The sequence below is a fragment of the Danaus plexippus genome, chromosome 6, assembly GCF_018135715.1.
Source record: "Danaus plexippus chromosome 6, MEX_DaPlex, whole genome shotgun sequence".
In the NCBI taxonomy this organism is placed as follows: Eukaryota; Metazoa; Arthropoda; class Insecta; order Lepidoptera; family Nymphalidae; genus Danaus; species Danaus plexippus.
In genome coordinates, this window is record NC_083540.1 from 10092435 (window position 1) to 10236613 (window position 144179).

Genomic DNA, 144179 nt, shown 5'->3' on the forward strand with positions numbered 1-144179 from the left:
TTGAATTAAATAAAATATAATAATCACTTTGTGTCGTTCTTTGTATAGTGTCTACTGTCTTTCGCTCATTCTCTTGTATGAGTTTAAATATTTAAGCAACCATACAAAGTGTTTAGTTGAGACGGAACAATAACATGAGAATATCTGCAAAGAAACTTTTTTCATTTCAAAATTTCAATGTAACTAAAACTATATTTTTCCATGTTTGTTCATAAATAATGATAATAATCATGTTGATGGTTTCATTTTATTGTGTGAAATCTATAGAAATATCATTATCGTGACCTCTAGAGAGAATCGCGTATGATTTGAAAACAACGTCAAAACCAAATATAACGAAGGTTTTATAAATGTTTAAGCATTGTTCAAACATTTGAAATGACTCCGACTCAACAATCTGCGTTATAGTTTCAAAATAACACGGGATGAAGTCATTAAAATTTTATTATATTCATTATTAGGGTCAGTTTAAAACAAAAACCAGTTTGTAGATCTTTGTATTACGATAGTACATTCCAAGAGGTGTCAGGTTTACTCATTAAATTTTATTAGGGTTAGAACGTGTTGGGACATTTGTAGGGTTTGCTACCAATTAAGGTCACTTCTTTCGTAGGATCTCTATAAGTGCGCGGTAAAAGGTCTTTACGACTTAAACATATCGCAGGAAAGGTGCCAACTTGTTAGCAGTGACTCAGGTTAAACTTTCCAAATTTTCCAAGTTTCTGATAAATAATGATTAATGAGACTATTGACGTTGAAATTAAAATTGCTGACAATTTTTTTAATACCTACGAGTTGTTGTTGGGTGTAGTATAGTTTCGTTATTCCGGAACTAAGCAATATTTCTTAAGCGGGTTAAGAACTGTTTGTTTTTCTTTATTTAGTGGTTAAATATGTAAATTAATTCCAAGATATTGAAAACAGTCATCGTAATGTAGCTATCGACACAAAAATCTATTATACAGATTTTATTTTTGTTGTGCATTGGAAATTAATTATTGCTAATTATTAGTACAAAGAAAAAGTCCAGAGCTGAATGTGTCAGCACCATTCGTTAGTCATTCGTGAATGCTATCGTTAAGAATTAATTTTAACTTTAATATGTCTCATGTATTAAATAATTTAATATTTGATTGGACCTCAAACCCAATCACTATATAAAACATTAATTCACATTCACTATTGCACATCATTCAATTGCAGTATTCATTTCATATACACTAATTAATAACACGATGAGTAAAATATATATTTTTTTACACACAATTTTTATATACGAATAATAATTTTTCACATAAAATAACCTATTTTGCGGCTCTTATATTTTTTTATAATAAACTTTTAAAATAAAATGTATGTTAAAATGCATCCACCTCAGTTTTTTTTTGTGGATCTGATCTGAATATTTCGGACAACGAGTAGCACATCTTTGAACAGAATATTATATATAACGATCTGTCAAGGTGTCAGTTCCTCGTTTAATTTATTGTTTTAATACATACAGTTCATAAAAGCTTTGTAATAGTTGAAGCACGTTAGAGTACAAGTTATGACATGATTCACTTAACGAGAATTGTATCAAATGTTATATTTTTATCTTACAGCATTTTTTACTATACGAGTATATATCGGCACAACGATGTTTAAAGCCAAAAGGGATAGTTATTTAATAAGTATTTTATTGTAGAGGGTAGACGATCATGTCATAGCGTTAGTGATTTCTTTAACAAAATTATTTTTTCTACAGATCTTTGTGTGATTTGTATTAAAGAACAGTAAATGTTTATTCATATCGTGATTTGTAATATGTGAAGATTAGTCATTCTATAACTTTTATTAAAAAGAAATACAATAACAAGTTGCAATATAAATATTGGATGTTTTAAAAATTAATTACTTAAACTTATGAAATGTTTTGTGCTTATTTGTATACTTAAGATTATTCGTGGTAACTTAATATTTAAAATGAAAAGAGCAAATGTAATGACTTCACAAAAACCACGTACATTCGCAAACGTTGGCGGTAGAGATACAGTAGTGTGAGAGCCATCCAGGAGGAAGACTATCTAATTGCAAGTGATGAAAATGAAAATGGAAAATGGATAAGCCGATTGTTGAAAAATAGTGGTAGTGACGGCAGCATTGCTAACGTCACACTTCTTAAAAATCATATTATGGTACTTCGACATATATATATTTTCTTTAAATATATAAAAACTTGTACAAATAAAAAAAAACATAGATAATAGATTCGTCTAGAACTTTGTTGTCATAAGATGTTAGGAGAAGGACGAACAATTGAAAATTTTGCAGACCAAAATATTCGTTATATTTTGGATATTATAAGATTTAACTTTAAGACGTTTCATTGGCTTGGAACAGATTTGCAAGGAAATTGCAAATTATTTTGCAAATTTCATGCAAAGTATGGCGTAACATTTAATTTTAAATTTACATATCAATAAAGAGTGGAAGAACAATGTTAATTCTCAAACCAATTTAATCTGAGTAGCTTAGTAAGTCCTTAAGCTTTATAATAAACCAACATTTTAAATAACTAACCATAGAAATTTAAAATAAATGATTGTTTTAATAAAAATGTATCTTGTGAGCTAAAACAGACTTAACCGTTTTATTTAATAATAACAAATTAATGCTTGTTAATAACACTGGCCTACAAAAAAAAAATTGATCTAGTGCAGATCTGTTCACATCCGTAGTCGGCAAAGTAGCTAGTTTGAACTAAATTGCGGCTACTAGATGTCAGCTGACAGCTCTGGTTTACCAACAATTCAGTTTATTAAATATGTATTCATCTCCTTTTTCATGAACAAGAGCTGATATGAAAAATGTAACTAGTTTTTTGTATCAGCTCACAATATATACCCAAAATAGTAGGCCAGTGTAATGTAAGTTAACTATTAGGTTTGCGTCTATATCAATTTCTTCAATATTTTAATACAAATGAAGAACTAATTTTAAAAGTTGATATAAAAATGTTAATTTGCTTTAAATATTGTCAAGGACAGTAGAAAACAATACAATAATCTATTATAAAGAACACTTGACACACCGTCTGTGGATATTGATTAATGTTCGTAATCGAACACAATTATATATTTTTTGATATTACAATTTGAACAAGTAATATAATGACTGAAGATGTTTATTTTCGTTAACTTCAAAGATATCTTAAGGAACTTTAGGCAAAAGTTGTTCAGCTGTAATTCAAGTATAAACTAGATTACACTGGATGAAACAAGTCCTAGTTCTCTATGAAGATATATTCGCGACTCAGCTTCTTAGGAAAGTCATAATTAGCTACAGGAGTAATTTAATTTTCGATACTACAACAACATTTTTCATTTTTTTCATATCTTTTTAAAAAAATAATTAATTAATAAATAACTACCATTTTTTTTTAAATACCTACGTAATGAATTTTAGAGGTATTTACGAATCGTCGAGGTTTGGATTTAGAACATTTTATTTCGGTCATTTAATTTTTTTTTTAATCCCAAATCTCGGTGTACAAAAATTCATGAACCAAAAGATTCAGCTATATTAGTAAACGAAATATAATAATTCAGTATTCAAACTAAGGATACTTATGAAACTGAATATATAGATATTTGAAATTTCTATAAAAAAGGTTTTTTTGTGTTCAATTAGTTTGAGTAATTTTCGCCCTTTTCTGAAAAGAATTTTAATATGAAGGACAAATTCCTGAATTTTTTGTAATTAAGATTACTAAAATACAAATGATGGTTAAATATTTAATACTAACGTATTAAATCCAACGAGGTAGAGTTTTCACAATTAACACAATTCCGTAAAGAGTTAAAGACAGAATTAAGACTTGTCAAGTTTTTACGTCATATAAAATATATTACAATTTAAAATCAATATTCGATATATTTTTATTGTGAATAACTATAACGCAATTTCCTATAATGACATTTTTAGCCAGTTTGACATAGCAGTTAACGTAAAGAGAGCTTTGCAAACTTTAGGCTTTTAGTCATATTAAGTCAGTAATTTTTGTTACACGGTTACTTGAGAGAGTTTTAAAATTGGTATTTCAATAAAAAAATATATAAAATGTCAAAATATAAATGTAATAGCAAAAATAATGTTTTTGGTTTTAACTACATACCAAAAAAAAGTAAGTAGTAAAATACGATAAAGGCATCGTATAGGCCTTAAGAGACGAAAACTCTTAGCATTCAATGGATTCACCGTGCGGATGCCGGGTCCATCGCGTTGCAGGGAGAGGAACTTCACAGTGCCTGGGACTTGCGACCCAGGTATAGGTTTAAGGGACCCCTATCTAACGCATGTTAAAACGCTCACCTCCACCGTCCAAGTTCCTCTCTCTACCTAACCAAATTTGAAGAATGAGTAGTACACAAAATAGATAAAAGGGTATAACCCTGGTATGAAAGAGGAAGAAGGAAAAAAGAAAAAGAAAAAGTATGCAGAATGAAACGCACTAGCGAAGCGAGAACTCGTATGAAAGAATAATAATATAGCAAACAAGGTTTCTGACTAAGTCCGAGGGACTAGGCATAAAAAAAAGAAAAAAAAATACTAGCCACTGTGAATAATATGTTTAAGATATAAAGATAAAGATCCGTCAAGGAAAAGGTGGCATTAAAGGAGAATAGAATTTCAGTATAATCTCGATTATTCTGAATATTATACACTTATTCTTTATTATGCTTATGCCAAGAATATTTGGAAAGTTATCTTCAAATATACATACATCCAAGTATATTATTAATAATGCAGTCTAGTACAATAACAGGTGCGGTGTAGCGCAAGGCATTCTGCTTTTGTGGTGAAATAAATATCTCTAGCGGAGTTACATATTGAGAGGAAACTCGAAAATATTCCAATGTTGAACATTTTAATTTACTTGACGTAAAAATTGTTCAACTTTTAATATTGTAAATAATTTCCAAATTTTGTTGAATTCGCATGAAGGAGATGGATGTGAAGAATTAAAATTAACAGAATAATACGTCTTATTCCTTTTTTAGTGTGTTTTGAAGATCTGTTTTGCTTTTTTTAAATGTACAGTAAATAGAATGAGAAATAAATAACACGTTTCCGGGCACGAATTTATTTCAGCGATCTTACTGAAAATTAGAATTCACTGAGCTCGTTAAACTGTCTCTACCTACTCAGCATTAAATTATGCGCCTAGATAATTACATTTGTTTTTTTTTTTTGGCTTTGGTATCACGCTCCGAATTTTCTGGTTTAGAAATGAAATAAAGAGTGAGTTTTAACACTAATAATCATAGCAGTTTAAATATTCAAAAGAAAGTACAATTACGTTTTCTCAGAAGCTTTCAATGATTTATAATTAATGTATTAGATGAGAGGAAATAAATAAATTGTTACTATTATCCGATAATACTGAAATATATCTTAAATATGGTCTTTATTTATTCATTTAACAAAAACAAAAAGAGGCTAAAAACAACAATTCGGAGTTTTATAATATATTATAATAATATGAAATGCGTAAAGCCACGTTTTTGTCACACTTAGTTTGGTTTATGAAGTATTTCTAGTTTAACTTGAACATAGAGGTTTTCCATTTCTCAAAAGTTCAACGCGGTTAAATATGGACACTTATTTTATGAGAATTAAGAAAAAAATCAAAAGTTAACTGGTATTATAAAAAAAAAAACTTGCATAGAGGCCTGAGGAGGACCTTTATTTCATATAATTTTATTTTAGAGTAATTGCTATAACTCTATAAGTACACATAACTTTCCTTCACATTTTAACAACAAACACAATAATTAAAAATATTGTTAATTTATTACCGTTTTGATAGGAAAATTTATATTTTCTGATATATAAAATTTATGATGAATTAGTTTCAAAAAAGGATCAGAGAAAATATAATCTTTACTTGCATCAAACTAATATAATTTGATTAAATAATTTCATCGAGTAAAACGAAATTTAAAATATTTTGTTGTCAACCTATCAATAAACACTTAAATTTCTCTTTTAATTATCTATATATACACTCATATACATATAATTATGTGAATTATTTCAAGTATTATCACTGTAAAGTATTTGGATTTCACTAAAATATTCTTCACAGACAGGGCAATCATATTTTAAATGGTTTTCATTCATTTTTCTTTAAAATTCCTCTGTGCACACTGGAGGAGAATAGAGATAAGCAAATCCCTAACTCAGAATGGATTTGCTTTCATTTTATCTGAGTAGCAGAATCAGGTTACTCATAAAAGTATTATTCTTTTAATTTTGAAAAACCAATTTGTAAAACTACGTCAAGGAAAGAAATTGCTGAAGTAGTAAATCTTAAAGCCTTTAACATACATTTTCTTCTTATTTCCGTCACAGAAGTCGCCGGCTTTTCCGCCGTTTCAATTGCTATCAACGCTTTAATGTTCACTTCAACCATCATTTTACATTTTGATAGTATTGCACTTCCGTCCTCTAATTTAGATGCGAAAATTACATGGTAAAACTCCATTTAGGAACCAAAACGACGAAACAGGTTTATATGGTTTTTAAAATTATTTCTGTTGAATTCGTGGACAGGTAAAAATAAGTACGAGTATATGAACATATATACAACCCTACACTTTATTTGTGTCTGTACGTTAAGACCGTAATTTAAGAAGGTTCCTTATTAATACCACAAAAATTACGATATTAATATTTTTTTTATTTACTCTTCATGGCACTTGTCAGTCCGTCCGGCAGTTTGTTGAGATTTTAATTTATTTAATCCGAAATATTTGTTAAAATAATTAATAACTAAAAACTTCTAACATATAAAAAAACCTTATATTATTTTATCCTTTATTTCCTCTGTATCTGTTTCGTTACGGCAGAGCTTTGTTGTTATCTCAACATACAATTTATTCCCAACATTAAGCGATATCTGTGTCGGCTCTAATTGTAACAAATAATACAAATTGTACGACCCTTATACTTTTGTTTTTATTTCATTTTGCAAAAATCCTTTGTTTGGGGTCAAAAGTTCGTCAGCTTTTTACGTCGCACCATTGCTATAACTTATTATTTAGAGGAGACGGTTTATATTAATTTATTGGGGGTTCAATATGTTTGGGTTGAATACAAAAGATGTTTTTATTAAAATGACAACAAATTCTTATAATCATTTCTATTAGTTGCAGAAGTTTAAGAAGATGAACAAAACTCTTATATTAATTGATATTCTACTTGAGACTCATTGTTTTCTAATAAGTAATAGTAATTCGAAAGTTTTTAAATGTACTGGAAATTTCATTAGTGTTATAAACAATATAATTAGAAATAAAACAATAAAGAATGATTCAAAGTAATATGCTTTCACGCCTGGGTTAGCTTAATTATCATAATAATAATGATCACTAAAATAACTTCTTTGGACTTATTAGTGTTATTTTTTTGCTTAATATTTATGTAGTATATAGTAACTAGAAGTTGAAAAGGGTTTTTGATTTACATTAAAGCACGATAAGTAGTAACTTCATTAATTGTGTTAGATAACTTGATATATAACAGCAAGACTTAGTAACAGGAATGAACTGATAAGTAATACCAGCGTATGGTCGGAGATAAAACATGCTGTTTATCAGATAAAAGGGATTTTGTTGGATCGACGGGTTTGTTAAATGAGCATCTCGCGATGGAAATAAGATTCTGTTTACGGAAACAACAAATCGCAATGTTCAATGCCTTATTACATCTGTGATCCAGCTTCGTTCACAAACTGATTTCAGTCTTATTTCAGAATTACAGAGACGGATAAGATACGAACAAAACAGTTAAATTGAAATTGAGAATCGCCGCTTCTAGATTTTTCTTACTTAGATAATGTGCTCTTCTAAGTATAATGGAATACTATCTTCATTGCAGAGAACTGCTCTTAATGTATAACCATTCTGTATCTCTCCAATCTAAATGTTTAAGGTAAATAGTACGAAGGAATTCATAAAAATATAAATAAGGATCAAAATCTTCTTTTAATAAATAGCCATCTAAGACGATCATTAAAAAGTATACAAATAAAAATATAAAACAAAAACATCCACGGATGTACGTATTATGTTAATGAAGAGAAAAATCAGAAGCTGCTGTGAGCACATTGTAATTAGTTGAGCAAAGGTTGTTAGGTTTATTTAAGTAAGTAAATTGCAGACTCTGGTTTATAGTAAGAGTAAATTTATTTATAATTTTCTAATAACCTTATAGTGTAAAAAAAACATAGACATCAAAACATATTCTGCAATCTTGGTCCATATTAAATGTTATTTTTGAATAACTTATATATTTACTCCGTCAAGAAATATTAAGACCACGACAATCGATCATGCAAAATTTTGTTATACGCTTAACTTTATAGAAACAGAAACCAGTTCTGATTACTATTGCCTGTCAAATTAAAAAAAAATTGAAATCGCATTTATAATATTAGTAGAAATATATCTTAATAGAAATTGTAATCAGTGACTTGATGACATCAATAATAATTTTGTTCACAATGAAATATTAGAGATTAATGTAAAGTATATTAAGTTGATAAAACTCTTTGGCAAATAATTCAATATTAGGTAACAATTCCAAGAGTCTTATACTCGTGATAACTTCTAAATTAAATGTCCGATTGGGATGAAACAAAAAGTATTTTACCTCTCCATGAATGCTCTTGATAACATGTTGCATCATTTGAACAAAGACTCATATTACGATACACATTTAAGGTAGTTCCTTTCTTTAGCTCATTTAATTATTTTTTTTGAACCCAAGAGCAGATATCATGACTAAACTATGACAGTTAGGTTACTATACGCTCTCGCGGACATTTTTCTTGATTTTAACGGGACCTACAAATGCGTAGTACACAAATTTGTTGTATTGTCAATAGTTTTGTTAGAACAAGCTGAAATAGGTTTTCAAGTATACACCATGGGTTTCAAATTAGAAATATTCATACGGAAAACATTTTTTTTGAAAATTAAATATAGCCTACAGCCTTTTTCAATAAATAGACTATCCAACACTGAAAAAAAAATCTAATCGGACCACTAGTTCCTGAGATTAGCTCGTTCAAGCAAACAAAGTCTCCTAATTTATAATATTAGTTTAGATATAAACTTAGATCTTGTAAATACATTTAAGTAGCTTAAAAATAATTATGATGCACTAAAGTTAAAAGCTCTGTTATAAACTGATATTAAAACTGTAAAAGTTTTTAATAAGGTAATAAAAAATTCCATAGCACTTTTTCCATTTCATAAGACGTCATCCTTTATAAATTGTTTTCGTAATAAGGTTTTAGAGTAGGTTATTAACATGTTAAAATGTATGAGACACTTTTTTTTAAATAAACATAGTTTAATTGAGTTTAGACTTGAGTCTAGACATGAACCCTGAAGTCTAAACTTCTGAAAACTAAGTTAACAACATTTTATGATCGTTTTTCCTTATTAATTTCGGTTCAAAAAATATATTGATGCAATCAAAGAGTTTTGGACGCAATTGTATTTAAAAAAGTCTCCGCTGAGGACAGGATTCGAACCTGCGCGGGTAAAACCCATTGGATTTCAAGTCCAACTCCTTAACCACTCGGACACCTCAGCACGTATATTATATTAAATGATCAACTAAGTTTCCTCAGTAACAGTACTCATTAGACTCTCTATAAACTATATTTACTCAGATGTTAACCGTTTCGCTCTACTTTTATAAACTGTGTCACCTGAACACAGACCCTGAAACAAGACGGAGCAATAAGATCTCATCTTTGTAAATTATATTTGCAATGTGTCCCTATTATAATATATTTTATATAATTAAGGAAGCATTATCTTTGTCAACAGAACTAAGAAAAAATATGCAGCTAGGTTTAAAACCGATATAAGCTCAGTCAAAGAATTAATATATTCCCAAATATTTAGGCTTCTTTGTGTTTTTTCTTCTTTTTTTCTTTGTGAGCAGAACTTGCTTAGTTCTTGTTTATTACAAGTATTTTTATATTGTTGGGAATGTTGTTAAATAAACTTTATGTCGTTTATATAAAATGGTTTGTATATTTGATCGGAGTTAATATTGTCAGTGGATACATAAGACCTATTAGTTTGTTGTGTGTATTTGTGTGCGGACGACTCTGTTTATAGATCCATTAAATAAAGTAGACGAAAGAACTTTGAAAATACTATCGATATTTTACTCAAACAGGAATACACGGATTTTGAAGAGAAATTGCTAATTAATATTATGCTTAAGAATTTTTTATTAAAGTAGTATTTTATTTTAAGCTTTAAACAGTCACTTGTATGTTTAATATTATTATTGTTGCTGTAGGAATTTCAGATATCAAACCTTATTATCAACGGTTGTTGGTTCAAGATTTTACATAACTTTAATTTAGTAAACAACCATTAAACTTTATTGAAATTACTGTATTCGAGACACTGCGAAGTCGCACCGGAGATAGCGGGATCAAGGCTGTGTATACTATATAGCATGGAATTATACGTCAGGACAACATAATGTAATGGTTTTTGTTAACCAATTCATTTTTCTACACTAATGTTATAAAGCTGCAGAGTTTATTTGTTCGTAGACGGTAATCTCAAGAACTCCTGATCCTGATTTGAAAAATTATTTCAGTGATAGACAGTTCATTTATCGAAAAGGGCTATATATATTTTTAAAACCTTAGAGTTCCCAAGAAAATTGCTACTTACTATCCCAAGGTGTAAAATTGAAAACCTATTTATGCGTTCGCCACGAAACTACTGATAATACTACAAAATAACGTTTTATAGATCCCATTACGATCTAGAAAAGTGTCTGCGACCGTATATAGTATCTAACTGTTATAGTTTACTCACGGTATCTGCTTTTGTTTCAAAAAAAATCATTATTAAATCATTTGAAGAAAGAATCTTATCACGATGATGAGACTCTTAGAATTGTTACCTAATATTGAATTATTTACCAAAGTTTTATCAACATAATATACATAATATTAATCTTTAATATCTCATTGTGAAAACCATTGTCATTGAAATGATCAACTCACTTAATTTCAATTGAGATCTCAGTATAGTGTCCTTACTCATATTATAAATGCGAAAGGAAATCTGTCTGTCTATCTGTGGAATTATGAAGTGCAGTTTGGGTTCAGTGGCCGCAGTGACAGAGAACAACTCTGATGTTCACGCGGATGGAGTCGTTCGTAAAAACTAGTTTATTATATTTATTTCCCTGTATAGTTACGATGCGAATAGCCTCTGTATGTGATGATGTACAGTCTTTATATCCAATTCCATGTGTCTGAAATATGTCAAATTATAAATGTTTAGTCGAGAAATATCATAAGAAAAATAAGACCAGATATATTTTTCTTATTTGAACATGTCAATATTATTTTGAGACTAACAACATTTTGGACTTAGTGAGGAATATAATTATGGTATTAATGTGACTGATAGTACTAGTTTTTTGCTAATACTATTTCCTTTCAATCAACATCATCGTGTATCTGCATATTTACCTAAATTTTATCCGTGGTACTGTTTGCTTTACTCACAGTTCCACAATTAAAGGCCCATTGACATTCTCTGGAATATGAGATTTTACGATTGGAAGCTAAGAGGAATAATATAAAACTTAACGATAATGATGGTTTCTAATGTAAACAGGAATTAGGTAGGACTATGCAATCTGTAGATTGTAGAGCCTATTTGTGGTCAAATTACTGGACCTCGAACGTGGGTTGGCTCGACCGGAGAAATACCACCCTCTCACAGAAAATCGGCGTGAAGAAGTCTTTAACGGCTGCGTTTCGTCCACTGAGTGAGAAAGCCGGTTGCCCTGTCCCTTTTCCCATTCTTTCCTCTCCCTCTTCCCCAAATTCAAGTGGCAACACATCCGCAAAACTATTTTGCGGATGTCCATGGGTGACAGTACTACTTCCATCAGGTAGGCCGTCTGCTCGTTTGCCACCTTCGTCATAAAAAAAAATACTTTACATCGATAGTCTCGAGAGGGTAGTACTAGTCCAATATAAATAGTGTTATTACACCGGGTGAATGAACTGATTACTTTTAGAATCTGCTAACTGAATTATTTTTTTATTTTTTTAATTTGTTAGCGCACAATAAAATAAAATGAATATAGTCAAATAAAGCAAATTAAATATTATTAGTAATATCTGATGCCAGCTATTTAGACCACATTTTTAGATGTATTAATTGTATACGAAATTCGTTCTCTTTTTTTCGACTTATAAAATCGTGATACGTCATTTATAAATTATACTTGAGTGAAATACCTATAAGTTTTATGTTAATTATACCATTAATATTTTTTTGTGAAAATTCCATTATTTCCCTTTTGCGTTCCGAATTATTCAAATGGGAAATGGAATCAATTAAACAGCGAGTAATTTCATTCATAAACGTCAGTAATTATTCTGTGAGGTAATAAAAACCGCTGAAAGCAATAAAATGTGCGATGATATTGAAACCGCGTTTTTATATTATAACGTAAGATCTGTGATGTCATTGTGACATTGGAAAATATAAGATTAAATAATGTATACTAAGATTATACTCGTAATGTAATTCCTTTACTTTTTATTTAAACTAATTTGGATCAAGGGTGTTGAATGTTGCACACAATCATTACATGCTCTTTAATAGAGTTTTATATTTACAGAAATATTACTAGTTTTTTTTAATCGCGATTATGTTCTTTTAAAATCGGCTGAAACGTGAAAGAATGATTATCAAATAATAAACTTTTATCGTCCTATGGGGAAGCAAGAGGACTCAGGAGGGTTGGTTCAAAAGGTACAGGATCATTCCTTGCTATTAAAACTCTCTGAGGATTGTAGTAAAAAGTAAGCCTTCTTATAGTCTAATATCTTAATTCTATTGTTTTATGAATATTATAATATTGAGATTAAAGTAAATCCGAATTAGAACAAAAGCTTAACAAGAGGACATTCCAGTAAAGACAGGGGTTGTCAGGTGTTTAATTTAACTGTTCTGTGCATTATTCGGAACTTCATATCAACAACAACTCCATAGAGATGATTTAGAACACTTAATATACTCACTAAGGCATCACGTTTCGCTAGGTTCTACTAGAGGGATAACCGCTAGTAGTGAAACTCCCATCCCACTTTAAGATGGATATGAATTTAAATAATACCTTAAATTTTTAGCTTCAGACCGAGTTTTGAATAATTAGGTTTTAAATATTAAAACCTTTGTAACAATCAAGTCTCACTTAATTTGTTTTCAATGTTTATATTAAAGATTTATTTCTGTTTTCTATTGGTAATAAACATTGCTATCACAAAACTGAAGGAGTACAACTATAATTGAACAAGAGACGCCTAAAAAATTCGTATATTCATCTTCATTTATCTTTTCTTAATTGTTTAAAACTATTGCCGATAACTATTATCAAGAATTTAAAATATTGAAAAGAAAACTAGATTAATAAAAGTATTTAATGGATCGGGAACGAGCGAGTGATATCTATTGTATAACAGGGCGGTCTTGAAATTTTCGTGGTAGTTCAGGGAACATTTAAAAGGTTAGCAAATATGAAAACAGTCAGAATTAAATTTAAAAACTAATATATTTTTGGATATACTACGCGGATTTTATTATTTTAAACCTACATAATCCCGACGTTTCGGTTACTTTTCAGCAACCGTGATCACGGGCAGACGAGATGTGAGTGTCTGTCAGTTGGTCCTTGTTATTTATCACCTACCGCCATCGATTTCTTAAATTTCTGGCGTACCGCTTTAAATTTTTATGTTACGTTAACTACTTATTTATCCTCATCTCCTCATCCTCAACTATAATATTATGATGCCTGGGAGAAGACGACTTAGCTTAGGTCGTCGTAGTCAATCAAATGTGTGAAGAGATACCTTACGTGCTAATCGCACTGATGACCAGAGAGAGACATATCAAGATAATAGTCGTTTTTTTTTAGTTTTGAATTGACTGTAGCTGTAAGCATAATGGCTTTAACAGCCAATGGGACCGACCCGTCAAGTTCGGACCTGAAAGGTCCGGAGAGTAAGGACACAGTCGTATTGCTATGTCTGAACTGCGTTCTTTATTGAGTGAGAATAAAGTTGATAGGTTTAGAATGCAACTAGTTCTTACACATTAAACACAATAACAGCCAAACAAATGCAGTGCTCCTGTGATTCTGCAACGAACTGCATTCCACTATTATCTTGCAATGTATTATTGTGCTGATAAATCGGTAGCAATTGGACAAATGACAATAATTTGTAGATAGTGTTAGGGGTTATGTTGTGCTGATGTCCCATCACCATATACTTCACACTCTTTAATTTCTGGGAGTGGTAATGATGCTAAGCATTTCTTGGCCAACATTCAGAAATATATAATATAACAGTTGTTTGCAGATGACATTATACAGGATTATTTTATGCCCCCTTTCAAGGTGTTATACCCTAATATTTTTTTATAATATTCAAGTTTGTTTTAACATATCTAAGTATTGGACAAATGTTTTAAAATTACAGATACAGGAACAAATTTATCACTTACTAAGGTCGCTGTTACCCCTACCAGTTGTGGATCATACATTTTTATAAATTTATTTTATGGGCAATTCAAATGTGGAAGTTGAAAAGTGTTGTGCTCACAAAAGAACCATTACAAAGTTCAAGTATTACAAATGTTTTTTCATCAGAACAACAATCTAGTGAACATGTTCAATGTTCAAAATAGCTTTGGATCGGATGGATGCCGTCTGACATCCAAAATATTGTCATTCAACTACAAAACACCTGCCGGTGAACACACGAGCAGATTTAATTAATCCACCATTGACGATCGTCAAGATATATCACTGTGAGGAATTTGCTTTGTTCATGTTTTATAATATTGTTTTTGTCTTTTGTATTGTTTTAGTTTAGCATTAATTTATAAATATTTTAATTACTTAATATAATCATTTATTATTCTTAGTTTTGAGTGTCCAAATAAAAATAGGTTACATTATAAATTTGTTTGATTTTAGAATGGGTATAAATCAGCAGGTACTTAGTATTATATTAAAGAATTATTTTTTTACGCAGATGAAGTCGCGGATTACAGCTAGTGAGGTATAATAAAATACTTTCACGTTAAATAAAACCAGAAAATAAAACTATGTTTTCCTCGTTTACTTGACGTATTTTGTTATTCTACATTTTACCCAACCTTTGTCATCTAAGACGCTGTCGTCTCGTGTGCTCGTGACCACGTTTACTATAAAGTCGTGGAGATGTCACAGAGCCAGGTAAAATGTAGAATAATAAAATAAACGGCGGAAACCCGAAAATAACAATTGCATCTAAATGCTTACTCACGACATATTTAGATTGAATTGTAAACAGAAACATTATTTAATAATCTTAATAAGTACTTAGTCTTACTTCAATCCAAATTATTGTATCGTAATAAAATATCAAATTGTTATCATTATAGCACATCCTTTATTATTATTTTTTGAACTTCAAAGACAACTTCAGTATTACTGCTTCGGTCACTTTAACGTATAATAATGTTTTTTTTTTATTATTTAACAATCAATTATATACGTTGAAATTAGTGCTGTAACTGTTGGAGTTGTTGCACTACTTATATTATTAATAAAACAACTAGATTGATGTGAAACAAATATATATCGTCAATGTCATTTATTCTTTAGAAAGTGAAATCTAAATATTGAAGTATTTGTTTCATACATCAAGATAATAAACGAACGATAATGATCTACGTATGTCCTATGTATAAATAGGACTTATAAGTGTAACACTGATGGTATAAGTGAGTAATTTGAATTTCAACCTAAATAAAACCGTTTTGACGGAGAAGGTAGCAGTAAAATAAGCAAGCTGAAGTCACTATCAAGTTAAACATAACTTGTTCAAGAATCAGATCGCTCCGTGGTCGTTTAAACAACAAGCCAGTTATAAAACAAGCCCCTTAACTTCATCCAGCAATGTCGTAACGAAAATCAACGTTTATTTAACTCTGAAACTCTTCCACCAGATGTGAATTGTTTACTTATAAATGTATCAGAGCAAATTTTTATTGCTATAATTTTGTGACATAAACGTTCCCTGTGTATTATATTCTAGTGACTTTTAACTTGCACAGTAAACCTATTGAAGGTTTTTGAAACACAGAGTGTACTTCATTGAAAAATTTAAATGCTTCCATATGAAATGGTAGAATTATTTTCTCAGCACTTCATTTCAAATTAAATTTTCTATTTCTACATGCTTCTCGTCACATTGGATGATATGAATTGTCATTATTCTATTTGTGGCTCGACTATCATTATTGGCTTTTTATTTGACAGAGATTGAAAAGCTTTTGTGGAGCGAGAAGTCGGCTAATTAAATTGTAATACGACGATGAACTTCTACCAAAGACGGTATATTGGAGATAAAACCTATTGTATTAGTACTCACACTCCGACGGATAGCTATTTCAATTACCTATTAACAAAGTAATTATTTGTCAGGTGGCAATATTAAATACAAATATATAAAATAATGTTACTATTGTTATCTGTCTAGGATAAGGTCTCACAGTTGTGAGAATAATCCTCCATTTATAAGTAAACAAAATATTCCTGCGAACAGATTTATTGCTGTATAATACTTATTAAAATAAGTTGGTGATTCGGGCCGATCCCTTGACCACAAATATAAGTTTTGTGTAGGACAGAATAATACATTTTAATCATAGATGCAAAGATGTTTAATTCGTATATGAAATGACTTATTTCGAATAATACACGCCGAGATCAACAAATTGATTGAGTGATTATTAATTTTATTTCAATTAACATATATTATTTGGTATGTGTGGGTCTTTAATCCAATCAAACTATTGTAGGTTTAATTCGTAAAAAGTAATGAGTTTAATTATTTTGATATTGTATGTTAAAACATTTATTAAAATATTATTATAATATTAATTTTGTATTTAAGTCTTTAACTAAGATAAAAGATGTTATATGATATTATGAAGTTACTTGGCAGAAAGTTAATCAACTGTACGGTAACGGGCGCTCAACATAATAAAAATCAATAAAGCTATTTTTTATTATTATCTATATTGCGAAACTCTCTCGCATCCACTTTGGAAGCTACAATGTATCATATTTTGATTTTTAAAACAAACAAATTATTGTAAGAGTACAATTGAAAGCAATTTACTGTGTTTTGTTTTATATAAATTAAAAACAAAAACAAATTTTACACAGATAGAAATATTTATAACTCGTCATCGGGTTTTTGAAAGGATTTATAAAATATATTTTTTGTGCATTTTTTATGAAGTGCCATTGTTATTATATTAATATAAAATATATGATTTCTAACACAAATATACACATTTGGATGTTATTCAGTATTGAAAGCGGAAAGAAAACTTATGAACAGAAATGACAGTAACAATATTATTTCATTATATATATATATATTTTTTAAATATCCTCATAATGTTTTTCATTTGTCCGCCGCTGAAGCATTTTAATCCAATATTTCTTACAGACCATTATATTTTTTAATTAAATAAAATTATTTGTCATAGAAGTCATAAATCTCTTCGTAAACATTGACGATACCAAATTCATAACAAAGTCGTCTGTAGTTATTATACTTTTCTTATTATAGCTCCCATTGTCTTTCACGTCCTTCGTGTATGCAATTCGTTTGAAATGTGAGTAATGTTTCAAGCATGACGTGTTTTAATTAATCTTGTGAGAAACGCGATCGGCAATCATTCAACTCCTGGCAAGTGAAGCTGAAACTTTCCACATATATTTTCGCTTCAGGTATAATTGAAACGTTTTATTTATGACTCGACCGGCCCATACTTTTAAATTAAATTTAAGGTCTGACTAAAATATTTTTTCCTGTTTAATTTCTTAACGAAATAAATTAACAAAATAAATTATCATTACTAATTAGTTAAATGTATTTAGAATTACCATTTGCCTTTTTGTATCGCTTAAGTATACCGAGTTGTATCTCGAGTTAAAAGCTTTATAATGATTTAATTGTGTGAAAGAAAAATTATTCGAAAAAAAAGGAACTTTTAAGGTATTTCTTCATAGTGCAAGTCGGATAGCCTTTATAGCCTCAATGTGGAAATAAGACTCTTTGGATGTAAATAAATTAATACTTTAGTATAAAACATATATAAGTCTCATTTGTTTTCTGTTCACGCGTCCTTGTGTTGATGTATGTTATACTTCATACTGCAATGTTCTAAGAGCAAATCTTTTTATATTTCATTTTTGTCAATGATTGTGTTTTATATAAGTATCCATTTAAAGTTTCAATTGCATCCGTTTATTAAAGTGAATATTGACTCTAAAGATTGGAACACGTAAATAAAATATTATTAGATTTTTTTTTTTGCCGAAATAAGTCTTCTGACAGCTTTGTGAAAAAACAGGCAGAATGAATCTTTAATTCCGATATAATATATATGAAACTCTTACTGAAAGAACAACAACCGTGTTTAATATCTGTACGCGTTTAATACATGAAAACATGAAGCAAGCAACACGAACACAGTGGTGGATCTATGAAGTTGATAAATGATACGAGAATTTCAAATCTATTGTATTCTTTGACTGGGATTATGAAATATTGTGACTATAATTAATTGAAAAATTGCAGTTGTTTTCAGTTTTTTAAATATATTTTCTATTGTTGCCATTGAATGTATTGAATAATTTATATAGTATGTTTATGAAGATCATTGTATGTTATGTAATACATATGTATACTAGCCATCGGCCCCGGCTACACACGGGTACAATGCTAATACTACATATTAAATTTAATAAGGATTGATGCAATATTGGTTAAATTGCTTCAAAAATTAACCGTTATTTACCGTCAAAAGCAAATGACAAAGAAAATATTGTGTGATATCCATAATAGATAGACATATACCGTTCCGGAGTTTTTATAGACTTGTTCAATGTGTACAATATTAGGTACATTATTCTGATCAATCTCGCAGGGTTTAGACTGCGTTTGCAATGTAAGGTGAAAAAATGATATTATTTACGTCATCACATTAGAGAACTCAAAAATAACAGCATTTCTCCAATTTTTCATCGATTCAATCACTCTGTCTATTAAAAAAAAATAGTATCAAAATTCGTCGCTAGTTTTAAAGATTTAAGCTAACATAGGGATATAGGGACAGAAAGCGACTTTGTTTTATACCATGTAGTGATTATACCTACAAGATATATTTTATTAAGTATTTGGAAAGAAAGCACAAAATAATCTTGTATTGTGAATTTTTTTCTTATATTAAACAGGTTTTTATGACACAGGAACTAGGCAGTTGCTTGATACATTTTGTTCTTTTCGATGGATACAGACATTTTGACTTCCATAGTTGACACTCTCAGTTATCTTTTGATAAATTGAAATTTATTTTATTTTATTTATTTAAATTTAAACTTATAAGCCTTTAAGTTGCATGTTGAGATGACCAGGTCAAAACATCTTCATAATCAATGAGGAGGTAAATTTTCAAGCTTTTTAAAATAAACCAAGAAAAAATTCTCCACCTTTATACGAAAGAGAGTTTGTAAGTTTATTTTTTTATTTCGTCATAGTCCAAAAGAGACATCTGTTATAATAAGGGTTGCAAATGAAGTTCTGATTTTATCTTATACCTTATTTATTATTGAGGGTGAACCTTTACTCTTCGATATCTATATCTCTTGAATGAAAGTTGAATTCAGGTGTTGGTCAAAGTCCCCTAGGGTCTTTTATATGCTATCGTCAGCCAACTGATAGTTGTCCTAAAAGGTATTAGCTTATCATTTCTATCAAATTCAGACCTAAACTTCCTTTTGGATCCGCTCTGAACTACTAGCCGTAATAGTAAGGTCTTTTATAATTGAAGTGATTTTAAGGTACTTCACTTTTTAAACTATAAATTTGTATATCTATTATTCATTTGGAGCCAAACATCCTGATTCATATAAAATGTCCCGTTTAATTTATATTTTAATATTTTTTTAAGTTTGGCTCATATTGTCTGCGAGCTATTTATCTTCAATCATTGAGTAGCAATAACTGGAATAATATTGCATTTGTTTCCATTATTTGATATTAAAAATGTTCAACGAAAATAATGGATAAATTTATTCTCCTAAAAATCTTAGGTAAACAAAACGTTCTTTCCGAATTTATTTTATTTAATATATTAGTTGATCTCTGTAAAACCTTTAAACATTTGTTAAATGAAGAATAAAATCCAATGAAAGTAAATTATTTCTCGTCACGTTCGTTTTTCGAAGGAAAGCATGTCCTAAGGTAATTTAAAATCATACAAATATTTCACAATCAGGCTCGATCAAATAACGAAAAACATCATCTTAACTGCCACCAAACATGTACAAAATACATTTTTGCAAAAAAAACCTAATCATTGTTAAATAAAAACCTTCTAGAGCAAATGTTATTCACACCACAATTAGAACGTTAGATCAGGAGTCTTAACCGAAATTAGTAACAATTAATTCGTATTGTTACCTTTGCAATTGTTATTTGTTCAGCACCTTTGTTTGGAAAAAAAAATAACTACACAACTTACAATGAATACGTTATAAAGTACTTAAAAATCTTAAACAAAATATAATACTTATATTGGCGGATTTACCACGCGTGATCACGGTTGCTGCAAAGTAATCGAAACGTGGGGAGTATGTAGTTTTAAAATAATAACATACGCGTAGTAAATCCGAAAATATTAGTTTTATATAAACAAATACTCGCGAAAGTCTTAAAAAAATTTGATAAATATAACATTTTTCGAAAACGTATCTTTTGCGTCTATAAATATTCTATATATACTTATTCTTACCTCAAAAAAATAGAATTCATTATTTAAGATTTAATTGTTATAGGAGTATTAAGGCGACGTAAGAAAATAACGTATATATTTTCCGCATTTATCACACTAATCAGAATGTGCTTTTCTTAGAGTTAACTACCTTTAAGCCTTGCACGTCTGTTGTAGCAACACAAACGGGACACAATAATAAACGGCTCGTAAAGTTATATTTTCTTATTAAGCTTCGTCTAGGTGATTATAATTCTTTTATATGTGAAAATATGTTATATCCTTTGCAAATGTAACATACACTCGTTAGAAGGATGATCGAGAATCACTTTGTAATGATTGAATTACTTGGTTTAGTCCATTTAAGCTTTACTATTATTGAGAGTAGAAAAATGATATTTACGTTAAAATAATCAAGAATATAAGTACGAATAACTTGTCTAACATGATTTTGAATTTGAAAACAAAAAAAATATATTATTGCAAAGAACTCGACCAAAAAGTATACAAATGTAATGAAAAACTTCGCTTAACCTTAATGTAAAACCAAATCATTTAAACTAAACCAGTTTAATTTAAAAAACCATTGAAAAATTTAAATTATATCAACAACAAATAAGCTGTATTAATGAAGAATACTTCTGCTACTATTTACCATAGGAATAACCATTTTGTTTAAATTTATCAATTCATTGAGTAACAGTATCTAAGTTTTCATTGAAAATACAAAATAAATAAATTGCGAGTCAATAAAAATCCCCTGACTCTTCAAGTTCAAGTATAGTGTTTGCTGAATTTGCATTAAAATAATAAATATAATATACGTAAGTTGATAGAAGGCCTCGTGCCGAAAGTTTGCGCGACATGGCAGAGCGCCAGGATGATGTTCAAATGTAGCTTTTTATAGTCAAGGGAGAAAATATAAAAAATAAGACTGATGACATACATCACTTCTTCATTTTCCTTAGTTTTCTTTTTCGACAAATGATATAGAACTTATCTGATTTAGTCAGACGTATAAGTGGTGATGGATTTTGTATGGTTGTAATTAAAGAGCAAAATATTTTTTTACTGGAATTTAAGGAAATTATGCTATAATCAAGAATAACTATTATAGGTTTAACGATTAAAACATGGATATCAAAACAACGAGATATTCTGCCTAATGATATGATTGGTTGTTGGCGATCAAATGATTCCAGTGACTGTGACTGAATTTCTACCAACTTAATTTCCTATATATGTTGTCGTTAGACTGTGTTTTAGATACACCAGAATGAACACTTTTCCATTCACATTTTATTGGAAAGCTGAGATCATCTTATGATAACGAAATAATGGACTTTATTAATTTATACAAAAATCGAATCCCTCGCTGACACTAAGTATCACCGAGGTATTTGATTTTATATAAACTGCATAAAAAGTGAATGAATTATTGAGATAAACTAGGAATACCAATAATCGTGTAGAACAGGTAGGTGTATACAAACTTGACTTTGACTGTGGCTTGTCAATTATTGGATGGTGATGATCAGTACAAGAACATAACTCAGATATAAGAAAAGATGTGCATCAAAGTCAGTCAGAGCGTTCAGCCTGCCTCAAGGCAGTACGGAAGAAAATAAGAAGTCGTTAGCGTTAAATGACAAAACTAGATCATTTAACGGATACTTTCATTTTTTCTGCCCGTGGACACGGGTGACACTGATGCTGAAAGATATATTGAAATTTGAAGAACAATGTAAAATAATATAACAATAATAAAGTATTTTTTAGAAAAACTAAATAGATTTTAAAACTAGGACTAAAAAATCCTAAATAATATTTTAAATTCTTTAAAGCAAACTCAATATAATTTTTGATGCTCCCTTTTTTTGCTATTTATAACACGGGCTCCTAATATAAAACAAGGTGAGTATTAAGTACAACCAATAGAACTTATTAGCTTATTTTTATTCAAAATGTTCTGCGTCAAAAACTATGTTGATAAACAAAGAGCTTTTTGATAAAGGAAACGCATTTAGGGAGATCAAAGGGATATCTTAAGAATTTTCGCTAAAAGGATTTGTAATAAGAAATTTTGTTCACAAAAAATGTATTATCTCCAAATAGTTACATACTTTATCCAAATTAATGTATTGTTCATGGCTCTCGATGAAAAATACAAGTTTTTTTTCAATATTAAAAATATATTTTTTCAATAAAACCATAATTTTATCAACGAGAAACACAATTGGGTAAGTGATCTCATGGTTTATGATATTTTTATATTAATGGGATAAGAAAACGCAGCCTTACGAATAAAGATGACGTAATTTTTCAGATTTGCTTGTCTTATGTCATTCGAAAGGAAAATTTTAGTGCTAAAGTGTATTCTTTAATTACTCTTTTGAGAAGTCGAAATATAAGTTCTTTATATATATAAGTTATCATTTCAGATGAAATAATAAAGATGTTTTTGTGTGTGTTTGTTTAAGCACACACATCGCGTTGCGTCCTTGAAGATGAACTCACTTCAAATAAATTTCATTGATGTATACTAGAATCTCATTAAATATTTAAAAATATCCTTATTTTAATAACTCAAAGCAGTTAATACTTATACCTTTCATCAAATTAACATCTATCATTACTTGTCAAACAGAAAAACACATTAAACAAAGGAGATTAAAACTTTTGACAAAGTTGGAAACACAATTAGATTTCAATGTTGTAGAAAGGGTTCTCATAATATAAAATAAATCGTTTCTTGTAAAGTACTTTATTGAGATCGACATATTTTTTTCGTATCGACACAACAATAAATGTTTTATGAAACGAGCAGCTCAAGAAACTCTTTGTCTTCATCTCTTTGTTTTTTCATTCTTCATATATATTTGTTTTTCCTCTTGTAGTTTTAATACGTACAACAAGTTTCTTGTTTGTTTAACTAGCTCTTAAAATCTTTAACAGTTATTTTGTTTTTATGGTTGTGTTTTTAGCTGCACGTTCCATTACGATTATTTGATTATTATTGCATTTAACATCACCATTAATTTTCCAATAAAACATATAAGACGGTCATTGAATGTGAAAACATTACGCAGTCAGTTGAAAAGAATGAATTTACAACAAATATTTACATTAAATAACCTAAAAGTAATGTGAATAAGACGAGGAAGACTTTTGACTCGAAACAACATAATATATTTAAAATTTTAATAATAACATTACATATTGTAATTATTACCAGATTTGTTGGACATTTTGTTGCAAATAAAAAACAATAAACGAAAACATCATAAACCTTAATATTATTCTAAGCTTACTCTATAACAGCGTACAAACATTATTGGTTCCGTCGATAACTAAACGATCAAGCATTATAATTGATTAATAGATTATAAAGTTTACCTTCCTAGCATACACTACTCCTATGGATATATAAATTCACTAAACGTCTTTCATTGAAATATATTTACAAATAAAAAGCAATTACAAAGAAAAATATTTTTATCAAAAACGAAAAAATCATAGGAAAAGAAAACCAATTCTAAATATTTTGTTTGCTAATAATTTGTGCGACATATAACATTAAATCAACATGAACGAGAATGTAGAGCAATTTACTTTGAAAGGTTCATACAAAAACAAAATCGCATTTCTTATTTATTAAAGCTAACAAAAATGCCTTCTCGCTGTGAACACCTTTTTTATTTAATATACATAACAGTATGTAATATGAAAAAGTATCTGACGAAGTAAATAACTAACCTAGAAATTCTCTAAGAATATATGATTAAAAGTACTTTAATTAAAAGCATTTTCATAACAAAATTTCAACTAAAAACGTAAAAAGAAAAACAATTTAGTATTTTTTTATTATTGTTGTTGATCACAGTTATAATTATTATGTAAACATTATTACTAACAACAAATAAATATCATATGAGAAATACATCAGTTAGCACATTGCGGAGAAAAAACTTAAAAAGTTAATTTCACGATAAGGTTTAAAACCAAATACTAGCACGTGTATCTTTGGTTATTTAATTAACTTAACAATTATTAGATTAAATATTTCACAATACCCAGTGTGTATTTTCTATCATATTTTCAAAAGAACTTTATTAACTTTGCATAAGATATAAATCAAATACTTGAAGTTTAAATGAGATTCTTATACTTACTGAGAATTCTTGAAGTTATTATGAAGCTAAATTTTAAATATGAAATAACTATCTAAGCTACGACTTTTCATCTATATTTACATATATTCATTTTTTTCAACAATGTTTTTTTTATATACAAATAAACTTACTTTCATAAAACTTAATAAATGCTTTATTGATTTAAAATCCCTTAACAATTGAAAATTTAAAATGTCACTATTTACAAGAGTTACTTAAAAAATAAAATACTTAGCTTATAGCAGTTCGGTTTGAAACGTAATTTTTTTTTTTAACAAATATCATTTATTGCAAATTAATTTCTTTTCTCGGCAAGAAATATTATTTGAAACTCTTAGACTATCCTCATTATGCAGCAAAATAAGAACACTGTCTTATTCTTGTGGCCGAGTTCGTGTTTGGGAGCAATTACAATTTACTTTTCTACTATTAAAATACACATTTAACATTCTTCAACACAGAATGAAGTAAAATCAAAGTTTGCTATTAAAAATAATAGCTTTCAAATAGGCGATTCGTTTTAGCAGAAAAATGTAAATGATTTCCTTAATTATCACGGTTGGTTCTAGAAATATTTTTTCTTACTTTAGAGTATTGTTAGCGTAAACTGTTAAACTGGAAATGCATTGAGTTTGAAGGCAAAATAAAATTATTAATTTTGTATTTTATATTTACACTCCTAACATCCATTTACACAGAAGGAAGTTATATTTGATATGCATTGTAAAAGTATTGAATTCTTAAAATTATTAATATTATTAAACTATGAATCACAGTATAGACTAGAATTATCACGAAACAAGTAAAACGTAACATTTTTAAAAGCCATCCATCTCTCTATCAAAGAAGGAAATAGTAACCTTGACAATTTTAATTACCTAAAACTTTATATCCACTATTTAAAGAATGAAAATATAGTCTCCGTTAGTGATTTAAACTGTCACTTCTTCGGTAAAACGACTCTTATCGTCTAAATTAATTATTATAGCGTGAGTCCTTGTGTGACCTGACTTTACACCGCGGATAGTCTCCGTACTACTTGGACTAGATTTAAGCTCACTTTTTTCACTCCTCTCAATACCATTTCTACTAGCTACGTCGGGCGGACGAATATCACTACATGCAGCCTCACCAGAAATTTTGAAGACACCGTTTGGTTTCTCTTCATTAGTCTCATCAGCTGTATCCAATCTTTTCTTCGGAGAATCCGTTGTTATGTCCGTATGACTCTGTTCTGCGTTGCTGTTATCTGTGCTTTTTGGAGGTGTGAAATTTTTCTGCCTGAAACTTGGTGGTGCCTCAAATGGCAAATCTCTGCCACTACTACTGGATTCTTCTCCAGGTGTGACTGCACACATAAGTCTTCCAGCTACAGCACTAAATACTGTATTAAGTTTGAGAGGAGCAGGATCCGTCGGTACCGGCTTACGTTCATATTTACTCGCTGTTTCCAGCATATCAGTAATAACGTTTCTGATGTGGTTATGTGTGTCACACCTTTCTCTAAGTTTTTCAAGTTGACTACATACTTTTTTAAACTCCTCCTATATAAAATCAATCATTTTTAAATGAAACTAATATATTTTCAGATATACTACGCGGATTTTATTATTTTAAAACTACATAATCCCAACGTTTCGGTTACTTTTCAGCAACTGTGATCACGGGCAGACGAGATGTGAATGTCTGTCAGTTGGTCCTTGTTATTTTATTTTTTTTTTTGTATTGGAAAACGTCGGGTTTATGTAGTTTTAAAATAATAAAATCCGCGTAGTATATCCGAAAATATATCAGTTTCATTTAAATGAATAATACTTGCGAAAGTCTTAGATCTCATTATCAATCATTTTATTAGACAATGGAAACATAACATTTATATACTTTTATATTATTATTTTACTTGCAGATTTCCTCAGAGTAAATGCTTATATTATGTGTCCAAATGGTAAGCCACACACACTTAGGTTATTAATGTATGTATTAAGGTTAGTATGCTATTGGTACCTCAACATCATTTTCTGTCATGTTATCACAGAAGCGGGTTGTTCTGTTAGTGGTCATGATGTAAGTGGACTCTGCTGGTCTCGACCTGAACTTGCCAGTCTTCTCTCGCTCATCTTTACCGTGACCGCGGAACACCATATAGGCCTGCAAGAAATATCTAGCTGTACGTTCTAATTCAACATAAGTATCACTTTTACCGTGTTATTTAGAGTAGCCCGGAATCAGCGACGCCATTTTTTCAGCAACCATTTTAAGACCATTAAGAATAGTAACATTGCATAGGTAGGTTGTGAGTTTCAGTAAGACTTCATTTGTAAATTGTCTGATGAACCCAATTCTAGTAAATAAATTGGTTTTGTTAATTAGTATTTAAATGGCTCATAATGGTTCATGGCTTCTATGAATGTGTTATTTTATTAATCGACTTTATTTTCTGAAGAACCAAGCTATAGAATTATGTTAGAAAAATATAAGTAAGTAAAATTATTTATAAATTCTTAGCCAATTTTACAAACTAATATAATAAGTTTGATATATGTGAGCTTACCTTACTCCCAAAAATAAAACATAGAAGCAGAGTTACGGTTAACTGCGTGTGGCAGAAGAATATTATGTACAAAAGATCAGGGTTAGCCGGCGATTTGAGGAACAACCTGGAAAATGTTATAATAAAGACATCCAACTCTTAGTTTAGGGTATGCAATAAAAAAAAATATTAACTCTTATTTTACTTAGTTGTGTTATCATTATTTCCTAAAAGGGTTATAAATTTCGGTTTAATGGTATTATCTTGTAACTAAGATACAGGCTTTCATTAAAAGTATTTAACAACGTCATTAAGATGATAAATGTAGGACAGATAATAGACAAGGAATATCATGTTAAAGAACAATAAGCAGCCATAAACAATGAGCGTAACCAACCAACAGTAATCAAAAATGGAAAAGATAAATACATCTTGGTCTCGAATAAATTAAATGTAGCGTTTCCTCGACAAATTCAATTTGACCGAGGGCGTTACTTTGACGCCAACTTCTCGACCCTAAATTATAATCCTTTAATAGTCCTTGAATTTTAAACAAATTTTGTTTTAAACACATGTCTGCTAAGAACATTAATATTTTAATTGATTAATAAAGTCATTTTTAATAATTGTTAACAGTCTTGATTCTTGGTTTAAGAATTCTTCATGTTCGTCTTCTTTATCATAAAAACTTTAAAACGATTTCCTTTTGTACCTAATTTATTTCGTAATAAGCTTTCAATAGATAAGTATTACTGAGGAATTTTATCTCTCCTAGCAAGTTATATTTTCTTATTTTAAATAAATACAATCTTATTCCTGAATTAACTTTAGACTCACCACAATGATTTTGCATTCTTTGAAAGGTCTTTTAATGGTATTTAGAAAAAATCCAATAAAAACTTATCCATCAAAATAATTATTATAATCGCATTGGCCGCCTTAGAGTCGAGTTAATACTAAATTTACTTACAGTTATTAATGCCATTACTGTTGTGTATTTGAAAGCTTAAGAAGATTTTTTGAGAATGATTCTGTCTTTGAGGTGTTGTATGTTGAGGGTGTAACTGAATATTTATAATTAAATTTGTTCCATTTGAAAGATCCAATACCAAGTGATCCTTAACAACTTACCTACATATACTATTTAAATGAAACTAATATTTTCGGATTACAATGCGTTATTTTATTATTTTTAAAACTACATATTCCCGACGTTTCGGTTACTTTATGTTTAAGCAAAAACTATGTTGCTGCAACTGTGTGATTAATTTCAATGTGACATTTTTGTAACTTCGACGACAATATTTTGAGACAGATTGAAAAGACAATTTCACTCACATTGAAATATTAAGGAAGAGTGAGAGAAGGAATTCATTGTAGATGGCCATGGATATGAACCGACTCTCATTGAATTCTGATGGCGCTTTCCGCACCATGATGCATAATCGAATACCCCACATCAGGAAGATCACCTCCACTGCAACAAACTTTTATATCATCATACATATTAAAACTAAAGTTATGTTATAAAATACTCACGGTTTTTTATTTAAGGATAATATAAAAATAGAATTTCTGCAGAAGCAGAACAATCACTCAGCTCAAAAGATATAACAGTTAATGTAAATATCATTCTCAGTTTTATGTCATTTTTATGGTGTCGTAAAATAGCATTATAAATGTTATACTTTTGGTATGATTTAAGATCATTTTTATCAAGCTCTCTTATATGACATGTGTCGTAAATGCTAAAACATTTTCTCTTCTTTGAATATTAAACTTTAACGCCTCCAAAGAAACAAATAGTTCTTTCGGTGTAGTTCAGTAAGCGTCTTATTTGTTAATTTTCTTATAAATAAATATTCATTAATTTGAACTACTTTTATTTCAATACGAGTTATTAGCAAAACTCGGGCAGATTTCACAACTTTACATTTTTTTTTTAATAGTAATATATTATGAAGTGACTTACGCGTTGTAAACGAGTGGTCCCACCAGTCTGTATCACATAGATATGCTTTCAGATCATCTTTGGTTCGTCCGACGATGACGGCGGGAGGCGCTACTAGTGTTCGGATAGAAAGTAACACGCACGCCGCGCCCACGATCACTCCTATGCGGCGGAGCAAGTACATGTCAGATATCTTCACCGCTCTGGCTGATCTTACTTGAAATATCACTGAGATTCTGGGAAATTACATTGTTGTGTGAAATGTTAAAGATTCATTTGGTTATCTAGCAAAAGTACTGCTGATATTGGATTTAAGTTTTTTTTTTTAATTTATTAAGGCTATGTTACCGCTTTACTAAAACTTTTAAATAAGTACTGTGGCATAAAAAATCGTGTTCCGAACAAAATCCGAACTTCGGCAATTGAACTTATGTGTTGTTAATGATGTTAGAGAATAAAGCATTTTATATACTTTAATTGTGGTCTGATTTTAAAACGCAGTTTACGTTTGGTTTGTATATTGATAATTATTTGGAAGTAATTACTTCTGATACAAGTACATTATTTAAATTTTTCTAAGCCGCCAAACTGAAAAATGTAAAAATAGCAACACAACATGTAGAACAATGTAAGTTTCTGTATTATTAAAGCGATGCGCGTGTCCGGAACATGTTGTACGCGAATATTAATAACAATAAATATGAATGTCTCTAAAAATATTTTTATGTCACTATAAAATTTCATCGCTATTATGAATATTGCACAAATTCCCGCGGAAACGAATATAAAGCTAACAAAACAACGTATAAATGAATCTAAAGAGTGTCCTTTGGAGAACAATAGGTGATTTTTTCGTTACTGAAACTTCGCCTTAAAATGACTGTATTAAGAAATATGTAAGTATTTGTTACGGGGGAAGTATGATATCTGATAACATAACACATACTCCCACCAAACGCTATTGTATAAAATGTATCCATTAAGCAATTTAAAGGTTACCATAGAAACACTTTCCGTTTGTAATACTAGTAACGCCGTTGTTTTTAGATCAATATATCGACAGTGCCTTTTTTATAAATTCCCTTTCTCTCTTTCTTTTATCAAATTTTCATATATCATAAGATCATATGTATACACCGCCTCCACACATTTTAGGAATTTCACTACCAGTGCTCTACGCATTGAAGCATAATAGATTTGATCCCTCGTCCCAAAAATATGTGTTTGATGAATGCTTAAATTATATATTGTCTATAATAATATATTACTTACTCCTTTCCTTTGTTTTTTGTTAGTTTAGCAAGTTTTAGGGTACTGTATGAAAGGCCATCTTCACGTATCACATTATCTTTAAAAGCTACCATTTGATACTTTACATTTCTATTTTCTAAACTGTCTGTAAATCTGATATGTTTTTGTATAATTTTTTGATTGTTTATTTATTTTTATGCTTCTAATAAAATAAAAAGAATAATAGATAAAAGTAACAGAAAAAGTTTTATAATACACCTTAGAAGTATCAAGAAGAAAAATATATGACAAACACGTTTACACTGCTCAAATTTTAAGAACCAAAATACGCTTTATTCAAATAGGCAGTTCACAAGTACTCGTAGAATCTTCAGAAATAAACTTGACATATCAGTGAAGTCAGTAATTCACTCTTTCATTAAGCATTGTTATTGGTCGTCATCCGGTCTATCCGAACCAACTGTCACAAGGTGGGCCAATGATTGGAGCTCATCATAAAAAGTCCGCGATTTGATGTTCTAAGAGTTTAAGGCGTTCTTCATATTTTAATAATTCATACGATTGTCTACTTCTGCAATACAGGATTTATTTACATGTCTGAATGTCATTGAAAGAACTTTTTTTGTATCCTTTGAAAACCATAAATATAGCTAATTTGCTAGAACTGATACTGAGAATATATTTTTTTATTTTTTCATTGCCGTCCTCGTACATGTAGCAATAAATTTTGTGACCGGGACGTACATATGAAACATGGAAAATTTCAATATATTTTTAACATCCCCTGTTATAGATATCTTTTAATTAATCTCACATCAATTGAAAGGACACTAAATAAAAACCTCAATTTAATTGACATACACATATAAAACTATAATTACCATATATAGCCACTTGTGCTAAATTATCTTGTTCTACTTAATTTTCTGAAAATATGTAGTTTTATTGTTAAAATTCAAATCAACCTTTAAAATCAGTTACACTGTTCAGTCAGAAAAGTATTAAAATTAGAATCTTCACTTTTTCCTTTTTTGTCGTTCTCTCTGTCAGACCAAATGTGAATTCTCATAAACTTAATATAATTCATTTAACACAAACCATCGTATTCTGAATTACTGTATTAGTAAGATTGGAAGTTTTTGAGTCTTGTAATATTCATCCTTTTCTTATTGCTTAAACTGAGCTAAGTATTGTGTAATGTACTATACGCTACTAGAATTTCACATAAAAGAGTTGTAATCTTGACAATCCTTTTGAGCTTATATCGTAGGTATAAATAAATAAAAACACTATGGTATTGCAGCTCACCTCCAAGTTTTGAGCATCAAGGCACCATATGTCAAACAGAACCCGACCTCTCTAAGCCACACTCTTGCAGTACAAGTGAAACGAGTCGGTCGCCCGTACATCACCAGGGTCGTGCAGTATATCAGCGCTGCTCCTAGCACGATCATGCGAAGTAAGGCTGGACTGGCCGCACGAACCACCTGAGAAGAGGATCTTGAAGGGATCTTATTCTAATGGAGGATACTCGAAAGCATGTTTCGTTGAGACATTCGATATGATTGATAGCAAACTAATTTTGTGTTACAAATAACTTGTCATAGCGTCCAAGAATTTCCTTCCACGTTTAGCGTTTAGCGTAGTATTACATCTTCATTACCATAAATTTCAAATATTCTATAAATTGTAATTTTTCGTTCCTTTTTTTCATAAATTTTGTTTACTAATCTTTGATTCAGGACCATGTAATACTAATTGAAGTATCAATGCACTAATGGCAGTCTAAGATTTTAATTATTATTTAAAAAGTAATTAAAATATAAGGTCTGTGTTATTTTTTACGGTGGGAGTGGAAAGGAATCTTGATACTTGGTAAGATAACAATAATACGCAACATTGTGATCATACTTTTAGAAGTCAAATCATTATTAAAGAATCACTATTAAAATTCTTTCAGATTAAGATACGATTTAAAAGTGACTTAAGCCCATAAATAGATGAAAGATTTTGTTTGTATAAAAATCAAAGTTAGTTATTAAAATACTCAAATTAATCACATCGCATAAAAAATCTTGAGTTATAATCGAATGATGCAAAAATGTCATAAAATATACAATTTTTAATCATGTCAATGGCTTGTATGTGAGTTTCGCCACTCTCTTATTACTGTTAATTATCTAAAGTGAAGTCAAAATAAAAATACTTCAATCAACACCGAAAATAATTTTATTTCAAATTTAAACTACTTATCAATTCTTAGAAACCAATTGAATAACAGGAAATGTTCGTATAATTCAAATTCTTTTGAACAAACACACCTGAAATATATAACGTCATTGAAAGTAAAAAATTCTTAAATATAAGAGACATTAAAATGAATATGAATCATTTAAGTACAAACTATGAGAGAATAAGGCTCCTGGTATAAATCAAAATAAAAAAGAAATTAAGTATCATATGGGTATTTCTTTACATGCATATGACAACATAAATATAAAAATCCCGACTCACTCTCACATGTCCATATTTGATAGTGAAGTACACGATGAATGGAAGACAAGATAGGACGAGACAGGCGAGCACTAGTATAGTAGTCCTTATTGCCCAGTTGAGGGCGGCCACGCAAGGAGAGTCGTCTACACAGGACTCGCAGCCTTCAGCACACGGAAGGCACTCGAAGGCGAGCTCAGACGAGTAAAGACTTGGTTGATCCTGGTCCAGAAGAAACAAAAGAAATGTGCACCAGGAAAGAGTTCGTTATATTTTCTTTAATGTTTTAGTGAATATGCAACAGTGCATGCTACCCTGTATTTATTTAATAAGTTTTTAAATGTTCCAGTCATAAACAAACACTAAGACACGACAGATGTTTACAGCGAAAGTGACTTTTATATTGGGACCAGTAAATATTATGTGATGTGTTCAAGACTGATTCTGATTTAAAGTTCCGATCACGTTTTATATTCAATGGTCCACAGTCACCGGCGCTGCGGTCAAACCCGCCACGTCTGTGAACATTGTTCAATGAAAACATTTATTGAAGTAGACTTGTGTTTTAATATTGTGTGTTTGTTCAAATAAAGAAGCGATTCATTCGTCATGATACATTATATATAGAATTCCTCTTAATCGACTCAAAATATATTTATTTTATATTTAGGTCGATAGCTCTGTAGAATAATAATATTTCAATAAGATTGTAAAATTTTTACTTCAATGTATAAGTTATCCTTCCTTTATATTGCATGATACAATATAAAGAAGCTTTTTCATTAAAAAATTACCGAACAGGTTTTGGTAAAATACATTTTAGATATTAGCTATAATTTCTACCAAAAGTTAGTGGACTCGGGACATAAATGTTCTTTTGTTTTTTCAAACTAAGTTTCAATATCTTTGTAAATTTTAGTAGTCATAATGGAAATATCTTGTATGCCTGCAGCTAATGTAAATTGTTTTTCTGGGAAAGCTTTGATTAGTTCAATTCACTAAAACTTACAGATAGATACTTTTCGTATTCCTCTTCGATGTCACTGCCATTGTAAAAGCGATTTTCAGATGTGGTGTTGGGAAAGTAGAAACCGCGTTTGCAAATACAGCGGTACGAGCCACGGCGAAATCCCAGACCAGGCACAGGATTACACTTAGGAAAGAATACACCATTACACTTTATACCACTACAAACTTTTTAAACTTGATTTGAAAATACGTTTATCAACAAAAAATCTAATACAAATATTCCAATACAGCTCGGTTGGCAGTCGATTAGCTTTAGCTAACACACCTGCTTGTAACTATGAATAAGTCATTAGTTGCAACATTCTTAAGTTACAAAATAAAAAAAATATATACATATTAATATATATACATTTGTATATAAAAGTTATTACTTAAAAAGTCACCACATAAAGATAGGATCTGAAATTAATAAATGGAAATAAAATGTTACACATATTATGTAGAGGACCCGGTTACAATACACAGACATTATTAAATTTCAATTTATTATAAATGGTCACATAAATTTTTATCGACCTCTTTTGTCCCCAATATTTTATTCTATATAAAACAAAACAATGACGATACATGGTTTCGTGTGAGAATTTTTTCGAGAATTTATTTTCATGTGTATGAACAGAAATGTTCGAAAATATTTTCATAATGATTCCATTTGCATTTTTTAAATGACGATCCATACAGATTGAGGCTTATTGAACAATTTACATTTTGATCATTAAATTCACCCAACAAGTACACATATATACACATAATAACATTGATCAATGTAAAAGTTCGTTGACAATGAAGCGTGAAGTGAGTTCTGTGCTTTAGTTCAACAAAAAATGGTTATTTCTTAGAAATGTACAGAAAAGTTCACATCAGCGGTCGTTTGTGTGCGTGTGGTCACTAAGAGGTTGTAATATGTTAAGTTTTATAATCGCCGGTCCAAAACAAGTCACGCCATATCTGGCATTAGTCCAGTTGGTACTTTTTTATTTAAAATTCAAATACTCGTTAACAATTATTATCAAAAACACAAGAGACAGAAATATAAGAAATTTCAAAGTATGTTATCATTGAAATAAATATTCTATTTGAAAGTTGACTTCAATACTTGTGCACAGAGTATTATATCTAATATTTGTATAATGCTTATAATTTCGAAAACATTTGTAACAAAAATTTTTGGTGATACTTTTTTTGTAACTAAAAGTACAAAATTTCATAAAAAAGTCCATTGAACCATGGACCCATCTTAAAAATAGAAAACAGATTGAATTATGATATCCATTGACATATGATACGCCGGTCCCCAGGCTAGAGTCTAGACCATCTAATTAAGTAAAGTGACTAGGCTCTAAACAAAGTTAAGCTGATAATATGAAGACACTAAAACAAAAATATTAATGAAAGTTGCTTGAGTGTATTAATATTGTAAGTAAAGAGTCTTGTTTCAACAATAATTATTACAAAATATTTATTCAAGTACTGATTAATACTACATTTTTGACTACTTAAAATTTAAAACTTGCATCTGGTGACAAATTTGAACGTTAATTAATCTTAGGGTTAATTCATTTCTATTTCTGTCGTGGTAGCCTGGAGGTTAAAGGGCCCACCTCTGTACGTGAGGGCGCGGGGTCGAAACCTGACAAGTACCAATGTGATCTTTTCCGAGTCAAATGTACTTTCTAAGAGTGTTTAGACACCACTGACAGACGGTGACCGAGCAGTGGCGGGATGACTACAAACCCAGTCGGAAAACTGGCTGAAAGAGGCTACAGTAAGCCTTGGGGTCTAAATAGCCCCCAAAAAAAGGCTGGTGCAGAAGGCAAGGGGACACCACTGCAACTATCTGCCCAAGAAAGTCATCATGTTTCGAGAAAGTCACCACGACGAGTCTGCAAAGACTCTTGCGACGATGACGACTATAAGTTCTGTCTAATTTAAATTACCTTCAATTAATATTTTCAATTGAAAGATGCAATGAAAAATTCAAGTAATTAAAGTAACCTTTATGTGGTAGGTTTTCCAATTAAACTCCAATAATATTATGATGTATACTACGATTAGTTAACAGTTATAAATGTGTTTTATGCATTTGCTATCCTTTTTAGAAATTCTATCACTTAAGTTGTGCTTGAAACGTATGGAGAAGATCCTCCTGAAAACATTTTTTAGATTTTTTATTTTCTTGTATCATAATGTCCAAGAGAGCGATCCATATAATGCAAATGGAACAATTCCAAAAATAGCGTTTCATTATCACTGAGATATTCCGAATCGATTTTATGACAATAGCAATCATAATTGGTTTTATACAAAATCTCCTCGCGACATTATAGCCGTCTATAAAGCTTTATTATAAGAGGCTTTTAATCTTAATTACGTCATAGGCGCAATATTCCACGAGGTTCTCGGTAAAATCGTCCATTTATTTCCCAAGTTGTTCCCAAAACAGTCTTATCGATTGCCCTCTAAAAGTAAGTATCCGTCTGAGTAACAACTGTTACACTAAAACAATTTTTCGCCTCGAAATAAAATTCCCTCGAGTATCAGATTTTGTTAAGACTCTTCTTTGTAGTTATTTTATAGAAATTAAAGTTGACATTTACTTCTAACAATTTCAACAATTTCTATTTCAATATGATTATTTTTAAAATTACGTAATAATTTGACGGCGGATAGACACAAAAATATCTCAGTATCCGTGTCATAACACTTAACCTGATAAGGGTAACTTCTCTCGAAATATTCAAAATTAATATTTTATCAAAACAATATTATTTTGTAAACAAGCTTGTTTAAAACTCAAATATTTTTTGTGAATTGACTTTAAATAATTTGGTTGGCGCAAGTTTATTCAGATCCATAGATAAATAAATCTCAATAGATCTTGGATCCTATTCTGTTGTGATTGGGTTTTTATGTCTTCAATCTAGCTGTCAAAAAGCAATTTTATTATCATCTGTTAACATAGAACCATTACTTTAACATATTTAGTTTCAATCTTGTAAATTCTGTCAAGACGTTGCAAGCAATGAATCACTCATAAATGGTGCATGTCACTATTTTGGCATAAAATCTAACACAAAACGGAAATGTACCTAAATATGAAATTCAGATTGGAAACTGATTAATTCAGATTATGAAACTGTTTTCATTCTTTGTTTTTGTTTAATAAGATCTAAGACTTTCACGAGTATTCATTTGTTTCTGTTTTTGACGCCTCGTGGGTAGAGCGTTGTTTAATAAATTCTAAAATTCTAAAATTCTAAGATTTATTTAAACTTAGAGGATTAAATAAAAATTAAAATCAGTGACTTCGATATATGTGTAGCTTTTAACAATGATTTTGCAAAGAATTCGATAAAAATAAAACATACATGAAATTTAATCCAAATAACGATTGTAAGTTTCAACGTTATTAAATAATAAAATTCCATTGTGACGCTAAAAAAAAATTACTAAGGTTAGATTATTTTATTGAATTTTTTAGTATAGCATAAAAAACACAATCAAAGAATTTTTTTTTTGTTAGTTTAAAAATATTCCTTTGATAAATTTTTCACAAACGTGCCGCTAAATAAAATGAGGCCATGAACGATTATTTTTTTGAGTTGATAAATTCTAAATATTCTTAAATAAACTAACAATAAAGAAATAAAATTTTAAACATTGATAAGGATATTCTATTTCATAAAATTTTGTCAAATATTTAAAGGTATTAGGTAACCAGATTATCAGTCATTATATTTAAACGATCGACGGGAGTATCTTAGAGGTACTTTCTGATTCATATGAAACGCGGTATTATGTGAAGACTTCATCCGATCGTTCTTTGGTGACAACCAGTTGGAGTTCGAACTCCCGGCTGATATTGTAATTTGTGTCTTTGGAACACTCCATTTAATCACCCGTCTATTAGTAAAGTATCATACACTAAACGTTCTTAAACTCTCTTAATTTCTATAGGATAAAAGTTATTCTAAATGTGTTACTAACCTCTGTAGTTGTCTTCTTACATTTGTCAGTACCAGCAAAGATATTAAGTTGAGTGGAGCCCGGCTGCAAAGGACACTGGTCGATGTCAACCCGCCGCAGATCAATGTCTATACCGCTCGTACCCCTGATGATAGGAAAATGTTCTTAATGAAGTTTTACGATTAACATAAAATAATAAAAAATGTATACAAAATTATATCTATTTGAAAGCAACACCTACTTTTGAAATCTGATTAAAGTATTTTGTAACTATATAAATAAATTAAATGACGCCATTCGCTTATTTTGTAATACATAAACTTAAAGAAAACACAATTCTATAAAAGTATTTTGTGTAGGTTTGAGTCACTTATATTATCTAAACTTCACAACGTAGTGTTTTACTGAAACCAGTGTTATAACCACACGTATACAGTATTTCGTAGAAACAGAATTACCTAATTCAATTATCAGATCCCAGCGCCGTCATCTGTGTCTCTGTCGTTCTATTTTATTGTATCTCAAGCTGTTTTATTTAATATAGTAAGTCGAAAAGTAGTCTGTATTATATTCAGTAAGCCTGTCGTGTATAGGAGCGTAATAAAAACCATACTTTAACAAAATAAGTTGAATTAATGTGAACTATGTGAAATGTTAGACATTTGAACGTATTAACATGTAGGATTAAAATTAGAAATAATTTAAATACTTTCCTTAAATCTAAGAACACCGAGAGTTTCCGATTATATTGGACTATAATGAGTGAACTTCTGTTTAAGAGGTAACAACAGATTTTAATGATCATTATGGCGATTTATTGTATAATTTCATTCATACTACTCTATTACATAAATGACTGAAAACATTACGACCAAAAAACTAAAAAAGTTTTTCTTCTTAAACGTCTTTCTAAGAATACTTGTACGGAGCAGCAATAGCCGCACACAAATGACACTGAAATATTGTATATAAGACTGACCCGTTTTTACAACAATTTATGCAGAGCTCGACCTTCATGACAGTGACAGCCTCTTAGGATAAATATTAAAATAAAAGAAATTGTTTGTATCATAAAAATACGTTCCCGAAAAGTTTGAATTCTCACGAGTGTAGTTTATAAGAAGTGACTCTATGTACAAAACACATTCATGTTTATAAGTTTATTATTATTATTACATAAACTGAAAACTTGTACTGAATTGTAAACCTTTCGTAGAGCTTCTTTTATTCGTCTGTTTATTGTTCTTTTCCGACGTCGATATTGAATTGATATTATCCTAGTAGATAGCAATCCCACCGAATATCCAAAGTGAGAGAACCGGATTCGCTGAACTCATACAAATACAATAGAAATTGTTTGTATTTTCTTGACTTCGAAAAGGAGGTAGTTACCAATTAGTCTGTATTTTATTTATGTTTGTTGGCTAATAGCTAAGGACTGAGAGAAGTGATTTCAATGGTGTTTTGTTATTTTAAAAGTTGGTACTTTTCGTTAGGTCCCATTTCTATTTGGTCCAGTCCTGACAATGGCCACCATGAGAAAACAATAGAAGTCTAAAATTAGAATTAATAAGTATGCGACAAATAAATGAGTTACTTAACACCAAAAGATTTCCACTTATTTAATTATAAGGATAAACTTCACAAATGGTGCCATGATGATTACAATAAGACCTTATTATGGAATCGTGAGAAAATTTAGCAAAATCATTAAAATGTGCAGGCAGACATAAAACGCATTAAGTAATGGTAATACTTAAGATGTATTATGTCTGACCTTCATTGTCGGAAGACAGGTTTAGTAATATTGTTATTAACCGACTTCAAAAGAGGAGGAGGTTCTCAATTCGTCGGAATGTCTTTTATCATGTATGATCCCCGATTTTTTGAATACTCCTACACCGTTTTAAGAAATTCTTTTTTTATATGAAAGACAGCATCCGTTAGGTGGTCTTATGGTTATCAAGTCAGATTTTTATAATGGGATCCTCTAAAAATTTAAGGAAATAAAAATACATACGAAAAATCTAAAAAATTACGGAAAGCTAAAGACATCGTGTTGTAATTTTTTCTCTAAAACGGGTTAAACTCATTTTTGTAAATTTTAGTCTCCTGAGCTAGACTTTTCTCATACGAGATGCACGTAAGGAAAGTCTCCCCATCTTGAGACAGCTACTCTATTCTACTTACCTATTTTATAATTAAACTAAAAAGCAACGTATATGATTATTTAAAAGTAAAAAACCGATTTCAAAAAAACACACAGGAACCAGGAACTAAAAAGCAAAAAATATTTTACACTTAACCACTATTTCCTAACCTAACCTATATAATAATAAATTCTAAATATCTGTACAAAAATCGACTAAACACCTAATGTAAATAAACGAATACTATTATTATTTATTTTCCAATAATCTATTTATCGAGTTCTATGAGAATAAGCATAGGTTAATTTAAATTGGGTTACTTTTCGGTCGTTCAAATTTAGTATTCTACTATTATATATTAATGGGTCTTGTTACTTAATCTGTAGAAGGCACCAACTTCCAAAGGTGATTATATAATACTGATTTGTATGTATTAAGTTAGGTATTAAACTAGATTATAAATAATATACGAGTATTTTATATTGATAATAATTTTCAAAACTTACTTGAAAAAATAAGTTCCATTATTGTAACCAAAGAAAGGTACAGTGTAGGTGAGCATCCAGATGTTACCCCCGCCACAGTCGTAGTACGGCTTGGACCACTTCCCATCCTCGTACACCACCGACAGTATCTCATCCAGCTGTCGTTCTGTGTGCGCTGTGTCGTTGTATGTGTATGTGTTGTAACCTGACATTATATAGTATATATTATTATCATAGCTTCTGTTAAACTCATATATCTATAATCGATATACATATCTAAAATATTTGAATTGGTTCTTGAACACTCATTATACGTAAAAAATAAATTCTAGGCATTTTAATGATAAGCATAATGGGTAAACCTCATCTATCACAAAACCAAATACATATAATACAAGACAACTGTTTAGAATACTTATTGACTTTGAAAGCTAATGCGATTTTAGACGCGTTTAATTATATTGAAGTTAATTAGAACAGAAACCACATAGGAGATAATGTTGATTGAAAGCAGGCATCAATATTAGGAAACAAAATAATCGTTATATGATAAACATTATGGAATACTACACATATTATTGTTATAAAAAAGTAAGGTGAATTTCAATGGTGTATGTAAGAGATATAACTCTAATATTTCGTAATATTAAGTATAGCTCACCTCGTAAGAATTGGTTATTGTTTCGTATAACACGTTCAGCATTCTTTCGAGCGATATAAAACCACTCCGACGTATTGCTCAAATATTTGTATTCGACGGCCAAATCTTTTGCTAGTATTGGTCCATCTGGTAATCGATAGGCGAATGGACAGAACAATTGGTATTCTTTATATTGGTTTTGGTCGTAACAGTTGCCAGCAGCGAATATGTCTTTATTAAACTCGACCATTGAAACAACTACAGCGTGCAAGAGATATTCATGATGCATGACATCTCTTCCGCTGTATTTCCACAACCTCGTCAACATGTTAGCTCTATTAACGGCCACATCCGCTTCTATTCTGAATCTTTCCTGAGCGTATCTATCAACAACCCCTTCACCTAAATTCAAATGAGTGCCTGCTGTACAATTCTCACCCAATAAATGTTGAGTTTCTATTAATCTTAGAAATTTTGTAACAACATCTTCCTGAATGTTTGTTCTTAAAACGGTGTTGTTCGAATTTAAACTTGAATCATTGCTATTATTGTCCTTGAAAACATTATCCACACTCGTTTCATCTAACGACAACTGAGTGTCGTTCTCATAACTTTGTTTCAGATTATAGAAATGATCGACTAATGAGACGTCATCTGGATCCGTCACGTTTCTGGAGATAAGGTCTTTGGAGATGTTACCGAGATATTGTAATATCGATTCAGTTTCTTTATCTGTATTTGCATCTGGATTTCCGTATGGTCTATTTACTATTGAAACTACTGGATCCTCACCAGATTTATCGATACTTTCTGAAACAAAGGTAAACTTATTAACGTTGAGAACTGCAAGTTTCAATTCTGATTAATGTCAAGAGATAATAAAAATAAATACTTTATTTTAAGTAATTAATATTTAATTATTAGTGAGACAATTCACTATTAAAACTTAAGGTACATTATTAAAGTAAATTTTTTTATTTGAATTTTAAAGTAAAGCCAAAAGTCATAATGATGAATCCATACATACATATGTCGATGAATTAATATCATAACAATATACATACAAGTGTAAAATAAAGTAACAAAAATGATAAAATGTAAATTAAGCCGCTGGTGGAAGTAAAATTTGCGTAATATCTGATATTAAATCTATTGCCTCCAGCGCCGGGCTCCATGTAAAGGCGTTTTCTAATAAAACGGATTTAGAGAAAGCGACCGGCTTGTAAAATACGCCTTATAAAAACAGATTCTGTTTACGAGAACAACAAATTGCAAGTTTCATTACGAATCAGAACAATAGATGAGACAACATTGTTTATTGGAAGCAATTTCAATAAGAAAGGTTTAAATATGATATTTATAAATATAAATTACTTGACTTGACAAGAGTGAACTATTAATGTTAAAGTAAACACATTTTAATTTTATTTGAATACTATCTTCCAACTTTCATAAAATATTCTGCAAAAAATAAACGACCACATACGAGTACAATATATGTAACTGGGCAATGCGAATATGAGACAATATTATTTATAAATATGGTCGATAAGCGAGCGAGTTCTCTGTAAGAGAATCTGGTAGATAAGATAAGATAAGGCCGACGAACAAATAAAAAAGAGAAGGAGAGAGGGGCAGGGGTTGACGGTCCCAGTGTCTGAATGAACTGTAGCGAGGGCGAGCTAACCAACCGTTTTCAAACCTTATAATATACATCTTAATAATGGTAATGGTCTCTCTTTATCATTTATTTAAATCTTACTACAGATTTTTTTCCAACCTCACAAAACAGTACTTTTGAAAGCTCTCTTAAAAGGACAAAATGATACTCATTTTTAAAATTAAAACATTCTTACATTTGTTAACTACAATAAGAAAATTACTTCTTTAAAACTTCAAGAAAACTTTAAACGGCACTGCTCTAATGTTCGAAATTAGTTTTAATATTAAAAATAAAATACTTGGAGAAAGTTGAAATAGTTTTGAAACACCTGTTTTCGCCGTATTAAATTATTAATCATAAAAATGGCTTTTACTTACTTCGTAACAGTTATGACTTTATTGTCACACTGAAGTTGAATTATATTTCCTATTCCTTCCTACTTTCTTGTATTAATGATAACAATTCCGTTCCACCTGAGTTCCACGCTTTTATATTTCAAAAAGAGAATATAGCGTGACATAATATTATACCTAATTAACTGTCTGAAAAACAAACATTTACACTTCTGTATCAAAGCTTCAAATTTTGAATCACAAAGTCGTTTTGACTGTCAGATATATTTTTAATGATAATTTGTATACAATTTTTTTTTGAGATCTTATCGAATGAATGGAAATTAATTATAGCAATTATTTTTGTGTCAAAAATGGATTGACGAAAAATATTAATGAAAGAAATTATTTTCTTAAACAGAATACTTTATAATGATGTTAAGGAAAAGCTTTAAGGAAAATCAGTTTGACTAGGTAAAAGAAGTTTTAAGAAGACCAACGGAATACCGTCTTTTTTGGAACGGTAAGAAATAAATGTAAATAATTTGTTTTCGTTTGAAAACAAGACGAGAAAATTAAAATAAAATCAGTCAAAAGGTGAAGCTGAAACTCAAAGCATTCTAAAAGGGGTCGAGACGAGTGCTTGTGCTTACTTTAAACAAACCGTATGTATTTTGATGGCTTTTTATAAGTAAAGTGTTTGAATTAAGTGAGTCATTTGATTCCGACCTTTGGTTCTGTGGAAACCATATTTATATTTTTTATTAGTATAACCCGAGTTCTCACAGCGTTTGTTATTTAAATAAGTTCCAACGAGACCGACGGCAGTTTTTTCATTTATTTAAACTTCGTTTCAGCTTAAACGATAATTATGTTATGTTTTGATATTTTTTAATCATAAATTGGCGCTGCTTATTTAACAGAGAATGTATTTTGGTTGCACAGTCATAACTAGCACAAGTGATAAATTCATTCATGCTGAACCATAAAAATTATCTTTATGTTACGGTTTTCAAAATTATATGCTTATTTTTTAAAGTTAGTATTTGTTATATTTTCCTAAACACTTGCATCACTTGCCTTATTTAAATATAGAGACCGTTAAGAGTCGATAAGCAATTAATTATATTTCTTAAGAATAACAAAAAAAATATATAATCAAATTCATTTCCATATCTATGATTCTTAGTAATATTCCTATGTTACTAATAAGCCTCTGTAGATACTACTGGCCTCTTTGATTCACTTTACAAAACTTCTAATGGCAATGAAAAATGAATATACATGTATATTTTGTTGTTCAAAACATGATATTTTTTATAGAAATCACTTCTTGGAACTCCGATTTCGATTGCCCAAAGATATTTAGGACTAACAAAGTTTATGTTATATTTCAATAGTATTGGAAACTGAACATGATAAATTGTCGATTTCGGTATTTTATTTTTTTGATCAACAAACACGCATAAATATAAAAACCTTTGTATTTATATAATCAATTGATTTGACATTAAGAAAATAATTGTATCTCTTATAACATCAGTGTATTTTATTTGCAATAAAATTATAAGATTAGTATGTCAAAAAATCAGATTCGTCCGCATCATGGAATAAAATATCAATAAACAAAGTCAACGGAAAGCTTGTTATCTTTATTTATACTTTACTATGTTATTTAATAATAATAATATTTTTATTTCACAGTTGCATAAGTGTTGGAAAATACGTTTTGGTAATAAAGGGGCCGTGTCCAAAGTTGGGTATAATTCAAAAGTTAAACTCAGCAACGTATCGACATATTGTAGGGTAATTCCTTAATATTTTAATTTTTTTATTTTTTATATACCTTGATAATATTTTAAATCTGTTATCATTTTAATTTTGAGTCTGCCATATTTAGACATTATATTTATTTACTTTAATGAAGGCGTTTTCGTCCACAATACATTCCTTATTAAATTGCAGTACCGTTATTATATGGATTCAATGAGATGGTTTTTTCATTATAATACAGCTGCTAACAACGCCCAATAAAAGCGGCGTCGCAGGTAAAGGTGGTCATTAAAGTGAAAAATGAACACGTTTCAGGGGGTTTTGTGCGAACAATGACTTTCTGATGACGATTTATAGCTCAGTGTGCGGAATACGAGACCTTGAAAACAAACAACATATATTACAACCATTTATATTTTATTTATTACTAGCTTAGTCCGCGACTTTGACTGCATGGAATTTATTATTGCGTCAATTAAAATTTTATAGATCTCAATAACTTAAAATGATGATACATATGTATTTATATGGACGAACTTCGAGGTCAACTGATTCGGAACATAGAAAAATAGGTTGGTTGGCTGACTAACATATTATTTAACTTAATTATTTCTCTCTATTGACATTTCCAAGCTGAGAATCGACTCGGTCCGGTGATAAAGAGGAGCAAAAATAGCTTTTTCAAAAGTATGAATTCTCAAAATTTCATATCTGTCTGCGGGTGGCATATACGTAAGCGATAAGTCCTTCAACTGAGTAAGCTGTATGGCAGAGATTATTATAACAATGTTTTTGTCATACATCAGAAAACCCCTGTGCATTATCGATCAAATCAATTAAAGTAACTTCATAGCTTTTTATATATAAATCTATTTACTGAATTTTATTTTTTTACTATTTCTTCGGAACATTTTAAGCAACCACATTACATAATTTCATTTAAATTCTTTCAGTTATTTCCGATATTAGCTAAAAAAAATAATTAATTATCTACAATAGTTCTATTTCAATTCTTACATCCCCCTGACTCGATTTTCACTCATTTTCTATTGTTCACAGGTTTGTCCTCTGCATTTCATTACATGTACCTACAGATGTTTAGTTAGATGCTGCTGCGTTTGTTTACTTCATTAGACCTTCATTATATTTGTTACTTTACTTACTTTAATCGTGGTTTATTTTTTAGGGCAGTAATTATTGTGTTAATTAATTATTTTTATTTTTTAATTTATACATTATATATAATTATTGTATGTAAATTAAAAAAAAATAAAATCTAACCACGATAAGTGTGTATCTGTTATCTGTTAGAATAAAACTAAATGTAAATAATTTAAAATTAAATGATTTATAACGTATTAACGTTACTATTTTAATAAATTTAGATGAGAATTGTAATTCATCTTCTAACAAATTAATTAAAATAGAATATAACGAAATAATATTTGTGTTTCAATATCGTTGTATAATATTCAATATTGTTGGGACTTGAGCGGCCATATTGTAGTTATAATAAAATATTCGCATAAAATTTTATCCTCGATTTGTCTACAAGCAGATTTAATAATTGTGAGGAGCGTTGTAAGGATCAAAACAAAAAAGTTATACGATCCTTCGTTTTAAAAGGACTTTTATTTGTTTTCATATGAGTTTTGGTTCCATTACAAATTTTAGAAATTGTATAATACAACTGTAATTTTAAAATATACATAAAAAAACTTAACATTGAGAGTATTTTAGAGTTTTGTTCGTTAGGAACAGTGGCCAGAACGTTAACCACATTTGCTCGTTGAAAACGAGCGCTAAATGATTCTTGAAAGATAAACTGGATCAGCACTTCTGTTCACTAAATAAGTCACATAGACATTTTCTTTTGAAGAATGAAGCTATAAAGTAAATATTTATATACATGCAAAGAAACTGAGTTACGAGTATAAATATGAAATAAATAATTTTTGTAGAGATTTTCTATTTGATTTGGTTAATTCTGTTATCGGAAAATAAATGTGAATTCATACGAAATAATTGACGCCGACTAATGTGATCTTAATATATAAATGTATGGAATTGGGAGAGAAGGGAACTCTCTTATTTTGACGCCCATTAAAAAGCTACCCAAGGGCAGTACAAGAACTCCCGTGAGAGATCATTTATATACAGGACATGGAAGAACAGTTCTATCGAGGATATTCGTCATGTGATGTATTCAAGGGACCTTAACACTTGAATAAACATTACACTTCGTTAATTTTCTTAAGCAATAAACTCGACTAAAGTAGAGGTGATCAGTCTTATGATGCTGGTTTTGGTTTGTGGAACTAGATCTTCATATCACTAGAAATCTTTGAAAATTATTTACTTTAGATTGAGATTGCTATTATTATCCAAGTACACGAACCTAATTGGACTGGTGTTAGTTTGTTAGTAAAAGTTATTGGAAATTTAATAACAATTTTCATCATTTCACATTTCATTGATTTGTCTGTTTATATCTCACCGTACATATACTTTTATCCGTCCTCTAAAGCCTCATATATTCTTTGGAATCCTCTTGAATCACTTGACCCTTCGATTATCTCGATGTTTCAAACTTTTGCATATAATTTTATCCATCCCTCCACATCTTGAATGCGTTAAAAGATCTTTGTAGATCAAAAACATAAGCAGGAAAAATAAAATAAGTGTGTATGAATGATTCAGTTCCTCTGAGAGATCTTCATATTAACTTTAAAAACAATAAAAACGGAGAATCTGCTTAAAATCCAAACAACACCCGACAAAGCAGTTATTTAAATAGCTGCAGGAATTTCAGTAACAAAAATAAAATATTTCTTACCGATGTTGAATTATTTAAAATTATAAGTTGTTATTAAACACTAATAAATTTGTTTTTTAAACAAATGCGTTCAGAAAAACTGCTATCAAATATAAATTATTTCATTAATGAGGATTCAAATCTAAAATCTGTCATTTTCCAGAAACGAATTGAGTTTATTCATTTACTTATCGCATTTGCTTGTATTTTTTCTATCACAAACACATTTACTGAAATTATTTATTCTTATTATTATTTATATAATTGGTAGAATATAATAAAGACTTGAGAATAATTGGTAATAGTTTTAAAACAATATCTCTTAATGTATTATTCATCAGGCCTAAGTTTTTATTATAGTTGAATTAAATTATAATAAGTCCAAGGTGATCTAGAACTTGAGCTATAAATTCCTAAAATTCTATGAAATGGCTCAATAAAGGCGGACAATAAGTTGTTAAAAGTTATCTTATGTAATAGATTTTGAACGAACCTGACGTCTTCAGTAATTAAAAAAAAAAGTCTTTGAGAGTTACCTGTTAGCAATGAAATAAAATTTATAAATAATGGAATTAAAATTTTTTACTTACACATTTTAATGAAACCAACTTTTTTCTTTAGCTTGTTCTAACATTCGTTATATTTACCGCACTGGTGGCGACAACATCAACATCCCTAACCAAATTTTATCTCGTTGTCACGAGGAAACCCAATACCTACTCTAGAAGAATGGGAAAGTCGAGAAATAATACATTTATATGAAATTTATTAAAAAAAAAAGTTGATGTGATCAGATCAGTGGTACATCCCTCAAAAATAATTTGATGTTAGTATGTAATTTTAACATATGTAAACATTATCTTTGATAGTACTAACTTTTTAGATACAAATTTCCACTAGACATATATGTATATTTCTATACACATATATATGTGTGTGTATAGAAGGTATATTTTCCAATATAAAAATTCTTTAACTTTCTCAAGAAAACCATTATTAATCCGGCTTCAAGTTATTAAACCAGAAGCTAATTCCTATGTGGTGGTAACTAGTTATTGTAATGTTAACTTCTTCCTCGTTGTTCATAATTTGTAATTGATTGGTGTAGCTCTTTATTATTTAGTTAAAGTAACTAACTATAGCCTGTAACTGGTACAACATGTCCAAGGTCGGCGTGAAAACACCACAAGCTCAGTTTATTCGACTCATTAGATCAGAAGCGTTCGTGCTATAACGTTACACGAATATAAACGCTTAGTTTTAATGTGCTCGCGATAACAAAGGAATTATTTTATTGAAGTAAAATATTCAGCACAGACCTTGTATGTACTTCCAGGACACGATTGTATAAATTGTAACTTATTTATTTTTTTCTTTCATAATCAACTTGTATCGTACAAAGTGGCGATCGATTTAGATTTCATTTTGAGTAGTGCTAATACTGAGCTGTTTACTTGAATAGATTAATAAGTACTGATAATAAAGAATGTTATAATGGTATGTAACTTACATAAGTCGAAGCAATCTTAAAAACTAAATTAAGAAACTTTCATCGTATAAAATAAAACTTTGTTTCAAATATTTCAGTGTTTGAGTTTGTTAGTATCTCATATCGTGAATATGTCAGTAAGTTAACAGTCAACTATAAGGTTTACGGATGTTCTTTTAAAAATATATACTTACTCGTCTTTTATATTAAATTTAAGGTGACTAAAATTTAATATAAAAGACAATGTAATTTTCATACACAAAACATTAATTAATTACATAACATTGAACTCTTTATGTAAGGCTCTGTTTAAAGGAGAACTACATATAATGTAAGTATGTGTTTGAAATTTTTGAAAACTTATGTAATAAATATTACCCTGTGTTATAACAATTAGCATTACAGAAAAACAAACTGTAGTTATATTTTAAATCAAGTCCAAATCAATAATTATATAAATACAAATGTAATGTTATTTACCACCAACATCACATAGATAATAATAAGAGTCAACCTCACATTCTTATAAATGATATGAAAGCTATTATGTGCCTCATAAAATACAGATGTAATTTCAAATAAATGTATGAATAAAAAACTGAAATCTAGGCAACACTCAAAAGTCGAGAATTCCTTAATGTATGTTTGCTAGAAAACGAAATTGAGTCTTACAGAATTGTTTCGTTTTTGCAGAAATATCCGTCAAAATGACAAAAATAATTAAAAGTGAACGTCGTACTTGAGTGTTTGTTTATTCTTTACGCAGCAGAGATACCTGAATGAACTTGTAATATCTATACCTTGTACCTTATAGCTTCTTCAGTAATATTTGATAAGGTTGGTTCATATTTTATCTACGATGACAAACAGTTTTTGTTTCGAAAAAAGTTCTTTTACAGCTTACAGTATAGCAGATACAGTATGACTGGCAGAAAACATGACGTCACAGAATATCGTCCAAGATTTTCCAAAGGCCGATTCCGTCTCCTATGTAGTTTTTATATCTGTTTCTTTTCTATGATAGCAAATGTCAGTTACAATTCTGTATAGGGAAAGACATAACCACATTACTATCCACATTTAGAGAAAACGAAAATAGTATATAATTTTTAATATACTTAGTTTTGCCATAAATATTTTTACAAAGATTTTTTTTTTTTTTAAATTATCAACTCTAAGGTAAATTTTGCTAATGTTTTATGTTTCATTGTAGTCGTTGTTTTACTACTCACAGTTTTTTTAATTATCAATTTAAAAATTATCATGGTGCTGCCTTTACGCTGCAACTCCCGTGTCCTCTTTACAATGAACGCCTTGGTTCTAGGTGCTATCTTTACCCGACATAAAATCTTTTCCTTTCGGATATGATTTCATAAATGTCTTTCCTTTCCTTTACTGCTTTGATCTCCCTTTTGGTACGAATACTACCCGGATTGTTAAATCTTTTTCTGCCTCAAACAGAGGAGGTTATTCCGTACCTATCAATAGCCCGGTATATAAACATTTGAGTAATATCAAGCGTATGGAGGATTTTAAAAGTTCCTATTTTATGTAATACACTATCCGGTTTTCTTATCAATCTACTCCATTTTAATATCACGACAAAATTACAACGCGTTTGCTCTAAAATAAGAATACACACTAAAATATTGTATGAGATCACAGATTCTATTATTAATTCGAAGGTAATATGTTTCCTATTATTTGTAACATATTTTATACTTACCAGGGTAAGTATAAAATCGTACTTTATATTTAATCATATATATATATGTCGGCGCAACGACATTTAAAAAACCATTATAAAGGGTAGTTGTTTCATATGTATAGTTGTTTCATATGTACATATTTCACTTTAGAGGGTAGATGTGACATAAACAATGTCAAGGCGTTAGTAATAACTTTAACAAAATTATTTGTTTTATAGATCGTCGTACGATTTGTATTGAAGGAAAGTAAATGGCAATTCGTATCGTGATTTGTAATATGTAAAGATAAGTTATTTTGTGAGTTTTAGTAAAACACAAACTTAAACAGTAACCATTTTGTAATCAATGTTATTCAATTATGATTTCTTTAAATTTTAAATGGCAATATAAAGTTTAGTTGGTTTAATAATTGATTACGAAAACATTTTGTAATAATTACTGTTTATTTGAATTACTACGAATAATCTTTGTAAGTTATTATTTAAAATTAAGAGTAAATATAATGACTCCACGAAAACCATTTATATTCGGAGACATCTGTGGCGAGGACACAGTGGTGTGAGAAATTACTAGGTGTTAGTTAAAGTTGAAAATAAAGTGGTGCGAGTAAGTGAGAGTGCTTTATTGGTGAAAATGGATAACCTGATAGGTGGAAATAGTGTTATGTGACTATAACATCGCTGACGTCACAGCTCCTAATAATCAACTTGGACATGGCTCTTCGACATATATATTTCTTAAATGCTTTAAGGTAAACTGAATTTTTTGCTAAAAATATTAATTTGAAAAATTATTAATAGTAATACCTGTGCATTCACGCATTAACCAACAACTCTGTCTAAACCAGTTTAATGGCATTTCGTGTATACTAATATAATGCAATATAGATAGAATCTGTTACCTACCTATAACTGCTTTCTGGTAGTTTTAGGTAGAGTAACACACAATGTTCATACAAAACAGCAACTAATTCAGAGAATAATATCAAGAAATATTTAATGAATGAAATTTAAATTTTCTTCTCGTCCTTTTTAACATTGAAATAGGACTGAGTTGGACCTCCATTAATAACTGTGTGGCGTTTTGATGTATTTAAGTTACACCACTCCTTGAAACCGCTGAAAAAATGTACATTTCATTGTGCTTAAATTCTAACAGCTCTTTGATATACACACCTACGATTACATTAACATGGGACTGCGCAATATAATTTTGTTATTTAATTAATGTTATTAATTGTGCCGCTTTGCCTTTACACGCCGCGTCTGGATTGTGTGTTTCAGATTGCTCTTTCACGGCTCTTAATTTTCTTTACGGTATTTATAATGTCGCCATCCAAGTTACATTTGTTGGATATAAAATAGAAATTAACAAAGTTTAGTGTTTATCAAACAAATGTTTTATATGAATTTGTTTAGTTTCGGCCCGTAATATGAATATATGCTCGGATCCATGAGTTTTCTAATTTTGTACTCATTTCATTTAGCCATGGCATTTTTTGTTGTAGTGCAAAATTTTCCGTGTTCTTTGTATTGACCTATTTCTTTGTTAAATTATTATTTGTATGTAAATTTTTATGGTCATCGAACATATTTTCCTTTTTTAAACTTTTAAACATTATGGATTTAATCTATGGTTTTAAAGGCTTGTCAGGTTTGATGATAATTTTTGTGGTATTTATTATAAATACAACAAATTTATTTGGCAGTTTGTTGCCAAAATATGATCTGTGATTTGAAAATAGTATCCATAAAACTCGCGAAGATGTTTACACGATTCAGTACTGGAATAATTTTGAGTTTGGCAATTTGGTAGAAAAATATACACATAATAATTTAACCTTTCGATATCTCGGAAGGGTAAATTACTTATTGATATGATTCCAATTATTTTACTGCCCTTCTGTTAAGGTATTGTAAACGAGCTTGAGTTCGTTACTGGTACATATTCTATCAATGTTTTAATCACAGTCATTACTGAGCGCTTATTACCAATGTCGTTGGTTTTTTTAGTCAATAATTCATATGGCAAGCAAACATAAACATTTATTGAGTTACAAAGGGGTCTTTGTTAGTCATAAAGAAATATTAGATTTTCTTTTTGAGTGTTTATAAAAGAAATATTTTTATAATTTCATATTTGGCATAGTTAGCTGCATTCGTTTACATGTATTATTTTATGCATTGTTTGTTTTTGTACTTGATTTGGTCCACAGCTAAATCTTTCTTCCACATTCCCTTTTATTTTTATCTAAGATGTATTTAGTTCAATATGAGTGTCTGTTACACTGTGTCCAGTATCGTGCGGTGTACATCAGGCTGTTACCATTTGGTGCGACATTTATTAACTTGGTTGGGTGGCACCTTTAACTATTTTCATTAACGTTTTTCTTAGCGTCTGATGCAAGACACAGTTTGCCATGAACACAGTTGTTACAGGTTTCAAATGAGTCATCATTTCCTATCTTATTTCTCTAATCAGTCTTAAAACTACATTAAGCGTTATGAGCTGGTTTTGATGTAATTTTTACTTAAATAGAATAGTAGTTTTACTTTATTCAAATTACTTTAAGTTTTCTTATTGAAGAAAGAAATTGGATGAAATAACTCAGAAGAATCAGAGTTCTTCCCTTATTTATTTGTAAAACTTGATATATTTTGAGATTCGAGGATAATTTGCGCAATCCTGCTATTATAGGACTTATGGGTTAAAATAACTCGATCCAAGCAAACAATGAATTGGATTAGTCGAAGAAGTTTCAATAAATACAAAGTAAACATTAAACTATCCGCATCTCGTTAACGACGTGAAGTACTTACAAAATGATCGCGGCCTCGAGTGAAGTACTCTCGCTCGAGGGTCTTCGCCTTTTGAAGAGTCACTCTGGGACTGAAACATCTGCTAATGTTCACATTCAAGCTTATTTAACTTATAATAAAAGACGTTTCGAAGTTAAACCTAGCTCAGCAGCTTCCTTGTGAATGACGTTTGATGATGATAATCTGATATTCAAAAATTATTGATCGTATCTGGAACGGATGACACTTCGATCTGCGCCAACCTAAAGTAATTTAATTAACCTAATTCGTTTAATGATTGACAGGCGTTTGAGATATTCGATAAAAATAATTTAGTTGCAATTACGTACAGAAAGTATATATTCTTATAAGAGCTTATCTTAATAACGTACCAAGTGTCTCCGTTTCTTATTGCGTATTTCTCACTTCAGAGACTAAAGTGTTTAATGTTCCAAATACTCACTAAACAATCACCTGTGTACATAATTTCTCCACCTTCTCTTCATTAACTGAAAACACCTCCTTTAGTAGAATGTGATAGTCATCTCTTACGTTATTCTTACATTCCGCTATCATGCATAATATAAATCAAATTGTTTTATATTTATTTGTCATAAATAATAAGATAACATTTCACAATGTTGCAGCTAACCCGTAACTAGTTAGTTACATCCTTAGTTATATTGTGTAATTTATTGTCCTCTCTACACTCCATTATATAAGCATTGGGTTTAATTGAATAATTTGAATATCCTTTAGACAATTGAGTGAACATTGTTTCAAATGCAAAAGTAAGCTGCACGGATTAACTATTTATATAATATATAACTACAGATATCTGTACCTATGTCTCAAGAGAAAAAATGTCAGGCTTGTTCTAAGACATCATACTTGTTAAAATAAAAAAGCGGCCGCTTGAAAATCTCATTAAAAGTAGATCAAGGAAGGTCTTATAATAATATTTGATAAAGAAAATATATTTCAAATAAAATCATAATATATTTTACATTTCTAACATAAAAATATTAACTTAATAGCTTTACTTGTAATAACATCACCTCAAAATCTGGAGTATCTACGATATATTTACTACTGGATCTAGCCGCGAGTGTGGCCGAATGGAATAGTGATTTTGGCAGTTTTTATGTATCCATTGGTTTGTTTTGCATAATAAAAACATCGTTTCGATACAATTAGCTTCTATTCTATTCTATTCTGTATTGTTATAATAGTTATCTATACATGATGTTAGATGTATGATTAGGGGGCATCAAAGCACACAGACTGTTAGGATACATAAAGCCACATTTTCTTTCCTCATATATATATCTTCTTTCTATAGATAATGATTTTATTATTTTTTATATTAATTACGATTCTGACTTTCTGTAAATATATAAAATTATTCAAACATAGTGACTTATTTCGAATAAGTCTTTTCAAAAGATTAATTTGAAATTTGGTAAGACGGCAAGCGACTTAAGTGTCGCTTAGCTCTAATAGCTTCAATTTTGAGGAAGGATTTCAGCCTATTTTCACTGGTATCAGGCTGATTTCTCAGGTTAAGCTGCAAAGATATAACTTACTAAATTTGTTACCGGCTAAAATTGGCGAAATGGTTTAAACTGAGGTAATATATCTGCTTTAATTGACTTCTTGCTTTCTTTTGACAATTCGTTCAAGTTCGTAACATTACTGTGACCTTCATTAGACTTCTATAGTTAAAAGGCAATTACAACAAATAAAATTAAGTCACAGAGTATTTTTTTGGATCTAATGTCTTGATTGTATTATTGATATATTATATAATGAAACTTTTCGGACCATTGTTATACATTTAATTAAGATCAATGAAAAAGCGTTTTATTTACACTTAAACAAATAAGAATGACAAATGTTTATATATATATACGTATATATATATATATATATATATAAATTGATTATGCATGGGTAGTGCTTGACTATTAATTCACAAGTTATTAGGAAGAATTGAAAACACCAAATTTATAATCGTCAGAAAACAAAGACGCAATCAATGTATTTCAATCTTTTTCTGTGCCCGAAAGGAAGGAGGCAGCATATCGTTTCGTCTACAACGAAAGGATTAGTCTCATCTTGACTCTGGTCTTCCGACGGTAAAAAGGGAATGGAGAAATTAAATTGTATAAAACCCATATACACTCTTGGCTGTGAAAAGAAAAAGTAACTTGATATCAATCACTAACTTTAAAATAAAAGAGTCAGACGTAAACAAAATTTGTCGAAAATTTCGTAATTTTACATAGAACTTTTTATGGCAAAGATAAAAAGGCCACAGAAAAACAAGACAAAATAATAAAATGATAGATACTGGTTTCTAACGACATCCGGTGTAGAAACAGAATTATCTGTAAAATTTTGACAAGAACATGTAAAAGTTGTGTGGCTTGCTTAGATTCCATATTTCGTTTAATGTTATTCGGAAATATGTTAAGTAACGTCAGCAGAATGTTAATATTAGGATGTAAGGATAAATTTCCTATAAGAACTTACCTAAATGAGATTCCATACAAGCCTTGTAAGAATATACAATACGTAGAAGACCTTTCCAAATAGCTTAATCAAAAAAGTTATGTGAACGCGGCAGTTCAACAGTTTGGTCCCTTTTATGTTAAATCATCTCATAGATATTTTGTTCGTTATATTAAATATTATTTGTTATATCTGGAGGGTTGAGAATGGAATTCAAAAACTTTTTGTTCCCAATTTTACAAAGAAAAGCAAAAATTACATTGATATAACAATTGTATTCGCTAGTTGGACGTGAGAATAAATTCGTTCACTTCACAGTCTCTATTTCAAATAACACGGTCTCGAGCAAAATAAGATTGGACTGAAATCAGGATCCATTTAATGTCGGTAAAGTAGCAATTTATTTGAACACCAGCGGATGGTTTAATCGAACAATTCTTTTTCATTCTAATACTATTTCCTATTAATATTTAAAATACTTAACGAATTATCATTAATATTCACTATAAGATCCGAACTCTTTCCTTCTATACCTCGTAATTTAGCTTTCCGCGACCTTTAAGGGTTGATATTAAATGATTCTTTTTGCACACAATAATTTATTAAATGAGGCAATTTTTAATAACCAGAATGTATAAAAATTCGAAAAAAATAAATATATATATCGGCGCAAGCAGCTTCAATGACGGATGCAACATGAAAATAACTCAAGGCTGGCATCAATTACTATAGGGTTTTCCATTAAGGGCGCTTGATCTTTGAAATGCAAAAAAAAATACATGTAGGAAAGATATTTGCGAAATTTTTTTTTTTATTTGGAAGGTCTATCGACCCCATTATTTATGGAATATGACATCATTCAAATGACCGCCACGGCTTCGGTTGGTGGCGCGCACACGAAAGGTCCAATTTTCGATGACTCTGGCGCACAAATCGGGCTGTATTTGATCGATGGCGTGGCGTATGTTGACTTTGAGGGCATCGGTGGTTTGCGGCTTGTTGGCATAGACCTGCGACTTAAGAAAACCCCACAAGAAAAAGTCCAGCGGGGTCAAATCGCACGATCTCGGTGGCCAGTTCACGTCGCCTCCGCGCGAGATGACCATGTCCAGAAATTGCTCGTGCAGAACTTCCATCGTAGCGTGTGCTGTGTGGCACGTAGCGCCGTCCTGTTGAAACCACATGTTGTCCAGATCCATATTCTCGATTTCAGGCCAAAAGAAGTTGGTTATCATCGACCGGTATCGCTCACCATTGACGGTGACGGCCACACCATTATCGTTTTCGAAAAAATACGGACCAATCACGCCTCCGGCCCAAAATCCGCACCAAACAGTCACTTTCTGCGGGTGCATTGCCACTTGGTGAACCTCGTGTGGATTGGTCTCGTCCCAAATACGGCAATTTTGCTTGTTGACATAGCCATTCATCCAAAAATGCGCCTCGTCGCTGAAGATGATTTTTTTGCCAAAATCGGCGTCAACTTCCAACTGCTCTAATGCCCAGTCAGCGAACACACGGCGCTGTCTATGGTCATTAACCTTGAGCTCTTGGGTTAGCTGGATCTTGTACGGGTGCAGGCTCAAGTCACAACGCAAAATTCGCCAAGTTGTCGTCTGCGAAAGGCCGAGTTCCTGTGCGCGACGCGGAATTGACTGCCGCGGGTTTTCGAGGACACTGTCGCGCACAGCGGCGATATTCTCGGCAGATCTCGCGTTACGTTGACGCACGGGAACCGGCTGATTGTTAACTGACCCGGTTGACTCGAATTTGTCCACCAATCGACGGATAGTCGACTCGGCAGGACGATCATCGCGACCGTAAAACGGGCGAAGTGCGCGGAACGTTGCTCGAACTGAAGACCCATTTTCATAAAACAATTTTATGATTTGTACGTGCTGCTCGACACTGTAACCTGCCATGGTGGTTTGGGAGGACGGAATGAATATAACACACTGCATTTGACAGCTGTCACTCAAACAACATGGCCGCAATCAGCTGTCAAAGTTCAAGCGTCCCTATTGGAAAACCCCTTATAACAACTTATTGGTCGACGTTTCTATTGTTAAAAGTAAAACGAAATCAAAGAGAATAGAACTATGTTTGAATTCTGGTATAAATATGACGTCTGGACGCACGACAGCGGACTGCAGAGTTCAGCGAGTGCGGATCATAAAGAATGTGATTATGAAGAACCTTCGAGAAATACAAGAACATTTAGAAGAATTTAAGTTTCATTTTAAAATATCTGGAACGTACTGAAACAAGTGACATTAGTGACGTCAGCGAGGCTGGCGTCCTGTCTTTAAAATAATGAATTTGTAATAAATCCGATTTATATAATGTACATCAAATAGGAAATGTACATAGAAGTTTTATTAATTTAAGACTTATGACTTCAGAAATGTCGTTCATGTTTCAGCCAACCTTTGAATACCGCGATATCTCGCCTTCTTAATACAATGTTGTTTTATTTCAAGTAGGTTTTTTACAAACCGGAATCGCGTATCATATTCTATTCGTTAGTTTGGGTTTTCCTAAACATGGTACTAGAATGATACCACCCCGGCGTTCATTCTTCAGCGTTACATCAACATATATTTATTTAGCATTCATTTTATAAATAATTATTACACCTATTGTATTGCTCGATATTGAGGTTAAACTTCACATTAACTATTCAAGCCATTAATTTTAGATGAAACTTAAAAAGAAAATAATATAAATATCGCGAGGGCCTTCTTAATTTACAAAAATCTAATAAGAAAATAGAAAAACAACAGAACAAGAAAAATTAAATTGAATGGCATGGATGAGAAATTTCGCAACAAAAGCTTTTATTTGAAAAACACTTTTGTTGAATTTCCAAAATGTATTGATACCGCCACCAACAATGAACTCTTAAAAAGAAATAGAATTTTATTTTAAGGACACAAAAACCACTTCAATAATAAACCTACCGATTACATTTGTTCCAAACTTTCTTATAAAGGCTAAGCAACCATACAAGATTGATTGTTTGCCCTTTGTATTGCTCGGATAATCTGTTTTCAAATTTGGCTACTTGAAATACGAAACCTCAAAGCATAGTCTCGCAAATAGATGTTCTCTTTGTAAGTATATCTACCAGTCTTCAGAGACCCTGCAGTCCTAACAATCGATTTGCATTTGAGATGCCATAATTGGTTACACATGGATGTAAGTGAAATTTTGCTTATTAATTACTTAACTTGCCAAAAAATTATAGAAGAAAACACTTAAATTTAGGTTATGATTACATTATATCGTAATAAAAATCAGTACAATTTATACAAAAAGCGATTATGGCTTTAGTAAAATAAGAAAAAAATATTTATATACTTTGCTTCTTCTTTCCAATACTTTTAACAGTATTTTATTTTTTCAACATAATTTTAAAATATCCTACGCGAGATTACCACTAGCGCCATCTAGGAAGCGATGAGTAGATAAAGATAAGAGGATTTCATAAAAGTTTCATTACGTTTAAATGACACGAAAAATATATTAATAGAACGAAAATTATGATTATACTTTTAAATTTATGTGTTTGTTTTATCTAAATTAGATTGAATGTTAATTTTGTATAACATAATTAGCAAATTAATTTCAAACGTGACACTCCTGTGTCCGGTTGATTAATAAGCCGTTATTTGACTTGTTAATTCGCCCCAAATAAATATTAAAGAGAGGATATAGAGATGGGGAGGATAGAAATTAATTATGGTAATATATGTTGCTCATATTTAAAACATAACACTCATTTTGAATTTCATTTATATTGCAAAACCAATACAAGTTCCTTATAAGCTTCTATAGTTTCAAAATTTATGACCCTTACAGTACATCAAACATAGCAATATTTTCAGCCATGAATCAACATGTGATGTTATTCAGTATGATATATTATTCATCACTATATTTTATGTCTGTCGAGAATTAAAAAAAAAATATAAAAAAATGGGCTGAATTTTTTCAGCATTCCGAACAGATTCTTCTACATTCTTAATTATATAAATCACGGAAAAGCAGTTGACGTTTATTTATAGATAACAGAAAATATAAGAGTAATTCTCCCGTTGCTAGGAATTGTAATTTATAGCGTTCTCCTACAAACAAGATATAATTACTTTTCCTTTGTCATTGAGACAAATATCTGTTAACAAACTAATATATTTGAGAGCTAACAACAACACACACCATTTCATTAAGTAGAGGTTCTTGTAATCCATACAGATCTCCGCCAAGTAAATATTGTCGTGTTGTTTGTGTTTGTTGTACAAGCGACACTGCGGATTCAAGGGCCGAATAACCCACCGTATGATTGTGATTGCGAAAGGTTGCGGTCGGAAGCATAATTACGACATAATGCAATATATCGGGTTAAAGGGAAACGTGTTTACAACCCAGAGACTAGATTGAACTACTACAAAAAACAATATTAAGTAGTAACAACAAACAATATTTTGACAATCTTTACTATTGAACATATTTTACCTTTCACCTTATATGCACATTTCTACAATACTGTTCTGTAAATATTCCATTTAATTTCTATTGCATAGAAAAGAATTAATTTCAAAAATGAACATATTTCGGTAAGAATTATGAACATGAAAAATTTTGTCTTAGGAGGATTTTAAAAGGTTCTGAGTATAAATAATAAACAAAAATAAAGATTTATTTTTAAAAAGAAATTACAAATAAAATTAAGCGCATTTGTCTAATAACGGTTAAAGTATGAGACCTACGAGTACATACCGATTGAGTGATTTATTTAATTATTATCATCTTATTGCGTTGCCGTAAAAGGAAAACAATTTTTAAGGAACAGAAGATATTAAGAAACCGATATTCTTAACGTTGGCTCACACTGCATATTTCTTTAAGTAGTTTTTCTTTTAATAACAAGATCATTAGTCTGAATTCCTTTTGTATAAAATGTTAATAAATTCTTTATGCTTCCTGAGTATATTAGATCTACTAATTATCTTGAGGAAATAAGATTAAATACTAAAAACAAATAAAATCTACAAAGCACATAGGACGTTTCAAGTATTTCTTATATGTATGGAATTGATTTAAATGAATGGGAAAGTTATTATAGTTTTTGACAATGTACAGGCAAGATGTCTCCAAAATATCAACTTTTGAGTTTTTATCGTTTCCTTTCAGCAGAGTTTCGTTCTGTGACGGGCGTATGAATTTACGGATACGTAGATACAATTTGACAGCCGAGTACTTTAAGCCTCTGGTTGAACAAACCACTGGGTGATTTCACTTTATTTCATTTGAATTAAAATTAGACTCGATATTTTAGTCAAAATTCATAGCTTTAGGGATCATTAAGTAAATTAGTAGACAGTATCGTGTATTTTGTCTTCTTAATCAAGAAGAAACTTCACTAATATGTACTGTTAAAATAAATATTCCTGTAAGACTTTTTAGATGAATTTTATTTTAATTTATTAACAGAAGAGTAAAGAGATCAACCCGGTAACTTTCATCATTATAAGTACTATTTTTCACTTTCTCATCTCATAATTCCATTTCATGATCTCATAATCTGTCTGTGATTTATATTGCTTCAATGAGAACGTTTGTCTTATTTGTTTTTCTTGGTTACTTTGTATTGAATATAACATGAATAATTTGCTCTCTCGTAGACATTCATCGACACATAGTCTATAGATTTTCTTAAATGAATATAGAACTCGCCGGGTCGCTATCGACATCATCTTAGGTTCACTTATTTCATAGATGGAATAAAATTTTATTTAATTACGACATTCACTTTTGCCAATTTAATTTTAAATTTTTGTTACAAACAATTAAACTTTAATTTTTAGAAATAGAAATTATGTTTTCAATCGTTTATTCTGCATTTCAAAGGTTAAATTAAAAGGTTAACGTGATTATATTAAAACTGATTGATACGTAATGTTTTGACAGAACATAGATAAAAAGCTCAGAAATGTTTTGTTGTTAAGAAAGCAAATTGTAAGGACATTGTACTCTTATGTTGACATGAAATATTACAATATATTGAACAGTAAAAATTATTTGAATTTAGAAAACAAGGTAAGATATAGCCAGGTATATGAAAATATATGAAAGCAGACATCTGTTTATTATTTCAATCATAGAATATACTTTAGATTTTATGATAAAGAAAAAAAAAATTCTAATCATCGAAAGGTTTTCATATATTCGTCTTGAACACTAAAATATTTACACACGTAATATAATGGAATTGGAAGAAATAATACAAATCCGTTTAAACTGAACTCGAAACTAGGTTATACGTTCAGGAAGTTTTAGCTATACAGAATAATATTAAAATTACACCGCACGACAAAACCAGACAATAAAGAAAGGGAAAATCATGTTCAAATTAAAAGTTCTTAATCTAACTGAAAGTTTACAAAGCTTACAACTGTCAGTAGAATTGTCTTACTAAAAATTATTCAAATAGCAGAATAGAGCCCTCTTTTTGTCTTTTTACTTATTTTGGCAATACCTAGTTTGAAATTTGTTTAAATGTCATGTCATTCCTCTAGCGAGGGTCCTCCCCATAATTTATCATGTATTAAGGTTTCGAATCAATTTCAAGTCATAGGACAAAATGTCATTAATCAACTACCGAACCACCCTGGCCTTCAAACCACTACAGACATATTCGTAAAACACACCTAAATTTCAGGATGATTGACATTTTCCTACAAACCTCCCACACATCTGTTACTTTTTTGGACCCGTAATATATTGTCAGATAATCAACTTAAATTTGTCTCATAATTTAATAGAATCTTCTCTTTCCTACTGACATAATATTTCTGTATTTTATTTACTATTCGGTCATATTTCGTATTGAACAGAATCACTTTAGAAAAGGTGTGAAAAAGTTAAATAAAACTAATAAAAAGTCTCAAAACAATTCAAGAAACTATTCTAAACTGAGAACCTACGCTATAAATTCAACTCACGGTTTTATATTTCCTATTGAGAATTGTTCTCTTTCTTTAAAAGACCTCTTTTCGATCGAACTTAAACGAAACAATATATGCGGCTTCCATTTTAAATGTTGCGACGCCAACAGAAGATTTTCAAACCATTTTTCACGTCACGGATGTGTTTTTATATTTCAACCGTGAAATTATAATTTTTTTTATTTGGTTTCAGACCATCATTTTTTATGTGTTGTAATTTTTTTCTTGGTATTTAACTTTATCCTACCTCATATTATATTATGACACAGTGACATATTTTTTTGTTACCAAATTCAAATATTTTACTATTAACAAGGAGATAATCGATTTCGAGGAGTGAGTGAGTGAGTGCAATTTATATCGAGTGTCATCTATAGAACAATTACATATTAATAATGTTTTATAACTCCGCTATTTATTCTTACACTATTCTTTTTTTTGACAATAAAAAATGGCGATATTCCAAACTAGGAAATATACAATTGAAAGTGAATGTACTCATAATTTCTCTTAAATAAACAAAGGAGTTTCTGTTTCATCCCGAATAGTTTCAACTAAACTTATCGAGTTTTTCTTAAATACATTTAAATTGAAGAAGAGGGAAGATTTTGTCGTCCTAATACCAAATGACACTTATTAATATTGTTTATTTTATTGTATAAAGTGAGTCTAAACGTTATCTTACAAGACATATAAATATAATTTAAAAGTATTACAATTTTATTGTATTATATATGATTTAAAACCCATTTTATTTCAATCGAACGTCACTTGTGAAATTTTCAGCTCGAATAACAAGTAAAGCTGTTTTGATTCTGATAAATGAAACGAGAAAATATTTTCAAATAAATTACTTTTAATCATAAATGTGGACATCCTCTCCCTATCAACTCATCAGTAAAAGTTAAATACCCGAGGTAGAACTCTTGATCTCTGAATAAAATATACATATATTTCAATTTAATGTTCATTATTAAAAACATTTGCAAATATATCAATATATATCAATATAATCAGCGGTTCACATCTCACTACAACAATCTAGTGTTTCATCTTTGCATATATAATGCTACTGATTGGCATCTGGCCAAAAAATTTTTTTAACATTATGGATCCAGCGTCGATGCAGGGTCATTAAGAAGGGCCATGCAGTAAATAGCCAGCTGTGCAATCTAAAAATAATTAGTGTAATTTAAAAATGATCACAGTTTCTCTAATACTGTAATCTTTATCGTTTATGTTTTGTTTTCGTTGTATTTAGTAATATACTAGATTCTTAATGAACATGCTGTTGTTAAAACTGATTGATGAAATATTTTATGTTTTGATATGTGAGACTATATATGAGCAGAAAGCACAAGCAGTTTTTGGCGCCTCTTTGATTGACCTAATTCCTTATACATTTTAATACAATTTTTGCATAATCCGGAAAATATTTCAAGATAGTAGAGCATAGCTGTGGTCAAGGTAGTGCTTCTTGCACATGTGCTGGCTCGACCGGGGAAGTACTACCCTCTTACAGAAGATCGGCGGGAAGAAGTTTTTAATGGCTGCTTTTCGTCCAATGAGTGAGAGAGCCGCTTGCTCTTTCCCTTTTTCCACCCTTTCCTCTTCCTCCTCCCAAATCAAGGGTGGAAATGCATCTGCAAAACTATTTTACATATTTTCATGGGTGACCACCTCCATCAGGTAGGCCGTCTTCTCGTTTGTCGCCTTTAGCATAAAAAAAGAAACGCGACTTTAGGAAGTTGTGAAAATTAAGTAGTTTGAAATAGTAATACACATAATAAGACAGAAGAGAAGGAAGGTGGGTCAGAAGATTACAGGCACTATAAAAGTACGATAATTCACTTTCACATAAATTTAAGAATACGTTATAAAGTCTAATTTACACCTCATCTTAAACATTAAGACTGAGGACAGGAGTCTGATAATTTTCAGATAATGTGTTGTTAGCATGATTCCTATCTCAGCTTTAGCTCTTTTAGGTTATGTTCTGTATAGTTCTAGATTCTCTATAAATAAAAACACTAACGGTTTCTTTGAGAATCTACCAAATATCGTAAAAAATAATAGTGTTAGAGATAAAATCATCAAATGTCATAATGAACGTTTACCGTCAACTTAGTTATAAACATTGAATATTGAAAAGTCGTTTTCCTAAAGTGATTTATATCAAGCAAGTCTGCTTTTCTTAACGGCGAGAATTGAAACAATAATAGTTTAAAAAAATTAAAAAAAAATCGCTTTTATAGCTAACCGAACTAAAAAATAGCAAATAATGTTCAATTACAAAGAATGAATATTACAGCAGTAGAAGATCAAACTATCATTCATGGATAATAACCTCTCATAATAAAATTTTATTTATTAACAGAATAATATAAATCAGATTAAAAAGCGTGTGTTGCTTGAAATTGAATGTTAAAATCATTCTAGTGGCAACTATGTATGAGAGGAAATATATGAAAAGTAATAAAAAGCAAAAATCTTCTGTTTTATTCATCTTCGAAATTAAATCTATTTCAAGAACATGTCCTAATTAATTGATATATATAATTGATATATTAATAGCGGTTATTAAAACTTTCCAATACGTAAACCTGATATTTATCTGGTGACCCACAAAACTTTACTATTAAAAATATATCAGACGTCATGAGCAAGACTTTGTATAATCCGAAAAGTTTTGAAGCTTAGTATTGGGATGCGCGACGCAACCTCAATCAAAATTTGGTTATCACACAAGTATTGATTCGAAGAATAAAATAGCCTGTGAAGATTTTATGAGACATACCTTTAAATTAAAACGTGTCTTTCATTGAAAAAACACTTGTGAGTGTAAAATACACGTATTCTCTTTATTGAATATTACTGTCGCTTTCCTTAATAGTTTCTCCATAATGTCACTGGTATGTACCTGTTTTTGTATTTTTTATGGAACTCTTATGTTTTCATAGTTTTAAACATACAATGGTTTGAAAATATTACGAAATTCTCAACAAGGATTTTATTTCAATAAAACATAAAAGTTAACTCTAAGTGAATTCCAAATAAAATAACTATTATAGAAAAAAGATTGCATTTTTAAATAAACGCCGCCAACGAATATGTTAATAAAGTTCGAGACAGTTAATTCGAGTACATAATTAAGAAGACTTAATGAAACATACTATAACTTGCCGGAAAGGCAAAGAGGAAAGAACAAAAGCTCCCTTGTTGTATTTATATAAGTAACACAATTATCTAGTGATAAAATTAATAGAAGTTAATTATTTATTTTTATATAAGCTATCTTCCGACAAGCTTAGGTTTCACACTTGCAATCACACCCCATTGTCGAAACAACTAAGTTATTTACTTTGACATCACGGCCTATCGAATTAAGAAGACCTAAAAAATGTTTTTTAGGTGTTTTTATTCTATAAAAAGTATTTTTATTTTTTAAAAAACCAAAAATAAGAAAATGAAGTAAGCTATGAAATCAAGTGGGTATGTGCTTGTTTCGCATGATAATAACACGAAAAGTTAAGTGTCTATAGCGAAGCAATCTCCTATATAAGGTAATACATGGGATGTTTGAACTCACTACTGCTCTGTGGAATGGTTATCTATTTTACTATTTGAACATTTTAACTCTGAACATTTGCTATATATGAAGATTAACTGCAGATCAGGTTGTTTGTCCCACTTTATATATAATTATTATAATTTATTTATTGATTTGAATGAGCATCAAACGAGTCTTTAAATTTATGGATCAAATTATCTTTTAGGTTAGGTTATATATTTTTCGTATATTTTATGATCATGATATCAAGCAAGCATTTTTCTATCTGAAAATTTATAATGAAATGTATAAAATCTGGATGTATCCTGTGTAGGATAGATATCCGACAATGAAGGTCGATGGGTCAATGGATTTATTTGTTACTTTGTTTTTTTCTGCTATTTGTAGATGTTTTTCCTTCTCAATAAATCGTCATGACCTTTGGTATAAACGCCGTCGTCACTTTGTTAAATTTATCATTCAATAAGCTGCGTAGGCTTGTCATATAGTGGTGATATTCATTTTCTTTCTACTTGCGTCCTTAATTTGTCACAGGTCCTTTAACGAAATATTTTTGTAGATGACACTGAAAACAGAGTATGTGCCCATATCTATTATAATACTTCATTAACACCCGAGATCAACACTTGAAAGCCCCAAAACTATAGTTAAAGTTCTTTTTAGTTCTCAAATTTGGTTTGTTTGTGTAGTAATGGTAATCGTAATACTAATTTTACAAATATTGGTTTAGCATCACTCAGAAACTTACTCAGTTAAAAATTGACTCCTAATGCGAGAAGAAAAAACCATTTTATTATTAACATGCGACCATTAAAAACAGCTTTTCTAAAACTAGTCCTCATTTATATGGCACTTTTATAATGTTTTAAATTTTAAAAATACGTATACCTATTATTTGTCAGCGCAACGGCACAGGTGCTCATAACGCCACCTGGTCACTTGATTTATCCCTCCCGTTGTTGTCGCACTGGGGGCAGAGTTGTAAAGCAAGCAATTGCTACTCCTAACACAGAAGTTAGCTAGTCTTTGTGCGGGATGGAATCGAAAAGCTCCGAGCTTGTGAAAATAGCTCTACTCAATTATAGTCCCGGACAATACCATATAAGTACGAGTATATGTATATAAATTCTTCTTTAGCTCTTAGAATAAAAACCACATCTAAGTGTCTTTAAAGATTGCAATATTATACATTTCAGAATCATTGAAATTGATGAGATCCAAGACTTTCGTGAGTATTCATTTAAATAAAATTTTTCAGATTAGATTATTTTCAGCAACCGTGATCACGGGCAGACGAGATGTGAATGTCTGTCCAGTCACGGCTGCTGAAAAGTAACCGAAACGTCGGGAGTATGTGGATTTTAAAATAATATAATACGCGTAGTGCAAAAAAAAATATTACTTTTATTTATGGAAATGGAATCAAGAATTGAAAATGACATTCAGTATATGTATTGTTTTTCTTCGAGTTTAATTATATTTTTGGAGAGTAACATTTATGTTTTTAGATTTTTTTTAATTTCTTTTATTTCATTTAGGTTTCATAAGACTAAAATGTAGAACCTCTAAGTTCTTGATATTACTTTGGGAGTCTGATGTCCTAGTTTGATTCACGCTCAACGGCTTTAATCTACCACAAACTATTAATGTCATTATTTATCTCAGAAAAGTTCTCGGTTCTATACAATTATTAGGAAGCAAATAAATACAATAAATTTTAATAATATGATGCTATGGTACATTTTATCTACAAAGATGTGAAAATCATCTAAGCGTTACATAAAAAAAATTGCCAGATAAATATTTTACGTTCACCTTTTCTGATCAAAAGGTCTCTTAGTGATTTTCAACTATTTGCCCGAATAAACATTGATATCATTTCATTCGACTTCAATACAATACACATTACACGTGTTCTAAGTGACACTCGTTCGTGTAAATCTATTATTATTATTTTTGTTGAGATGACGAATATATTGTACTGGTATAATTACTTTTTCTTGGATTTCTTATTGTATAGTTTCTCGTCTACAACTATATTTATGTACATATAATAACAACTTAATGTATTGGTGTCTTTGTTGTATATTAGTTTAATAATTTAAATATATTTGAACTATTTATCCGAACTTAATTTCATATTCCGTATTCCTTGGGATAAAACTATTAACAAATTTAAGAAAACATTTTCTGTATTTGATATTTCAGTTATTTCCAATAAATATTTAAAAGAATGGTTTAAATAAATAATTTGAAAGTTAATGAGATCTAAGAATTTCGCAAGTTTTATTTATTTTGAATGAAACTAATATTATTCGGATATATACGTGACATTCACATCTCGTCTGCCCGCGATCACGGTTGCTAAAAAGTAATCGAAACGTCGGGAGTATGTAGTTTTTTGCAAAAATAAAGCACGCGTAGTTTATCCGAATAATATTCGTTTCATTTAAATAATTTGAAAGTTCCAAAAGATATCATCGGGTATTAAAAAAGCTTTTTACTTTTATTAGCTATGCAATTGGTTATAAATTTTATAACGAAAATTAATATCGTTACATATTTAAAAAAAAAACTATGTTTTCGATTTTCGAAATGAGAGGTTTTCATGGTTTAAATTTGTTCCTTAAAGTAATTATTTTAAAAGCTGACAAATGCAATACGGATCAAGGTGTGTTTAACCAAACAAACAAGAAAGCTTTCCCGTTATGTGACATATTGTCTCCGAGATTTATAAAACAAGTGGGAAAACTAAACTTATGACAGGGGTTTGTATAAGTAATTGCTATAAAAATAAAACAGTTTCATCTAGCCTCAGGGCCATGAAATACAATTCTTTGTCCTCTTTAGTTTACACTTGGGACTAGTTTTATCAGAAACCATAAGCCAGGAGTCAAAAATGTATCCATCTTACTAACAATATTGTTATAACTGGTAACTCAAAGTTATAAACATATTAGTTTTTCAAAATGTTTTTAAACATTATCTTCTATAGATAGCCTCACTAATGATGAATACGGGACAATAACCAGACGAGCACTCAGAGAGTTCAGTCATGAATAATAGAATTAGTGACAGTATCGGTTATAATTATATTATTGAATTTAGTAAACCTTTACCTGAAATAATATATGTATGTACATGTGACGATGACGTAAGTTTTAAACTTAAAGTAGATATGAGTTCTTCTAAAACACTCACGCCCATGAAATATTGAATTTATTATCATTTTCAAAAAAAAAATCTCGAGTTTTCTTATTTGTTGGTGACATTATAAACCAATCTGCTATGGACAGATTATCATAAAAACTCCGAGCTCCTTAATTTTATATAATTTAGATTAAATTGAAATTTTTAATTTCGTAAATTGGTATTTTTATAATTGTATCCCCAGCTGCCTGGAGATTACGAAAGAACTTTGGAAATAGATACTTATCGAATGATAGTCAGTGAGTGTAAGTGTTCTTAATATATAAACGATATTTAAAGAAGAATTAACTCGAAACAAGATTTACCAAAACTAAAACTAAACAAAGTTTATCAGATTCATAATAATTATTTATCTTTCTTAAGAACTTGTGTAACTCAGTAACTGAAACATTAATTGTTAGTGAAGACGACAACCATTAAATTTATTATCCCTCCGATCCTCGCTTGTTTTATATATGTAGGTGCTACACAGAAAAATATAATAATTTTCAAATGAGTTTAGTTTGGCATTTATTTAGCTTTGATTAGTTATAATACTATACCGGATGATTGTAGGTGTTTAGTAATTTTTAGCAGTTTGAGTGAAATCTTAAAATGAGTTTGTAAAATTAAATATTTCTTAATAAGATCAAATAATTGGAGAACATTTTTTTTATGGTATTTGCATTTTGCATCATTTCTTCTAAGAGTGAATGTAAGCAATGGCCCGAGCTCTATGGCCCTATGAAAGCTACACAGTCATTTTTCGTCCTGAATTTATCAATTATGTAATATAAATACCACTCAGGTGTTTTTATCCGACATGAGAAGACCATGAAGGGAACATATTATGATGGAGTAGGATTAACCAGTTTGACAATGTCGGGTTTCGGTTCAGGATTAAACAATAACCATATACATATTGTTTGTGATAATTATTTATAACAATTTAAAATGTGATGTACTTTATAATTCAGAGCTTAACGTTATATATATTCTGATATTTATTGGGAATTCTTATGATAGTTAACTAGCGCCATCTGTATATTTGTTGTAATAGTGTAAATTAATGTAAATATAAATACATACATACATGTTTCTGTACAGTAATTTAAATGTCCAAATACTTAACAATTGGATTTATAATTAGAGCCTTAGCATGTTTTACGTAATGTTCAGTGTTTTATTTTCTATAACAAATAAAGAAGGCCCTTCACTAACTTTTAGATACAATGTAGGCCTATTTCAAGGTTGCTGTTTATCTCCAATCGTATTTAATATTGTAATTAACATCTTAGCAGATAAATTAATCAACAACGAGAAAAAATGGGGGTATCGGTTCAAGTTTAATAATAAATACACGGAATCCATTTTAGCCTTCGCTGACGATCTCGCAATACTGACACGTAGTCCCAAACACTGTCAAGTACTATTGGATGAAGTGGATAATTTCTGTGAGTGGACCAATGGACTGAGGACAAAACCAAGTAAATGTCACTGTCTGTGTCTTGGAAGGCGAAATACAAGATACACCTCATACGATCCTTGATTATCGTTAGACGGTCAATGCATTTCTACGGTTACAGAAAATGCACCATTTACATTTCTCGGTCGAAAGATTGATAATATAGGTCGTACTCCATCTTTAGAAAGTATAATATATAGCTTTTTTAACGATCTCAACAAGGTAGATAACCAACAGATCAGTTAAAAAAGCTTGAATATAGGTTAATTACCTAACTTCACGTTTAAATTGGCCTTTCCTCGTCTATGATTTTAATAAAACCCTTTTGTCAAAGTTAGATGCAGGCGTCATAAAGATGGTGAAGTTGTGGCTCGGGGTCGCGCTAACGGCTGATTCATCGGCTTTATTCAGGGATCGCAATAGTTTTGGGACGAGTCTAAAAAGGCCATCGGAGCTCTATAAACACCTGAAAGTTTCCAAGAGATATATCCTGGCAAAATCCCATTATGACGTCGTTAGATCGCTCCCAAAAGACAAATATGCCCCAGAGCTAGAGTCAAGGCTTCAATTCCACAAGCAGTTATAGGAGCACAAAATAACAGAGTAGGGTTAGGATCAAGTAAGAAAGTCCAAGATACGGATATATTGAAGTCTTTTATTTGGCAAGACGAGAATGATAAATATAAGATCCATGCAATGAGTTTAGAAATGCAGAACAAGTGGTTAGACATAGGACATTTTGCATCCCACTAGCACTAAAATGGCGCACTTTAATCCAAGATTTGTCGCCAGCATTGCTAAAATTCAATCTCAATGCGTTCCAGATGACTCTCCCAGATCAGAGTAATTTAGTAAGATGGGGTACAGGTATCGAAAAGATTTGCTAAATCGGTGGGAAGGCAGTTGGAACTGCTAGGCATTTGTTAGTGGGATGTAAGGTACTCGTGGTTAGCGGTCAATACTCGCGTCATCATGATAGGGTTATCGAAATCATACGTGAAGCGTTAAGTCTTTCGGTAGCCAGAGCGCAAAGGGAAGTAACCACAAACGAGCGATCAGTAGGTTTTGTGAGAGAGGGCACTAGGGCTATAAAAACAAATGTCAAGCCTTACTCCATCCTTAAAGCGGCTTCGGATTGGACTATAATGATGGATAAGTATGAAAAACAATACAAAATTTTCGAGGATATTTGTGCGTCGGCCTCCAGACCAGACATATTTATGTATTCGCGAATTTTAAAGCGCGTTGTGATGATAGAGCTTACGGTTCCTTGGGAAACCAACATCCCCAAAAGATCATACTATCAAGGTCAACAAATATTACGAGCTCACAAACAAAGTCATAACTCAACTCACTCAAAATAGGTTCGTCGTGGATGCTAAATCTCTCTACTACCTACTAAAATACTTGGGCTTGTCCAGAACTCACATCAATTCATTCTTGGAATGTACTTCGAAGGCAACCCTAGTAGGTTCTTTTCAAATTTGGGTAGGTAGGGGAAGACCTTGGACAGTGGAGATGAGCGTTTAACGCGCGTTAGTTAGAGGCCCCTTAAACCTACACCTGGGTTGCAAGTCTCAGGCACTGTTGAAGCTCCTCTCCCTGCAACGCGATTGACCTTTGAATGCTAAGAGGTTTCGTCTCCAATGGAAACTCTTATCAGGGAAACTAGCGCCTCTGTATGATATTGTAATTTACTCTCACCTAAATATTTTACCTTTGAATATTATAAATAGTCTATCAGACTGTGTTTCTGTAACGAGTTGTGGAGCAATAAATATTTAAGTGGAAGAACTGCCTAAATTTATTTCTAACAATATATATGCGCAAAAATATTTGAGTAACATATATCTGAGACTTTCGGGAATACACGTTCAAATAAAATAAATATTGTAACCCATTACCATAGTAACAACAAGAAGTGGAGTAAAATATAAAATAATGTAATATAATAATACAACAAATTTAATTTTTTATAATCTTGGTAATTAGAAATTAATTTTATAAAAATTCCGTATTCAAAATTTTCCAAGACCATCGGTGACAGAAATTTTTGATATTTAACCTGAATTTAGAAACATTAAGTCCCGGCAGTATACTTGTTTTTCCATTTTCTTATCTAAAAGAAATTGTACATATTCCAAAATGTCATTAATTTAAATTAACATATCAAAGTGGAGACCCTGTTCCATTGATAACGTGCGAATGTCTCATTAAGCCAACTGCTTAACTCCTGTCAATGATGTCTTAATAGGATTGATCTTATTTGTGAATATACACATTATTAACTGATGGTGTTAAGATCAATATCAAGTACTTTACCACTGCGCCAGGGATTACAAGGAAACTAGAGATTTTTTGATCTCGCTTTTTATTTAATATAACGATGTCATCAAGCACATGTATGCACTGATTAAATAACCACTCTCCTTGCAGTTCAAACACCCTGATTAAAAAAGGATCTTAGTCTTTTAAAATAATTTTATGTCATTTCATTTTATGTCATGTCATTAACATAAATAATGTTTCACAAAAAGGACTTAGAAAACAGAAAAATAAAACAAATGCTCTTACTTATGTTTAGGAATTGATTTAATAAATCTGACATTATAAAATAATGGTACAGGTACTTATAAGTACTTTCAATGTTAATTAGTCGGTATTTGTCAAAGAATATCCATTCTTTGATCTTATTTGTTTTGTTAACGTCTTTTTGTTAATAATTTTTTATTACTGTTGTAGTTTTATTGACAGAATTTGTTATTTTGTGTATTTCTTGTATTATAATTCTTAATTAGGTATCTACGTAAGTAATTTTCCCCTCATTTCCCTGGTTTTTCATAATCTGACGCTTATTATCCTATACGACAACAAAGAATAATTAAAATTTGTTCACAAACAACGGACCTATCCACGAAATCACTTAAAAAATAAAAAGACCAATTGAGGAACCTCTTCTTTTCTGAGGACGATTAAATTTAAATTGTGAAATATGATCAACAAACAAACTTTAAAACAGCGATGTGAAAACATTGCTTACCCATTACAGTTAAAACTATTCGAATGTTATGTCAACGTATTTTTATTGGCTTACAGAAGCTCTCACGTAATCTGTAACACAACGAATTCAATTAGTATTAAGCCAAAATCAAATGTACTGTTTTGTTTCGATGTAGTTTTTTTATAAGATATTTACTTTCAGAATATAAAAATTGCAAATATTTATATATTTTTTGTTTTGTATTAAATTCTGAGGTATTTTGTGATTTAAGGACAAACTCCAAACCTCATCGAGTATCTTAAATTATTTTGTATAATTTTACTGCCAGTGTGTGTGTTTTTGGAAATTACATACTTCATAAGCGTCAATATACGGGATACCATAAAATCGTGCATCCAGTTTACTTCTGTGTTATTGAAAACTTAAATATGTATTTTATTATCATACTAGGTACCAGCCCCGGCTGCGCAAGGGCTCTTTACAAAAAATTATAAAATAACCTATTTAATTTTAAGAATTATTAAACTTATATTATAACATTCAAATGGTACCACCGGTTTAAATGATTTAAAAAGTAATTTACAGATACTGATGTAGGCTTGAAAACGGAGTAATTTATTTTGATAAGACTTAATACCGTATTTATGTAAATAGCTTTCCAATAAAAGCTTTAGGAATGCCAATTTTTAAAAGTTGTAAAATGGATATAGTAGGTTATCCTTAAGAGACAGACATATGCCATCGCAAACTTTTCTGTAGACCTATATAACATACACAATTCCACCACACATTGTTTTATTACATCTCAAAGGGTTTTGGCAGCGATTTCGTTAAAAGCTGACAGACGGCTCATTTTTTCCCGACATCTTCAACAAATATCGTTAATGTACACACAAATCAATACAAAACCTTAACAAATTATACATCATAAAATCTTTCTCGAGAATCACGTTATCGACAACTGGTGCAGTTGTTTTTCTGTTTATTGCGAACAGACAGACAGACAGACGCGGCGGGGTACTTTATTTTATAATATGTATAGATTCTGAATGCATTTCGAACGAAGTTGATGTAATGAGATCCAAGACTTTCGCGAGTTTTATTCATTTAAATGAAACTAATATATTTCGGATATACTAGGCGAATTTATTATTTTAAAACTACATAATCCCGACGTGATCACGGGCAGACGAGATCTGAATGTTTTAAAATAATAAAAGCCGCGTAGTATATCCGAAATATATTAGTTTCATTTACAGCTGATGTAATCTGAATTACAATTACTGTAACTTATATAGAATGAAAAATTTATCAATACATGAACGGTCGACCTTGCAAAGTGAGAACGTCCGGGCATGACTTTTGATAAGAACACGATAAATTAATTGCGTGAAAAGTGCTTTGAAAGCGATATCCCAGAAGTCTCCAAAATTCCCTGCCTTGAAAGAAACTACATGTTATTTTACGAATTGTAACTTTAATTGAATTTTGTAACAGAAGCCCCCAGTGGGGACTTTCTATTACTCAGGTTACTTTATTATTATTTTTTTATAGTTCTACTCTGAGATTTTTATTACGTTATAAGTAACAGCTCAAAATCTTGATCAAGTACATTCAGAATAATAGGATTATTTCATTAATGATCATCAATGAAACATCAATTAACCACCTCAACACCTCACATGTCTAGAAGAAAATTCTTATTAAAATTAGTATATTTTGTGTGAAACATAGAATTGTGAAAAAAGTTATAAAATAAATAGAATGAGTCTAATGTACAGTTATCAGACCTTAACATTATAAACATATGTATAGTTTCTTTAAGGAATGAAAGTCACAGGAGTGTATAGTTAAAATATATAATATTTGTAATATACAATAAATGGGACCGAAGCTATAGAAATAATAAGCATAAAATGGCTGGAGGTGTCTTCCTGAAATATTTCTAGGAGCCATTATACGTGATTGATGTTGCAGAACCATTTGTTGTAACAGTCATGGTTTCGATAAAACCTCTTTAAACAAAGAATCACAACCAACCTTCCTTGATTAAGTATGTATGTACATTTAGTATATAATCTATACAAACAATATGTGTACTGTGTTATTTGTTTACGATGTATATTGTAAAAGTATAACGGGATTAAAAACAGACTCAAGTATAAGGTAGGCTACAGTTTCAAGCAAAATCGTGGATTTTCAATCTGATTGGTTTTAAGAGATAAAGTTGGAGATATCAAATTCCTTAATTTCCAATACAAAGTTAAATTAAATGTCCATGTTCTTCTTATATAAAACAGACGATATTACTTATCCTTGATTGCCCTGCTTAAACATCTTGCTGATAAAGATAAAGTATTTCAATCCATCAGATGCTTTTTTTTTGCAATCTAACACTATTTGGTTACTAAATGAAAAAAGGTTAATATCAAAAAATGTAATCTTCAAATTAAATAGCTAACACAGTAAAAAGACTTACTCCAAGTTTATTTAGGAAAATTGAGTTAAAACAAATGCTTTTGTGTTTAATGTTCCAACGATCTCAAAATTGTTCAAATATTTGACGATGAGAGATAATATTTCATTCGCCTTAAAGTTGTTGCAGGCGCGACCTTGCTCGCTCCGACGGACGATCAGGTAACGGAAAAGTATATGTAAGGAATATGTATGTAACTCATTAGGTTATTTCTATTTCAATGTTAAGTGCTATTTATTTGATTAATGGAATGTATAAAACGTGTTTCTCATCGCATTATCATCGGATTACCTGGACTCAAATGAAACCCTAACTAGAACAGGCTAAGACCATTACGACTGGGATTATGTCAAGTTTTGGTCACAGGTTAGCCACTTGTTTCGCTTTTATGTCAAATGTTGTTAGGACGGCTTTGTGGCTGTAATATACTAAATGAGTTTTCAGAAAAAAAAATTGCACGAATGTTTTAATTAAGTACAGATAAAAAAAAATTGTTTAATCAGTAATTTTATACTACGACTTATCGTTTAGGTGTAGTGTAGTGTGTGTACCGTTTACGTGTGTAGTGAAGTAGTATAGTGTGACTAAAGTTGAGGTAAGCTCTAGTTAAGGCTATTGAGTGGATGAATGAGCGGAGAAATGACAAACAATCAAACTTCCTTAGCAGTTATAGTGGCTATAACGAAAGGAGGGATCAAAGTCATTGATAGCTTATAATCTTTATGAATTATATACAACTAAAGTTTTGATTGGAAATCAAACTTTAATATGATTTTTCAAAAATAAAAAAAAATAATCAGATAAGCTATCAAGATGCATCTCATAATGCTTGGATCATTTTAAATTTAATAATTGAAAAAAAATGCCATTATGTTTGACATATGACAATAAACGCATCAGGGAATTTTAACGTATTGAAGCCTTGTATGAGAAAAGCTCGGTATTGTGTGTATTCTTTATTTAAATGAACTTTATAAAAACAAAAAGTTTCAGGCACTTTTTTCAATATAAAATATTGCTTTGCTTAATTCTATATAATTCTATATTTATATATATGTTCTTAGAAAGTTTCACTTCATAATATATAAAGTTGATAATAATATGAGACCCCACAAGAATTGTAATTTTTTGTTTACTCACATGTAAATGTTCCAAAATATAGCTCTTTTAAATATATATGATGTTTAAGGATTTTAACTTTCTTGATTAGGTCCACAACGAAAATAAATGTATTAACAAATCCACTTAAAAATACTATTATTCATTATAAAGAAATGTTTTTAAAGTAAATATGTTTGACAAAGAAACTGAAATAAAATTATTTTTAGATAAAAATAACCTAATCATGATGAATATGGAAATTTGCATTTTTGTTGTAAGGGAGGTTATTTATTAGAAATAGGAGAAGGTTTATTAGAACTTATTTAAGTCTAGGATCATCATATTGTATAGCTAGTTGTAAACATCCTCGTCTTAATAGTTCTTATAATCCTATTCTATTAGTTATTATTTTCCAGGTTACTTAAAAAAAACTTGCGCTTCTTTTGTTCGATAAACTTCTAAATACCGTCCTTTTAAAATCGGTTGTACCCTATTGTAAATGTGTAACAGAGTACAAACACTTTCGATCACAATCATTGTATTTTCTTCTAACAGCTTGTATCACTACAAATTGTATTGTTAGAGTTGGCTTTATTAGTTTTTAAAAGTAATTACAGTTTAAGTTGTTGATGTAGTTTGGACTTTTGCCGAAGTTTTTATGAGTAAAAGTGGATATCGGGGTCCTCTTCTTCTTTGACTTAGAGAAAGACAGGTTCGATGTTGCGTTATTGCTGTTTATAGGAGATTTAATATTGGGACATTATTAAAGGAAAAAATAGAATATTAAAGTTTATGTCACAAATTTAGAAACTTTTGACTTTTTTCTCTTGTATTTATGTGCTTGTTTTTTACGTGCGTGAAAATCAAACTCATACAATAACTAAATATTTATACGTTTATTGTAATTAATATCAATGACAAAACCTAAGAAGTAAGTTTGGCTCAAATAAGAGTCAAAGAAAGCTAGAGTAAACTTTTATGTGAAGATCATAAGAGGTTTATTTATATGTACTGGCTTCTGCAAAAGATAATGAGAATTTCTACAATGCAATTATGTGTCAGCTATGTTCAGAGTTCGTGAAGGACAGATGTTCCGTTTATGGACGTTCTCCAGTATCAATAAGAAAACCGCCAATTATAATTTGAGAACTTCTTGGCAACTGTCCCGGGGCGCAGGAGGCTATAATATAACCGAAATGCAAATTAGATGTTACTTTACGTTAGCCGCCTATGACTGCATAATTTTTACTTACATGGTCGGATCTACAGCAGCTTTCCTTTACAGCCCATGTGAATGTTATCATAGAAGTAGAGCTGAAAACCACCTTCACACAATGTTTCTATGAATACTTAAAAATAAATGTTCAAAATGCAGGAAGAAATCACAAATTATTCCAGCCTCTCACCCTGATCGAATCAAATGTAGAGGTTCCCGAAACATCTTTGTGTAACTTTCTTGGAATGTAAATTTTTCTCATATTACTTACATTAAGTGCTACATTATTCGTGAGCAGCATCTCGTTATATTTTAGTGAATATTTATGTTACGACTGAAAATCTTTAGCATTTCTCCTCATTTAATAACTTGCTTCATTATTTGAAAGGTTTTAAATTTTGCTTTTGTTCTTGTTTTTTATTTTTATTTTAGTATTTTAGAACCGAACATAAGAAAAAAAGTGACGTCTTTTTTATAAACCTTAATTGTGAGACGTTCCAATAACATTGAGGATAATTTTTTACAAAGGTTTTCTATATTCATTTTATTTAATAACAGTGTAACTGTGAAACATGTCACAGAGAATATTATAATAATTTTACGTCACGTACAGAATCCTAACTTTGATCGTATTGGTTTACAGTTAGTGTGTTTTTGTAAATTTCAATAAATCTATACATACTCTGCTTTCATTTTTACAGACGGTACAATTTATTCTTTTCTTGAAATTGCCAGCCAGTTTAAACTTTGAAAATCTATCCATTAACAAATTTGATAAAATAAATTGTTTAAACGTAAATGTTGTAAATATTAAAAAATATATAATATAATACACAAGTATTAAAAAATATTTACAATAAATAGAAACAGTGAAAGAACAATAAGGTTAGCTGAATTATAAAAATAATCAATATTTTAAGAGGTACTCCGACGAATACAGGACGGCTCGTCTTGCAGTGACGTTTTTCCCATTAAACTTGAAGTATGACCTATGACGTTAAATAAATTAGAAATTTAACAAATAATCGAATGTAAAACGAAAAATATTTTAGTAAATCACTGCTAACGTTCCTTATACTGACTGATTAGTCAGTCGGTTACTTTTTTTATACATTTTGCTTTATACACAAAAATATACCAATTTAAACTAGAGGTTGCCAGTAATAAACTAAATCTTTATCAGGAAAGATCTAAACGAGACGTTTGAGAACCTATTCCTTTTTTGTGCCACCGACCAGGAACTTTGAATATTTAATTAGGATAATACTTTATTTAACAGACGCAAAGCTTCGGTGGATTGAAATATAAATGTGGATCAAAATGTTTTATTTATGATTCAATTTATATAATGCATATAAAACAGATGTTTGATTTATTTATGTTGTAATGAAAAATTCGTTTACTTGAAGTTTTTACTAAACAAAGCTAAAATAGTTCTGGACATTTGGAGGGCCGGAAGACAAACAAGCGGGTGCAGAACATCTAGTAGAGACACGAACCAACCGCTGGATCTAATAGTATCGCCTAAAGCTGTTCGTGCTCAAATAATATGAAATTTTCAATTTAAATATAAGTCTTAACTTCAAAAGTTATGAAACAAGAGAGAATTTTGTAATAATAAGAATTGATAAATCTTAATATATTTTTATGCATTCTTTGTCACCGAAGATTAATACGGTTACTATAATGATATTTTTATCATCATTAACGGATTTCTAATTTTAATAAAAAAAAGAAGTCTCACTTAATAATATGACAACAACTAAAAAAAATTAGAAAAAGTAAATAAATATATTCCATTTAATTATAAGTTACAATAAATAATAAATAATGTGGAACAGAACTTCAAGACTGTATTTATAGAAATAAACAAACTAACATTTACAAAGTAAATAGCAAGAACATATACGCAGTCGAGCCAATTAGAATATATAGGGAGAAGCAATAAATAATATGTTTCAACAGATATAATTGACTTGGTGAAATGTACTTAGGGAGCCTTAGCGTGTCAAAAGTCAAATAGAGACGGTCCACGAGGAAAGGAGGGGAGGCGCGTCCACTGAAAACAAAAGGTCTTATAAGACGACCCGGAAAATATGTTGCGTCGAAGAAAAAGACGATATGGAGCATTATAATGCTTTTATTTTTTATTCTAGATATTTGATTGTTTATATCCAAATCTTATATAAAGGTAAAAATAATGTTGCTATCCCAATATTCTACATAGCTATAGTACTATTAAATCGATGTTAATTTTAGTAAAAAAATATTTTTCAGTCTGTTATTTTAATTTTGATTTTATTTGAAATAAATTGTCCAACCAAATAAACCACGACAGTATTGAAATCTCTGAAGTATCCATAATTTCATCGAGACATAAAGACGTTGTGATATACTGAAATGGTTTCTTCTTACCAAATGTGTAATAAAAGTCTCCCGATCCCTTAGGCTTAAATACTTTATAATCATGATTATATGACGTGATTTATAAAAATCAAAATAAAATATTATAAATATTAATTTTCTGGTAAGTTTTTTAACAGTCATATTTGTACTTAAACAAATACTTATATAACGGAATTAATAAATTACATTAAACGTAATCCTAGTTCATTTAGGTTATCTATCAAAGCCATTTTTCTTGTCGTATGTACGTCTTATATACTTTATTTTTCGTGCTATTTATCGTTAGCGAAGATGGTATTGAAATTAAAAAAATTTATTTGTCGACTTAATAAACACAGCTAGTCATATTCAGAAACCTTTCAAGAGGTTTTGTTGAAGAAAACTGTTTCAAATGTTGTTTTCAATAACAATTTGTTAAAACTGTTGTTATTTAATATTTAAATATTATTCTTCAATTATAATGATATTTGTTTTCTATAAATGTAGAATTTATAAAATGGTCTAAGTAATATAATTTAATTTTATATAAAAAACCTCCTTTACATTAAAAATAATTATAAGAGAAAACAATCGGTCAAATTGTTTATTTAATTATTGTTTATTTGTGTTTTTTTTTCATTTAAAAATTAAAATAAACTGATTAATGGTATACAAAATAGAATATGAGGTATTTTATGTTAAATGTCCTGTAGGTTTTTTTATGTAAAAAGTTTTCGGTTAATTTAAAACGATATATAAAAATAATATAAATCATTGCCTCTAAAATTAATATGTGAATAAAGTAATAGGATTTGTAATTAGATTAATTTTCTTTAAAATAAATTTTAAACTGAATTAAGAATATAAAATATCAATTAAGAAAATAAATAATAAATGTTGTCAGACAAACCATCTGCAAAAGTTATAATTAGGAATTAATAACAAAAATCTTTTTTTTTATATTTATCTGTTATATTAAACCAATTCTTGAGGAATTGAAACTGTATTAATTAAAGCAAAATATTCTTCGGTCCTCCGCCGGGACCAAATTAATATCCGTTTTATATTTCAAGATCATTTCGTATTTCCCGGAGAAACATCGGTTATGGTCTCTGAATAACAATGCAAATTAATCAAATCTCTGTTAAATATTAATTTTCAGTCGAGCATTTAGTTTTAATAATTGAAAAAGTTTTATGAAAGTTTTACCTAACTCACTGCTCCTCTCGGCGTCGATGACCTGGGGTAGAGGATCCCTCCCCTTGGCGTGGAGCCTCGTGAGGTGCACTCTGGACCTGCCGTGTCTGATCAACGTCCGAGCGTGTCGTATATGTTTCACGTCACTTTTGAACTCGCACTGAACCAACGACACGAAGTATATCAGGATTAGTGTCCTCATCGTAACATCACGTGCGTCCGAGACGAACGCCAGAGCACTACTGACGGCGGCTGGAGAACTTTCCCCGATCTTTTCATCGGCTTACCGATTGTGATGAAAATTTTAATATATTATATGTAAAAGCGGCGATGCCTTTGTAACTTAGACATTGAAATTCGTATGTGCATACCAAAGTGTCGATGAGCCACCACGAAGGGATTAGAAACGCTTTATATTGTCATGGAATTACCTTTATATTTTATTAATTATATTTATCATGGCACGTCCATGAACAAATAAACAAAGATGTTATTCATAGTAGTTACGTCTTATTACTGTAACAAATAAATAAATACTTACATATTAAGGAAGTTATAAACGAGAAGCTTAGTTTGACTATTTGTCTGATAGTTTATTTTTCGCGCTTCAACTACTCTACCCATTATCGTGTGACTTGAAATATATATAATATATAATCAAGGGTAGGAAGGAAAACCGAGGGTCTTCTCCCACAAAAGGGATCGTTTCCGGATAATTATATAGACAGTTCACGCGAGCCGTTATCTATCATACTTCTCTTGCCATTTTGACGTCCATATTTTAAATGATGAGACGAAGAAAAAAAATTTAAGGAATATACGAATAATAAATAATAATTGACAAAATTTTTAACCCATGATTTCAAAAATCAATTTCTCTTATTTTTGAGGTAACTATTTCACGATACAATCAATTTATAATATCATAATAAAAAATTAGTATCATTGAAATCGTCAACTGAAAGATTCACTATTATTCTTAGTTTTAGGCCACGCACAGTTGTGTCAGCAATGGCCAAGCTTAGCAAACTTACGAACTTTGCCAGGTCCCTGATATAAACACCACAATTTGTGTGACTTTATTTAATCCTTAACAGATTTAACTAATATCAAAGCTTAGAATTTAAGACATATATAGTGGGGCTGTTGTTTATAAAAACAGTTATGTAATCGTTGTATATAATATAGAGGAGTTCAGTTTTGATAGATATTTGTGGTTTTATATGTAAAGATTATTATTTTTTATTTTAGTTGAATATTTATAGGATAAAACTGTCGGTGTAGGATCCAAAATAAAATTTAATTGTAAATAAATACAGCAAAAAAAGGTAAGTAAATACTGCATAAAATAGAAAATACTCATTCAATAATGATTATTGTCTTCATTTGGTATTCGATTCTGGTAAGAACAGACATATACTTTGCAATTTGACTTTTCTGAGTATAGCTAGAACTCACAAAGATTTCCACTTTAATTATTAAAGGTTTAAAAAAAAGTTTTAAAAAAAGAGGAGCAATTCAGATTCAATATTATTTATTTGTTAAGTAATATTTGGATGTAAATTGTTAGGCGAAAAATAAAATATCGTGTTTTTTTATCATGTTACATAAATAATTTTTATCGTATACATTAACTTAATCTTCATAATTACTGCATCTCAATTAATTAATAAATGTAGGGAAACCAATAAAACCATATTTTTGTGCATCCCTTGGCACAGATTGAGGACCGTAATGGGTGAGGCAATTACTGGAGCAATTGGTCAAGTGAGTTGGTCCGTATTAATCGTATTTAAGCCAGATGTAGATCATAGATATAATTTGCGTCTTTGAACTTGAAAGCTGCCACAAGATCAGTGAATATAGCCACCAGTGTCTGTTTCGAAATGTAAAATATCTATTGATTGCAGATAGTACAAGACCGTAAAACTCTGAAATCCAGGGAGCAGGGAGATTGTACGTCCAGTTGTGGACGTGTTCCAGTTGATTGATTGAGGGTGGTCAAGTGGAATTCAAATAAATTACGAATTTCAAAAAAATCATAAGTAAATACTGCATAATTCCAATTATACGAAAGACCTACTAATGTAGCAATTTCATTACAGTTGTTGATTTATTTTCCTGCAATTGAAAACAGTTTTCTTTTCTGTAATAATATTCCAATTATGTCATATGAAATTCGCCAATAAAAAACATCTTCTTCGGACCCTAACGCCATCAAGCCTATTTGGACTCTCACAATCTGCTTAAATCTTCTTTTCGTTATAGTAACCAAAAAAATTAGTTTTTTACTCAAAGATTTTCCAAATTTCTCTTAATTTTTTTTGTTATTGTAAACTTGATAATACTTGACCGTCAGTACCGATAGTACTTGAATTGTGGATTTAACACCCTCCTGGATCGTTTGTTAGCAGATAGGAGTAGGCAATTGGCTGTGTGGTTTTATAGTTTTCTTTACTCGCTGAAACACTTGGAGACATAGGGCGTAATGTATTAAAATTTCTTAAAAAAATATGCGGAAGGTTACCAAATTGGTGTACCTAAGCAGCATGCTGTCTGACTGTGGGCTATGTGAGAATTTCAAGCGTTTGGTTTATGATACACATATACATAATTCTTGCAGTTTATCAATTATTTTTTTTATAAATATACATAAAATGTCACTATCAGTACTATTAATAGCCACTTCATGTTAATCCTAACATTGCGTGACATTTTCGTTTTTTCGTTTGATGTGCATTTACATTATTACATGTACAATTAATGAGGAGTGTTTTTAAGGATAAGGTTTGTTAAAATCATCTGGAACTACTCAACGGAGTCAAGAGTCTGCTTTTGGCCAAGATCGTTTACCAACATTTTATGTGTTAACAATTATCTGACGATCACTTGTTTTGAGAAGAAGTTGTACAGATTTAACCTCGGTCTCTATTATTCTTCTGAAAAGCGTTTCAAAAGTATTTACGAAGTTTTGTTAGCTAAAACTTTAAAATCTTATAATGATAAGTTGTCTGGTTCTACAAGTTTAAACTTTCCTAATTTCTTATGACATCATTAGCGTCTTTTTCTCTAAACATAGTAACAATAACATAGTATCTCTCAATCTCAATTACTAATAAGTAATATAAATTTCAATTAAACATTTCATATTCTCTTACGTAATCACCTCCCAAAGGTTTTGTTTGATTGTATGATTATTCGTTTATGCAACTGTTATACTTAAGCCTGTGATTTATTGTTTAAGTATTGATAATATTGTTTAAGCCTCTTTAAATTATTTTAATCCAAAAATATAATGAAATTGATTTGTTTGTATGTTTCCATAGCAATAACTGTTTATATTCACTTTTATCTGATCCGAAATCTAATATATTTCCAATAGTACTTGGAATCCCTGAGTCGGTATAGTAACGTAAAATATAATTACCATTTTTTGGTCAAGAAAATGAATTTAAAATATTGTGGGAGAAAATATCAAAATGTAATGAATTTAAAATTGTAGATAACATTCGTTATATGAATGTTCTTACATATTGCATTTCTAATTTTTCCTAACATATTGAATACTAACAAGAAATCATTGAAAAATTCAAATAATTTATAGTATGGTTTGACTCATTCTCTTCACCAGTCAATAAGAGACGATGTAACTCAAACACCATGTCACCTGCCTCTTTTTATAAACCACGACCAGGTATTAATTATTCTTTTATCGAATCACTATTTTAGAAGTGATAGAACCTAGCTATGATCAAATTACTGCAGCTCGAACATGGGCTGGCTCGACCGGGAAAGTACCACACTCTCACAAAAGATCGGCGTGAAATAGTCTTATACGGCCGCGTTTCGTCCGATGAGTGAGAGAGCCGGTTGCCCTTTCCCTTTTCCCACCCTTTCCTTTTTCCCATTCTTTCCTCTCCCTCTTCCTCAAAAAAGGGTGGCAACGCATCTGCAAAATTATTTTGCGGATGTCCATGGGTGACGGTACTGCCTCCATCAGGCAGGCCGTCTACTCGTTTGCCCCTTTTGACATAAAAAAAAAATGAGATTTTAACTTTCGTTTTACTGGACTTATTTTGTGTTATTTAGTTATTAGATATATATATTTTTACTTTCTATTATTTATTTTTTTTATTTTCAATTTAATTTATTTAAATCAATTCCACACTATTTTACAAGAGAATAATAGACAATTATTATTTAGTCTAATAGTCATATACTCTCAGTGTAAACAGGAACTTCGAGAATAGGTTAATTTTCTTTTTGTGAAATTTATGAAAGTGCTGTTAAATTATTTATGAAAATATAACAGTTGTTATAACAAGTTAACATAATGTACCAACCAGGTAAGTGAAAAATATTGGAACCTTTTTATCCAAATGGGAAAAACCATATTAAGTCGGATAAAACCGAAACTTAAGAATGTTCCGCTTAATACAAAAATAATATTCCTTTGAAAAAATGGCACATGACTGTCTTATAATGATGTTTTTTTTTTATCAAGTATGCTCATATTAATATTCAATGTAAAGCTTTCGACACGGTGATAAGTTAGAATAGAAATACATAATATTGGTCTTATTTGCACAGTATCTTCACGATATATATTATACTAAAAGCTTTTCTGTTGAGACATTTAATATCTTTTTGGTCATTAATTAAATATTGTCTAATAAGCAGATTATTGAAAAGTGATCGACCAAACAATAAAAAATTTAGAAGCTTCCAATTGTAAAATATTACTCATAATTCTGTGAAGACTGTTTTGTTAAAATATATATTGTAGAAGTGAATTATATAAACGGTGCTATCATTACTCTTACATAGGAGAGGTTACAAAAAATATATGTTGATAACATTCACAAAATCTTTTATTTCTTCAAAAGAATTCAATAGATAAGTTTATTTGTTACCACTTATTCGTTTCAATTAAGTCATGACTTTGTATATTACACTGTCTTATTATGTATAATACTACCGTCAGAGAAACTTAGCTGTGATTTATGTTTAGATTAAAAAAGGCCACAATGAAGCTTCAAGAGTAGTATTAACATAATATACAGGGTAGATACAAACTTTTTAATTTACACGAACAACCCACAATTCTGTATCTTCACGTCCTGTACCTCCCTGTTTCTGTGTAATTGGGTACTTTTATGGCGCTAATAAATAAACCCTATTGGAGTATTGGACTGCGGATATTAAATTCTGTGCTCAGATTTAATGGAATCAGAATATATTTATTGTTTATTTCCTGAAATTAATTGTGAATGAACAACATCCTCCGTAAAGAAACCTTGACCTTGAAATGAACTCGAAATAATTATTAAGTATTATTAAATTGTATGAAAAGAGTCAGAAAACTTTTTCGTTGAACTGAGAAAGTTCATAAGCGAAATATTAATTATATTGTTGTATATCAATAATAATAAAAAAAATTAAAAGGTAATAACTTTTATTTTACCATTGTTTATATAATGTGTATACCTAAATTATATATACCTAAATTTGAGGTACAAGGGGCAAATATATAAGTACAATTAACTGATGATGATGATGAACACAAAATTATCTTCATAACCATAGGCTTGTTTTCAAGTCTTATATATAAACACTTGTATTATCATTTTTCATACTCTGGCAGATTTTCTCCTTCTAACTTCAAATTAAACGCATAAAGGCAAAGTAGTTTTCTTCGTATCGTACTAAAGTAATTTCACCATTTTCTATTCTTAACGTAAAACTAAAGTGTATCGGCGTTTTTGTGATCCGACTAAAATGTTAGTCTCTCAGTTATGAACTTGTCATTTAATGTTTTTTTTTAAATCTTATTATTTACTTGATACCATTATAATGTAAAACATCTTTGTTTATGACAACGGGGGCAAACGAGCAGACGGCCTACCTGATGGAGGGGGTACCGTCACTCATGGACATCCGCAAAGAAATTTGTTGCCACCGTTATTTGGGGAAGAGGGAGAGGAAAGGGTGGAAAAATGGAAAGGGCAACGGGCTCTCTCACTCATCGGACGAAAGGCAGCCGTATAAGACTATTTCACGCCGATCTTTCGTGAGAGGGTGGTACTTCCCCGGTCGTGCCAGCCTATGTTCGAGCTACAGTAATTTGACCGCAGCTAGGCTCTACCACCTACAAAATTTCTATCATTGCTATGATCTAAATCGTCAATCACAATCGACGTCGCTGACAACGACTTATATTCTTCTTTGTTTTGGTTATGATTAAAGATCCCACAACCGCAAGCAAAATTTTAGATGGAACTTGTTATCTTTACATTTTTTCATTTTTTAACCGTTGTTAAGGTCTCATAGTATTCCGCGAACTTGCTTACTTCTGTGGCAACTAAATGACTACATCCATATATATAATACAGTCTTTATTCAATACGACAACAGTAACTCACACCACCACGCTATCCAGTTAGCTACCGTTGGCAAATCTTTGTTACAGAGATTTGTGATGCTGACCACCTAGAGGCCGAGCTGCAGCATGTAAAATATGCTCTCACCATCAACAACCTGCCCGTGCCTAACCAGCATCGCAAGAACCACTTGAAGCCACCCACAGTTGAACGACAACCTGCGATACTACCATATGTGAAGGCAGCTACTGACAGAATAGGCAACATTTTGAAGAAGGTTTCCATCAAAACTATTTACAAACCACATAAGAAAGTGAGATAATTCTTAAGACCAATCAAGATTAACATTCCTTTGCAACAAGCGGGTGTATACAAACTCGATTGTGACTGTGGCTTGTCATGCATTGGACAGACGAAGAGGAGCATCGGTACAAGGGTTAAAGAACACATCTCAGATATCGAAAATAGGCGCGCGTCGAAGTCAGCAGTGTGTGAACACACAATGGACAAACCAGGCCACTACATTCGGGTTGATAAACCACAAATCCTCGCTCGTGAAGACAAGTATATACCGAGGTTAATTCGTGAGGCTATTGAAATTAAAAAGCATCTCAATTTCAATAGAGAAGATGGCTGGAATCTATCAAACACCTGGGACCCCCTTCTTAAAAATATAAAATCCCATGTCTGTAACCACACGTAAGACCTCAAGACACCGTAAGCGCATTCTGCAAGCATCCAGAGCGATACGCCAGAAAATTAGGAAATCGATGGCGGTATATGATAAATAACAGGACCAACTGACAGACACTCACATCTCGTCTGCCCGTGATCACGGTTGCTGAAAAGTAATCGAAACGTCGGGAGTATGTAGTTTTTTACAAAAATAAATCACGAGTAGTTTATCCGAAAAATATTGGTTTCATTTAAACGACAACAGTGTTTCATGTGCTCGTTATTCAGTATTAGCTTCCTAATATAAAAAGGATTTTATTCCACAAAAGAGAAAAATATTACCTAAAATTCTTCAAATTGTTACAAAACGCTCCCAATTCTCGAATTTAAATTTTGTATAAAACGCTTTGTCTCTCGCCAAAATGGGAATTAATGAAAGTTAAACCAAGTATTTCACTTTTACAAACAATTTGTTCTCAAATTAATTTATAATTTACTTTAAACTCAAAGAAAAATATTAAATCTAGATGTATCTGTATATCATATAAATTTATCATTAGAAAAAAAAATCGTTTTAATCACATCTAATCACACGTAAGTCAGGCCCAACGCTTTACAGTGCAAGAGACGGTTACGGTTTAACCTCGATAACCCAGTAACTGAAAGTTACATAGCTTAGCTTTTGTAATTCGTAAAAAGCTCTAACACACATGACTGCAAGTGATAACGATGTGAAATTCACGGTTCTTCTAAAACCATCAAAAAAGATGATATTTATGATCGGAAAAAAAATAGAAATATAATGCTTGTAAAGTCTAATTTTTGTTCCAGTGATACATACTATGTCGTAAAACAGTTGTCGAAGCAAAAATATCTTTGATAACAATTGGCAAAATATCAAAAGATAAGAATATTAAATACCCTATAAAATAAGTGATGAAATGCAGTATGTCCACATTAAATGAATGGAAATACATGTCTGACTCAGAAAACATTTTATTGTTTGTCGCGCGAGAGCTACGAGATAACAGATACTGTGAAATGTGAATTTTAGTATAGATATTATTAATACAATAATTTAATATTATAAAATTATTTTTTTACTAAAATGTTCGACACACATAAAGTAGATATCAGAATTGAAGTTGTTTCTGAATCTATGATGTTAAAACTATAATTTTCTAGGACATAGAATGCTACAATAACCCTCTTAAAGTTTTTATAATGGTGTATGCATGATGTTTGTACGTTGTCATATTATATAAAAATTGTGTTGAAGACCTGCAAATATTAAAAATTCATAAAAATAATTGCATCATGATTTAGTTTGGTCATTTACGAGTACGTATAGCTAGCTGAGCTACGTCATTATTAGTGCGAGATAAGGAAAGTGAAAAGAGAAATAACCAGCACCTAAATTAAACTTTTAATACATACAAATATATTGATATATAATAAATTAACAAATATATACCTTAAACGTAAAAGAAAAGATTGTACAAAAAGGTTTTTCGCTATTCCTAAATTTTTAAACAAATCTTCGCACATTGGAAGATGAGCGTGTAGTAAAAGAAAAAACAGGAAGGGAAAATATTAAATAAACATAAAACCATATTTATTTTGAAGAATTTTCATAAGTTTCATAGTAAAATAAGGAGTAAAATTAGTCAATTTTAACTCTCTGTGCTGTTTTAACTTAAGCAACTTTTGGTCTTAAATTACTATTCAACTTAACAAAACTTAGAACTTTTAATAAAACAACTGCAGCTATTTTCATTCTGCTTCTTTTTGTCTTGAACTATACATTTATTTTAATGAAGTTATATTATAACTATGCAAAAAATACAGTTGTAAATTTAAAGAAGTTTTATTATTTATTTCAGTAGTTTTTAGAACACTTACACGAAAAGACTTCCTCATATTATATTAACTGTTAATTTTTATGTACTAAATGCTAGAAAATTGCGATGATTCGTAATGCATTTGCATATTTAAACAATTGATCAAGGAACGCTGTTTTTGATTCGCGCCATATTTACAGTGAATAAATAATAATTTACTGACCGAATTATTGTCCTGAAGTATTAACCATATATCAATTACAAAGGACTCGAAATTACAAAGACGCTGTCCTCCTGCAATCACAAATAACAAAGAAACATTATTAATAATATTCTGAAAACGATTACACTCACTCGAGACAGGTCTCTTACAATAAGACACTTATTGAAATCCAATTCAATTAAGGACAAAAAAAATAGTCACAAAAGTTTTCCATTCCACTGTTTACTTAGACAATAGAGTTTCTTTTGTAGTTTTATTATTTCTACTTTTAAATTTCTTAAAATATAGATATTTCAATAGACTCGGAGTCTGAACGGAGGCTTTTCAATATCCTTCCCGACTCTTAACGTTATCACGTAAATGAAATGGAATTAAAAGGAAAAGAGCTAAAATAAAATGACATTCAGATCTTTTATTTTGTTTGTCATCCAATGTTCGTGAACTGAATAGCAACAATGAACGTATCAGGAAAACCTTAAAGTTTAAGGGTAGGTTTTTAATGTCATTCATTGTTATGCTAAATATTTTAAAAGAACGAAATATCGATTGAATATTTTAATTTTAAGTGAACACTTTATATATTTACACCTAAATATATTAAAGATGAGCAATAACAAACATAATAACCATATTGTAATGTAAATCAGACAATAAAATAACATGTTCACCTCGTCTACCCGTAAAGGATTATCACGATTGCTGTAAAGGAACCGACACGTCGGCAGTGAGCAGTTTAAAATAATAAAAAAGGAGTAGAAAATATGAAAATACTAATTTTATATATCGTCTGTTGTAAATTATCACAAGGCGCAGAAAGTGTTGATTGAGAACTTCGCTAATTCGATTCCTATCCAGTTATGTACACCTCTTAATAAAAAAAAAATGTTAATATTTTCAATCTGATCCACATCTTAGTACATAAGATCTGATAATGATAAAAAATAATTATAGTATTTCTAATGTCTAAGTCCCTCGATTATTAAAATGTTTCATTATCGTTTGTAAATACTGTCAAGTATCTTCATATCCTAGTGTAAAGTTCTTAGAAAGAATAATACATTTATAAAATAATAAAGTAAAAATGGTAAAGAAAAATAAAGAACCAACTTATTAGCGGACTGAACTGATATTGTACGTATCATTATTTTTATTTTAAACTCTAAGTAAATGATTATTAGAACTAAAGAATTGAATTTTCGACATTCAACAATTTCAAAGTATTTTAGAATAAACTTTTACCTGAGGGGATCTTGACAGAACATTGGATTATTACAGAGGTTCACATTGTGAATTCGTTCTATAGAAAGGTCATTACTCACAGCATCAAAATATAGCATACTCTAGTTACGATACATAATGATATCATCTTTGTAGTTGATTTCCACCAAAGGTGAATATTTGGTTTCTGCAAAATACATCAGCTTAAAATTTTGTCTTTCACTAGAAAAACCGAAAATCACTTTGATGTGTCAAACTAACTGATGATTAAGTCATAAGAGTAAGAACATGTGCAATATATAACATCTAGCACGCGTTATACCTTTGGAGGCTCAGAGCTTCATTGTGAACTACATGTTCTCAAGAAACTACAATATCTTGTATATCTACCAAAAAGATTAGTCAATTTTGTTAAAATTATTAATATTTAGATTGCATACTTTCTTTCTCTGAATTAATAAGTTACAAAACTTTGTATTGCCCTAAGATATATTACATATATGTAATTTATAAACATGTATCTTGTTTAATATTTTCCACGAGGCGATCATTTTATTCGAAACTTTAAGTATCCTACGTTTTTAACATTTATAACTTAAGCCACACATCGTGATGACCCTCGCTGCGATGACTCAGGGATATCTTCAGATGATAGGATTGACTTAATCACATTATGTCGCTTCGGTTTTCCATTCACACCTTTCAGTATACGGTTTTCAGTATAACGAATAAGCTATCTAGGTAAACCAGGTCAATAACCTTTGGCCATTTGTTACAGATAAAACCTTTGCAATGTAAGAAAGAAAATCTCGTTTGTCAAAGGATTGGTTTATCATATTATTAAGCTGGTCTAACAAGAATTCACTTTTTCTCACATAAAAATACTTTATTATAAATTTCATATGACTAATTTTAAAGTAGTATAACATACAATATATTATAATATTAAATAAAATTATGCCCGTTGCGCGTACTGCAAAACTTCCAAATATATTTCAAATAAATTAAGGTCTTATTTTTGTGTATTGGAAAAGTCTTTAAGCGGAAGACATTGTGCTATCAGCTAGCATATAACATTATACTAAATGCAATAGTTATATTTAAGTTCTCTAGTGCTCTAAACATGGCTTCGTTGCTGATACAAGACTATTTGTCTAATTTTATATATAAAATAATATGTATGTAAGAGTGGAATACTATTGAATGTGATTACAGTTTTAGATCCTTATGATTAGTTTCATGGATATATATTTAGTAGTTCCGTTCAGTTATATTATAATAAACGATATAGAGTTTGTTACAAGTCATCTCACTTACCACATAACAATGAGCTAAGAAAGCATAATGTCTATAATAAAACCCATACCTATAGTCAAGAGTTGCCAACAATTTATCACATTGTCTACTGACAGGTAGAGCTGAGTAGCAGAGTTGAATATTAATTTAACTATCTAATATTATCTTGTAAGATAAATACTTTATAACTCCTCTTAGAGAAGATAAAAGTAATTATTCTTCTTCTAATAGAAAGGTAGCAATCAGTCACATCCAACCTACATTGTTGAATTCTTACTTACATTTATTTAATCATACAATACTCAATACGAATGTTTAATTGTATACAGACATTTAATAACATTTGATTCACATTTTGGTAAAATTGTTAAAAGTTCCATCTTTAAACAGAAAACGAAAAATTTTCGGTCGGCCGCTGCTAACTGCTAGCGCCTCTATGTAGCCGGAGTAGGAGAAGGCGCAAATACTCGGTGCATATTTTCCATACGAATAATCTTAAGGACGAATACAAATCTCGTATTGTATTCAGAAAATGTGTGAAAAACTATGCATGTGTTGTGGTTCGAGAGGCACTGCTTCCTTAATCTATTCTTTAAAAATATCATAGAAACTGTGTTAATTGTCAATTGAAACGGGACTCTTTGATTGGTCGGTAAACTGTTCATATATTTTTTTCGCCATTTTGTTATTAATGAATATTGTCATTTGTCTTTCCAAGTGAATAAGTTTTAATTAGCTAATGAGTGAATCTATTAACCAATTATGGAAAATTATAGTTGTGAGCTCTGTGCTGGTGATGTGTGTTTAACGAAATTAATTACAAGTACATTTTCAATTGTCATTTGAGTTTTGAAATTGTCGTTGTCGTTTGTTGTTGTTTGATAAGTTTTTTGATAAAATTAAAATTACAATTAATTAAATTTTAATTACAAAGGGAAGGTGTGTGACCAATTTTTATTTGACTAAAAAAAGGTAAAGTTACTCGTTTTAATAAAAAGTATTATGATAGTTTTAATTCGCTAGCAGGTTGTGTACACACAAATAAGTAATTTTGTTTTACTTGTTTTGTTGTTTTCAAATAATAATAATAATAAGAATGTTTGGATCTCCACTGGATATTCCGATTTAAATAACTTTCATAAAGCGGTGATGAACAGATTGTAATCGTTTTAAGGTATTTTCGTGGGTCAGAGGTAGTTGAGAGATTCATAAATTATATAGATGTTCGTTCTAATCGGACTGCTGTAACTTTATGCGCGAATATTATCAACGTTTAAATGAAACTAATATTTTGGAATTACTACGCGTATTGATCATAGCATACATCTCGTCTGCCCATTGAAAATACTAAATTTCATTTAAATGAATACTAGCGAAAGTATTATTATCTCATTATTATCATTGTTTGAGAGGAGGAAATTATGATGAAAATTTGTTTTTTTTTCTAACATATTCTTAGCGACAACAATTTTAAAGTATATCGTCTGGACGTCGCTCAAATTTTATAGAATTTCAAAGCAAAGAAACCAAAAACTTTCTGTGATGATATTGAAGCAAAAAACAATAGTCTCAAATATTGCGAATATCTAAAAGGCAACGGAACATTCAAAGTGCATTTTTCATAGTCAATAAACATGATACATGTACAAAGGCGTCTGCAATTGATAAACGTTTGGCGAAAATAGGCTTAGCGATCTAACTTGCACACTCGTATGCCTTTCAGTTCCAGAAATTTCTTAGCTTCAATACGAATTTACCATTAAATTTCTAATCCTATCTTCGTTATTTTTGTATTAACCTTTAAAGACAAATCGGCATCAGATTTTTTGTTTTATATTATAAAAATCAATTAAAAATTTTATATAAGATTTAAAGTTCTGGGAAATTTGAAAAGATTTGATTTTGATATTCGAACCACGTTACTCAAAACAATAAAAGTACATTTGTAAGAACATTATTTTAGCTTTTGTAATATAATGTTGAATAATTATGTAGATCTGGGCATATTTAAAGTTAAGGATTTTGAACATTAATACAAATCGTGACAATGATTGAATTGTAGCGGAATAATCTATAGTTATAGTTGTTTTTAATCTAGTATTTGTAAATACTGAATATCAATTGTATTCTCATTTATAAACAAGAATGGAATTTGGCAATTAATAAGCTTTGATAATAATTAATACCACAATTAATACTATTATTATGAAGTCTTTCTTGTTAAAGTCATCTCTAGAGTATGTGAATTGATTTGAATAATTTCTCTCTAAATATTTATATGCATAAAGACTTTTTGTTCTATTTATAGTAAGAGTTTATATATTTTTTTTATTTCTGAAATAAATTAGAAGATTAAAAATACATATTGTTAGAAATAAATTTAGGCAGTCCTTCCACTTAGATGTTTATTGCTCCACAACTCGTAACAGAATCCCCAGTCTAGCAGTTATATCCTATTTTTAATATTCAAACATTTAGGTAAGTTACATTATCATACAGAGGGCGCTAGTTTCCCTCATAAGAGTTTCCATTAAATAATAAAACACTGAACATCACATAAAACATGCAAAAGCTCTCATTGTAAATTATAAAACCAATTGTTAAGTATTTCGACATTTAAATTACTGTACAGAAACATTATGAACATTAATTTACACTATTGCAACAAATATACAGATGGCGCTAGTTAACTATCATAAGACTTCCCAATAAATATCAGAATATATATAACGTTAAGCTCGGAATTATAAAGTACATCACATTTTAAATTGTTATAAATAATTATTACTAACAATATATATTTTTATCTCACTACTACATTGTACATTTATTTGCTTAAAAACTTTTAAACCAATCTCTATACATTTGTGATTTAAATTTTAGGAATATTCTAAAAAGAAAAACATAAAAGAAATGAAAGATATTCAAATAAAATGTGTGTGGTCAAATTGTCAGTTTCAGATATATAAGCGTACGAGGACGTTATTTAATTTGATATTTTTATTACTATTGAAAAATATTCTGTTAAATTTATTTAACAACATAATAATTTATAGGAGTTTGCTTATTTTTTTATAAAAAGGTTATTGTTTATCTTCACTATCATTGGAGATATGAGGATAACTGATTAAAAAAAAACCTTAAGACGGTCTTTATATTTCAACCGAATCCTGTATCAGAATTACTATGGTTTTATCATTATTATTGAGGTGGTAGAGCCTAGCTGTGGTCATGTTACTGCCGACCGGGAAAGTACAGCCTTTTACTGAAGATCAGCGTGAAATAGTCTTTAATGGCTGCGTTTCGTCCGATGAGTGAGAGAGGCGGTTGCCCTTTTCCTTTTCCCACCCTTTCCTGCCCTTTCCCCTTTCCCCTTTCCCTTATTTTCTCTCCATTCCCCTCTTCCCCAATCAAAGGTGGCAACACATCCGCAAATTTATGTTCTGAATGCCCATGGAGGACGGTACTACCTCCATCAGGTAGGCCGTCGGCTCGATTGCCCCCTTTAGCTTAAAAACAAAATCACCGCATCAGTTGGTTAATGAAGGTGAACTCTAAATTTGTTCTCTTTTAAATTAGAAAATAATAAATGACTCAACACAAAGATTTCTCCCTAGACAAGACATCTTTTTAATTTTTATAAGTACAGTAAACTCATTTCTATTCTTTTTTTTACAAGAATTTTTTAAAATGAATGAGCTTTTTTCGAAATCAAATGATATATTCTTATGTTAAAATTATCTCCCTGAGTAAATGTTTAGCGGTATATAGAGAGTCAGACCATAAATACTATTACATAAAAACTTCTCTTTCTTCCAACTTCCTAATTATTTAATTTATATCACGTATTATTTTAAAATATTCTTTCGATTTTGCGCCAGTTGACATGTGTTAATTTATAATTAAATCTTTACAATTGAAGAGAGTGGATTGATCAAAACTTCTTCTTCATTAAAATATTCATTTTCATTTTTAACAGAACATTTGTCTGGACTAGGCATATAAGCTGTATCAATATTTTAAGTTAATCAAGCTCTAACAGTATGGACGCACTGAGGATGGGTGAAGCGGAAGTTGATATGTATTGTAGTGTTTTGAGTTTTCTTGTAGAGAGTGGTGTACCCTCAAGTATTAAACCCTTTTCTCAATTCGATATATATACATAGATAGCGATAGACCCACACACTATTTTGTCCTTGTAATTTATTGCCAGTATTTCTCAAATGAAATATCTAAATATGTGGAAGGCTGACTTCAAAGTATCCACATGGCCCAAAGGCAAAGGATTCGAAGATATCCTTGTTTTTTGTCTTCATGTAACATTACGACTTACAATCCAAACTAATTTAATTTATAATTTTTTCTTGTAATATATTTTTATTTTTTAATATGTAGGTAAGATTCAAATTAGTGAACATTACCGTCATGAAACTTTTATGAAAATCTTTAATTTGAGTCCGACGTGAAAGCAAAATATTTCACGTTGTTTCGTTAACATATTTAATATAATTTAGTTTTAGTTAACATAATTACTATTAAGATACATGGATAATCCTGAAAATGCTTAGAACTGGACAGTTCGAAACATTGGTAATGATTCATGAAAACTTTTTTGAATTTTCATAGTAGAACTCTTTAATGTCGTATATTGCATTCGTTTGTCATTTATTCTCGTGAATTGGCGGGAAATCTAAAACACTTATTATAAATTTAAATGAACTTTACGCGAGAAAATTTTTGGCCTATAATTTATTATGACTTTTGTTGTGGGCTTACTCCACAGCAAAGCTATGTTAGGCTGCGACTAACATATCTTAATGAATCCCCATCTCGTGCCACTATTCACAATTGGTTTTACGAGGTTAAGCGTGGACGTAGTAATCTCAATGATGATCCGCGTTAGGGATGTCCTTTAACAGCGACCACTAAACATTACATCAGTGCCGTGCAACGCATGATAGAGGAAGATAAGAGAGTAATGTATGGGGTTTTCCAATAGGGACGCTTGAACTTTGACAGCTGATTGCGGCCATGTTGTTTGAGTGACAGCTGTCAAATGCAGTGTGTTATATTCATTCCGTCCTCCCAAACCACCATGGCAGGTTACAGTGTCGAGCAGCACGTGCAAATCATAAAATTGTTTTATGAAAATGGGTCTTCAGTTCGAGCAACGTTCCGCGCACTTCGCCCGTTTTACGGTCGCGATGATCGTCCTGCCGAGTCGACTATCCGTCGATTGGTGGACAAATTCGAGTCAACCGGGTCAGTTAACAATCAGCCGGTTCCCGTGCGTCAACGTAACGCGAGATCTGCCGAGAATATCGCCGCTGTGCGCGACAGTGTCCTCGAAAACCCGCGGCAGTCAACTCCGCGTCGCGCACAGGAACTCGGCCTTTCGCAGACGACAACTTGGCGAATTTTGCGTTGTGACTTGAGCCTGCACCCGTACAAGATCCAGCTGACCCAAGAGCTCAAGGTTAATGACCATAGACAGCGCCGTGTGTTCGCTGACTGGGCATTAGAGCAGTTGGAAGTTGACGCCGATTTTGGCAAAAAAATCATCTTCAGCGACGAGGCGCATTTTTGGATGAATGGCTATGTCAACAAGCAAAATTGCCGTATTTGGGACGAGACCAATCCACACGAGGTTCACCAAGTGGCAATGCACCCGCAGAAAGTGACTGTTTGGTGCGGATTTTGGGCCGGAGGCGTCATTGGTCCGTATTTTTTCGAAAACGATAATGGTGTGGCCGTCACCGTCAATGGTGAGCGATACCGGTCGATGATAACCAACTTCTTTTGGCCTGAAATCGAGAATATGGATCTGGACAACATGTGGTTTCAACAGGACGGCGCTACGTGCCACACAGCACACGCTACGATGGAAGTTCTGCACGAGCAATTTCTGGACATGGTCATCTCGCGCGGAGACGACGTGAACTGGCCACCGATATCGTGCGATTTGACCCCGCTGGACTTTTTCTTGTGGGGTTTTCTTAAGTCGCAGGTCTATGCCAACAAGCCGCAAACCACCGATGCCCTCAAAGTCAACATACGCCACGCCATCGATCAAATACAGCCCGATTTGTGCGCCAGAGTCATCGAAAATTGGGCCTTTCGTGTGCGCGCCACCAACCGAAGCCGTGGCGGTCATTTGAATGATGTCATATTCCATACATAATGGGGTCAATAGACCTTCCAAATAAAAAAAAAATTTCGCAAATATCTTTCCTACATGTATTTTTTTTTGCATTTCAAAGATCAAGCGCCCTTAATGGAAAACCCTATATAAGCAAATACGGGCAATTCTCGGCATTGGTATGAGTCAAGTTCAAAAAATATTACACAAACATTTAACCATCAGGAAGCTTCGTGCCAGATGGATTTCCCATACTTTATCCGATGACCAGAAAACATTCGCATGGACTGGTGTTGCCAATTGTTAAATAAGTTCAACGGCGGAGACTCAAATGCTGTATTTGAAATCGTCACAGGTGATGGAAGCTGGATATATTGCTACGAACACGAAACTAGAACACAATCAGCTCAGTGGATGTTTCCTTTCGAGAGTCAGCCAACTAAGGTAAAGAAAGGAAGAAGTCAAGGAAAAAAGATTATTGCCTCATTCTTGGGTCGGAAAGGTCATTTAGTTACAATTGTAATAGAAATTTGAAAGACAGTTACTGGAGATTGGTATGTCAATCGCTGTTTGCCTGTTTTCAGGGAAAAAAATCAACAGCAGCGCCCTGGAAGCAGAGTCCTCCCCCACCACGATACTGATTCAGCGTACTCCGCCAAACGGACTGTTAAATAATTGACTATGGCAGGTGTCGAGATAATGAGTCATCCGCCATACAGTCCTGGCCTGGCCAAACCTGTCATTTTTATTTATTCCCAAGAACTAAAGATAAAATTCGAGACATTCGCTTTACGAGCCCTGAAGATGATGTGAAAGCGTACGAAATTGCGATAGGAGAGACCTCTAAGGAAGAATGAGCCCACTGCTTTTCTCAGTGGTTCCATCGAATGCAATGATTTGAAGAGAGGAAGCAAGATTACTTCGAAAAACAATAAAAGTTTTGGCAACTTTCTACATTAAGCCGTTTTTCATTTTCTAAACATTTTCAGTGTTACCTTGATATTAGTTTAATCAATTAATTATAAAAGTTCATATTTACGAGCAACTTCACTTTAGAAAAAATAACCCCATTAAAATTATATTCAAGAAAACACATTCCCCATTTTATATTTTAAAACAAATCATTAGTATCGGAAATTTCATATTAAACCGCATCTGGGAAAACTCAACCAAGAATAAAACTGAACCAATTTTATTAAAAAGTAATCATGAACTGCGGTAAGTTGAGAGTAAAGTTGGTGATTGGTAATCGATCGTGGTTAATTAATGCATTTTATTTAAAAAAGGCATTTATTTTACGGATTCTTGAACTTTTATGACTATTTTTCATAATAGTATGCCTTGTTTTTATTAAACTTTGACTATTCATATATGATGAGAAATAAATATCTACAACGGTATAGAACTCTGATTTGAAAAAGAAAAATTCTATCAACGAAGTTCTTCCATTCAATATTTATCTTACAATTTCACTTTTTAAAAATTTTACTTTTTAAAAAACTGTATACTTGTTGGAGTTAGAACCACATTATTGTTTTTAAAAAAGTGATGTCAGCATAACTCACATCAACGATGCTTTAGTTCTTGATTATCGTCAGACTCAATGGTAACCTCGTAGATGGTTTAACGAATCCTTTATTTCAAAGAGGTCCGATGTCTGCAAAGGCTCTGCGAGACTGTTTCTAATCTGTAACTTCGTCTATAGAGGCGAAGTTATAAATAGTTATACCAACCAACAGTCATTATTGTGATTGCACTTGCATAGGTGGTAACGCAGGTGGTTAATCAGGTGACATAAATGATAATTTTAACCATCCATTATTTATAAATTGTGTATATAAAAGGCATTGGCTCCAATATACTTTATACTTGATAGTCAAATGACGCTAGTTGTTTTAACTTTTAACACAACTTCTGAGCAACGTAAACTCACCTTAAACAGATTATATATGTGACCCAAATGTTGGCGCGAATAAAACTAAACGCTGAGTAAACTAATCTTGAAATTGCCAAGATTTTCAACAAAAATCTGAGCTTTCAATGTAAAATAAAAAAAAAATTGTTGTATATCCGGGATGTGTCCGAAATAAGAACAGAATCCTCACAGAACCGCGGTTCAACCGGTCAATGCGACCCCTTTCAAATTATATATGTATATTGTTTCAATGGTTTTATATATTTTATATATTTTTATACGCATGCTCGAACTTCCTTATACTTCTATGAGTTTTATCACAGTTGTGTCTCATGCAGATAAAAAGACTTCCCCGCAATTATCTCATATGCTTGAAAACTCTAGTCGATGTTAGGGGTATGTGCTAATGGATCCTGCTTGGCAGCTCCTACCAAATATTACTTTGGTTTTGGTTTATGGGGTTTTCCAAACATTGGACAGACAAAAAGGAGCGTCGGTATAAGGATAAAAGGACATGTCTCGGACATTAAAAATAGGCGCTCGACGAAGTCAGCAAGCAAGCAAGCAAGTCAGCGCAAACTGCAGTCATACAGAGCGGTTAGTAACCGTAACCTCTAGAGTATGCATTTAAAAATAATAAAAAAACCCGTAATACATCCGAAAACTTTCTTTTTATTTACATTAAAATGAGGATTCCAATAATATTCCTACTTAATAAGTTATGATACTTTGTTGCAAATGCTTAAATTCCATTTATTTAATTCGGTATTCCTGAAATATAATTTATTATTTTGTTATATGTGGTAAAATATACTTTAAAAATAAATTTCTTTAAAAAATAGCATAAAGGTCGACCACGCCCTACTTTAACATTAAAATAAAAATAAATATTAAATGAAGGAAAATAGTACTATTTATTTTTTTTCTTTCACAATTTCTCAAAATTTTTATGGAAGCAAAATACATGAACACACACACACACACACAATAGAGACTGTAATTGTTTCCGTACTATGGACCCATATCCATTCTAATGCCAATTAAGCGGCCCATGCCCTCGTCTAACTGTCTCTTTTCTTTAAACAATAGTCGCTTCTCAATTAAACGTCTATAAAAATATCCGTGTTAATTCAAAAGTACCACTTTCCTACATAACCTAATTAAGTTCATTTGCTTATGGTTGTTACGTTTTGTAAATAATATTACATCTAAAGTTAAAAAAAATTACGTCTTCTGCAGTTTGGATCATAATTTTCACAAAAAGAATTAAACGTTTTCGTTACATTTTGTAACATTTTATCCATCCATATATTTTAAATCAGTGCTACGAAAATCCACAATGCATAGTAATATATTTCGTAAAGCTGCGACCCCATTGTGAAGGCACGTTCGTATCAGCAGCAGAACAGCTTCCTCTTTTCCAAACGGCATGTATCATGTTTGCGGAACGACGCTGCAGCTCACACTTCCGTCTCATTCAAAGCTTTTGTTGCACACTCAATATCAATTTATGATGCCTTGAATATCTTCTAGAAGTCTTAAATACACTTGCTTTCCTACACATACCATTAGAACTTTTTAAAATATAAAAAATCTAGAAACGACCATTTTTTTTTTTAATATTAAATAATAATTATTAATATAACTACCATACGACGACGGCAAATGCGACAAATCGTATTTTAGATCTTTTTATACAAAAAGAAAATAAAATTATTCAAAAGTTTCAGAAATTATATTTAAATTTGTTCCTTACATGGAACAAATCCTAGTATGAAAAAGGAAAGGATAAATATGGTTTGATGAAAACTTTCAACTGAATTTTGAAACTAATATCTTAATCGCAATAGATGGATTTTTATCTCTGACATGTTTCTGGGGTTTGTCGTAATATTTCATGACTAATAACAAATTAAACTAATGCCTCACACAGATATTCTGTTTTTGACAGCCCTAATAAAGTATGACTATTCGCGGGGAACTCAATTGAAAGAATAGTTTTATCTATTTGTCATAAGAACTAGCATAAATTAATCTTAATGCTGCTTCGACCTCGCGCACGCGCACTCTCAAAATTCAATTAAATTAAAATATACAATATGTATATTCCGATATTAGTTTACTAGGATGAGAAATTAATCAAATAGTTCTCATATGAATTATTACAAAAATATAAATAAATCCGCCACAACCTTAAGCATTATCTCCGAGCGGCAATTCCGACATTACCTAGTTAGCTCTTTTAACAGAAAAGCGACGACAGAATCTTCCTTCCTGGCTTTTTAAGAAATCACGCATCTGAAATAAAAGAGCACTTGTGTCGACCTTAGTCTTGAATGAGATATTAAAAAGTTACATTTACAATTTATAGCGTCCATTTTACCTACTGAGGTAACTGTATACGTATACGTGATAGTAACAACTTATTTATTTATTTAAATGAAACTAGTATTTTTCGGATAAACTACTTGATGAAAAATTACCGAAATTTCGGGAGTATGTAGTTTTTTTCAAAAATAAATCACGCGTAGTTTATCCGAAAAATACTGGTTTCATTTAAGTGAATAAAACTCGCGAAAATCTTAGATCTCATTAACTTATTTATTTTATATCTTTCTCTTGTAATTATATTGCACCTGTGATTGAATTAAGCCGAACTATTTTGCAGATTAACGGATTTTATAAAAAATGAATAAAAAAACAATCTGATGGTATTGATTTATTGACATTTGAAATTTAAATATGAAATCTGTGCTTTTCATATGAAATATTAGGGGTCAAGTACGTCCAACGCGTTCGAAACCCCTCATCCAAACCTAAAATAAGTAATTGCTTTACCCAGTTCGACCCCCAATGTATGACAAGGGGTCCAAAAATGAGCAACATAATGTTGTTGTATCATCTTAAATGTTACTATTTTATGACAATATTTACAACATCAAAGTTATATAAATCTTGAATTTTCACCTATAATTGTAACAAATTTCGAGTGATTTTTAAATACAGCTATAATCAAATTTCTATTAAAATTCAATAATTTTTGAACAAGCGCCCGTTTAAGACTGTCTTTATTACATGGCTCGTTCTTTTAAATACTTGGTTGAGTTTTTAATTAACTAAAATACAAAACAAAAATTCAAGACTGGAAATGGTGCAATTTTACTGAGGTTAGAGTTTACAGTAAATTACTTAAACGTTTGTACTCTTCTTTAAAAGAACCATAAAATATACAATTTACTCGTACACGAAATCATATTAAAAATGCTTTAGGTTCATTAACTAAGACAACGATAATATCACTTTTTATGAAGTCTTTATTAGTCTACTATGTCTTTAAGTCTAGTTTTAAATAAGCATTAAAAATTTTATAGTTCAAATGAGTTAATAATAGCACCTCAATAGCAGTTAATTTTGCAGCAGTGATTAACATTTTAATATGTTTGATTTGAAATATTTTAATTTAAAGTTTTAATAAGTAATTCTTATTATGATATACATATAAGTAAGTTTCGTAGTTTTCCTGGAACGTTTGGTTGCCACCCTATATAATTGATAATTAAATATTGTGTTTATAAAAGCAATACAACTTATAACAAAACTATATAAATCGCTTCTGTAACTGTTGTAAATAATTGTATTACAAAGTTATAAGAGTAACCATCATGAAACATTTTAAGCTTTCGTTAATTATATTTTCTGAAAAATAGTTAAAGGAAAATACATTTCTATGTTAGCACAAGTTTAATATTAAATCAACACTTGTAGAATGACACACCACAACCATATTCTCGTCAAGGAATTTCTAACGTTTTCTTGATAAGCATTCAAACGGAGCAATAACTGAATATATATTTGAGATGAAAGGTTCCTCAAAAACGACTTGTATAAGACCCGTTTCTTTAAAGGTGTTTAAAGAAAATGCTTGTGACCTTTTATTTATCTTATTATCTTTGGATTCTAATATAGAACCTGATGATTTAATCAATAATGAGTCAGTATTCTAGTAGGAATTTAAGTTTCTCAATAGCCAACTCAATCTAACATGAGCTTTTTAAACATATTTCTTCCTTCTTGCTGTTGCAGCCAGGATATCAAATAGATTCCTTATTTTGCATATAATTTACTGACTAATTTAAATAGAATACTAATATTCCAATCATTAACTAACTAGATGTACACCGGACACGAGTTCATGCACGGCACATTACGTGGACGGTAGTTGTATTTTGTAATCAGATTTGTTAATTAGTGCCATTTTATTTTAAAAACAGTAGTGTGAGTGAAACAGTAGCAAACTTCTAGTTATATAGGGTGTGGGTCTCGGGCAGCCAGAGGATCCAGGAAAACTACTAAATTTAGTTACAGGTACATATATTATAACAAAAATTATATTTAAAAAAGTTATACCTTGTGAGGTATACATGAGACTACATGATTAGTCCAATGTTAAGAGAGCAATGACATCCAATTTCTTGTCTGGTGTCAGGAATCTTCTGAGTTACAAGGCCAGGAGTACGTTCCTCGAAGATAGAAGCGTAACTATTTATTAGATATATTTCCCATACAACGGTCTTTCCCGGCGATGTTCGTTTAATTTTTAATGTAATTTTCGCTTACGTAATAATCCTAATTAACTAAAATAAACGTAGGTATCTAAATAGTTTTTAAATTTGTTTTTATTGTTTATTGATAGACCAAATGTGATGTAGTAATCTTTGGCATTAATGAAAGGATATCAAACAGTACTTTTAAAATGCAAATCGTCTCTCATATCCCATTTTGAGTCCAGTTAAAACAATTTTGTGTGCACTTAGAGATGATTGTAGCAGATTTTAAAAGAGAATACAAGTTGCAGTACAGTCCCAAGGGAAATCTTTATATCTTTAATAAAGTTTGCAGTCTTAGAGCAATCTGTTGTATGGTCGTTGTCTCAAGCTTGACAATATTATTTAAGTCACATTAAAATCTATATAAAACTTTGTGAGTCCGTAAGAAATAAATAAGAGTATTACAACGGGTTCTATTAAACGTTGAATTACAAATTTGGAAGAACTAATTTAGTTGATACATTTTAAGCAACAAAAATACACAGTACTTTTCAAACTACGCTATTTACTTTATAAATAAAGAAGAAATCGCTTCTTGGTCTGAACTTCTACAATCGATATTTATATGTCCGTCTGGCGCATGGTGTGGTATGGATTGTTACAGTACGTTTATATCAATCGCAGTATAGCTGTTTTAGATATTATGCAGAATACAGAATAAATGAATCTTTAAGAACCTTAAAAATATAGGCAAAATAAACAAATTATAAACAATGCTAACGTTCCTATATAATTAATATTATAAAACTAAATATTCAGTACTCATACATAAAATGCCTTTGTTCTGAAATCAATTTTGTACTCAAATATTTTCATCAGACGATAACTGCATAACGCCTGTGCGAGACTGAATATAATTTCATTTGATTAAAATTTTAATTACAAAAAAAATATACAATAAAAAATGTACAAAGAGTAATGAATGACTGAATAAATAAATAATAATAGACCACCGCTACGTCGACAGGCTGGATGGAATGTGTGCCTGTTTTAAATCCTAACACTTAATCTCTTACGCTTTATACTCTCACATTTGTAAAAGTAATCCACTCAGTGTTTCTCCACTTAGAGCGCACTCAACGATAAGCGTAATTCTGGTGCTAATATGCTCTGAGGATATATGACCCGTCGTTAGCACGCCAGGGACTAGTTCGGGTATTTCATTGTTTTCTTTCGATGAAACATTTAATTCATTAAACTGACACAAAAGGACTCCATCCTACTAAAATCGAGTCTAAATATTTATATTTTGGTTATTATTACTTGTCATAGGAATTTTTTATCCCGTTCTTGTAGAAAAAAACTAATATAGGTGCGCTAACCACCCTCGCTGTGACTCTATAAAATATTCATATAACAAGTGTTTTATATGAAGCTTGCAACTCCTACGATAGATGGCGCTGCCAGTCGGTTGCCCTGTTCGCTTTTTAATCACCCTTTTATTCGCATCCGTCTAAGTCATTTTCGAAGTCTGCACCAAGTTGTTACTAATTCAAAATTGAAAGCGGGAAAATACATAAACAATCTCAAGTTATTCTCGAAAATTGTTCGGACTATTTTGTGTTCTGTTCGTGTGTAGTAATTCCTCATATAAAAATTCTTGTGGTTCTCTCTTTATCGTACGTCCACTCTTAGTCCTTAAATAAAATAATAAAGCACGAATATTACTCATCTATTTTACAAAAAAACGTTTTCCTATTTTCGTTGTAAAATAATTTGTGCTAACGGCCTCTAAAATATTAACAGTAATAATATTTTATTACTCTTAATTACATAGAGTATGAAATAAATATAAGTTTTTGATTTAATTAAGAAATTTCATGTATGTTTTAGACTGAAAAAAATATACGTTGATCTTCCCGATTTTTATGGATAATTTGGTTTTATTCATCACCTAAATAATAAAAATACGAATAAGTTAACCAGTGATATTATATTAAAATTTCTTTAAAAATGTAACTGCAACAAAGAACAAACTCTTCATTTTTAATACGCCTTTATACAGACACATTTAATAGACTTACTCATATTAAATCTTCACAAAAACAGGACAGTCAAGACAGAGACATGATTGAAACGATTATATTTAGAAAGCTCCGTTTCCAAAGAAGTTGTAAACGTTTAATGCAAATCTTAAATTCATTTAAAATTAAAGGACCGCTTTGTAATATAAAATCCTTCCTGATTTTAATCCTACGGCTACTGTATATTAATAACAATTCCCTCAATTGCCGTTCTTTTTCTATTTTGAGCTTTGTATCAACTAAAAAAAGTGACTTGCTAAGGCAAAGACTTTCTTTTTAACGGATATTTAAATAAACTTCACAAGTGAAAGGTTATGTTTATAAAATAATAAACTCCGAGGGAAAATTAAATTCAATAATTTATATTTAAAACAATATTATTGTCATCTTTATAAGACCTAAGCTGGTCTTATAAATCTTTTTTATAAGAAAGTCCAAACATTGTAAATCATAAACTAATTCGATTTTGTTTATACAAAGATAATTATTGTAATATTAGCTTCTGGCAACATTGTCGGAGCAAGGGATCACTAAGGTAGAAAAACTTCAAAAGGGTAGATATAAAAGGATGAAGCGGTGAGCGGGCAGGGGTTGGAACTATTTAAAAATACTTGGTGTATACGCGTGTGAAAGTATTGGAATAAATCGAAATTGTGAGTCTCTACTGTGTTGGATTTCATCTAGATCCTATACTGAGGAGGTATTTGTTAAGCATAATTAAATTTCGAGATCTAATTCCCGCGTGCATGTGGTGAGAATATTTGCTTTTTCTTTCTTTTATATCAAAGACGACCATCGAGCTCAGTTATTAAAAAAATATTTAATTAATTTTCGTAAATTAAGAAATATTCAAAATATTTTATTTAATAATAAATTGTAAGTAGTCAAAAAAAGTTACCTTATGTCTGTGGAAGAGTAAGTTTTATTTCTCCACATACTGTGACAATCGAATTCATCTGCATTTACATTCTGCGATGATGTTGAAGATCGCAGATCGCATATTATAATTTAATCCTCGTTATAACGACAGTTGGCAATAGAAAAAATATAAACATCTAATGTAGTTATATAATACTTTGATACATCTAGTTGTTCACAGGCGTGTTTAGGAAACCCTGCCTTCCATTAACACTTTGATGTTTTCTAAAAACAATAGCTGTGATCAAAAGTATCGGCGGTGCCCATGCTTTACCACAGGTTTTGCTTATCAAGCCAAATACGAAGAGTTTTAAGTTTTTACAGTTTTTTTAGTTCCCAATTTGAAACATATTTTCCGAAGCTTCAATATAAATGTTCAGCTGAACTCCTTCTTTGATTATGAAGCCTTATCTTTGTCAGGCTTTCTAAAGTAATTGTTTATTGAAAAGTAATTTGATTAATTATCGTGAGGGCGTATGAATTTTTCGACAACGAAATATAACGTTTTTGTTAGAAAATTCAATAAACTAATTTCTAATGATCATTTTGCTACAGATTTATTTTTTAATTCCTCGAATTTAAAAATGTATTGTTATAATCATGGTTCTAAGATACAAAAGAACATCAACAGAAACATCTTGTGAAAATGTTGCAATATTTAATTATTTAAATTAAAGCTTTTCGGGCTAAAGACTGCTATAAATTTATATGAAAATTATTATATACTTATTAAATTTTTTAAATCGACAAATACAGGTCAGTTAGTATTAAGCTTATTAATACGTATGTAGAATTACAAGAACTTATTGAATTTCAATCATACTATTTTGTATATTAATTTCCTGATTCCATGGTGTTGACTCGTTGTGCCGACAATGTAATGCTTTTTAATTATAAAATAAAATAAGTCCTGACTGCGAAAATCAAATTACAGCTTATTGGGCCCACACATTGCGCTTAATATGTTTGCAATCTCGATTACTAACGAGGGAACAGGCTGCCGAATAATTATTGAACAATCTAATTATTGACTGCTATCAGTTTGCTGACAGTAATTATCGTTCTGTATGGTTCGGGGTTCGGAAGCACGTGTAATAGTCGTCAATGGAGCTTCACTACTGACTTGATCCCTATATACGTATGCGTATGCGTATGCGTGTATATGTATGTGTGCGCGTGTATGTGTGTCTTTGCGTGTGGTAATTTCAGTTCCTTGTTTATGGTTAAATAATAACGATAAAAGACTTGTTTCAAGTAGAGTAAAACCATAGAAAGTAAGAATTAGAACCACATGAATTTTCTTTTTCCTTTCTAAATAAATTATATTTTAAATAGAACAAACTTTAAATTAAATTTAAATAGAACAAACTTTATATATTCACTTTCCCAATACCGATAAACGTCGTCTATACCATACGGCCTATACTGAGGATTTCTCAGAGACTGATGCTCCAAAGTTTTTGACCATGAAGTGAGACCTGAAGAGCGTCATATTGGATTGTACTATTTTCCACATATTGAGGAACGTCAATGGCTTGGATACTCGTAATAACAACATCTTTAATATATTTATTTAAACCAAACAGTATTATGTATGTGTTTTCTAAATTTCTTTTTTTCTACTCGTCATCTTATTATCATAAATTTTAATAGAGATTGTTTACAACAACATTAATTAATAATATCAGTTTAAGTTATTATTATTCTGTACAATTTCATATAATTTACGTGTAAATTATAAAAACGGAAATTCCAATTTGCTAACTAAGTAATTACAAGTCTATTGGCGGCCAAAATGTGATTTAAAAGGTTTTTTGTATGCTTAATTAACTTTGATAAATGCAAAAATATACTCTGAGAATATTTGTTTTAATGTAAACTCACATTAACTCTCTTGGCTTTTTTATGAAAATAAAATTTTCAGTCAACAATAACATCTAACTATAATAAATATTTTCCATAATAACATGAAATTAAATAAATGTATCAGCACAATGAAAAGTTCTTAGATTGAAGTTATATAAATTTAATAGAATTGAACATTTATGAACAGAAACAATGTCCTCAACTATTTTAAGAGGTCGCGTCGAGTTCCCTCGTCTAAAATAGGTACGGTCTCCAAAGTCGAATAAGTGAATCTAGCTTTTTAACATTTATTTTTTTTTACTATATAGTTTCGACATTAAAGCTGTTTCTAGTTGAATCATTTATTTAGTTATATTATCACCTGTAACAAGATTCCTTGATACAAGGCTGTAAGCTGCAATCGGTAAGTGGAAAAGGAAAGAAATCTGCTAATCATCGGTTCAAAGAACAGTTTTGTTAAAAATTTTATTGCAGAGTTCAAACAGCGACATAATTCAATATACTTGTATAATAAAAATTTGCCATACATCAAGTTAGAAAGTTGGAAATTAAATGTTCGAGAGAGAATAAGAAGAGACTGAAGTAACTGATCTTCACAAGTATGACCTAAAATGTGAAAGTCATCAGCTCAACCATGACCAAGATAAATATAAGATAAAGTAACTGAATTGAAATTTAGGATCTTCACACGTCTATAAAATTTTATATTTAACTCCGTCTTATTAATTAAATCATAACAATTGGAGATCTTACCTTCCAACATAATTTAAAAACTTTAACTTTACTTTAACACAATTTTGCAATAAAAAATTTGTTAACCAAAAATGACTATAGAATTAATTGCTACAAATATTTCTAGAATAACAATATATCAGTCACATTTTCAGACATCACTTCCCACTAAAGATAATCATTTAGTAATGTCTGGTGAATGTTAGGAATCGAGCGCCTGCAGTCAGTATGTTAGTTTCCTTCATTCGTTCCAATCTTAAACTCAAAATATAAAATACATCTTCGTCAATATAAACACGGACTTGTTTGCAATACTAATGTTTAAAGTGCAGTACTGTACAAAATTAAAAGTGATTTGACTCAAAGAGGTGACATTTACTCCGAACGGTCTTACTATATGACGTTCAACGTCAGCAAACCTGTCGGTATTAACAAATTATGTTTTATCGTCAATGGACGAAAAGCATCAAGTTGATGCAATTTATATTGACTCCCAAAAAACTTTCGACCGTGTTGACCACATTATTTTACTTCAGAAACTACAGGCTCTTGGCATACGTGGTGACTTGCATAGATGGTTTTGGTTCCTATGTAACACAACGAAGGCAAGCGGTTGTTTTAGGATGAGCTTGCAGTGATTTCGTTTCTACAAGCTCTGGTGTACCTCAAGGTTCAATACTAGGTCCACTTCTGTATAATGTATATGTTTATGTTTTATATATACATACATTTATACAGAAATCCAGATTTATCATGTTTGCGGACGACACCAAATTATTTTTAAAAATAAAATCTCTCCTGATTACCTCTTAGTTCAACGTGACCTGAATATTTTTGCAAAATATTGCATAGTAATAGAATTGAAATTAATATATCACATAACCTTTTCTCGCAAAATAAATAAATTTAATTATGTATACCATATTAATAACATTGACATTTCCAACATCAATTCTGTACGCGATCTTTGAGTTTAGTTTGACTCGAAATCGTTAATGAAAGAGCAGATACAAATCGCAACTGATAAAGTTTATAGACAATTGGTGTACATAAAACGTGAATGCCAGTCTTTCTCTTGCATTGAATGTATTAAAATTTTATACTTTGCATATGTTCGCAGCTTGTTAGAATACGCATGCACAGTTTGTTCACTGCAGTACAATATTTATAAAGATGGAGTAGAAAGCATTCAAATAAAATTTGTTTAGCTTCTTAGTTACAAAGACCATAAAATATTCGATAACTATACTGAGGCTTGCCGTCATTATCACATAGATACCTTGGAGACACGTCGCAATCACTATGATATCAAGATGCTTTATTTACTTTTGTCCAACGAAATAGACTGCAACAAACTGTTATCCTTGTTACAATTTCGAATACTAAATCGATATACTATTAAGTAATTAATTAGTAGTTACTTGCCCATGAGCTACCTATAGCGCCTTATTTTCTCACTTAGACATAGTCAATATTAAGAAACCAGAATTTAAAAACTCTTTTAAAAAAAGCTACATCTTAATTTATTATTAAAACATGCAACTGAATACACACAGACCTACACACGCACACACCCACACACACTCACACTCGCACATACAAGCGCACACGCACAACGAACAGTCTTGCTAATTAGGATTGTGATTCGTGATTAATTAATACTTCATTTACGTTTATATTCATACCTTTACTGTAACTGTGTTATCCTGTATTGGCTTTAGTATTGTATAGTTATATTTTATAATGTCATTTTTATAAGCACTGTTCGATTACCGAAATAAATAAATTACTGACCATTTTTTAAAGTTTTTCACTATTAAAGCAGATATACTTTGATTTACTTTTTTAAAAAAATAGGGGCGTGAAAAATAATATTCTCTAGTGTTTTTATTTATATGTAAATATAATAAACCAGAACAGGTATCATCGCCAGTTTGAATATATTTACAATTTGGAGATGGTGAAGTAAAAAGGAGGCGTGGAATGAAAGCGTGAGAAGTTTACCAACAAATTAAGCGCCTGTGGAAAAACTAATTTATGAACGGCAAAGTTTTAATAGCAAGGAAACACGCTCTTGCCGCACTTATGGTTCATTGTCGTGTTTAGTTTTCTTATAATATGGTAGCTTCTTATAATGTGCGTGTTCTGTAACAGGTAAGTCATTTACAAGTCACAATGCAATAAGTATACCTTATGCATTAATATTTTCCTGCAACAAGGCTCTACAAATTACTAGACGATGTGTGTCACTATAGGTGCACACACACACACACTTCTTTTATTATTATTTTTTATATTATTTCCATCACATAGATATAACAATTTGGATTTGAAAAGTGATATTAGATAATATAATTATTTCTTGAAACAAAAACCTTCTTATTTATTTGTACAACTATTTTATAGTAATAGCTCTTATTTAATATAACTTATCTTTTCCGTTTTCCGTCCGTCACTGTTTTAATATAATTTAAAATATTATATCCACCTGTTCAAAAAGTCATCTTAAATATTAAATCATTATTCTTATAGTTATTTATTACTAATAGTGCAAGCGAACAGATCAAACCACCTAATCGTAGGCGGGTACTATCATAAATGGACATTTCTATATAAAAGTAAACGCGCGTTTGTGTCAAGCGAATTAAAGTTATTTTTTACTTTTCTCCTAACTAGTTAACCTTGCGGTTAACTTTATGGTCTGTGATGAAGTTTTTCAACGACTGCCTTTAATGTTTCATCTCTTTACTCAAATTAAACTAACACGAGGACTACTCAAAAGAACAAAACCACCAGAAGGAGAAAAATCAAAATGCTATCTTCTGCATTATTAGTAGTTTCATCAAACTTGTATTTTATGCTTTAACCTGTATATCGGTTCTACAATAGGACTCGTTTCTGATCCCACGAAATTCAAAGTTTTATATCTTGTTTATAAAAAAAGCAAATAGCCCGAAATTAAGTCAATCCATAAATTCAAGAAATAAATACCTAATACTTTATTTGAAATTCATTTGAATGTTACGAAAAATAACATTTGCCAAGTCACTAGAAATATCAGTGGCCAGGTTAGTTTTTTATATTATAATCTTTTCCACGAACCAAATGAATTGCCAATGCGTTCCAAATTAAAAAGTTTAAAATTAAACCCATGATTCATACTGGAAAACAAAGATTATATGTCATTTCCCCTTTAGAACATTTGTTAAAAAGAAGAAGCAAAAAGCAGTGTTATTTACTGACATAGTATGAAACCAAAATAGTTAATGTACGCTACAGAACATGTTCCGATGTATTTAGGAAGATATACGAGTATAAACGTTTGCTAAAGGTTCCGAGCGCTCAATTTAGTTCAATAGGGTATTAATGGTTCCAATACAAAACATTGTGCAGTGGCTAGCAACGTACTAAGTAACCTGGCTTTGAAACCTCAGTAAATAGCAATTATAAACTCCGATAGCAGTAACAAAACATAGGAAGGTAAAACTAAGCTTATTGGAAGTATACAACTTTATAAATTTTATTGAGATTTTTAATTGCAACTAACTATATTATTATAAAAGTTTTTGAGTTTGCTGCAATTATGTGATGATTAGATTTATACATTTCTCCCTAAAATAATACAATTAAATCAAGTCCCGTAAACAATATCCGAATAAATAGCGTCTTATTTTGTCATCTTATTTTTTGAATAACTATTGATGTTTTGAGTCACCTGTTCAACACCGTGCAGAATATTGAAATATATTTTTATACTTTTTACGAGCTTTTAGGTCAAATCAAACAAACTGAGGGTTCACCATTTTTTAAATGCTTACCGCCGTCTATAGACATTTATACAATAAGGGTTGTTGCGAACATGTAATTGGCTCATTCAGTGTAAAAGATGCTGTACGCTGGACTTGAAATAGTTCGCATATTACAGTTGTCAGGGAAAACGTCGGGAAAAATACACGTCTTGGATAGTCACCAACAATAAATCATCATGTCGCAAAACAGTCTTGCAACGTAATCTCTTCACTTTTTGTAACCCTGGTACAATGTCAAACAATGGCCTCTCGAAGACCTATGATGTGAGTATAAAGTACTGCTCTGCTGTACCTAGTACTCCTAGTTTTTATATATGAACATTGAGCCTCATTTTATGAAGAAAATATGTATTTTCTATGGGTTTTCTTTATCTAACTCATCGTAAAACCACAGTCAAGTTAGAACTAGAACTTAGAACTTTGCATTCCATAGTTTAATAATTATCACATAATGACAAGTCTTTGAGAGATTGAAGTAAACGAAACTCAGTCTCTCCATCCGGAAACAATTTGAATTTTTCCTATGACTGAGACAACAACGTATGATATCAGCTTAGAATAGTTTTGAGTAAGCAGCATGAATAACGTGGGTATTGACAATGAGAACCTGACTAAGATAGCGTTATTTCCATTGGCCATAATATATTATGCAAATAAAGTTTGGTTCTCCAGAACTGGCTGACTTCTCCAGGCTGTGCAATCTTTTTGGTAAAACGCAACATGATTATTTCAACAAAAGAGATACAAAATCAATGTCCATTCTGATATCATCCTACCTGCAACAATATCCTTCCTCTCAACTGTCTTAAATACCAGCGAAATAGACCCATCAAAACTGGATGGTTGAGGTTTGAGTACACTACAAACCCGTAATAGGTCAGTCACTTAACGGGAAAAACGTAAGAATAAAATCACTAATTTGTGTCATAAGAAAGTAGTATATGGTTATTTGGATCAATCTACTACGAGATGCAGTAAAAATTTTTCGTCTGGATTCTGTCACTAATAGTCTAATCTTATCATCTAATCTAATGGGTTGTAAAACAAATAAACTGTAGTACAGAGCGCTATAGGAAGTAAAGTTCATAATATTATTGTTACACAGGGTTAAGTTATAAGCAGATTGAAGCAGCAGCAGTCGTTTATAAGCAGAGTGAACACCAATACTTTTAGGATTAACAACTAACCATATTGTATTAAGCAATAAGAAGAATTCAATTATGAAATGGTAAAGATCACCTTTTTTTTTTTTTTTTTTCGTGCGAAATCCGCTTACAGACTGCCCACTGCCCTGGCTCGACAGTGGGATGTGTGTGGGGGTCGCCCAGCGCCTGATGTTTTTGGCACTGGGAATACCCACTAAAACTCCCCGGCTTCCTTTCCTGCCCATATTGAGGGTGATTTGGGGCCTGCTACAGCAATTCGCCAAATTCACCCCCGGGTCGCCCGACTTCAGTGTGCCGGACTACCGCGCCGGTAGGGGATTACCCGGGAGAGCCAAGATAACCCCCAGACGTGGTGACCAGATGCAATGCCTGCGTCAGTGCCATTTGACGCAGACTGGTCAAACCGCCAGGTCATCGGAGAAAGGCGTTTACAAGTTCACCCGTCTCCTCCGACCCGTTCGTCTACGCCGGAGGGGAGCAGCTAGAGCATCCTCCTCCCGCTCCCTCTCCGCGGCTTCCTTCGCCGACATAACTGTTTCGGCGAAACAAGCGACAGCCTCCCAAGCCTCAACGCTGTCAATCATGGCTTCGACCATATTTTGAAGCGTGAGGCTCCTCCCGCCGAGTGCCGCAGTGAGTTCACGGCGCTCATACTGCCATGCCGGACACACTGATATTGTGTGGTCGGCAGTGTCGTCAGGATCGCCGCAGTGGTGACACTGCGGCGTCTCTTCTCTTCTTGCGATCCGGTGCAGGTAGTGGCCGAAACAACCATGTCCCGTCAATATCTGCACCAGACGGAAGGTGAGGCTGCCCTGCTGGCGCCCCACCCATTCCTCTAACACCGGACGAAACGCCGTTATCGTCCAGTGACCTGCGGTGGGGTTGGCAAGTGCCTCCTTCCACCGGTGTAGAGCCTCTCTCTGTGCCTCGGTTCGGGCCTGCTCTATGTCAACCAAAGCAAGCTCATCACCCCGTTGTCTCGCCTCGACTTTGTGATGATACACCTCCGCAAGCACAAGTGCATCGATTTCCAAAGGAGGCGTGGCCGCTAGTACACAGGCCGCTTCATGGCTAACCGTACGATATGCCCGCACGGCTCTGGTCGCGATTATTCTTTGCGGCCTGCGCAAAAGGGCTCGCGTGCGGGATGTGAGGCACTCAGCCCACACCGGAGCTCCGTATAGTGCCATCGACCGTATTACCCCGTGATACAGCCGACGGCATTTTGTGTTCAGCCCTCCCACGTTGGGAAGGAGCCGTCCAAGACCGGCTGCGGCGGCGCATAGCCTGGGAGCTAGGAGTTTGAAATGCTCCTCAAAGCTCCACCGGGGGTCCAAGATAAGGCCGAGGTACTTGGTATGAATCTCTACTGGAATTTGGACCACCTCTACCAGTACTCTGAGCTCCAGGTGGGCTCTGCGTCGGGGGGCATGGAATGAGATGGCCCTCGTTTTGTTGAGGGCTACTTCCAGACCCAGTAGGCGGATACGCCGAACTACCAAAGAGGTACCGAACGATGCAAGGTTGACCGCCTCATTCCAACCATTCGCTGCCGCCACGACCAGCGTGTCATCCGCAAAGCAGATGACATCCATGCGCGGCGGCATCACGCCCCGCAGAACCCAATTGTACCCCAGGTTCCATAATAGAGGCCCTAATACGGAACCCTGAGGTACTCCTGCCGCCACTCTCCACGACTCGACGCGGCCCTCCGCGCTCTCGTAGAGTACCATCCTGTCCTGCAGGTAGTCCCTGACTATGGCGCGAAGGTACGAAGGCACTCGATGATACTTGAGTGCCTCCGTGATACACTCATGGGGGATGGTGTTAAACGCGTTCGCGATGTCCAGGGACACCGCGATCACCACCTCCCTCCTGTTGAAAGCCGCCTCAGTCCACCTCTTTAGGCGGCTCACCGCGTCGATCGTAGACCGACCAGTGCGGAAGCCGTACTGGCATTCCGCCAGGTCAGGTCCTCTACCTTCCAGGTGCTGGATGATGCGGGAGGCGAGAATCTTTTCGAAAGCCTTCCCCGCCTCATCCAGTAGCACCACTGGCCGGTATCCCTCTGAAACTGGTCCCAGGCATCCTCTTTGGCCTTGCGAATGGCCGTCCGCAATGCCTTGTTGGCGTCCTGGTAGGCCCGGTATAGAGTTTCCTCTACAACGTGCGTTCCTCGGGCGCGCCTACGGCAACGCTGGTAGGCGCGTCTGGCTCCCATACTGGCGGTACGCAGGCTGGACAGTTCCTGCGTCCACCAATATACTTTCCCCGTGTTTCGTGGGCAGGCCTGCGTCTTCGGCATGGCGGCGTTGCAGACAACCTTAATGTCGTCCGCAAAGAGGTCCGCCATGCTGTCCGCATCCCCAGCGATAGTGTCGGGCACTTCGGCCCATGCTCTCACCATCGCTGCCTCCTCAGCCACATCGGGTTGGAGGCGAACAAGTGACCACCTTGCGAAAGGTGGTCTGGTACCCAGCTGGAAAGGTGTCCCAGGGGATGTCGGGGAGACCTCATGGTAAAGATCACCTAAAGGTAGCTTTATTAACTTAACACAAGAAAGCTATTTATTTATTGCCAAGTTTTAAGTGGAAACATTTGTTATAATTGGAAATTTGATATTGTTTGAGAGATGTCAGTATCCTAAATTCTGACAAACTATACATTGAGATAATGCTTTGGTTCAATACATGGCTTTCATCAGTGTCAGATTTCCATCAATTAATAGCATATTGAAATCTCCAGTAATGATTATAACCACTATTATAAAGTTGTTTAAAATTTATGAAATAAACATTGCTCAATTAAAAAATAACTCTTGATATCTATCGCATTTAATATACATTTTTGTATTTGCGGTTTGGTAAATACCCAGTTTTTATTTATTTCCATTGAATTGTGGTGGGCTGTTAATACACCTATTGGTAGGTGGTAATGACATCGTCGTTGTTAACCGCGCTGTGATATTAACAGCATGTTAACTCTAGTCTTGAAAATATGCAAATTATTATTGGAAGCAAATTCCAATTAAAGTGCGTTCTGTTCGCATAAGGAACAAAAAAGCGTAGCGCTTCGTCTGGTTGCAGGGAAGCTCAACAACAAAAGAATGAAGGCCCACCGAGTTCTGATTGTCCGATGATAGAAAGGAGACGCAGATATAAAATTTTGCTGTTACTTCGCACAACCTCCATACTATTTAAAAAGATTATTGACTAAATAAAACAAAAACTTACAAAACAAAGAAAATATTCTTAAAAGTCTTTTGAAGTTATATTTATTAAAGATATTCCCCATTCAAAACAAGAACTTTGCAAAGAATATATCGGTAAGTGAGGCATGTACTGAACAGTTTAAGTTGAGACAACTTCTGGGCCGAACTTTAGACCAGTTAGCTTGGGATGTCTTAAGATCGTTTCAGCCCCGAGTTAGTAACAAGAAACAGGGCACCGGAATAATGTGTTTGGACGTTACTTCGACATTCTCACGTTCACAGTCCATAATCATGTAAATATCACATCACTTTGTATATGCTTACAGAGTTTACAATGTATTTCATAACACACTAAAGTATTATATAATAAAAAAAAAAAATCCACATTTTAGAAAATATTTTCTTGATAGGAATTTAAAATTTCCTATTAACAGTTTCATATATTTAAAATGTGTTCTATATTTTCATGGAAACAATTTCATAAAGTAAATACAAACTAGCTACTCATGTGTCCAACAGATGGCGTTTATCGCCTGCTCAGTATTCAAGGCCTGAAAACTGATATCTTCTTGTTTTCTTATTAAAAATATCAACCTTATTGCTTAAGTCACAATAACTTTTCTAATTACATACTTAGGTATTGTAGTGTTAAATGACCTCAGTTATGTTAATTTATTGCTGATGAATCGACCTATTCATCTAGTCTACATACTATATCTCTTTCAAGAGTCTGGGCACGTGACAGCCTCTCCCGTTGTTCTAGTTTCGTAATAAATTAGGGATACGAGACTATGATTCAGGTTACTGACATTGAATTATAAAATAATAATTCTAATAAAATATTCACCTAGTGTTGCAAAAGTTAAAAGTAAAATATAAAAAACTGAATTTACTGAGAAAACAATAAAATGAGTATACAAAATATACGGAACATTAACAGCCATTTCAAAAACATTGTCTCGATATTAAACGTGAAGAACCCATTTTCGTTTAAAGCTTTAATGTAATATTTCATTGGAATAATTTAGTTGTTTTGAGAATCAACAAGAGCAACGCTATATCGTTAACATAGGTTTTATCAAATATGGGGTTTTCCAATAGGGACGCTTGAACTTTGACAGCTGATTGCGGCCATGTTGTTTGAGTGACAGCTGTGAAATGCAGTGTGTTATATTCATTCCGTCCTCCCAAACCACCATGGCAGGTTACAGTGTCGACCAGCACGTGCAAATCATAAAATTGTTTTATGAAAATGGGTCTTCAGTTCGAGCAACGTTCCGCGCACTTCGCCCGTTTTACGGTCGCGATGATCGTCCTGCCGAGTCGACTATCCGTCGATTGGTGGACAAATTCGAGTCAACCGGGTCAGTTAACAATCAGCTGGTTCCCGTGCGTCAACGTAACGCGAGATCTGCCGAGAATATCGCCGCTGTGCGCGACAGTGTCCTCGAAAACCCGCGGCAGTCAATTCCGCGTCGCGCACAGGAACTCGGCCTTTCGCAGACGACAACTTGGCGAATTTTGCGTTGTGACTTGAGCCTGCACCCGTACAAGATCCAGCTGACCCAAGAGCTCAAGGTTAATGACCATAGACAGCGCCGTGTGTTCGCTGACTGGGCATTAGAACAGTTGGAAGTTGACGCCGATTTTGGCAAAAAAATCATCTTCAGCGACGAGGCGCATTTTTGGATGAATGGCTATGTCAACAAGCAAAATTGCCGTATTTGGGACGAGACCAATCCACACGAGGTTCACCAAGTGGCAATGCACCCGCAGAAAGTGACTGTTTGGTGCGGATTTTGGGCCGGAGGCGTGATTGGTCCGTATTTTTTCGAAAACGATAATGGTGTGGCCGTCACCGTCAATGGTGAGCGATACCGGTCGATGATAACCAACTTCTTTTGGCCTGAAATCGAGAATATGGATCTGGACAACATGTGGTTTCAACAGGACGGCGCTACGTGCCACACAGCACACGCTACGATGGAAGTTCTGCACGATCAAGCGCCCTTAATGGAAAACCCTATATTAATATTTTTATTTTAAATTGATAGTTAAAAATACTTTTCAGGTCAAAAATAATAGCTTTGTCTGAAACTGTGAATTCGTTTATCAAAATGGTAATCAGCAAATAACTTCTGAAAACAATAATTACAGTATTAATGGAAAATAATTGTCATTTGTTAATTTATCCGTAACTATAAAATATATAAGCTTTTAATAACTATAATTTAATTCTTATCAGATTTTAAGAAATTTGTTCTTAAATTCTAGACCTTTATAAAATTCCCAAGCCTATCCGATTTCAATAAAAGTCAACGGTTTTGAAGGTTAAATATAAAATTCCTAAGAGCAATCCCAATTAAGGCCAGACCGGCCGTCTGAGCTGCGGCTGCAAGCGACTCCAACTAAATAAAAAGTGGGAAAATTTGACGGCAGCTAAATATAATATCTGCATAGGAAATAATTTTAAGAACAAAATGATTAACAATCAAAATAACTATTCCATATATTCAAGCTGTTAGATTATTTGTTATTGATATTCTTCTTTAGTATTATTTACAGAAGAACCTCATTTTCCGCTTATTCATTATTGTATGCTTCACACTCGAACCATAAACATTATATAATAAATTCAAAAGAAAACAATGAAGTGAATAAAGCAGCTTTAAAATATTAAAAAATAAAAACTAACATAGATAGTCTTTGGCTTTAGAATAAACCAAGGATTGCTTGAATGAAGAACTTACATTTTAATTACATTTGTCATTTAATAAAAGATTATCCTTATCACAAATAACATATAAAGTGAGTTTACATTGTCAGCAAGCTCTTGACGATCTGTCTTTTTTCTCCAATATAACGCTGTTGGACTGAGAATGGCTGAAAAAACAAATCAACTGTTCATCCAGAGAGGTCTCGCCCAAGCTGAACAGACTACTGTAATCTTGTAAAATACCTTTGTAAAATTTTCATGAATTTAAACTTGTGTAGCAAAACAAATAAAAATAAATGGCACAATTTGATGGATTTCGAATATTAAAATTGTCAAACTAAGTAAATACGAGTACTGAAATATAACGACAATCTTTTATATCACATAAAATATACAACAACGTTATAAGTATTCAGTAAAACATTTTTGAGGCCATTTTGTTTATTATTTAATATTAATACTTAAGTTTAAAGTAGTAGAAAAACAAATTTCACATCTACGTTCTTAAAGAGAACCCAATGAAAAAGATCCTGGTTATTAACGTGTTCATGAGAACATGTTTTATACAAAATACGACAGCAGCGCTGAAGAGTCGGTTCAACATAAAATGCCAAATTATTATAAATTTCTCTATTAAGTATTATTATGGAATTTTATGGGCCTAAGTAATATGTTCCAATGATTATAGGTTTTTTTTTTTATTTTATTTTTGTCTCAATAGAGAATTTGCTGTGGAAACAATTTACCATTGTCGTCTGTAATCATATCTGTCGCTAGTGGTCTATTATCTTGTGCGTTATGACACTCGAGGGCACACACTTTGATTGTAAAACAAAAATTGTGTATCACACAGTCTGTTTACTTCATCATCTTATTCCTAAAGAAAAAAAGGCTTTTTTAGTTGTTAAACGTAACTCCAGTCAATAGTCTCGGCGGAGGTCGCACGATAGTATCAATACTCAATAGTGGTTCGATCGATAAGTGATACCATCGGAAGTCGCTCACAATTTCTTTTCTATTTCAATTGTTTCTTTTCTTTCTCTCCTATGTGTGTAGTAGCTCGTCATCCAGCATATCTGAAACGGCTTCAAATTTATAGACATATAGTGTCAAGACAACGGTCGCTGTTCATCAACAAGTCGCATGCTCTGTCTCTTGGCTTGTTAGTTTCTATGATTATTAAATAACATCAAGTGGATGTGGCAAAATAATATGCAGTAGTAAAATTTTTAATGATAAAATTTAAAAAAATGCAACAAAATTTTAGATGAAATATCTAATTAATACTGTAATCATATTTTTAAAAGCAATGTTTGTCTGAAATTTTCGCTCAATATTTAATAAAACTTAAAATATAACAAAACTTTGTCGAAATGATGTTGGACGAATTATATTAGGCGTCCAATACTCGTAAGTATACTAAAAATATTATCACTAAAATATGTCACTGTCTGTGTCTCGGTAGGCGGAGTACAAGATACACCTCATACGATCCGGGATTATCGTTAGGCGGTCAATGCATTTCTACGGTTACAGAAAATGCACCATTTAAATTTCTCGGTCGGAAGATTGATAATATAGGTCGTACTCCATCTTTAGAAGGTATAGTAGATAGCTTTTTAAACGATCTCAACAAGGTAGATAGCCAACAGATCAGTAACGTTAAATAAGCTTGGATCTACGATAATTATCTGACTTCACGTTTAAATTGGCCTTTCCTCGTTTATGATTTCAATAAAACCCTTCTGTCAAAGTTAGATGCAGGCGTCATAAAGATGTTGAAGTTGTGGCTCGGGCTCGCGCTAACGGCTGATTCATCGGCTTTATTTAGGGATCGCAATAGTTTTGGGATGAGTCTAAAAAGGCCATCGGAGGTCTACAAACACCTGAGAGTTTCCAAGAGATACATCCTGGGGAAATCCCAGGATGACGTCGTTACATCGCTCCCAAAAGACAAAGATGCCCCAGAGCTAGAGTCAAGGCTTCAATTCCACAAGCAGTTTATGATAGGAGCGCAAAGTAACAGAGTAGGGTTAGGATCAAGTAGGAAGGTCCAAGATACGGATATATTGAAGTCTTTTATTCGGCAAGACGAGAATGATAAATATAAGATCCATGCAATAAGTTTAGAAATGCAGAACGAGTGGTTAGACATAGGAGATTTTTGCATCCCATTAGCACTAAAATGGCGCACCTTAATCCATGATTGGTCGCCAGCATTGCTAAAATTCTATCTCAATGCGTTCCAGATGACTCTCCCAGATCAAAGTAATTTAGTAAGATGGGGTAAAGGTACCGAAAAGACTTGCTAGATCTGTGGGAAGGCAGTTGGAACTGCTAGGCACTTGTTAGTGGGATGTAAGGTACTCCTCGATAGCGGTCAATACTCGCGTCGTCACGATAGGGTTCTAGAAATCATACGTGAAGCGGTTAGTCATTCGGTAGCCAGAGCGCAAAAGGAAATAACCACAAACGAGCGATCAGTAGGTTTTGTGAGAGAGGGCACTAGGGCTATAAAAACAAATGTCAAGCCTTACTCCATCCTTAAAGCGGCTACGGATTGGACTATAATGATGGATACGTATGAAAAACAATACAAAATCCCCGAGGATATTTGTGCGTCGGCCTCCAGACCAGACATATTTATGTATTCGCGAATCTTAAAGCGCGTTGTGATGATAGAGCTTACGGTTCCTTGGGAAACCAACATCCCCAAAGACCATACCATCAAGGTCAACAAATATTACGAGCTCACAAACGAACTCACTCGAAATAGGTTCGTCGTGGATTTATATGCGTTAGAAGTGGGAGCGAGAGGTATAACGGCTAAATCTCTCTACAACCTGCTAAAAGACTTGGGCCTGTCCAGAACTCACATCAATTCGTTCTTGGAACGTACTTCGAAGGCAGCCCTAGTAGGTTCTTTTCAAATATGGTAGGTAAGGAGAGGAGCTTGGACAGTGGAGGTGAGCGTTTAACGCGCGTTAGTTAGGGGCCCCTTAAACCTACACCTGGGTCGCAAGTCCCAGGCACTGTTGAAGCTCCACTCCCTGCAACGCAATGGACCCGGCACCCGCACGGTGAATCCATTGAATGCTAAGAGGTTTCGTCTCATGGTCCACTGATAGTAAATATGAGAATTTATTTATAAAGTTACGTAGCCTTTACCACTAAATACCGTTTCTCCTTATTTTTGCTCACTTCACAATGATACGTATTGGACAGATTTTTAACACATTTTATTCAATACATTGCAAGGAATCGAAGGCTTCAATCAGGAAACAAAATATGTAAGACCGGTACGTTACACGTGATGGATGTGAGGTGCAGGCTTAACACGGGACACGTGGCTACTAAAAGTACGCGGCCACATGACGGCCACATGAAGCACGTGGAGGCTCTAAGAACCTTACAAAGTGGTACTCTCTCATGGTTCTAGGACGTGAGTGATCAATTCGGACAGGATTACTATAGCCATAAACAAAAATCTTCTTTTTGAATTTAAGGTTCTAGCAAACAATTACGAAATAAATACGAAAATTAGATAAACTTTAATTTTAATCTTGCTAACATCACGAACGCAATGCCAATTATAGACAACCGAACTTAAAAAATAGAAAATAAATTTTAATAAATTTAAATTGAGAATAGTGTTAAAAATTTCAATAAATATAAATTAATAATAGTGTGAATAAAAAAATATATTTTATTATCTAATAGTTACTTTAATACGTTGTAATTAGAAATAAATATTATAAATCTACTTATTTACTGAAATTATCTCGTATCTTTGACCTTCTCTCGAACGGTCAGAGTATTTTTTATTAATGACTGAACAATACCATCCGCGTCTTCATATTAAGAGGAACAGAAAGAGCGTTCTCTGAGAGTGAAATATTTCAGGGACGAAAAGAGCATTAAAATATATTTTTAATAATTATTACGGTAGGGTTGTAGAGTTGATGCTCGAAACGTTATATTCATAAGTCAGTCTGAGGGAAATCGTTATATTTGTTCCAGAGCCATCTTTTGATACAATTATCTTTATAACATGGTGAATGGTCCGTACGTGAAACACATTCCCATAAACCGTAGTAATAGTAAAGGTAATGTTCTGGACGTAATGAGGTCCCTGCGGTGTAGAACTATGATCATAGAAATATTATATCGTTGCAAGGATCTTGCTGAGCTGTTTTTATGTTTTAAACATAAAATACTCCTATATTTACTATCATATTCGTCCAAAAGTAGTTAAAGGTAGAGCTGAGTTCAACTGAAACTTATGTATATAAAATATTCGAATCTTCTATATACTACTAGGGGATCGTAAACCAAATATGAATCTGTTCCGCCGTTTTGTTTAATTATTTGGAACTTAATGTACTTGCAATTGAAATCTTGTTTAAATGGTTATCAAGTTATTTGATAACCAATATTCATTAAGTCTATATTACCTTCTAGAAGGACGCTCGGTCGCCAAAGCCCTTCCTTAATGGTTAGTATAAATATGTTTTTAAATTTCGCTCTCCAAAGAAAAAGAAATTATAGGTTTTTTGTCAACTTTTCTTTACTTTCATGTTAATTTCATTGTTTTATGCAATAATGTATTATTTTAAACATTAGTTTTATTCGAAACTTAATAAAAAGACCTGCTGAAAACTCTCCCTTTCAAATCATCAATTTAAATGAGCTATGTTAGATGGGTGTAACAAACACAAGATGTTTTAAATCTGCAAGTAATAAAAAAACAAGATTTAAAAAAAAAAAAAATATCACCGATCAAACAAAAAGTTTGACAGATCAAAACCAAATTAAGAGATTTTTTATCATCCGCTCATTTTGTTATCCTTTACTAATAATTATTTTCTGCGACTTGGTTAGTCGTGTTGCTCTTACTTTGCATCAGGAGTTAATTTTTTATTATAGCATTCCACCTAACCGAGAATTTAAGACCCAGGGAATTAAATACCGTATGGCGTTTATAAATCCCATTTCTTGTTTTTCATTTTTAATTTAAAAATATCAAGAAAACCTAAATAACTAAATATTAAAAGAGTCAACGAATTTGGATGAATTTTTCACTTTTCGCCAAGAGCTTTGGGTCGATTTCTTTTTTGAGGGTGAATATACAAAGAAGCCATTAATTTGGACCTAACTGAGACATTATAACGAGTTCCTTTTAGGCTTACTTTAAAAATATAAAAATAAAGGTAAAAAGTGACATTTACAACTTATAAGAGTGACAGGATAATTTTCTTTTTTATACTAAGAATGAATATATTGGTTGTAAAATGAATAAAGGTTTTTAGTATACAAGTTAAAATCTACTTAGCCCTGTAAACAGTAAACAAGTCCCTGTAATTACTTCTCGTGTCAAGCTTCATCTCAAACGTATATAGTGTAGATTTCTTTAATTAACCTTCGTCATTGCTATAGTTCACATCTTTTTGAAAGTATTGTTGGTGAGAGATGTAGCAAAACTACTTCGACTTAAAGAATATTAATAATAAGTAAGTTAGTAGTTAGTCTTAATGTTTTTACACATATATCTTTTGTGACGGCAAAGGGATGCTGTAGTCGGACTCCGTCACTAAATTAGTATTTGTTCATAATTTGTTTCCTAACTCATATGTTAGCTTCCGCCTTCGTCAGAATGTGAAGTTACCTCAGAATATTTGCGAACAGAAATCTTGAAACTTTATGAAACAAACAAAAACATACACAAAACTAAAATGTTTATAAACAGTAATAGGAAGTAGTGATCCGGACTCCGGTTTAACGGATTGTATCCAGGATAGAAGTGATTAATGACGAGTTCCTCCACCTTCTGTGTGTAGTTTGTTGATGTCGGGATTTAAATAGCTCCCTACTGTTTCTTTCCGTGACAAAACAATAGTAGCGTTTGACAAACTATATGAATGTTTTAATTTTTTTATATAACGACTTCAAGGAACTGTATAATTTCTTAATATTGACTGGGTACAATAAACGGCCATTTTGTTTTCGTTTAATGAAGGCTCCGTGGAAAATAATTGAGATGAAACAGTTCATAAAAGTAACATTAAGGCTTTAAAAACACTCGGAACTTGAGATGTAAATTAATTCAATTTCATATAAATTCAACGTTAACTGATGCTTAATTTTATTTATTTCGTGCACGTTTGTTTTTAACATTAAAGCAATATTGAGCTAATGATGAAATTAAAATTTTATTTAGAAATTAGTTAACTGATTTTGTATTTAATTTAAACGGTCGTTAAAATGCTTTTACTTTTAATATTTTAGTCTTGGATCAATTATTACTATTTTCTTGAATTGGTATTTAGAGACCAAAATTAATGGATCACCTAATAGAAAGAGTTCTACACAAAATATTATTTTTAATTTTCAAAGACAACTTCAGGGCAGTTTCAATAAAAAAAACAACGAAAAAATCTTTCTTCTATAATTAATTCAGTGTGTATGTAACGTTTTAGGAACACATTATCTTTTATCTCGTTTATTGGACTGTTATTTAAATCCGAAAATTTTACAATTACAGGTCCATTGAAATAAAACATACATTTAATATCATTAAACTGACCCGTCGTCTTCGTGTCTTCTTCAAACTACGTGACATTAGCGGAACAAATTGAGCACGTTTTCGAGCAGACGAACGCCACAAATTAAAAAGTGACATGAACTGAAATAAAACATTTTAACGAAAAGAGGGACAATTTCTTTATGATTAAACCGTGTTGTTCGTGAGAGATGTCACTCTAATATCAGGAAATGTTGCTAGTTCGCAAAAGTGTCGCACAAAATTAAGAGTTTTTACTCAATCTCACAGTAGGTCCTGTAGATTAATAATATAATAGAATAGTAAGTTTTCTTGCAAAAGCAAGCATGTTCAGCTTTTTTCAACAGGTACATTGCTTTTCCCAGTTTTTTAGCCCCCACATCCCGCTTTTGTTGTAGGAACTGGTAAAATTAACGTTTTATGACGTTTGTTTAAAAAAATATGGATTAATAAGTTATAAAACTCTTGATATACACTAGATTCAGAGCTGCTGAGGTAGGATGACATCCTGATGATGAGTCCTTGACTAAGTTCCACTCAGCAACACCGGCGACTTTTTATACCATCCACTTAATTGTGAATGTCGTATCGCCACCGATGTGACTATAGAGCACTAAGTCAAACTACTGTTCTTGACCTGGTCGATAAAAAAAGAACTAATAATAATAATATTGGTTTCAAAGAAAAACAAGTTAGTTAGTTAGTTAATTATACACTCCGACTTACTCCGACGAATTAATTTGTTACGTTAGTTTAAAAGAACATTCTTACAATTATAATGTCTTTATGAGTGGAAATATTATTAGAAGTATGTATTATCAGAAGTATTATACAGCGACAAGTCCATCCTCATAATCGTCTACAACTGACAAACTGTCTGCTCGTAAGAAAATCTTGAGAACAATCAAAGCTATCATTATCAAACAAAGATTATAATAAATCTTAAAACTGTTCAAGTCATACATACATATACAATTACTACGGTCGGCCCGCTGACGCTATTCAAAAACTTATCAATTGTGATGTCCCCACATACTATTTTTGAACTTATCGTAAAGTAATATTTCAACAATAGTATGAAAGATATGGCACAAAGCGACCCATGCTTTTCTCATAACAATATTTTCCGCCCACTGTTATTGTTATTGCTAAAGATTATTTTTTACTTTTTAGTTGGGTTAATTAGAAAAGCATGTTTTTTAGTTTTTTTAACTATATTTTATTTTTTACTTTTTAGTTCAATTTGTCTTCACCGCGGATGTGTTAATCTTCTAGACGACGAACGTTTGATTTTACTATCAAATAGCTACATTAATTTTTAATCCATTGACATATAAAGCTGTTTACAGCTGAGACATATAAGCTGTGTTTACTGAATTAGTATACGTTCTAAGGGTTTTTGTGTTGTTAGCATAAATAGCTACACTTGCGATCGATGTACTTGAGTAACGATTTATGTAAAAAAGCCGTAACCGATCCATTTCATCTAATATATATATATATTAATCTATATATATTCACGAAGTTCGATTCCGGCACACATCTCCCTGGTACTAGTCATATGCGTAACAAGGCTAATTAACACAAATACATTTTTTTTCTAAAATATATTTGTAACCATATGTTAATAATTTATAAATATTTAATTTCATTATAAGAAATTTAAACAAAAATATAAGAGTATTTAGCAGTTACTACCATTCTATAACAGTGAACTAGTTATTCTGCTTTTTGATCTTTTTATTATATTAGAGTTCCTATAGTATGCAGCTGAAGTCCACCTTGATCTCGTAGTAATGGGAATTGTTCTCAGAAATATGCTTTTTCTCTTTGATCTTTGCGGAATTTTCCACAGGAATTTCATTTACTGTTTATTACCTTACATTTATTATTTAATGTTTAACGACTTAAATCATTTCCATAGCTTTTATTGAATGGAATTTGGTAGTTTGTGACTCTGTAGTTTTTTAGTATTACATAAAGTACAATTTGAAAGTTATTTTTAATTTATATGTATTTTTAAATTTATTGATAGTAACAAGTTTATTGATTTGTTGGTTTCAGAAACTATGTTAAAATAAATTTGTTTCATTGATGAACAACTGCTCAAAAGTATATATTTAAATGGATATTTTCTTTTGCTGATCACTGTTACGTATATCTTTATTGGTTCAACATTGTTGTGAGTAAATCCCTTCATTTAGACACTATCACGGTCATCTCCTGAAAAACAATTTTTAAACAACAACTAACTTGTTCTTAGGATTATCAAAAAATATTTCAAACACCAGTTTATGTAATTATGATGAGAACGAAAACATTTTTATAAGTAATTGGTTTATGTGTACTTGACTTAATCATTACGAGTATAAACAGGAAACTGAAGTTATTGTGTAATTAATGAGTGAAATGAAGTCACTAAGAAATATCTTAACATTGATATCTAACATGTAATTTATGTCAATATTATTTGGTGTTTAGTAAAAGAGCATTTTTTTCAAAATACATACTATTAAATAAAGAAACTAATGCTCTTAAGGCATAATATTCTTACAAACGTCAAATCTGACAGTTTAGGTAAATTTGAAAACAGGGAAATGCCATTTGTAGCAATCGGCATGTGAACTGGTTAAATACTCGTCAAAGGGTTGTTTGAGTTTTGAAACTAAAATGTTCAAGTTAGGAGAGAGTTTAATATTTAACAGGTGACGAGATAATGTAAAACAAACGAGGAGCAGAGGTCCTGCGAAGTAAAATATATTACTGTTAAACTTTTTTAGATTGTTAACTGCTTTTTATAAACACTATAAAAAGGCAATATTTTGCCTCTCTTTGTTTCTAAGTAAGATAATTAATAAGTTAAAAGAAAATAAAATTTTATCACAGAAATTAGCTCAGCTTGAGAAGTAACTATGCTACTAATTATAGTGACTTTAAAAATAATTAAAATAATTCATAATATTTTTTGGACCCACAAGCAACACAGCTAGACTAACTTTTATTGAACCGCTTCAGAAGTGGAGTTTCTTTTAATGAAATTTGAAAACTAAGCGAAAACTAACACGTAACCTGTTATATTTGTAAGAAATAAAAAGTTTTAAACGTTCTTTCACTTCTACGACTAAACTAAGTAGATTCTAGTTTATAATGAAAAAACATTTTTTCTTACAACAAACATTACGTCTTTTTTTAATTTTGTAAAAATAATTTTATAAAAATTAAAACATTAATACATAAAAAAAATATTTGGTTCGTTTTGTAGATTTCTTTAAAAAAAAATCCAAAGGGAATTCTAATTAACAGAAATATTCCCATAATTTAATTACATCCTAACATTTCTTAGTCAACAAATAAAAAATTGAAACAACGAATTCAATGTTTAGGAAAATAAGTATATATAATTCAGGATTCATTAAAATACATGAATAACTAACGATTCCAGCGGATATCAGTAAGCCGTCTATGATTGGACATTTTAAAGGTGACATGAGTTAAGAGGAGGAGGAAGAAAGATTCTGATACAGCTTACTGGCATCGCATCCTGTGACTGCGGACTAATGGAGTGAAGCGAGCGGAACGCTATACCGGCGACTCAGGTCATTCATCCACGGAGATTATTTCGGTAACCGAATGTCCGATCGAGTCTAGGTTTTTTTTTCGTTTGATAGCAAAGTTTGTTTTTGTTATTTAGGGTGATTTTTATTAAAAAAAATGTATTTCGGACCAACAAATTCAATTTTAGGGCCGGAAAACGGAGCCCATTTCCAAAATAAATGGTTCCGTACGGAAACGCTAATACCGCTTCAAGCAACTTGCACTAACAGCTTTTTCATGCGAAGGTGCATTTCTAAGTTCATATGTGTATGCTTATATAATAACATAATTTTAATTATTTTAAATTCATATTCGATATTAATACAGTTGTGACAAATTTTTATATTCATTTTGATAACTGATATTCTTATAAATCATTAAATAATTTCAAGTCACAGATATCATGAATACCTTGGCATTGAAGGAACAGATTTAAAACAAAAAGGTAATTTGATAACGAAGCTCGCGGGCCCGCTGACTTGACTGTACCAGTCTCCAAAACCAAATTTAAAAGTATGCTGGCATATTTTTTTGTTGTCATACTAATTTTTCATTTGTACATATGTAGTATATAGTATATACCTGGATATCTATCTGTCTTAGAAACTTGCGTAGTGATATTAAGCGAATGAAAAACAATTTGTTATCTTTGGTTGGAAACTTTTAATTGTTTAATGGTTGTATATTTATTAAAATGTTTTTTATTTGTATATATCAAATAATATATCACTCTATTGAGGCCACTGTTGACACGTGATAATAAAATAATATACTATTCACCATTGTATAGAATTCAATTGTCTCGTACAGTACACAGTCGAACCAGCAACATATCATCTATGTATATATAAAATTAATAGTAGTTGTGACCACGTGACATTAATAAAAAATGGCTTCCTCACGCTGGACGTTTTATTATATTTTTCTAACATAATATCTCTACTTATGGTGTTTACTTTCTTGAAGTGGTTTCCCGATGTCTCTGGGCAATAAGCGTTAAAAAAATTAAGCAAGTGCGAGTCGGACTCGCCCATGAAGGGTTCCGTAGCAGCAAGATGATATAATATAAAAGTTATTGCAAGTGCGTTGCAACTTTGATCAATGTTTTATAAAAAAAATAACTTGGTTTTCATAGTGTTTGTATCAACGACAAACTTGTATATGCGTTTTTTGGAAATGTATTGTTTCTTAAAAACTAATAATGATATCTCGTTCAAACCATTTTTTATTGAAAGTTTCCATTGAAATTTACAGCATATATTTTTTTTAGTTCTCTCACTCTCTTATTTTTCCACTTTGGAAGCGTCTATCTTTCAAACAATTGATTTTGACGAAAAATGGTTTTAAGAACCTTAATGTCTTATTCAAAGCCCTATCCATAGACGCCTGTCACGTATAGGTTAGGTAAAAAAAAATGTGAATCAGTTCCATGTATGGAGTGCCTTTAAATTTATTAATTTTTATTCAAAATTCGAATAGTGGTTACCAGAATACATCAACCTACAAAGTTTCAACTATGTAGGCCATTCATTCAAAGTGAGGTAAAAAATCTATTATAAAACTAAGGCAAGCGTTTGATTTCAAGACTCACTCATTTTTTAATAATAATTATATTGTGATATAATTAGACCGTTTATAAATGTTGTCTCAACTAATTTTTTTTTTAGCTATAATTAGTATTAAACGCTATTGTTAAAAAATTAACATGATTCATTAAACTCAGATATATCTACGTTTGGATCAAAATTAAAATTAAAGAGCGTCATCTCAAGCCGAATAAACATAGCTTTCTTGAAAAATAAGACATTCGTCATCATGATCGTAATTTTAACTCTCATCCTTTGAGATATAACGTTGCAGTTAGTTGTAAAATTTCGACTAATAGAATAAGTAATTCACGTGAAAATTTTTATTTGTTTGTTTTTAATTGTTAATAATTGTAATCGTACCATCTGTCTTGTCTGACTGAGGCTCTCCTACGACAGAGATCCGCATTTCTAATAAACAGGTACTAAGAAGTCTGTGTAATAACAAATTTCACGGACCAGATGGTATTTCATCCGTAATGTCAAAAACATGTGCATCCGAGCTGTTTCCAATTACGACACGATTGCAGCGCCTCTCTCTAATGATTTGTTTAGTGCCTAAATATTTAACGATAACTAACGATAAGATTTCTAACTTTCTAAGAGAGGATGCTCCACAAGTAGTTGTTAATAGCTATGTTAATAAAAATAGCGGTCAAAGCAGATGATCCTCAGGGGTATATCCTCCTATGAAGTAAATTTTTGCTGTACATTAATGATCGGCCGGTGTAGAAAAAAAGTAAATTATGTTAATTAGTGGGACTAATTAGGATGAAATGTAGTTGGACAAAGAAACCGTGATAAAGTATGTGAAATTTAACGCTAACAGAAGACCAGCGTGTGTTTTCACCTCTAACAGGAGTCCCTTCACCTCGATTCCATCTTTTTATAATCTATTCTAGGAACTGAATGCACTCTCATTCAAGCTTCCTCCTTCTTCATTCGCAAATGAAAGGATTGGATCAATGTTACTGCGTTTGTGTTTCCTTCCAATAACAATTTGCGTTGCTTCAAGGATAGATGAGAAAAACTGTTACTGAGATTCTTATATTAAAACATTTTTTGCTTCTTCGAATAGTTGGAATGAAAGTAAAGTCCTAACCGGTCGAAATTAAAAAAAGTATTGAATGTCTTACTATAATGCTGTGTAACTGAGGATGTAATTGAAATTTATATCGAAGACAGATATTAGGCTTCTTTTTATTTTGTTTCTAAATATAACAAAAACCCTATTTATGGTAATCAATCATATCTGTGACAAACTTTTCCCGAAACTGATGGCGGTTATGACAACTTTATCAATCAAACTTTTCTCCTGTCTTTATAAAACTTGCTATAATTATCTCATCTCATTTTAAATAGTCATAATAAGAGGGGTTTCATTTATACATATTTGTGTTTAAATGACAATGTGGCATGTCATTAACAAATTCAAGAAAAATATAATACGGCACAAATATTACCACGTATCTGATTTGAAAATCACTAAATTGGTAGCTCATTTTTAAATTGTACTTTAAGTTAGCATTTAGAACTTACTTTCGGTAAGTATACATATCGTAGAAAAACTTTTCTGCTAGAAAAGTGAAGTGTTTATTACTGTCATTGAAGTTCATATTATCTTCACCGACTACACACAACATACCCGTCTTTATTAAACAACCTAATAAAAAAAACTTATTGTTTTTTTACCCTTAATATTACTTTAAACAACTAAATAAAACTAAAATTGTTAGATCTAAGACTTTCGCGAGTATTCATTTAAATGACACTAATATTCTTCGGATTACTACGCGTATTTCATTATTTGAGAAAATACATACTCCCGACGTTTCGTTTACTCTTCAGCAACCGTGATCACGGGAGACATCTCGTCTACCTGTCTCAGCTGCTCGTTGCCCGAAAATTATTAGTTTCATTTAAATGAATTAATATTAATGGATTAATAATTGTTGTCAAACTTTCAATATATTTAAATATCTTACTTTTATCAACATAACGCAAGAAACTATATCTCAGTACTTTATTTGCGACGAAACATAACCGTTACATAACATAACTTGTAGAAAAATAAAACACAAAAATATCTCTTAAGTAACGCTAACTATATGCACATACTTTCATATTAGGATCAACTTAGCGTTTTGAAAGGCAGTGCCGTTGATTATTGCGATACGGCCTCGTTTAGATGTTTTCAAATATGATTGAACACCAATTTGCTTGTGATTATTTTGAATCACGAACCATCGGGCCTAAAACTGTTTTACATAATATTGGAATAGTTATGGGAAACAGCGGAAACTCTTTCTTTTTTTTTTCTAACAATTTTATCATTTTCTTCATTTCTTAGTATTATTTGATATAATGATTGTTAAGACCGATTATTTGAGACACAAATTTCAATAGCGGAGAATATATTATTAAACAAACAGAACTGTACCTCTCTTGGGCAAAACTCAGTCTGTTTTATTGTCATAGCACTTTACCGACGGTATGAAGAGGTTCTGAGAGAATTATCTGATATGATAAAAATAAGACTGCTCACAAAATATATCTTGATTCAAATACGGCTTTTATTTTTTCTTATTCAGATTATGTTTTTAGAAATAAAGGTTTACAGATATTTTAATATCTTTTATGTTAATCGTTAAAACTTTACTTAACATAAAAGACATAAATTAAAAAAGAAAAAAATCAAACATTATCTGACGATTCTGGAACTTTTATTACTTTTAATTTATTTTATGTTTGAACAAATAAGTAAAATCGAAATCATTTTTTTGTATTGTGTTAGTTTATTTTTAAAGTTATATTAATACAGTTTATAGAATTTGCTTGGAATTTTTAGTAAACGAAAAAATAATAAAGAAGTAGAAGTAGGGTCAAGGATTTTTACTGAATTTTATTTTAATGATTGAAATTACCTTTTGATATAAAGTGAAACATTTTAAAAAGGAGACATTTATTTGTTATTGAAAAATAAAGCAATATTACGGAAAAATATTCATGAAACGAATTTAAAGAAAATAAATAAAATTTATTACGTTATATTGAATTGTTCAAATTTTAATGGATGCATTTTGCTACCAACTCACTCATTGAACTAGGCAACTATCGAGGACTTTTGTCATATGCGAAAAATAAAGAGAAAAAATAAGTCGTCTTATTTTTTCTTACATACTGAAGCGAAATACTTTACATCGTTCACAGCTAAAAATATAACCAAACTAAAGCTTAATGGCTCTTGAACTAAAATAATAGCGGATTTTCAGAAAAGACCGAAAATGCCTGAAATATTATTAATATTAATAGTAAGATTTTAAATGTGGCGGAAACTAATATAATGGGACAGCAACGGTCCTTAGACTTAACATTTTCATGGAGCGGTTAATTTGGAACAGTCTCTTGGATGATGGTTTTAACAATTAGGTCTCAGGAAATGTTGACATTTGTCCTGAACATAAAACATTATAAGCAATCAAATATATTATTATTATTATTATAACTACTTCGTAAAGAATTTGTTCAAGGAAGAGAATCAAAGAAACATCTTTAAAAACATCAGTTTACAGGATGATTCGAGATTTTATTAAAAACTAGGTTACCGCCCCGGCTTCACACGGGCGTTTTCCAAAACATATAAAATAGCCTATGTTTCTCAAAATTGGTTGAGTACATACTTTTGAGTTAAATCTAGACAAACAAAAATTTCATCACCTTTCTTCGTTAAACATATTTAAAGTTTAAGCAAAGATATACTTTATTTTTATGTTAATAATAGTTTGTTAAAATAAAAAAAATATAAAATTTCTTTGTATATAACATTAATAACATGTTAACTTAACTTAACAAATTATATACTTACAACTTCCTCGATAATCACGCTATCGAGTGGTGATAACTGTTTGATAATTGGTTCAGCAGTTTTTCCGTTTATCGCAAACAGACAGACAGACTGACGCGGCGAGGGACTTTGTTTTATAAATATGTATTGATTGATTGAAGCAACAACAAATCATTCAGCAATTTCTTTTTTGGGTGTACTCTTACATATGCTGTGAGTAATTTTATCCAAATCAATAATGTATAAACTTAGTCTATATACCCGGAGTTATTTATATACCGTGAATAATACAATTTTAACTTGTACTACGACCACTTTACGATTGTTAGAATTCTCTGATTCAATACTCAACTGCAGTTCGCAGTTTTATTTCAATTGTGAAGTATTTCAGATATAATTTAGTTTGAAAATTAATATTTTATAATCTAATCATCATAAAGAATTAAACAATGAATGAGGTCATAACAATGTAAGATTAATACAATAGTCATAAATTATTCATTGTATAAAAAAATGAAAATCAAGGACATCAAAAGGTCAACTCTCAGAGTTAGGTTTCGATGAGGATTCATTCAACATTTTTCTTGTTTCTAGTGACTCGTGTCGTTGTCTCCGGAAATAATGAATTAAAATTTATTTCAACTATTGATCTACATGTTTCTTGTATCTGATACTCATTATGACTTTTAAGATTTCTTACGAGCGTGTAGTTTTCTATTGCATAAAATTAAATCCATTCGGTTTGTTATTTTTTTTTCATTATTTTAGTTACGTTATAAATATTCTCTTAACTTTTATTTCAAATATGTTTCTATATATCACACTCGTGGAAAAAGCAATATTTAATAAAGGCAATATATTAAACATTGTAATAAATATTACAAAATAAGCAGAAAGATTCAAAAAACATTTATCATTTTCTGTTTATATTTACATAACTTTCTTTAAATGTTCAACTGAGAAAACTAAACAGACAAAGGAATAAACTTTAGTGAGAAAATGGAAGGAAAAGTATTAGATACAAGAAATATCACTTTAAGCGTTCGACCGTCTGTAGCAGGAAATCGAGATCTTTTTGTTCGTCTCGACTTCAGCGCAACTAATTGTATTCAAGGACCGAGATTTGTGACGATCAGACTGTTGGTTTAGTTTAGATATTTATTGATTCCATCCATATTAATTTCTATCCCGGAACAAGTATTAATTATTGATTATTCAGCAACCCTTTCTGTAACCTTTGCTCTACTATTATAATTAAACACAAAAATACCCTATTATTATTATTATTTTATCACCACCAATATATATTGGATCTCTTTGATGAATCATTTAAGACAAGTCAATAATTCAATTCAATATATAAAAATGAGAGCTTGTGGATATGAACGTTATCAGTGTTACATCCATACATGAAAACATGCTTCCTTAATGTCGTCGGAGCTGTGGAAATTCCCTTAAACGAAACGTAAACAGAATAATAATTTAACGTGTAAATAGTTTTCGTAGTTTAGTGGCTATAAACTGTGAATGACAAATGAACACATTTGGTGAACAATCGGCGCCGATGTTGTTATAAACGTTATGTTCTATAGAATTATGGATGCCAATAAATAACATACACCATTTGAAGGAATATCAACGTTTTCTAATACGAGTCAATTTATTGAAGACGTATACCTGATATTATATTTTATTAATATTTATTTCTAAGAAAAAATCTACCCACACACAAGTTGATAAATTTGATTTTTACTTCGCATTCATACGATTGACGCTGAAAGTATTTTTACTCGATATTATCACAATTGAGAGAGAAATGATTAAACGATTAATTAATATACTAACACATTTACCTATATGTATCCGGCAAACTTATGTCTTTTTTAGATTAGTAAAATTTTATTGCATTGACATTGAATCCATAGCATAAAAAATTACCGCATAAAGTCGGCAAGTTAAAATCTTCGTAAGTTCTCTGACATTCTATATAATTGATTGTTTCGAAGCAAAACTTAATAAAATCATTTAGATCATACAGACAATAATTTCTAAAAAGGAAAATATTTAAACGCAATCTTTTTGATTGCTGCAATAAAACGAGTTGGAATATTAAAAACGCTTATTACTCATAAAAAATTCGAAATAAAACCGTTGTTAAAATTAATTAGTTCTTTCCTCAGAATTGGAACTTAGTCAGTAATTTAATTTAGATTTTTCCCTGATGACTGATAATTAAAAACAAACGGGTTTCAAACGAGTAACGCATCCGAATCATCTAATTATTATTATTATAAAAGACATTTCAAAAACTTTTGTGCCGTTTCAAATGACTTGCTTGTCCGTAACGATTCGAGCTGAATCGCCTAGTTTATTATATTTATTTATTTTTCTTTTTTTTTGTTTTATGCTAAATATAGTATTTTTTTTATATAAATTTAACATTTCTTTGATGTTGAAATATTTATTATTTTTATAATTTGACTATTTTCTTTCCGATTTTCATATTCATGTAAACCTGTTTCCTTTATAAGCTAGAACATAGGAGCGGGTCCAATAATCTCATTATATACATACATGCGATAGCAAAAAAATCGTGACCCCTTCACTTGACTTTCCCTTATTCTGATACATACAAAGGCTTACAAAACTTCTTATTTGAAACGTTTGTAATAACAAAGACATTCTCAAAACACTAAAACAATTCGGAGAGAAAACCGAAAAGGAATAGTTTGTCAAGGTCACCTCCAGTCTGTTACAACACACCTCTTACAAAAACTAATGATGCCCCAAGTAACCCTCGGACACTGACATAACACACATACAACAAAAATATGACGACCTTACATTTAAAACAATGTTCTTGGGTTTCTTTACAACAATCTTATTTCGTTATAGATTTAAAGGAGTCGAAATAGAATCCCAATGAAAATAAAAAATCGTTTAGTTCAAATTTTTTGATTTGATTTTTTTTAAATATTGATAAAAACACAAATATGTTATTTCTAAAGTCGTTTAAGGGGTGAAGAGAGTAGTTGGAACATCTCTCTCTGTATAAGGTTATTTAACATCATAGTTCTGAGCCAGTAAGGTCGTAGCAGGCTGAAAAGGACTACTTCGACCAACTTATTCTCTTGAACACCGCATTAATCTCGTTTGTTGACATTTTAATCTCTCTGCTAATTGATTTAGTTTGTTTCTCGTAATGAGTTTGGTCCCTGTTTTTAGTATTCATTATGAAGGACATCTTAAGTGTAATAAATCGACTGTCAGCTCTGCCGAAAACAAAAATGTATGTGTATCAATGTTTTATTATAATTATAGGTTTCTTTTAACGAGAACTGATATGGTTATTCAAATGAATGAAAACCTTCGAAATCGCTGAAATAAAATAATGCAAATATGTTTTTTTAGTGATATCTCTATTTACATGATATGGACATAAGATAATTAATTACTAATTGAAAATGAGTAACAATCTCTACAGAGTTATGCGACCTCAACCGATAACTCTTTGAATATTGAATATAACTTCTTGTCTACATATTTATGAAAATATTTCTTTAATAATATACAACAGACTATATAATTCCTTAGTACATTTAACATCACGGTATCATAAATAAAAAAAAAATCAAATCTGTTTCCAAACATGCATTACACATAGCAATCGGTTTTAAAAAATAAAGTAAACCAAGAATATAAACAAATTTAAACCTTAACAATATACAAATAAAAGTTAACTTTAATTTTACAAATACAATAAAGCAATCAAGCAACAATCTACTTATACAACCACACGTAAAAATTAGTTTTGTCTCACGCTTGCAGAAAAACTAGGAAATAAATAAATTAAAATTATGAATTCTTTAAAAAAAATGAGACAAGGAAAAACTCTTTGAGATATATAAAAAAAAAATTTAGCTTTTAAATTAAAGTTTTAAATCGGTCTGTATCTTAATGAGTGTATCTTTTAAAACTATCTTCATGTAGAATGTTATTTCTTAATAAATCTTCTTGTTGATTTTTTTTACTGAATATAACGCAAAGGTAAAGAATAATCAACTCAACAGAACAAAGTAAAAAAATTGGTATTGTACTAAAAAATGTTCTCAATGCATAACAATTGTGTTAGGTCCTTGAAAATATTTAATATTTAACAAGCATCGCCGGGATACCACCGTTGTATGTATAAAATGTCTTATAACTAGTGAGGCTGCTGACTCCGCAGAACAAATACCTGGTCGTGTGAACCAGAAGACTTCTGATACCACACAAAAATTAGATCCCTCCTAGATAGTCTCCTAACATCCGAGCAATCACGTTTCTCTGGTAAAGGTTATGAACTTTAGCGATGTAATTTTTATTCTAATAATAATATAGTAAGTTCTTAGTTTCCCTGGAACCTGTAGTTGGCCATGAACGCACGCTATTGAACTTTTTACATATATTTTTATTTTTAGCATTGTAAGTAATATTATTAAACTTATTGATATATCATATTCAATAAAAATAATTATTTCGTATAAGAA

The 144179-nt window shown here is 31.1% G+C and overlaps 1 protein-coding gene and 1 non-coding gene across 2 annotated transcripts; both read right to left on the reverse strand.

The window, feature by feature from the left end:
* Positions 1–9565: 9565 nt before the first annotated feature.
* Trnas-uga (transfer RNA serine (anticodon UGA)) lies at positions 9566–9647 on the reverse strand. The gene has a single exon. It is a non-coding gene; the product is annotated as a tRNA-Ser (tRNA).
* A 15769-nt stretch (positions 9648–25416) lies between these two features.
* On the reverse strand, positions 25417–83546 carry LOC116778791 (metabotropic glycine receptor). Its single transcript, XM_061529623.1, has 12 exons — positions 83341–83546; positions 41649–42437; positions 41009–41192; positions 38374–38497; positions 34367–34510; positions 33379–33579; positions 32173–32351; positions 29635–29849; positions 29001–29139; positions 27684–27789; positions 27137–27331; positions 25417–26676 (listed from the first exon to the last, which is right to left on the reverse strand). Exons 1-12 carry the CDS (start codon positions 83528–83530, stop codon positions 26065–26067), a joined length of 3078 nt encoding a protein of 1025 aa, XP_061385607.1. The 5' UTR covers positions 83531–83546; the 3' UTR covers positions 25417–26064.
* Positions 83547–144179: the final 60633 nt, after the last annotated feature.

Excerpts from the sequence above, each read along its gene's own strand:
- LOC116778791 (XM_061529623.1), bottom strand. The coding sequence starts at position 83,530 with ATGAGGACACTAATCCTGATATACTTCGTGTCGTTGGTTCAGTGCGAG. Across the intron at positions 41,193-41,648 it reads CAATAACCAATTCTTACGAG|GTTACAACACATACACATAC; the intron begins GTGAGCTATACT and ends ATATAATGTCAG. Across the intron at positions 26,677-27,136 it reads TGACAGAAAATGATGTTGAG|GAGGAGTTTAAAAAAGTATG; the intron begins GTACCAATAGCA and ends GATTTTATATAG.